Raw genomic sequence first — 141,962 nt, 5'->3', positions numbered from 1 at the left:
GAGGGAGGGTAGCCTATATGATTGGTTAGCGGTACATATGTGGCTTTCTCTGGTTGGTCCTAAATTGGAAGTGGGGACAACAATTAGGGAAAGCTGTCGGTTATTAACCAAGTCCCAGCCGTTTGATACTCACTGTTATTTACTGTTTAGTTTCCTGGCCCATCACCAGCCTGGCTTCCAGCACGTCTGACTTGTAGCAGGCTGACCGGCTGGCTGGTTTGTAGATACGGGGTTGATTTCCTGGGCAGATTTGCTGCAAGTTGTGGGTCAACATTCTACTTGTACATAAGGTCGGGCAATTGTCCATTGGTGTGGTTAGCCTCTCCACATCCTTGAAGAACAAGAGCAAGGGCCGCTTCCTCCCGGAAGCCTTCCTAGATTCCACCAAGATCAGCACAGCATCCTTCTTCTGTGCTCCCATATTCCTCCACTCTTAGGGAGGTGTTGTGGCTCTTAGTTCAGACTCTGAAGAGTTTGAATACCATTTTCCCCACTCCTTAGCAGCGTATCTGCTGAGCAAAGAGATTTCACCTCTCAGCTCCCTCATCTGTGAAATGGAAGGTAAGAATAGTCCTCTCATGCAGAGGAGCTGACAAAACAGAGTGCTTAGAACGCCGATGTTAGTATTATTAGCATTATTATTACCACCACCCCAGTAAGCATCAGGATGGATGCAGATCATTTGTTTACAAATCTCTCTCCCCTTGAGACTCACTTCCAGGTCCCACCGCTGCCCTTCAGCCCCCCCCCCCCCCCCCGGCACCCAGAGCAGCTCAGCCACTACACAGGCCATCCCTACCTGCCAGCCTCATCCCTACTGAACTGGGGGCAAAAGCAGTGGCTTATTCGACTCTGTTCTCAATGCATCGCTCAGAGTCTACACAGGAATGGGAGCCCAGAAGAAGTTTGCTGAATGAACGAATGCGTGAGTGAGTGCATGAATGCCCAGTGCCATGCCAGAACCATGTCTGCCCTTCTCCCACCCACAGGCCTGTGCAAACCTCCTCTTCCCCGGCTCTGACAGCTGGTGTGTATGTGTGAGGAGGTGGCTGGGACCCAGCCCGCGGTGGGAGGGAGGTTTATTCTGGAAGGGGGTTGAGGATATGGGAGGAAGATGAAGTTGGGGCACTCCATCCAAGGGCAGTCTTCTGACAACTGGAGCTCTCCAGGGTTGGGCTCCCTGCAGAAGGGATGAGTTCCCTGTCACTGGGGGTGTGTAACCAGCATCAGAGCTGCTGTGGTGCTTTTGTTTCCTTCATGCTCATGTTCATCTGCTGAGTGCCTCTACATGCCAGGTACTGAGATGGGCTTCAAGGATGGAGGGTGAACAACACCGGGTGGAAAACTTCTCCAGATCAGTGATTCCCAAAGAGCGGAGTGCCAAGAACCCCTCTACCCTCCTTGGTTAGACGTGTCCACAGCCTCCTGGCTTTGGGGGCCGACTATTACAGAAGTTATTGCTTCGTTTCACAAGGTGTTTCTGACGGAGCCCTCCATCCCTCCCTCTCTCCCCCTCCCTCTCACAAGCGCCAGAAGAAAGGGAAGAGGTACTCCTGGAAAAACACATGCCTGACTGCAAAGAAAGCCACTTCTCGCAGGAAGTTTAGCTACCACGTGTTCGGATAAGTAGATGTCACTTTAAGATGCCAAGAAGCTCGTGAACTGAGCCCCAGCCGTAGGTGGGCAAACTCTGACTTTAAAGTTCAAAACAAAACAAAACATTTTTAATCGAAGTGTGACATAAACACAGAAGAGAGCATAACTCTCAAGCATGTCACTGAAAAACTTTCCACCAGGTGAATACACCTGTGTAGGTGGTACCCAGGTCAACAGAACATGGGGGGCGCCTGGGTGGCTCAGTCGGTGAAGCGTCTGCCTTTGGCTCAGGTCGTGATCCCAGGGTCCTGCTCAGCAGCGAGTCTGTTTCTCCCTCTGTCTCTCCCCACTGCTTGTGCTTTCTCTCTCTCTCTCAAATAAAATCTTAAAAAAAAAAGAAAAAGAAAAACAAGAAACCGAACATGACCACCCAGCCCCCAGGGAGCCCCCCCACGGCCCCCTCCTCCCCCTTCCTATCAGCAGAGTCCCCCAGTACTCGGTGTGTGGACCAGATTGTGTGACGTCGTACCTCCTTCTTCCAGTCTCATGGCCACGTGGCATTCTATCATTGCAAGAATCTATCTCAATTTCTTTACTTGTTCTACTGTCCGTGGACATCTGGGTAGATTCCAGTTCCAGACATTGGGGCTGGGGGAGCAGAAGGAGCAGGGTGGGGGGAGCCTCTCCTTCTCCCCAGTGAGCAGAGCCGTCACCTTGGTCTATCTGTGTGGCATGACTTCTGTCTCTAAACCCTGGGACGTAGGGTTTGTCTTCAAACGACTCCTTGTCAGAACCCCATGCAAGGGGCTGTTCTCAAGAAACTACCACTGCCCCTCCATGCTGAAGAAGGCCGATTGCCCAAGACTCTAAAGTTCTGGGTGAATGAATTCATACTGTGAATGCCGCTTTCTGGACAAAATATAGCTTTTACTACTTGTTCACTCACTTCATCTCCCTCCCTCCTCCTTCCCTCCCTCCCTCCCTCCCTCCCTCCCTCCCTCCCTTCCTTCCTTCCTTCCTTCCTTCCTTCCTTCCTTCCTTCCTTCCTTCCTTCCTTCCGTGGCCGCACTATGTAAAATCCAATCTCCCACCCCTGATTTCCTTCTTCACTTGATCCTTAGCACTGAGAACCATCCGATACTATTTATTTCTTTCATACATATACATTTCATTATTTTTCTTCCAAGGCTTCATTCATATACAGTACCATGTACAGACCTTACATGTTGAGTTTGATGAGTTTTGACAAATGTATAACCCTTGTTCCCACCTCCCCTGGGAAGACATGCTTTTCCATCACCCCCAGAAAGCCCCCTTGAGCCTCTTCCAGTGAACACCCCCTCCAAGCGCAGCCACTCTTCTGCATTCTATCACCATAGACTAGTTTTGCCTGTTCTCGGGCTTCATAGGAATGGACTCCTACAGCAACATTATCTGTCTCCTCGAATAGAATATAAGCACTGTAGGTTTGTCTTGCTCATGGCTGAATTCCTAGCTTCTAGAATAGTGCCTAGCCCATAGCTGGCAGCAGAGTTGATGAATCAGTGTTTGGATAAAGCTATAGGGTTGCCCTTTCCCTCATGTCTCTGTAATAGGGGTCAGGATGGAGGCAGCGGGATGGCCCAAAGCCACACTACATCCTAGTTCCCCCACCTACCTGCTCTCCAAATGAGGACGGGCAACCTTCGCTTTTTCTTTTGTACAGTGGGGGTGTGAGTGGTTCTTACCCTCAGAGGGCAAGAACGCTTCCCACGGGGTAGGATCCAAGGAGTTAATACACATAAAACACTTTTGTAAGCTTTGATTAAATGCTAATGGTTATAATGAAGTGATTAATCAACTGCTAATATGTCCTTAGAGTTCATCTAAATCAGTCGTTCATTTATTTGTTCTACAAATATTTATTGAGGGTCTACGTGGTGACACACAGTGCTGTTGTAACAGCGAATGACACGCAGTCCCTCCTTCACAGGGGCCGGCATTTTGGTGAAAGAGTGTATTAGTTGGGGTCCAGGCTAAGCTACTAGGATAAGTAAATCCAAGGGGTGCCTGGGTGGCTCAGTCGGTTGAGCATCTGATTCCTGCTTTTGGCTCAGGTCTGGATCTTGGGGTCGTGAGATTGAACCCCACATCCGGCTCCAACCATAGCATGGAGTTTTCTTGAGATTCTCTCTCTCCCTCTGCACCCCTCCCCCTGCTCTCTCTCATTCTCTCTCTCTCTGAAAAAAAAAAAAAGTATACCCAACAATACAGTGTCTTAAATTAAAAGTTTGTTTGTTTGTTTGTTTATTTTTTTAACCTTGAGTAACATTCCAGAAGTAAGTGGTTCAGCCCTCCTAGGGCAACTCTGCCATCCTAAATATGTGATTTCTACTTCTGGGTTCAATATGGCTGCTGCACCTCCTGCCATCTCATCTGCAACCCAGCAAGCAAGAAGTGGGAAAGAGTAAGAGAAGTACCTGTGCTTTCCTTTTAAGGCATGGCCCCCAAAGGTCCAATATCACTTTTACTTAGATCTCGCCGACCAGAACTTAACTTATGTGACCACACCTAGCCACAAGAAGGTCTAGGAAATAGAATCTCTGGCTGAAGTTTGTTTTTCATTTTTGTTTTGTTTTGTTTTGTTTTGTGAGAGAGAGAGAGAGAGAGAGAGCGCGCAGTGGGGAGGGGCAGAGAGAGAGGGAGAGAACCTTAAGGAGACTCTTCTGGCTTGGAGCCCAATGCAGGGGTCGATCTCATGACCCTGAGATCATGACCTGAGCCGAAAGCAAGAGTATTGCCACCCGGGTGGCCCTCTAGCTGAAGTTTTTTAAGAGCTTGGGAACTAGTGGTTTGGGGCACTGACTGCATACCCCCCAGGTGAGCCAGGCCCCTTGTGGGGTAGCTTGGGGTATCTCAGAGCTAGGACTGCCAGATTTAGCAAATGAAAATACAGGACCTCCTGTCAATTAGAATTTTGGGTAAACAACATTTGGGACATGTTTCTACTAAAAAGTTATTTATTGTTTATTTGAAATACTGTATCTTATCCACCATTCCCATTCAAAATTTCCTTGAGTGGGGCCCAAGTTAGTCTTCCCAGTGCCTCTTCGGCTGCCTCCAAAGCCACACGGCACAGATGGCCGGTCCACAAGACTTCACTATGTGCCGAGGGAGTGCTCAGTGCTGCAGAAGGAGGCAGGGGACGGAACGCTTGCTCCCGGGGCACGGTGGTTGGGACAGGCAGCTGTATCTCAGCCCTGAAGTTGTATTAAACAGAGGCTCACCTTTTGCCACGTGGGCCAGCTGGTCCCAGGACAGCCTAGAGCTGCCCACCCCTGGGGTCTGGTCACAGTGGGCTGAGGCCTGCCTCAGAAGGCTTTTTGGAGGAGCTGAGCCTTGGACATGGAGTTTCCATCTGGTGCCAAGGCAAGGCCCAAGTCTGGGAATCAGCCTGTATTTTCAGGGGTTCAAATCCCAGGTCTGCTCCTTCCTAGCTGGTGACCCTGGGCAAATCCCTTCACCTTTCCAAACCTGGGTTTTCTCATCTGTTAAATGGGGATCCAGACAGAACCCACTTCACAGTGTGGTGGTGACGATGGGTGGACATGTGCTTGCACAGTGAGCCCGGTGCACGTTTATCCTGCAAAATCAGGTCAGGACTAATGTCTCTTGCTGAGTTGTTTTTATTGTTTTTATCGAGCCTTTGAAGGGAACAAAGGATGGGGATTGGTATGCAGGAGACGGCAGGACTCATGAGAGGAAGAGGGCGGGAGGGAGAGCAAAGGCGAAGATGTGAGAGGGGCTGGTCGTTGTCTTGGCCACCCAAGGGGCCTGGCACCCCAGAGTAGCGCTTGGTGTGATGGGTGACCAGGCTGGGGACAGATCAGGGCCAGCAAGCCCCTGAAGGCCAGCAGCACTGTCCCTTCTCCTGTCCCCATGCCCATGCCCCTCGGTACCCCTCTCACCCAGTCCCGTGTGCCTCTGCTTCCCGCACCCTGCTGCGTCCCAGCCCACCATGGCCACGGCCATGGCCACGGCCACGCTGTGGAATTTCCAATTTTCAGCTAATGTGCGGGTCATGACAGAGGCTCAGAGGCCCTGGTCGGACATAATGGCAGAAGAATTGTAAATGTCGCCCTGAGTGAATGGCAATGAGGAAGGGCAGGGAGGGGACGTTTTCCATCGGCCGCGTGGCAGAGCCCGGGAATACATTTTTTCTCGGAGTGTGTCGCATTAGATTCCCAGAGATGCTCGGGCTCCAGGTACATGTCATTAGTAACAGTTCGGGCGATAATGAATCCTTTTATTTCTTTTCCTCACAGCTCATGAATACATAACAAGGCCCGGCTCAGGCGCATCTGGCCTGGGCCTCGAGCCTCCTGCCACCTAATCTCGTCCCGCTCCAATATCCAGGCGACCCAGCTGGGGCCTGCCTTAAAGGAGCCGCATGCCCTTTCCTGCCTGGGGACTCAGGCCGGCAGAGGTGGTGAGCCCTGGCCGAGGGTCGGGCACCACGGGAGACCCAGGACGTGAAGGGGTCCCCAGGTCCTGACTCAGTCGTGAGTACCACGCAGGGCACCCAGCAGGTACTAGGCAATGCTGCTCGGTGAACAGGGACCGGCCGGCTCGGGGAGGGCTGCGCGAAGCCTTCCTAAGACCACTTCGTCGAGGCCGGGCAACCTCTCTACCCGGTGGGATTGGGAGTTGGTGACCCCTTTTTACAGTGAGGCCTAGAAGTGTGGGGGCTTCATCTCAGACTCAGCAAGGTCCCCAAGCTCGTCCCCAACTGGCCATCGCCTAGGGAGGGTTCTAGGGAAGGGCGTATTATCAAGTGGTTCTTGGCTTTACAAAATGTTTGCTACCGAGAATTCTGTGTCTACGTTCGTCGTGAATGTGCGCACCATTATTACTTTCCTGAGCAAATGCTTCGTGGAAGAAAGGAAGCTTGAGTTTTTTCACAATTGCTTTCCCAGGTGTCTACAAACTTCGTTTTCAAAAACTTCGCTTCTTCCTCCTCACCCTTTTGACCCACTCTATTTTTCTTCATGGTCTCAATCGTATATCCTGTTACGTTACCGTTGTTCACTGTCCCACGGGGATGGGAGCTCCGTGAGCGCAGGGCCGTGGTTCTCAGCTGGACCCCAGCCAGTGCCAAGGGTGATGTGGGTGGTCAGCAAACACGTGCAGAATGACGAAGCAGCTTCCGCCACGGTCATGGTCACCGCAAGGCTGGGCTGCTGGACTCCACCAGCCCTAGGAGGATGGACCGGTGGCAGGCGGAAAGAGGCCCCGGGCCTCCAAATCTACAGGGCGACGTGTCTGGGACTCACTCTTGAGGACTCTCGGGCTGTGTCCAGGCCTGGGTGGGGGCCTCCTGGACGTGGTGGGGCGGATGGAGGAGAGAGGGAGCAGGCCTGCGTGGCTTCCTGGAGGGAGGAGTGAGGATGAGTTTAGACATTGAGATGACAGCCCTTCTCAGGATGGCCTGGGTCTCGACTCTCCCATGGCTCTCCCTCGGCCAGGGGGCACCTGCTCTCCAGAGCTCCAGCGTCCTGGTATTTGAAGGCCACTCTGATGTTGGGACGAAGCCCGGGACATCCCTACCGAGTGCCTGCCGTCTGCCAGGCAACACTGTGAGCACGTTAAAATGCTAAAAAACTCAACTCTTCTGAGTGGCAGGTGTTTTCGTGAGCCCCATTTCACCACAGAGACACAGAGAACTCAGGCCACTTGCCCATGGCTGCACAGCATCGAACGGCAGAGGTAGGATTTGAACCCAAACCCTCTGGCTTCAGCGTGCAGGTTCGTGATGACCAGAGACTGTCCTGCTTTTCTGATGCGGCTTCATAAGAAGCAGTATTATGAGTACCAGCCCCCCACAGCCAGCCAACCTCTCTTTCTGGATCTACTGAGCACTGAGATGCTCTCTAGAGTTTCGCTCCTAAATCCAAGGGGTGTTGGTGAGAAGTCTTGAAAAGACCAGGGGCCTGGGCAGCAGCACCTCGAGGTTAGCCTTGGGGGCCCGACAGTCAGGTAGACCTGGGTTACGGATCTGCTTGGGTCTGCTACGTACGGCTGTATGATTTGGAGCAAGCTATTCTGCCTCAGTTTCCTCATCTGTAAAACAGGGGTGATACGGTGCCACGTCAGAGGGATGCTGGAGGGAGCCTTGTGCCAACTCATGGGACACTTGTAAAGCAATGCCCATGATGTTCAGTAAGCGTTCGGTTATTTTACAAAAAAGCATGAGGGGGTAAGGGTGGGACTCCGGTTCGGGGTCCAGCATGGCCTCATCATGGTGCTCACCTGTCACCACCTCTTTTCTTTTTTTTTTTTTCTAAGATTTATTTATTGATTTTACAGGGGAGGGGCAGAGGGAGAGGGAGAATCTCAAGCGGACTCTGTGCTGAGCATGGAGCCCTACTTGGGGCTCGATCCCACGACTCTGAGATCATGACCCGAGCTGAAACCAAGAGTCGGACTCTCAACCGACTGAGCCCCCAGGTCTGCCCCCTGTCATCCACTCTCACCCCCTCCACTGTCCGCAGCTCCCCCATCCTCATGGTCACTCCCCACCCCCCACTGTCATTGTATTCCCACCACAGTCCCCAGCAAGTGTGGACCTGGGACCAGTGCAGGGGCCTGGAATACCTGCAGCCCCCTCGGGCCCAGGGCGACGGCACGCACCTGCCTTGGATGTGCTGACACCACGCCGTGCCACCAGCAAGGCAGACCCTGCGTGGGACTCAGGTCTGGCTGGGATCACCCGCCTGGCCGCACGCTCCTTCTCCAGGCTCTAACCGGATGATTACTGAATACCTACTATGTGCCAAGTCCTGGGGCTAAGTATTTTGCATTTATCATCTCAGCTAATGCTTGCAAAAATCCTAAGGGGAAGGCATCATTAGTCCTATTTTATAGACGAGGAAACTGGGGCTCGGGGAAGTGAAGTAATTTGCCCAAGGTCACACAGCAGGTATAAGGAAGAACCTGGACTCAAACCTGGGTCTGTCTTACCCCAAAGCCCATGATCTTAGCCACTGCCTTTCCTCTTGTCTCTGAAATTCCACTGCAGCTAGGAAGCCTTCCTAGACTGAAGGACAAAGGAGGAATAAGTGTCCCTTGTCCCCTTGCCATCATCTGTATCCAGTCATTTGTGGTCCGAGGCTTGTCTTATGTAGTCTTTGTGCAAATCTTGCACCAGGGCCAACCCCTCTCAGGGGTGTACCTCAGAGCCGAGCATCTGGAGGGCAGGTGGGAGCTGAGTGTCAATGCCTCTGTGTCCAGCCCTGCCCCTTGGGGTGCCAGCGCCCTTGGCCTTGACTTCACCATCCCTGGCTTTGCTATTTGCACTGTGCACTTGTGGGGAGAAAGCATCGTCTGGGGACGCCCACCCTTAGAGGAGCAAAAAGGTCTCAATCCCAGCCCCAGCTCGGCCACTTATTAGCTCTGTGACCTTCCACCAAGTGGCCCCTCTGTGACTCAGTTTCCTCACTTATTAAAAAAGGGCATCATAATGCTGTTTCCCATGCTTTGAGAATCGTGGTTACTCTGCGATTTCTTCTCTTGGTCCAGCCCTCCCCTGATGCAGTGACACCCCCACGGTGAGAACCCCCACCCATGCCCTGCACAACCCCACCGGCCTCACTGTTGACTTTGGCATTCGGCCCTCACCTGGCCTGCCGTGACCGGCCTGGAATTTCAAGCTGAATTTGATTTGACCTGTTCCGCGGGGCTGGCCCCTAAACCAAACCATATTCCTGCCCAGCCCTCTGCGCCCAGTGTCCCTCTGAGAGGAGGGGACGGAGCCTGGCTGGGCCACCGCCTGGGGCCACCTGCGCCAACCCCTACCCGGCGCTGCCTCCTGAACGAATTCCATAATCCTGCCTCCCGCCTGGGCCCAGCGGCTCAGGAAGGGTTCTCTGGCCGGCTCTGATCCCACCTTCCTGCTCAGCCCGGACCTGCAGCCCCTCGGCCCCTCACCCGCCCACACCAGGGCTCTTCTGAGGTTCTGAAACTCATTTAGGTCCCGTGCTCTGCTGCCTGGGCACCCCCCCCAGACCCCCAGCCAGGCCCGGTAACAGGATCCAGATGTTCCCTCCCCTGTCCCCAGGGTCCCTAGAATAATCCGTGACAGTTGGGGAGCCAGAGGGGGCAGGCAGAGCTGCAGGCACTGCTGGGGTAGAGGATGGAAATGGGGTGTGAGGCCCGGTGTCCAGGGCCGGTGGAGGGATCACCGGACATGCCCCGAGGCGGGCATCTCTGTCCCGCAGCTCCGCCCTCCCCCAGAAAGCAGCCTCGTCTCCCCAGGTGAGGGCGGAAGTTCCCGTGTTTGCTGGCTGCACGACCTTGGGGTGGCTGTGGACCTCCCTGGGCTCATCTTCCTCCCCCGCTGAACTGGCTCTGACCTCCAGCGTCGCTCGGAGACCACATAGGTGAAGAGCTACCTTGGCACGGGAGCCTGGCCCATAGTAGGAATTCACCAAACAGTCTTGGATGAGTCACCCCTTCCCTTGGATCTCAGTTTCCTCATCTATAAAATGGGGGTAGTAGTGCCTACCCTTCAGAGTTTCAGGGAGAGCTGGCACAGAGTAGGGTTTCAACTACCGGCAGGTGCTTCTCTCTTGCCTTCCAGTGTTGCTGGTCAGCACCCGTGTGGCCAAAGGAGGGGCGGTGCACCTCCCGGAGCCTACCTCCGGAGGTCTGGACTGGCTCTGGGGGGCCCTCAGCCGGTGGGGAACTCAGGACAGAGACCAGGTGTACCGCTAGGCCAGTCCCTTCTCCTGCCTGGCGCCAGCTCTCGCCTCTGAAATGTAAGATCTCTTCCAACCCCAGAACACAGTGGGTGCTCAGTACATACCTGCTAAACAATACTCAGAATGCTCCCCACCCTCTTCTTCCTTCCTCCTTCTTCCCCTTGCCCCCCAGAGGGCTGAGAGCCTCTTGGCCTGGCCCCTTCCCCCCTCCCCACCACAGGCACCCCTTTCAGTGCAGACAATCAACAGAGGTGGGACTGAGGACCAGGTGACAGGCAGGAAACCTGGCCCCAGGGGAACACATGGCCTCCCGGGCCCCCTGCAGAAGAAGCTGGCGGACAGAGTGGGAGCTTATGAGCTTTGGTGCAGTGGGGGCCTCAAAAGGTCACTCAGCCTCTCTCCGCATCTTAAATTCCTCCCTGGAAGTAGGATGAGAGTAGCTTCCAAGTCCTGAAGCTCTCGGGGGGTTGGGGGGCAGGTCCTGTGTTCTGTGTTCGACTCCTCCCGGGCCAGCTCTCCTCCTCCCACAGCTGCATCAGGGAGTCTCCGAGTGGACCCCAGGCGGCAGCTTGTTCGAGATGCAAATTACCCTTCTCCTTCTCAGACCCGCCGAATCTGGAACTCTGGAGCGGGGGTCTCTTGTCTGAGCGGCAAGCCCTTCCGACACGTGCTGGGAACGCAAGCATGAGAAGCAGAGACCTACATCACCTTTATCCCAGGACCACTGAGACCCTGAGTGAGACCTTCCCCTTCCATCCGGGACCACAAGGGGCTCCCCACACTTCCCAGTGTCTCCAGTGCTAAGGGCTATGCCCTTCCTGGGGCTGGAAGCAGCTGCTTTTTGCCAAACACCTGTGAGGTGTCTGCCAGCAGCTGCCCGCCCGGCCCCTAGAACATCCCCAGCCCACACATACCCAGTCTCCGTGATGGGCCAGGTGCCAGCCTTTGTAAGTGGAGGAGTGCCCAGCAGCCATCAACAGGACACTCTCTATGCCGCCCTCTACTTCGTGAGACAGTGAAATGAAGGGATTTAAAGCATCGATAGCCTGGGTTTGAATCCTCAGTCCTCCACTTTCCAGCTGTGTGTCCTCAGATACATTTCTTAACTTCTCTGTGTCTGTTTCTTCTCATCTTTAAAGCAGATACTAATATCCATTTCTAGGGTGATTGCAGGAATTAAAGATGATAATGTTGATAAGGCTGAGAACAACGCCTGTCACGTAGCATGCACCATATGTGTGTTAGAAACGATGGTTCTCCGGGCCCTGTCCACCCATGCCCTCAGCCTTCCCTGCTGCCCCTGTCCTCCATGTACCCTGCACATCAGCCAGTCTGGGCTGCTGGGAATCCCAGAGCTGGCCGGTTTTTTTTTTTTTCATGCCTCCATCCCTTTGGGCATGCTGTGACCTCTAACTGTGACCTCTTCACCTGGAAAACACCTGCTTGCTCACCCCTTCCCTCTGCCTTGCTCCCCTTCTCCCATCACAGGCCAATGGGCTTCGCTGCCTGCCCACTGCACCACATACACACGTGCATCCTCGGATCGCCCCTCCAGGGCTTCAGTCTCTGGGTGCTTACTGCTTAGCTGGATGCCTGCTTCCTCTCCTAGGCTCTAAGTTCCCTGAAAGCAGGGTCTGACTCTTTATCTCCATCTCCTGGGTCTGGCTTTTGGTGGGTGCTTAATAAAGGTTCATGGAGTTGAAATTAGGAGTGGATTATTAAAAAAAAAAGAATTAAAATTACAGGAGCTCACAAAGGTCTTCAAGATACAGTGAGTAAAACTTCAACCTGGCAAGAAAAATACATATGACGTGGACCCAGGTCTTCACTTTCTGCAAACCGCATTTCTGCATACGTGTTGAATGCATGGAAAGGAATCTGGAAGTGTAAATGGCAAAGTGTTAACAAGCATGGTGTTGGGCAGGAAGACTAATTTCAGTGGTAGATGAAGGGGGCTCCATCACCTTGTCTGAATTCTTACAGAAAGAATGAATCGAAGTCTTAGCTGCATGTTAAAAACAAATAAAACAGTTCTCCTGCTGTAAAAAGTTAGATGTGCAACCCTTCCGTCACTGCTTCAGACTCCAACAGAATGTGCCCTTTCCACCACAGGGCCTTTGCACTGACTGTTCTTTCTGTCCGGAAGGCACTTCCCCAGCTTCTAGGTGGCTGTCCCTTTTCCGTCATTCAGGGTTCTGTGTCAGTATAGTTTGCTGGGAGGCAGCTAGCCCAGCACCATCGCCCCCTGGCAGAGTGGCTCACCTCTTCTGCTCTAGAATAATCTGTAATGATTATTTTTGGTCTTTATGTGTTCAGTTGCTTACCACCTGTTTCCCCTTCCTAGAATGTGAGCTCTCTGAGGTCAGGAACTTTGGCCATGTGGTTCCCTGTTGCACTGCAGTGCCCAACAGAGCCTGGGGACATATTAAGTGCTCACGAAATATTTGTCGAATGAATAAACTCCCATTTAACAGCCCCTTTCTTGTTCTTTTTTGTCCAGTGGTGTTGACCTTCTCCCTCTCTCTCTTTTTCTCTCTCTAACTTCCCTAGTCTAAATCTTAACCATCAAATACATCCCTTCCCGTGGAGCCCCTTGGCTCTCCCTAACTCAGGCTCATTGCCTGATGGTGCAAACAAGCTTCTCAGGTAACGGCAGAGAAGAAACGCAAGTCAAACCGTGTGAAACCAAAAGCTGCTCAAGAGAGATGGTTCAGAGCCTGTTCTAATGAGCGTGTGGCTGGTGATGACTGCCTATTTGCGTGTGCTTTCAAGACCAACGTGCCCTTTGTTTTCCTTACATTTCAAAAAATTCCAGGTTTTATTTATTTAGTATCATGCATTCATGTGATTCAGAATTCTAAGGACAAAGGCAACTGTCTCTGTCCCCCTCTCCAGAGGTAACCAATGTAGCCAGCTTCTCGTGCAGCTTCCAGAGATTTCTCATGCATGTACAAGCAAGCACACTATGTATATTTTCTCCTCTTTAATACACAGATGCTGGTATACCACACACGTAGTTCTGCACTTTGTTATTATTATTTTTTCACCTCGCTGGATCTCTTGGAGCTCTCTCCATGCTCAGGACTACAGAGTATCCACATATTTCTTTACTGCACCAGGGAAAGGATCAGGGCTTTCTTAGGAGCAGTGGTCCAGTTGTTATTTACAGGCTCCTGCCTGGTGAGCTGTGCTTGGTGGTGGGGAAGGTCAGAGAGACTGGGATTGGATCCCAGTTCTGCACCTACCCCTGAGTGACACACTTAGTCAGAAGAACCTCAGAATGCCTGTCTCCTAAGGCAGACCTCCCCCCCGTCAGCTGTCACCAGGATTAAACAACGTGACACGTGTTGGGGTCTTAGCATATAAGGTGCATATAAGGGGTCTTCCATATAAGGTGCCTGATAAATGGTGGCTGCCATGACAGGTCATAATAATGATAAAAATAGGCATTATTGCCCAGTCCCTTCTGCTCAGCCAGGTGAGGCTTGCTGGAGGCTGTGATGCTGGTATCTTGTGGAAATGATCCTGAGCTTAGAAGGAGTCTTACCAATGGCTCATAAATGGTGCCCTTGGCACATTTGTGCAGGGAGGGCCCTGGGAAGGGGACACCCCACCCCATCGGGGTGTGGGGATGGGGGAGGCAAGGGTCGCCAAATGAGCCCACGAGCTCTCCCTGTGCACCATGGGGACAGATGTGGTGAGAGCTCTTCCTCTGCAGTGTTTCATTCATTTTTAGTCACTGGACACACTCAGGCTTGAAGTTTTGGGGAGTTTATTAAATTACGTGCCTCCATTTACCTCTCTCTGGCCTGGGGCAATGAACCAGTCTGCACAACGCCATTCTCGATGGTAGACCTGTGAGATTTCACCCCGCCCCTTCCAGCCCACCTGCCAGGAATGCTAACACGCCGGAGATCATATCACAAAGTCAGTTTTCTGTCCTCAGTTATGTGGATCATCACTGGGTTATCAACCCTTCTCTATGTTGTTGAAATGTTGTAAAGGTCCATTAAAATGTCTGCAAAGTAGCTCATTGAGTGGAGATACCATATTTTCCTAACTATCCCTCTATGGTTGGACCTTTGGGTCCTTCTCATTTTATTTCACTCTCCTGGCCTCCCCCTGGAGACAGCTTTGCCCCGTCAGAGGCTTTTCCCCCTGAGGCTGGGATTCCCAGGAGTGGAGCACCTTGGCCAACAATGATGATGTTTAAAGAACTTTATCTCCCACCCCATCACCTCCGCTCAGCTTTGTTTTATTTATTTATTTCTTAAGATTTATTTACTTATTTTAGAGAGAGAGAGTCAGGGAGAGGGACAGAGGGAAAGAGAGAATCTTAAGCAGACTCCCTGCTGAGTGCGGAGGCTGACACGGGGCTCGGTCCCAGGACCCTGAGATCCCATCCTGAGACGAAATCAAGAGTCAGATGCGTGACCGACTGAGCCACCCAGGCGCCCCTCAGCTTTGTTTTAATATGTGGGTTTGCAAATCCTGCCTTTCTAACAGGGTTCTGACACCAATTTCACATTTGTTTTGCCTGAAGCATCTCTGAAGTTCCTGAACCCAAGGCCATCAGGTGACTTCCCAAGGCGGCCAGGGTGGTCCTGGCAGGCTGGGTACCACCTGCTGTTGAGGCAGCACAGTGGAGGACAGACCCCCTTGCCACGTGCAGCAGACCTGTTTCCAGCTGTTCCCATCCACCACCCCGTCCCCGTCACTTTGTAGCTGTGCGATCTTCCAGAATATCTTAGCCACTATGAGCATCCGTGATCTTTTAAAACAGGGCTAACCCTCCACTCATCTGAATGTTGGCTGGTGGTTTCCGAACGCCGGTGCAGTGCTAAGTGGACTGTTCATTCACTCATTCGTTTACAGTAAACATTTAACTAATGCAGTGTCCGGCTCTGAGTTCGAGTCCTCATTCTCCACGGGTCCATCCCTACTCACTGGTTCAACAGAGCAGTGAGCTGGGCTCAGGTAGTCACGGGCTAGAGTCCTGCCTCTCTCAGTAATTAGGGGTGGGACTTGAATCTCTCTGAGCCTCTGTGATATCTTCTGGAGATTAGGAACAGTAGCGTAGCCAGTAAACACACAGTGTATACAGAATACTTAGTAAGCACCCAGCAAATGTTAGCTATAATAATAATTAGATGCTATTATATTACAGGAGATCTCAAACAACTTCTAAGGCGGTCATTCTGCCCCAGGACCAGGATGACCAAATGCCTTCAGTGTGTTCAAACTGCATGGGTGTGGAGGTAGGGGATGGGCTGATGTACGTGCCCCCAGAAAGGTTCCTTAGGGCTCGTTCATGGGGCTGCTTTGCGCTCCCAGGGGCAAGGAGGCCACCAGGGGCTGAGCCCCTTCCTGCCCGTGACTCAGAACCAGACACTCGGAACAGGTGAACTGAAGATTCAAGGACCTCTCTGGAGACCAGACAGACTGAACGTTGGAGCGAGGCAGTGCCCGAACGTTAGAATAATGTCATAATCAAGGGTGACGATGTTACCATGTTAGGATGTTAAAATGATTCAATGTTGGAATGTGTGGCTATTACAATAATAGAATGTTATACTAGAAGAACTTTGGCTTTGGAAGGGCAATTAAAAAGGATGTGGTCTTTTGCTGAATCTCCCAGCACACAAAGCTGCAGGAAAAAAAGGTAGTATGACTTTCCTAGGGCTTGGTGGGGGAGGGGGGTTTGATAGAATTGTGAGAGGGAAGATTCACAACTGAGCGGGCACCATTTTTATATTATGTGTTTTATCATTACAAATATACAAAACATATTATAAATACATAAATAGATATCATTATATAGCATTATATCTATTTATGTGTAAATTCTCTAATTACAGTTTGTCTATGCTAGTACACACTTGGGAACAGAATGCAAATTTAGAACGCATTTTTGAGATAAGGTGAAAAAAGTTTGACCATTTCAATGAATGTTGGTTTGGGATGGGCTGTTTGGGGTTATTTGCCCACCCCGAGTGCCCCAGGCGTGGGCACTCACGGTCCCTTTCCCCTTCCCTGGGAGGCTCATGGAAATGTGTGCAGAGGACTGATTTCAGATCAGCCCCTTCGTGCTATAGGTGAAGACGCGGAGGCCCAGAGACAGCCAGTGAGCTGGCCAAGCGCGTGGGGTCTTTGCAGAACCTTCAGTGGAACCTGACCTCCTCCTTCTGCCTTCCCCATGCCCTCCCACACCTTTACTGCCTCCACTGCTCCCTGAACCCTGGTCTGACTGGAGTGCCATGGAGGGCTTGGTAACCCTGCTTCCTGTACTTGGCATCCGTGAATTCTGGTTTGGACTAAAGCTAATTGTGTTCACATCATACTCAACCCATTAGCTGTTGACTTGCCTTGGGTTCCAAGGTCATATCTTATCTATGTCTTCACACTGAGAAAATAAATAATTGGGAACTGTGGTCATCTGGTCTACCTTGAGCACTTGAGTTTCAGTTTTGGGGAACCAAGAAGCTTGGGTTCAGATCCCAGCCCTGCCACTTCCTAGCTGGGGGATCTTGGGCAAATGACATAACCTCTCTGTGACTCAGTTTTTCCACTTGTTAAATGGGGTTAATAGTGACCTCATAATAGCATCATGGACATTAAATGAGATAAAGAGCCTCAGCGCGATGCCTGTAACAAGTAGGTGCTTAATAAACATTATGTTTACAATACTACTCTGTCATAAGAATCTCTCCTTCCTGCTTCCACCCCACTCCCAACGCTGTCCCCGGATACTCACACATGTATGTTTCATTACCCCGGGGTGTATTCCAGGCATAGAAACATGATTCACCCCCAAACACCAAAAATTTTCTAAGTGATAGACATTTTGGAGCTTTCTTGATGAACTAGGAAGATTTTTTGTTATACCTTAGCAGAAGCTGGAGCCACAGCATGAGACGGGCAGTTCCCAGCTGCTGAGGGCCTGCCATGTTCTCTCCGAGTTAATTCTCATGGCCTCCACGCACAAGTATCATCACCCCCATCTTACAGATGAGAAAACTGAGCAGAGACCTAATTGGCCAAGGTCGGAGAGCAAAAAAGCGGTGGAGACGAGACCGTGTAACCGCAGATGCTTGATCCTAAAACCCGTTTTCTTCCCACCAAGATATCCCGTTTTGCTTTCTGAGCCAGAGAATGACCCAGTCTTCATCTGGCCCTGGGGTCAGGAAGGGTGGGGGGAGATGGTGCGTAGGGTAGGATGTGGTCCAAGTTCACAAAGTCCCATGAAGTACCTTCCAAACAAACAGCTAGAAGTCATGGCCTTGGGTCCGGAATTGCTTTGGTAATTTCCTGCATTGGTCTGGGATACCTGGTTGTTTCCTCTGTAGAATGCTGAGCTTGTCCCTCATCAGCGAGGTCCTCCATGCCGGCCAGTTACAAGATGGGACCGCGTCAAAGCAGGTGGAAGCAAAACAAAAGCAAATATAAAGCAAGGGGCTCTATGTTCTGCTTCCTGATCATAGATGTTTCTCCTTAGGCTCCGTTTACATCTCAGAGAGAAAGTGGGAGGACAGCAATGCGGAGCCAGAAGAGGGGCCAGACTCTCCGCTAACCCAGGCTGAGCTGAGGAAGAGCTGGCCTTTCCCTGGAGGAGGGAAAGGCCCCATATAGCTGGCCTGAGAGAGAGAAGTGGGACCACACAACGGAGTGGAACCAAGTCCCAAGGGCAGCGGGGGAGGGGAGGGTACCGGGAGTGGAGAAGCCCACCCAGGAAGCCGTGGGTCAGGGCAGGAGGCTCAGAACCAAGACCAAGAACCAAGGGGGAGGTCGAGGTGGGCTTTTAGGCGATCTGATGCCTCAAGAGGTCCACCCAAAGCTCAGACCACAGGGATGGGTCGTTCATGATGATAGGCTTACAGACACAGGAAGAGACGGGTTGGCCTAAGAATGACCTTCATCAAAGTCACCCAGCTTGGGCAGGGGACAGAGACCCCCTGCCCTGGGAGCTGAGACCCACTGACCACCTCCCCTGTCCACTCCTGCAGAACCCCAAAGTTCCTTGTCTAGCCCATGGGGCTGGAGCGAGCTCCAGGCACTGCCGGCTCATCCTTCGTCTCCAGCCATAAAGAGACAACAGAATGGAAAAATAATTAAAAAATAAGAGCAGCAGTGGCGAGGGTGTGTTGGTAGGGGGGAGAGCTGGGGGCTGTGGAAGCGATTTCCAGAGAAGAGACGGGTGGAGGGTTGGAGTGGCTGGCGTTGAGATAACCAACAGATGCGATTCTTCAGATAAGCGTAGCAATTTAGATAAATCTCAGGCTTTGGAGCTGGTCGCCTGCGTCCCTCTCCTCCGTCTGCCTTTTTTCAATTTTATCTCTGAGCCAGGGGAGGGGGAGGGCAGGGAACTCTGAGGGGTGAGGAGGTGGGAGGAGGGGAGGGCAGGGAGGGGGGCCAACTTCATCTTCGGGGACTTTGGCTTTTCTTTTTAATGTGTTTTTCCCAGAAGGTGGGAAATGCCAACACACACTCGGAGACCTAGAAGGCGGCCTATGTTTTTTAAAAAGCGGCGGACAAAAATCAAAATATTTGAAAATGTATTTCATGGTAATTATGTCATATTTCATGGGCTGGTGCCACTACTGAAAGAGAGGCTGAATGCCTTAATTTGTATAGAAATTGTAATCATTTGTTCATTTCAAGGTGAAAATTGCATTTTTTAATTTAAATTGTATCCTGCACGATAGTCTATTATCTAGTAAAATTGTCTCCATGTCGGAATGCCTTATATGCAGCTGCAATGCTTGTTACAAATCCACTTATATTCATAAAAGCAGGTGGACATCTCAGGAAATGGAAGCCGTTGTGTGTGCGTGCGTGTGGACGTGTGCGGATGCGTGTGGATGCGGTGGCCCCTCTCGCCCAGCTCTCACTCCCGCTTTCTCGGCCCCCTTCCGCCCCCCACCTCTGACTCTCATGTCAGCATTTCCAGATCCACTTAACAAATGAGCGTTAGTTGGAATAAATGAGGAATAAATACACAGTGCGGAAGAGCAAGCCTCAGTCCGAGTCTGGGGGGCCGGGGAGGGCTGGGTCTCCCCCTTGCTGTGCGCCCTTCCCTGGGCACCTTGCCGCCTCGATCCCCACTCTGGGCCTGACCGCCCAACTCTGAATGCTGGTTCTGCCCCTGGCTAGCGGTGGGACCTTACACAGATTCCTAAAGAGCTTCTGGGACTTAGTTTCTTTGCCTTTAAAATGGGGTAACAACAAAATCTACTTCTGGTTGTTGTCAGCAAGCCATGGCCGGGGCGGGGGGGGGGGTGCCAAATCCGCCTGCCATCTGTCTAAACAGTCTGCCAGCTGAGAGTGGCTTTTACATTTCTTAGTGGGGGGAAAAAAGAAATCAAAAGAAATGATAGGAAATTACCTGAAATTCAAATTTAAGTGTTAACACAGACATGCTCATGTGTTTACACATAGCCGCCCTCCTGCCAAATCAGAGCTGAGTAATTGTGACAGAGACCGTATAGCCCACAAAGCAGAAACTACGTCTTTATGGACAAAGTGTGCCCATTCCTGAAATAACATAAGTGAAGTGCTTAGCGCAGTGTTTGACGTTTCTAGGCATCCATCCTCATTATTGGCTGGGGACTTAAGGGAGTTTGAGTGTCTGGAAGAAAACCAACCAACCAGTATTTCTGTGGCAACAGTTACCATCTCCTTGCTTACATATGTGGTATGTACTGGTCAAAGATACAGAGTTTCTCTCTGGAGCAATAACTGGAAATGGGGACCTTGTTTTCCCAGAGGAATTTCATCCAGAGTTTTCTTGAAAATTCTATGACTTTTTTTTAAATCCCTGGGATGTCAAAGGGGTTCTGGACCAAGAGTTAGCTACTCTGTCCATCCATTATTCTGGGGCTTAGTTTCCCCACCTGTGAAATGGGTCCCTTCCAAGGGCACCTGGGTGGCTTAGTCGGTTAAATGTCCAGCTCTTGATTTTGGCTCAGGTCATGATCTCACAGCCATGGGATCAAGCCCGAAGTAGGGCTCCACACTCAGTGTGGAGTCTGCTTGAGATTCTCTCTCCTTCTCCCTCTCTCCCACCCCCTGCTCGCATGCATTCTCTCTGTCAAAATAAATAAAATCTTAAAAAAAAAAATGAGTCCCTTCCAGCAAAGGGTCCAGCTGCAAGTGCCTTATGACATGTATTTCTCCAACCCGAAAATCCTTGCCCTCTCCCTCACAGGGTTATGGGGGAGTGCGAGAGATGGTGTGTGTCAAAATGACTCAGAAACTCTAGAGATCCATGCAACTGTTATTTGAGGATTCACCTTTCCCCAGGAGTCAGGTCGGGGATGACTTGCCCAAGGCCACACTGGAGAGAAAGTAACACAGTTGAGGTTAAGGCCAATGCTTGGTGTTACGGACTGGATGTCTGGACCACCCCCCAGTTCCTATGTTGAACCCCTAACCCCACTGCGATGGTGTTTGGAGATGCAGCCTTTGGGAGATTATTGGAGTTAGATGAGGTCATAAGGGTGGCTCCCCCACTATGGGAGCAGCGCCCTTCTAAGAAGTGGAAAGACGCCGGAATCCTCTCCATGCGCACACACCAAGGAAGGGCCCCGTGAGCACACAGCTGGAAACGGTCTGCAAACCAGGCAGAGAGTTTGCACCAGACCCCAACAACGCTGGTACCCCAATCTCAGACTTCCAGCCTCCAGGACTGTGAGAAAATAATCATTTATTGTTTAAGGTGCTTTGTTATAGAGTCCAAGCAGACTGAGACACCCAGGTTCTTACCCTCCCCTCACTTCCTCCCTGGATGTATTTTATGAAGGGAAGAGAATGCTAGCCTTGTGTGGCCTGGAGGAATCCAGGGTACGAGGGAGTCACGGTGGGGCTCTGGGGCCTCAGTTTCCCATTGGTTGTCAATACCAGCTGTGGGACAGAATCGACAGGGGAGCTAAAATAACAATAACAATAATAATAAACATTCCTGAGCGCCATTCCCAGAGGTTCTCATTTATGGGTCTGGGAGGGGCCTGGACCCCAGTGTATTTAGTGCCCCTCCCCCCATGACTCCATACAGAATATTCCCTGGGGGGAGGCCCACCCCTAAGCAGCAGTCCCCTGAGCATGAGACCATTTCAGCCCTTCCCTTGAGCCCAGGGGAAACAAGGGGCAGCGAGGGGAGCAGTTCACATGGCACATCCCTGTGCCCCATCCCCAGCCAGAATTCCTGGAGGGCTCCCAGGGCTCCTGCCAACTCTGGGGAGTCTGGGAACATGGCAATAATTCAACTGGGATGGATCCTGGGGCTGGGGAGCTGGAACCCGGAAGCCCGAGCTTGCGCCTCCTCTCCAAGAGCACCTGCTGTGTTCAAGAGCAGTCTACGAGGGTGGCATGCTCTCCTGGCCATCTTCCAAGCATGGTTCCGCATTCACAGGGGCATTTACCATTTCCTGTGGGTCTGCTCCGTTCTAGATGCCTCGCCAACCACCTGCCACGATGAGGACCTCACCAGTCGCTCTCCTGTCCTGCCTTCTCGTGCCATTGTCCCTGCTCTCCTCTTGCCCCCTCTGTTCCTTTGCATGTTCCTTCACTGGATTCCTCTCGCTTTGGCCTCAGATAGCTGGAGCACCTGCAGCCCGGTCCTTGACTTGCTTTTCTTCTTCTGTCTCTACCTTACTCATTTCCTAAGTGACCTCAGCCAAACTGAAATACCGACCAAGTTTCCCACGTCACCCGCTGAGCGCCCTCCTCTCCTGCACGCTCCACAATGGCCAGGTGCTGCCGTCTCCACACGGGGCCCCTAGGCGGTTCTCCGCTCCCACCTGTGGAACCCCTGCCCCACTCCCGCCTGGCTCCTTCCCAGTTTTCCCATCTCTGTAAATGACCTCTCTGCCACCTACTTTTTAAGCCAAAGCCCTGGCCAGTTGCCTCTCACTTCTCCATTCTACCCCCTTCCACATCCCAGGTCATGAGCAGGACTGGCCAGCAACTCTTCCAAAATCAGTCCCGAATCTTCCCTCTCCTCCGCACCACTGCAGCCACCGTTGCTGGGCTGGACAAATGCCACAGGCCCCTGGCTTCTTGAGGCCGGCTCTTGTCTCCCCACGGGCTGCTCTCCATCCAACTGTCAGACAGATTTTTCATTTCTTTTTTTTTTTTTTTGAAGATTTTATTCATCTATTTGACAGAGAGAACGAGCAGCAGAGAGAGAGGGAGAAGCAGACTTGCCGCTAAGCAGAGAGCTTGACAGGGACTCGATCCCAGGACCCCAGGATCATGACCCGAGCCGAAGGCAGATGCTTAACTGACTGAGCCACCCAGGTGTCCAGATAATATTTTCTTGACATAAATCAGATCATGCCATTCAAGACACCCCTGTGGCTATCATTCACTCTGGAAATAAAATCCGGCCTCTTTGTCAGGCTCTACAAGGCCCCTGCCCATTTCACCCTTCCCATCTCCTACCCCAGATGAATGACTGATTGACCACCTAAATGAGCAGACGAATGAATGAATGAATATCCTGGGAAGGGCCTGGGCTGGGAACTGAGAGGCAGGGACACAAGCCCAGTTACTCTGGAACTTAAGACAATTCCTTTTGCTCTCAATATTTGTCGCAATAAAATCTCCTGTGAAGTAGGGCCTGTTATACCCATTTTATAGATGGAAAAGGGGAGTCTTGGAGGGGTTCCGTCCCAGGCCAGGGTCACCCACTAGTAACTAAGAGGGGTAGGATTTGAACACAAGCCCATGTGGTTCCAAAGCCCACACACCTTCCACTGTGCTTCTGCTCTGACTGTACCTCCCACCTGAGACCCCTCCCCTTGTCTCCAGGTTGAGGCCAGAGCCACATCGAGCTGCTGCTGGAACCGCGCCCCCCCGCCCCGACCTGACTCCGACCGGGAGCGGGAGCCCTCGCTCTGCAGAACCCTCCATCCATCCCCCAGGACCTGGCCACTCCCAGACCAGCTGCACGGGCTTAGAGAGGGCACTGCATCAACCACAGCGTACCGGAAGGCCACATCCAGCTGTCTTCCTGAAAGACCAGCTCAACTGCCACTCTGGAAAAGATGGAAAAATTCCATTAACTTAGTGGGTTTGGACACAGTGTAGGATGGCCGAAACCTCTGTCTCCCAGCCTCTGGGCAATGGAGCTAACCCCTCCTGATCCCCTTCCAATCCAGTTTCTCAGCCTCGGCACTATTGACATTTAGGGTCAGATAACTCTTTGTTGGGGGCTGTGCTGTGCTTCGTAGGGGGTCTAGCAGCATCCCTGGTCTCTACTCACTAGGTGCCAGGAGCAATCCACTACCCAGCTGTGACAACCCAATGACCTTCAGACTGCCAAACCTCCTGGGGCGCCACTGAGAAGCGCAGCTCCCATCTTGGTGTAGCCTGGTCCTTATCTGCCCTGTAACTGTGTGCCCTACAACTAGCTTCCAGGACAGGAACTGTTCTCCTAGATCGCACCTCGCCACGCTGCAGGCTTCCAAGGTTAGTGACTCATGTTGAGCACCTGCTAAGTGCCAGGCGTTAAACATCTAACACAGATGAACTCACTCACTCCTTACAGCAGCCCTCTGGGGTAAGTATGATTATTATCCCATTTTACAGATGAAGAGACGCAGGTCCAGGGACATTGGGCGAGTCACCGACGGAGCCATGTTCCTGTAGATGGCGCGTGCCCACAGCCACGTTCTCACTCAATCCTGGCAACTTTGCAGGTCACGGCGTGGTGTTGCTCAAATTCCAGAGGAGGAAACTGCAGTTTGTGCAGTTCCCACACTCCCCCCTTGAGCCCCCAGTCATGGCAATTGGCATAGTCAGAGTTTGAACCCCAACCCTTACGGTAAAGCCCATTATCTTCCCACCACTCCCGGCTGCCTTTTAGACTCATAAATACGCTTCCAACTTGACAGACGCTTGGAGATCGTTCCCTTATTCAACAAATATTAATTGATGTCTACTCTACACCACACCCCGTGGTGAAGAATGTGGGCTCTTCTGGGACCCCTGGGTGGCTCAGTCAGTTAAGCATCTGTCTTCAGTTCAAGTCATGATTCCAAGGTCCTGGGATCGAGTTCCGCATCAGGCTCCTTGCTTGGTGGGGAGCCAGCTTCTCCCTCTCCCTCTGCCTGCTGCTCCCCCTGCTTGTGCTCTCTCTCTCTCTGACAAATAAATAAATAAAATCTAAAAAAAAAAAAAAAAGAATGTGGGCTCTTCCTTATCTTTTAGAGACAGGTGCTGACATATCTAAAGATGAAATGATGGGGACTTGGAATTTGCTCCAAAGTAGCCCAGGATGTAGAGGGGAGATGGGCGAGGGTACTGAAGAGATGAGCTTGGAGTGGGGAGTTGATAATTACTGAAGCCAGTGGATGGCTACATCTTGTGATCTACTCTCATGAAATTTTCCATCGTACAACGCATTTTGCAATGTGGACGCTGATTCCTTGTTTGAGTTCAAGTCCCAATTGCACTACCTAGGGCGTAATCTTCTGTAATTCTCTTTGCCCCTCTAGATCTTGGTTTTCTCATCTGTGAAGTAGGGGGCTAGTAATTTGCAGCTCACAGGTCGTTGTGGGGATTAAATGAGAAACAGAGAGCGCAAGCCCGTTCCTGCACAGAGCAGAGACCTGGTCAATACCATGGCTCCCGGGGGGTCATAGCAGATCCTCATTCACTGTCTACAGGGGCAAGTGGGGAAACCAGTCTCGCCATAGAGCTGATCCTAGTGGTGTCCTTGTCCTCCTCCAGCCGGGGTCACCAGGGAAGCTCTGAGCCCTGTGATGGCCTTGGAGGGACTGTAACCCAGAGTTACCCACAGAGAGAGGAGGAGACAAAGCTCCTAATCCCCCTAAAGAAGCCTGACTCTGTGCAAGTCTGTCCCCTTTGGCCCCAGCATGCCGAGGCCTTGTCTGGAATTCCTGTGGCCGAAGTGCCACCTTCCCACCCATCCAGCCCTCTGCCCTCTCTTCTTCTGTGCTCCCTCGGGCCTGACCTCTTTCCCTCATCAGCTCTCTGGACCACTTCAATTATTCCCATGTTCCCAGACTCTCCAGAGTTGGCGTGAAGCACTCAGATTCCTCCAAGAATTCTGGCTGGGGATGGGGCATGGGCGGGCGTGCCATGTGAACTGCTCCCCTCGGCGCCCATCCGCTTCCCTGGGGATCGACTCATGCACGCAGGACTGCTGCCTGGGGAATGGGCCTCCAGCCAACAAGTATTCCATGAATTGCCTTACATTTCCCAGAAGGCCTTGCACTAGCAAGTTGAAGCCATGTGGCCAATTCCATACGAGAAAATGATGGTGTAACTTCTGAGCTGAGGCAGCTAAGAGCCAGCTTACCCCAGCCCCCCTTCTATTCCCTGACTATGAAGACCCAGGAGGCCACACGTTCCAAATGGTATAAGAACAAAAAAGAGAAAACAAACCCTTCCTGTGTAGGCCCGCTGAGATTTGGGGTTTACGTGTCCCCACAGCAGAGCCAAGCCTCGCCTGGCTAATATGATAGGGCCTTTAAAGGGGTCAGCTGCACCTCCAGAGGGTCTGGAGACTAAAAATGATCTACGTGGGCAATCGGACATGTCTCCCCAATAAAATCTCTGCACGCCAAGACTCAGATGAGCTTTCTTGGTTGGCGATAGCCTGCGTGTATTGTTATACCCCGTTGCTGCAACGGGTTATCACTGGCTTTGAGTCCGCAGGACAAGAGTTTGGAGCCCCTTCCCCCCATATCCCAGCATGCATCTCTTTCCCAGGCTGCTTTTTTCTGCATCTCTGTGCTGCTGTAAACCATCACCAGGGCTGTAACACCTTCAGTGAGCCCTCTGAGTCCTCGCAGGTGATCAAACCTGAGGGTGGTCTTGGGCACCCCCAAACTCTGAAAGAAATGAGTATCAGAAGTGAGGGTGGACTTGCGGACACTGTCTTTGCCTTCCTCTGTCATGGAAGAATCCTACCCGAATGTGGTACCAGGCAAAAGGACCCGTGTACCCCGGAGGTGTGAGTCAAGGGCCAACCTGTCTTCTGGGAACACAATCACAGATGAGGAATGTGGTGATGGAGGTCACCCCTCGAGAGCACGGTGTTGTCCAGAAGGGCTCGATGCCTGCCCCCATCCCACTCCCAGGTGTTTAGGCCATCCCGTGAGGGGGCTGGCGCCGATGTTCAGCCAGCACTGCTTATGGGAGTGGAAGCAGAGGAGAAATTAGATGGACTGTTACCTAGCACACAGAGGTGAGGCTCAAATATAGTCCCATGGACGAAGTTCAGAGTCACCCAAACATGGGAAGAAGCAGAAGGAAATCTACAGCACAAAGATATTTATGTAAATTCTTCACACACACACACACACACACACACACACACACACACAAAGGTATTTTTCGGCAATCTAAAGATGTACATTGAACATGGAAGACGCTAAAGAATGAAGAAAATGATCAACAAAATAAGACCATGACAATTACATTTGATTAGAGCTTACAGCAGAACTGGGGTCCACTTGTCTCATCTCTTTGGGGAAGTGTTCGCCTTGGGCTGCCCCCTTTCCTGGCCTTCACCTCAAGCGAGTTCACTGGCTGGCATCGATTTCGATATAGTTCCTTTTGGTTTTGTGCCTCGTGTCTCCCACCTGCCTTCAGCACCCCACGAACCCAGACAGATGGCTAGATCTCGATGCCTCCTCCTAGCTAGTCAAGGGGTCTCAGTCCAGATTGCAGCTTAGAATCACCTGGGACACTTAAAAATTACTTGCATCCCCGCTCCCCCGCCACAATGCTGATTCAGTTGTCTGGGATGGGGTTTGGCATTGGCCCTTTGAATAGCCCCAGGTTGCACCCGTGGATGGGAACCACTGGGGTGGGTAGTCCTCGTTCGGGCTTCCCTCGGTCAGAGCCTGCTCTCCTGCCACTGACATCATCCACATGTCTCTCCCCAGCTCAGCTCTTTCTAAAACTCCTTGAACAGGACCTGGCATAGACTGGCCTCTCAGGGGAAGGTTTCTTTGAGAGGAGCTGTTTTAAACCTGTTCAAACAGATGAGTCACACACATCTTATTCAGCTCAGCCTGGTGCTGCAATCATATATAATTTTTTTTTCAGCTGATCCCAGGCTCAGCTCTTAATTCCCACCTGGATCTTAGACCTCTTACTTACAGAGGAAAAAAGAGTCGGTTTTTTTATTTTTAAATTTTGAAAAGCTGGGATCCACCCCCTTGCCTGGGAGCCCACTGCTTTATGTGGAGTCCATGGGTTTGAGGCAGTAAGTGGGTAAGGGCAGGCTCTGGGGTCATTCGGGCCTGGGCTTGAGGCTCCCCAGGCATGAGATCCAGAGCAGGACACCAACTGCTCATCATAAAGTGGGCTGACTTGTGAACGGGGAGAGAGAGTATATGCAGAGTGCTTAGTGCATTATCTAGCACAAATAAAATGTATCATTAATTTAAAAAAGTATTCTTACCACCTTCTTTTGGAGGAATTAGACACCTCCAAGCATTAAGACTGCCTGCAGAACCAGGGACCCAAGAGGGCACAGAAGCTTGGGGCCAGCAGGCAGAGGGTTTATGCGGAACTTCAGGACCAGTGGTCGTATGGACCCCATTTACCCGCAGGTGGGACAGAGCTAACCTGTCTTTCTGGCCAGAGGATCATGGAAAAAAAGTTCCCATGAGCCAGAGTGTGTGAGAAATCTCTGGGGTTTTTACAAATGGATTTTTCAACCTCTGCCCTGCCCCGAGACCAACCCCTTTGGTGCAGAGCATTGAGGTGATGGCAATGGTGGCAAGTGGATCTCTAAAATCCAGAGAGAAAACCTGTCCGTCTGGATGGAGGAACCACACAAAGGGGCCCCGGGTTGTGAAGAGTGTGGAAGGAGACGCAGAGTTCAAAAAATATATCTATTTCTCTTCTGTGTCTTCTCCCTGAAGGCAGGTCTAGTCACATGCTACTGTGACGGTGTGGGAAGCTAAACACTAACAGAACCCCATCTTTCTGACCAGAAGGACCAGAAAAGAGGGCCCAGGGGATATAGGGAAAATCTCCAAGAGGAAAGAGATGGAGAAGAGGAACCCTTAAATCTGTGTATGAATTGACATAAATACTTGCCTCACCCTCAAGCTATGAGTGCACAGAACACACATTCAAACGAAAACAAAACATAGCCAAGGCTTTGAGGATGGAAAGATGCTACAAACCACGACCAACCCCTGAGTAGCACATGAGTGGGATAGACCCAAAGGCTCTGCACACTGGGCTCAAGTTGAAACTGCTCTTGCCAGAAGGCAAGACAGATCTTGAGATCTGAACTCAAATAGGTTAATTGTCTGCTAAATTAAAACAGCCACAGAACAAAACACAACAAAAACCCCATTCTCCAAAGGATTTTAACAGGATCCAGAGTCCCACAGCACAATGTTTCAAAAGCCCAAAATTACTTGATGTATCAAGAACCAGCAAACTCAAACAATTCTCAAGGAAAAGGACAATCGGTAGATGCTAACCCTGAAAGTGACCCAGAAATTGGAATTATTAAAGATTTTAATATGGCTTTTATACCTGCACTCCATGACGTAAGGTGAACATTCTTGAAATGAGTGGAAATATAGAAATTCATAGCAATGAAATAGACACTACAAAAAAGAACCAAATAAAAATTTTGTAACCAAAACATACAATATCAGAAAAAGAATAAAAATCACTGAGGGTGCATTTAATAGCAGGATGGAGATAACAGAAAATAGTCACTGAATTTGAGAAATGATTTAATCTGAAGAACAGAGGAAAAAAAGATTGAAAAAAAAATGGACAGAGCTTCAAAGACCTGTGGGACAAAATGAAAGATCTAGTATTTTTTTTTTATCAAAATCCCTGAATAAGGGGAATAAGAGATAGATACAGGAAAAATATTAAATTTAAAAAAATGATGGCTAAAGATTTCCCAAACCTAAGTGAAAAAACATAAATTTACAGATTCAAGAGGTCAGTGAGTCCCAAAGAGGATAAGCTCAAAGAAAATCATGCCTAAACACAATCTAATCAAACTCCTGCAAATAAAAGATAAAGAAAAGGCTTCAAAGCAGAGAAAAACTACATTTACACAAAAGGGAGCAAGAGTTCAAATACCTGTGGATGTTTTGTCATAACCATAGAGGCCAGAAGACATTGGAACATCTTTTCTGAAAGAAAACAAACTGTCGACCCAGAATTCTATACCTAGTAAAAAAATCTTTTGGAAGTGAAGATGGAAATATATATATTCTTGGATGAGGGAAAACTAAGAGAATTCTTAACCAGCAGACATTCTCTAAAAGAAAGAGTAAAGGAGGTTCTGGCCGCAGGGAACTGATACCAGAGGGTATCTTGGAAGTTCAGGAATAGAGAAAAGGCAACAGAAATGGGAGATATCTGGGAAAATATAATAGACCATTTTTCTCCTTTTAAAATATAACTGTTCGAGGGAAAAGTATAATATTGTTTGGGAGTGTTCAGTGCATGTACATGTAATACATATGTCAGCTATAAAACCAAGGGTTGTAAACTTCCATATTTTATTTGAAATTGTAAAATATTAACTCTAATTAGACTGCCAATGATAGGTATATAATAATCGCTAGGCCAATCACTAAAAAATATTAAAATATGTGCCAAAAAGCCAACAGATAAACTAAAATGGAACACTAGAATATGCTTAAATGATCCAAAACAAGGAAGAAAGAAAAGAGAAATTTAAAAAGGAGATTACAAACAAAGAAATAAGATGGTAGACTTAAAACCAATTACATCAATTATACATTAAATGTAAAAGGTCTAAATATAGACCTGAAGGACAGAGATTGTCAGATTCTGACAATGCCGTCTATAAGAAAACTGTTTCAGTATTGTATAATTATACTCTAAAAATTTTACTGTCCAGCTTTTATCCATTCAATATTTATCAAAAGCTCAGTTGGGAAAAAAATCATGTTAAGTGTGATTTTTTTTTTTTTTTGGTGGGCTTACACTCTCTCTTTAGTAATTCCAAATGATCCTTGGATCAAGTGAAGTCATCAGAGAACCCAGTGTCTAGATTATATCCTGTTCTTATCTCTCCCCACCTGCCAACAGGGTTACTTTTACTGAATTACCATCAACCTGTACTGAAGACCTTTATAAGAAACAATTCCTGAAGTACAAATCAAAACCACAATGAGATACCACCTCACACCAGTCAGAACGGCTAAAATTAACAAGTCAGTAAACAACAAATGTTGGTGAGGATGTGGAGAAAGGGGAACTCTCTTACACTGCTGGTAGGAATACAAGCTGGTACAACCACTCTGGAAAATGGTATGGAGGTTCCTCAAAAGTTAAAAATAGGGCTACCTCATTACCCAGCAATTGCACTACTAGGTATTTATCCAAAAGATACAACCATAGTGATCTAAAGGGGCACCTGCACCCCAATGTTTATAACAGCAGGGTCCACAATAGCCAAACTACAGAAAGAGCCCAGATGTCCATCACCAGATGAATGGGTAAAGATGTGGTGTATATATATACAATGGAATATTCCTTAGCTGGCCATTTGCAATGATGTGGATGGAACTAGAGGGTATTATGCTAAGTGAAATAAGTCAATCAAAGAAAGACAATTACCATATGATTTCACTCATATGTGGAATTTAAGAAAGAAAACAGAGAAGCATAGGGGAAGGGAGGGAAAAATAAAATAAGATGAAATCAGAGAGGAAGACAAACCATAAGAAACTCTTAACTGTAGGAAACAAACTGAGGGTTGCTGGAAGGGAGGTAGGTGGGGGGGATAGGGTAACTGGTTGATGGGCATTAAAGAGAGCACATGATGCAACGAGCACTGAGTGTTATATACAACTGATGAATCACTGAACTCTACCTCTGAAACTAATAATACACTATATGCTAATTAATTGAATTTAAATAAAATAAAATAAAATTTTAAAAAAGAAAAAAAAAGAAACAATCCCTCACAACACATCTTTTATATTTCGGGAGTTTATTCTTGAGTTCTTATTTTCAACATCACACTGTCCTATTTAGAAGACACCAGGGAGAACTATCCTTTAGCAAGTTTCTTATTTTCTCATTGACATCAGTACTTGTGTAACTCATCAGTTTTCCTATTATCCATTAGCTGCTAGGAAACTACAGGCATCTCCCTACAATGTTAATAAACATTTCTACAATAAAAGATCCAAGGGTCGCATAAGTTTGTGAAACACAGGGCTAAAGAAAGGGAAATTGTTTCTTTATTCTGTGATCTCATGTAATCTTCACAATTGCCTTGGAGGTTGGTACCATCGTTATGCCATTTTTATAGATGATGAGAAAATTGAGTCCTTAGAGAGACTACTTGCCCAAGGTTAGGTCATAGTGGCATTAGGATTGGAACATGCTGTTTGATTTCAATCTATTCTCTTAAAACCATAGGCAAATCATGTATTTAAAACACCTGGCAAAAGCAAATGTTTATCCATATGACATAGGCAGCTAAAGAGCTGGCCTTAAGGGCTAGCTTCACAAAAGAAGGGAGTTCTGTAGGGTCAGGTGGATGTGGCCCAGCCCAAAGTATCAAGGAATCCAGCCACCCATAGCCCAACACTTACCTAAGCTCTTCTGCCTGGGAATGCTCCAGTTCATGTCAGTTTTACCCAAAACTGTTCCTCATAAACCACAAACTTCATACTGGTATCTGCTCCTCATCCTGACTTCTCCCAGTTCCTACTTTCCTTTCTTGGAGATCTGTTCTCCATGGACCAATTTGTCAGGGCTGGGAAAGGGGGCTCCATGGGCTTCAAATGTATGTTGTAAGTAACTGCTTATGGTCAGCTGTGTACCAATGGACATGGAGGAGGTAGAACCAGACAGAGGGATTGTGTGTGTGTGTGTGTGTGTGTGTGTGTGTGTGTGTGCTGCATTTCCCAAGTACTGGGTCCTAATTCTTAACTCCTCTGCAATAGACATCCAAACTTTTTCTATGCCTCAAAGTACGTGGAATGGACTTCCCGGTCCCTTGATCTTGGGCTTGACCATGAGATTTGCCTTCGCCAATGGGATGTTAGTGGATCTGACAAGAGAAAAAACTTGAAGTGGGGCTTGAAATGGGACCCCCACAATGCCCTTTGAACTCTGGTGATCTATACTCATGGCCCAGTAGCAACCTCATTCATAGGCCCCCTAGAACAAATATCATCAGCCCTAGAGCCTAAAGTCCTCCCCCCCCAGCTGTATTAGTTTTCTATTGCTGCATAACCAATGACCACAAACTTAGTGGCTTAAAACAACCACCTTTTTTATTATCTCACAGTTTCTGTAGGTCAGAAGTCTGGGCACAGCATAACTGTCCTCTGCTCAGGATCTCACCAGGCTGGAATCAAAGCATCACCAGGGTCTGTGATCTCATCAGAAGGCTCAATTATGGAAGAATCTATTTCCAAATGCATTCAGGATGTTGGTAGAATTCAGTTCCTTGGGTAAGACTGGAGTCCCCACTTTCTTGTTGATTGTTGTCACTCTCAGCTCCTAGAGGGTACCCTAATACCTTAGCAATGGCCCTGTCATGATATAGCAGCTTACTTCTTAAAGGCAGTAGGAGAATCTCACTGCAGTCCACTGTGATGGAATCTTGTGTAATGTAATGTAATCATGAGAGTGACTATACCATCATCTTTGCCAGATAGTGTAACCATATCAAGGTAGTGACCTTCCATCATATTCACAGGTTCCACCTACTCTCAAGAACACATATACCAGGGAACAGGAATCTTGGTGGACATTCTACAGGTGATCTGCCTACCATACCACCCAAGCCTAGATTACCCAAGACCCCTGCTACACGTCTCCAGCACTTCAATATTAGGATGTGACATGGGAGTCTTCTTTTGGAAAGTTCAGTCCCTACCAGTAACTAGCTGTGTGAGCTCGTGCAACCTTCTGGCTTTCTTTCCTACATTAACAGTGAAATCCCTCCCCCCGCCACACACAATGTTGCTATGCCGATGATAGGACAAGAAGTGCATGCATGGGCATACTGCAGGAGCTTTGTAATCAGTGTTTTCTTTCCCTCAGAGAAGAGACCATCTTTATGGTTCTTTTAATGCCACTCTCTGCCCCACCCTACCTCCAGGGTCCACCCTGGCAGGGAGCACAGAGCAGGTCTTTATAGAAATGTTAGTTTTCACATCATTAGACTCACTTGATCCTCAAGAAGACCCCCTGCATAGGTGGGCATTGTGGTCCCAAGTGCTGTTCCTGATAGTCCCGCCTCCCATCTCCCAGATACAGGATGGATTATGCTCCTTCACCCCCTTTCAAGGTCAGTGTGGTCACGTGACTTGCTTTGGCCAGTGGAGGGTGAGCAGAAGTGTTACGCCAGCCAGTTCAGGTGCACGCTTTAAGAGCCAGTGCACAATTTACCACATCTCACTTTTGTCCTGGTACCAGCAGCCAGCAATTCTCAACAATGCCCATTCTCCATCAGATTGACTATGATCAGTAGCGGTCACAAATATGAGTGAGAAAAAAATTAAACCTTTGGTGTTTTAAGCCATGGAGATTTGAAGTTGTTGGTTACTGCATTCTAGCCTGATACAGTGGGACAGACTTTATTCTCATTTGAAGGATCAGGGGGAGTGGTTTGTCCACAGTCACACAGAGCGTACCTGGGACCAAGGACAAGGCTTTACCTGAGGGAGCATTTTGATTCTTTCCAGGGGAGAGAGAGAGCAGAGGTGACTGGAGCCCTGAACATACTCTCCCTGGTGCCTCGAGAAGTGAGTCCCCACTTCCTGCAACAGGTGTTTACATCACCAGGGCCAGGAGATTGATTCTCTGCTCAGAGCAAGTCAGTGGCAGCCTGGGGAGTGGAGAGGGTGGGGTTCTGGAAGCTGTGCTCTCAGAAGGACCAGGTGTTCTAGACTCAACTCCACAACATATGGAAGCCTCATCTCTCTGTCCTGTGTGTCCCTCTCCATTTCAGGACTCATATATCTCCTGCCTCAGGAATTTATTTCCTTCACTAGTAAATTTAACTCCTGGAAAGATTGTGAAACTTATTCATTTAAGATGTGCTGGAGCAATGAGACCAGGAACAGAGGCTACTAAGTTACACAGCATTACTGTGGCAAGAGTTGACTGATACACTTGTTTCTCCAATAGCTGTTCTTTCCTTTTCCTTTGGACACAGAAACCTGGTTTTAGTCTGGGCAGTAGTGTGCCTGGGCAAAAGATTACATTTCTCAGCTTTCCTTGGTCTGCTGGATGGGATTCTTAGAAAAGGTCCCTAAGAGATGGGTCAGAGAGCTCCTCTGAGGGCCCCTAAGGGCAAGTTTGTGTCTGGGAGCAACTTGGCATCACTCAGCACCCAGCACCGAATATTACTTTCCCAGCACTGGTAGTGGACCAGCTCTGAGCCATCGGGGCACTTTCCGGGCCACCTTCCAGACCAGCTCCTGGCTCAGTTTATTAACAGGGTAATCTGAAAGATCCTTAGGAATTATCTAACCTGATTTTTAAAAAATATATAGAAATAGGGTCTGAGACAGGGAGAAAATTATCTCAGTCACATGCAGAGCTAAGAGCAGAACTTGACCAGTTCTTGACTCTCCCCCATATCTTCTGGACTTACTAAATAACTACACAGTTAGGGGTGGGAGGGTAGAGAGTGTGGCTGAGAGCCCTGATTCTGACATAAGCCGCCTGGGTTCCTGGGGAGCTGGCACAAAGTTCATCACCCTGCAGAAATACTAAGTCGGGGAGGGAAGACCCAACCTCCCTCAGTCCTGCCCTGGAGCACTTGGCTGGGTTAGATGGATTTAGGTCCATAAAAACACCTTACCAATCCTTCATGTACAATTTCTTCCAGCAACTCCCCCATCTCGCCCCTTCCTGTTCAGATCATCCAAGTAAACCAGTACCCTGGAATGACATGAGTATCCTGGTTTAGAGCCAGGGGAACATATGTGGAGTAGATGCTACTGTTCCCTTGCCCAGATCCCCTTTACTGGGCCAGTGTACCTGTCCCCTAACTGATGTGATGTTGCTGCTAAGGCTGCATTGCCATGCCTTTCTCTGGAGAACTGCCCTCAGCCCACAGGAGCCACTTTGACCAGAGTTGCTTGGGCACATTAGCCTTTACCCACCTACCCACATCCCCAGGGACAGCCAGCAGCCAATGAATGACTGACACTTCGGAACAAAAGGCCAGTCCTCCACGCTCAAGGTGAGACTAACTCTGTGCTACTCATGCTCCAAAGTTCCCTGCACTATCAGGTTCAACCTAGACTCCAGTTAAAGCTCCCTCTTTGCTTAGCTCTTTCCCGTCCTATGTCATTTCCTTCACTCCCTTATACATTTCTCTTGAGGGCTCCCCCTCCATAAATCCACCTTCCCATGAATCCCCACATCAGGTTCTGCTTCTTAAGGAAACATGGAAGCTGCTTTTCTTTTTCTTCTTCTCCTCCTCCTCCTCCTTCCCCTCCTTCTCCTCCTCCTTCTTTTTTTTTTTTTGAAACACGAAAGCTTTTGAGTGCTCTCCTACCTTCCAAATTCGATGTACTGGGAGAGGGCCACAGAGGTCTCTAAGCTTAGCAGCAAGAAGTCTGGCCTAGTGAATAGAACTGAGATTTCATCAGAGAAAAGCTTAAGCAACAGCATTCATTGATCAAATATTGATTAGGCATCCACTACATGCCTAACAGCTGCTTGGCACTGGAGGATCCGGTGGACCTACCCTGACCCTCTAAATTAGGTCAGAGGGCTTCTCAACTATCCCTTGATTCCTTTCAGGGCAGCCGGCTAATGACAATCAATTGACTACACGGAACCTTGGAAATGCTTTAATTTCTTTTAATGTATAACAGTTACGCCTGAGTTACAGAGGAAGCGCTTACAAGCAGGTAGTTAAAGCAAATGCCAGTTTCTCTTTCTAGTCTACTACTCCATATAGCTGAATAAATTATGGTGCGATTATATTTAAACACACACCCTTGCGCCCGCAGGCCCACGCACACACACCACTCACACTCTCATGCACACACACTCGCTTCCACATGGAAGAATATGGCTGTGAGTCAAACACGGAAGCAACCAAGTTGCAATTATTAGGAAGAAGGAATGATCTAGAGTGCTATGTAGATATTTCCCAGGTGGGGGATTGGCCATGTTAGAGTTGACAGAAAAAGCATTCAATACACAGTTGTCTGAGCATTTCAAGATGGTGGCCCGAGTACCCCCCCATTTGGTCTTGGTTAGGACAGAGCTGTCAACTCAAAAAGCGTCCAGTAGTGAAGGGCACATCGGGAGCTTGGCAAGAACATCAACCTGAGAGAGGCCCCAGAGAATGTCTTTTTTGGGCAATCATGGAATTTCACCAAGTTCCAGGATCCAAATCTCAGAATGCTTCGCCAGCTCCATCTAAAACAACGTTGGATCTCGGTGGAGTCTGGGCAAAGTCTGGGACCTGTTCTGCTCTCAAGCCATAGTCAGATTGGAAATCTGACCTTCTCATTTTTCTTCTGGGCAAATCTCCCTCTTCATCCTTCTTTCTTTCTCTCTCATTCCTCTATCTCTTTTCTTCATGTTCTTCTGGCAAAAGAATGGCAAAGGTAAATCAAGTAAAAAATAACAGTATAAAGCATAGCTTGGTTCTTACACATCACTTTTCTTTTTCATAGCAGGAGAGAAATACCAATGAGAAAACAAAGCAATAAAAATGAAAGAACCCAACAGAGCCTGGAATGTATAATTTGAAACACACAATATGCAGATATATCCCTACAGATGGTCCCTGGCACTAGCACGACACACACTGTGGGGGTTTTCTTTCCATTTTTAGTATATATATATATTTATATAAAAGTCAACTTCCTATAAACGAACAGCACATCACCACATTTCCAACTAATGTACAATGAGTTCAGAAGAGGGACTCCCCCCCCCCCCATAGGTAGGACCAACAGCTACTTGTGATAAGTTGGAGGAAACATCTCTTATTTTGCTACAGATTCTATTTACAGGAATGGATGGGGATTGTTTCTGGGCTGGCCTGGCTGCTGGGATTCAGGCCTTCTTTCTCAGGCTGTGGTCAACCCTCAAGAGTTTGAAGCTTTGTACCTCTCGTCCCAAGTTCTCTCTCTGGTGAAGGTGTGAGCTGCCAGCACAAGACTGAGTTTTATGAACTGAGTTGGCTAGACACATTAATACACAAGGTTTTAGGGAAAACCTGCCACAGTCAGGGTCTCTTTCTGAGGGGGCTGGTGCTCCAGGGGGAATAAGTCCCATTTACTACCAAGATGGTGGCTTGGGAGAACTCCAGAGAAGTTGGACATCATGAGAAGTCACTTGGTTTATTCCCATTTCATCACAGGGGGCAGATATTTGGGATTGGTCCTAGCATAGGAATGTCACCTCCTGGGGGTGAGGCTGGGCCGTTGTGATGTCACCCGTCTGAGAGCCCTGCTCCTGGGTATGTAAGGGGACTCAGATGATTTCTGAGCCAGGCCTCCAGGGGGAAGGATTGACCATTCAAGGAATGTGGATGAAGATTGTGGTTGATCTTAAGAGCTGCTTCCTGGCTGTGATGGTTACACACACAGGGACAAGGTCACCAAGGGACGACACAGTCTTTCTGTCCAGAGCTTGAAGAACCAAAAGTCTCCTGCAGTAGGTGCTCCAGTAGAAACCTTGGCGGAACTCCATGGGCTACACGTGTCCAGGTATCTGCTGCTACCAGAGAGTTTATTTGTCCCCACGTGGGAATAGGTTCCTCTAAACCAGAGATACGAGCCACCCTGGCCACTGTCCAGGACAGACTTGATATTACCAAGTCTGAAGATGAGAAACAGGTGAGCATTTCTCGCAGAGGTGGCATCCATGCAGGAAAGTGTCCTAGCATCTTGCCAGTCCAGTTCCCCAGTAGGAGGAACTCAGGTTGACTCCCAAAGCAGCAGGCCTTCCCTCCGGGAATGTCTTGTTGGCTGAGAGCAAGTGGCACGTGTTGAGCAGAGGTGGCCTCACGTGCCCAGGTGGGGACAAGCAATCTAGCCCAGTCTCTGCGGATTCAGTGCTGTGTCTCCCCTCACAAGTGCCTTTAACCTAGCAGCACTTGAGAAAGGTGATCCGAGTGTAGATTATAATCATGGTGATGGTGAAGATAAATATAATTTGTTAAGTGGGTGCAGGTGGTGAAAAGTCCCAAGGGAGGCATAGTCAGGGGCTTGAACCATTCCCCAAAGGTCTCGAATTTTAAAGAGAAGGGATGTGAGGAAGCCACGGGTGTGGCCAAGGCAGGCGCCTTTCCCCTATTCTCTGGAACCTTTGGCGGTGTCTGTCCAGGAGTGGTGGCCCGAAGACTGGCCACATATGCCCCTGCCTAGCTGTGCTGGATGAGCAGACAGGGCCCTCTCAGCCTAGAGTGGATCAACACTGAAAGGTACCACTGTCAGTGGGACCGGGACACGCTCCCCTCCCCCGAAATGTTTAGGGGGAATCGGTGGTCCTGTCTGTGGGTAAGCAGTCTTTGCTGGTCCAGGAAACCTCCTCCAGAGCTCCAAGGGAAGCTCTCTGCACCCCAGCAGCTTCAAGGGCAGATGGAGGTCCCCTTCCCAGAGGGTCAGGTCTCCGAGGGAGGCTCTGTGAGGAATCTCCATGGGCTGTGGACTTGAAGGCATAGAGCTGCAGCCTTTGGTGACAAAGGTCTGCTGCTCACAAGCAGAGGGACCCCAGCTATGAAGCCCCCTTCTGAGCCTACACTATGCCTCCTCACACAAGACTTGCTCCCTTCCCTGTCCCATCTGATTCAGAGAATGAGAAAACTGAAGGGCCTGTGGGCTCCCCAGGCCCCACACAGGGGGGGCAAGGTTGGAATTTGGGCCTCAGTCTAGGCGCCTGCTGCCTCTGGGTGCCTGGGTTGGGTCCTTGTACCTGGTGGCCCACTGCTGGTGAGCCCTGCCCCCTGGTAGGCCTCTTCCTGCTCTTTCTGGTACCCCTGCCTGGCCTAGATTCCTCTCCTACACCTAGCAGAGGTGTGTGGGGAGGGTCCTGGAGTCCTCAGAATTCCTAGGTGATTCCCCTGGGAAAACCCCAGGGCTAGGGTCCCCTCTCTGCTGATGTCCCAGCATCCAGAGGAGGAACAGGCTGTGGTTCTGGCTTTGAGCCAGAGATCCACCTGGGAGGGCTGGCTCCCAGCACTTCCAGCTGAGAGTGACCCTGTGAGCTCCACCCCCACCTCTGGCCAGGGTACTCACTGGAGTTGGGTCCAAAGAGCTCCAGTACCTCATCCCAGACACCATCCTCCTTTGGGTGCCCAAGGTGCTCTATTCAGGGTGAGCTTCCATTTCTGTGCCTGAGAGCACAGAGGCCGGGACAGGATTTGACTGGGGGGAGGACTGCAGGCGGACCAGAAACCCTCCTGGGGAGAACGTGGAGGGGCAGACTCCAAGGGGGTCACTCTGGGTTCCTAAACATAGGTGAATGGTAGACTGGCTGCACATCTCCAGAGGGTTGGCTATGAAAAGGGAATGGGCTCCTTTCCTGGCCTCCTAGGACCCCAGGGCGATGAAAGGACTGAGGCTGGGAGGCTCAGGGATCAGTAAGGTTTGGGCTGGGGCTTGGTCTGGGGCAAGTCGCCCCAGGGGCCCTAGTAGGCCTGGCCAGTTTCCACAGGCAGGAGTCCCAGCACAGCAGAATGCTCCCCGAGCTTCATACGACGCTGTGTGGAGAGGCTCACGTTTTTGGCCAGATAATCAACAGCAGCTGGAGGGAAAAAAGAAAGAGAGAGAAACTCCTAGAAATTGAGGTTCTTTTTGCCTATTCTTCCATCTGCTCCACATCAATCCATCCATCCATCCATCCATCCATCCATCCATCCATACATACATACACTTATTCAATCGTTGATTCATCCATTCACCCTTCTGTCCAGCTGTGCAATTGTTCTTCCATCCATCCATCCATCCATCCATCCATCCATCCATCCATTCACCCATCCATCCAACTATCCATCTATCCGTCCATCCGTCCATCCATCTCTTCATGAAGCTCTTTCTCTTACCTCCTCTCTAACTATTCAGCAAATGTTTACTTAACACTTATTATTGGACCAGCTCTCATAGGTTCTGTAAGAAGGTACAGAGGAGATCCACATTGCTGAGTGAAGAACTAGTTCCAACACACCTGTACATATGTCCGCTATGGGGAATGTCCAGTGAATCCCACGGAGCCCAGGCAGTAACAAGGGCAAGGTCCTCTGCCTTCTTTGGACACTGAGCCCAGCTCATGCATGAGGCAAAGCAACATCCCTTACTCAGAAGCAAAGCAGCTTTTGCTGTTGAGCTGAGGGGTCCATGCAGAAGGAAGATCCAGGACCCTGATATGCAGGGAGCTGAGACCTTTGGCCTTGAAGTTCTGGCCATTCAGAAGAGGGAGATGAGAGTCTGCAGGTGTGTACTTGTGTGTATGTGTGAACAGTGGAAACAAAAATCTCTGTGTCGTAATGGGCACTGATGTGCATGTTCGCACATGATCAATGCTCACACATGTACATGTGGATAGATGCAGGTGGGCTTTGCGTACCTGTGTGAGGAGAACAGTGCGGATGCCTGTGCATAGGTAGGTGCGTACAGATGAGCTGTACCTGAGCCAGGTACACGTGTTGGTGTGTGTGTATGTGTGTGTGTGTGTGCAGGTGTGACTGCTAGGTCTGCATGTGCACGTGTTCTGTCTTGACTGTACGAACTGCGCCTGCTTGAGGCCATGGCAGAAATCAGCCCTGACCAAGTGATTTGGCTGGCATGTGACCAAGGCCTCTTGAGACACTGAAATGCCAGCTCCCAAGCTGGAATCGGTGGCTGTGGCCAATCCAACCCCTGGGACCTCTTGGATCCAGAGGTGAGAAGAAATGTAATGAGCACTGCCTTGGAATCACGAGCCCTGGCCCAATACTCTCCCTGTCACCTGCCCACTGAGGGACCCTGTGGGTAGAGCCAGGAGGTGTGGGCATGGCCAGCAGGCAAGACTCAGGGAGGAGAGATGGGCAGTATCAGTAATTGAGGCCATATTCCCTAGGGGTTCAAATCCTGCACCCACCAACTTTTACTGTGTGATCTGGGGCACACCAGCTCACCTACACAAGCCTCAGTTTCTTTGTCTGTAGAATGGGGATGATGATAGCACCTAGGTCAAAGAATTGCACAGATGAGGTGAGAAAATGCGTATGAAGAGGTTAGCCAGCGCTGCGCCTGGTACCCGGTGAGCTCCATGGCCTCGGGCTCTCATAGGATCGGGACTCAGTGAGCAGATGTGACCTTTGATGGAGGCAGGAAAGAAAGGAACAACGAATGGAACACTCAGAAACCCAGCTTTCTCCTGTTCATGCAGCTTTGGGCAAATCACGTTGCCTCTCCAGGCCCGTTTCCTTGTCTGTAAAATGGGTAGAACAAATCCCAGCCGCCTCAAGGGCTCTTATGAGGCTCAAATGAAAAGATGTGCTTTAAGATGCTGGGCATAGAAGGCTCAGGGATTGCACCTAGATTCCCAAAGGACATGCAAACGTCCTGGGGTTTTTTGGAGTGCCTGGCTGGGCCCTGTGTTCCTCAGCTTCTCAGGCTCTAGGGCCGGAGTTGAGCCCCTGAGTGCTGTCCCTGAGGTCCCTCAGCCTCCAGGCTCCCAGCTGGTAGCACAGAGGTGGTGGTGGTGGCCAGTCTTGCCCTGCCTTGGGTCTGCCCCTTGCTCCGGGTAGAAGCATGAGAAGCTCTGATCTCTGGCCTCGGGGGGAGCCTGAAATTCAGGCATCTCATTCTCTGCTACTTGGAGCAGGTCTATATGTGTCCCGGGCCGACCTGGACCTCGAGGAAGCTCATCTGCAGAGAAGCAGCAGGAAGAGAGGGAACAGCTACCACCCACCGAGCTGGTGCTCTGCCCATACTGGTCTAAGTGCGTCCCGTGCACTCTCTCAGTTCCACGATCCCGCTGAGGCCCAGCCCGAAGACACCGTGTAACTTGAAAGATCACATGGCTCTTAGGTTGGGGAGCCAGGATTCAAGGCAGGTGGTCTGATGACAGCTCCTAACCACCCCCACGCGCTTCACCCACAGCCTCCTACAGAGTAACCCCGGTTGTGTGCACAGAGCGTTAGGGGCTAGGAAGCACTCTACACCCCAAATCCTGCATTGGTCCCATTTTCTACTCCAAGAAATGTAAGTGCCTTGTCCAAGGTCACACAGCCAAGTCAGATGACCTTTCCTGACTCACTGAAGGCTCTGCCCACTGCCCCTGATTCTCTCTCATGCCCAACTCTGCCGGCCTCCACAGCTCTTCCCAGGGGTGGAGTAGAAAGGTCTGGCTCGGAATAACCATCAGAACGACGAAGCCTGACCCCTCATGTATTGTGCACTCGCTGTGGGCGAGGTGGACACGATCTCATTTCATCTCTCAACAATCCCAACAATTTCAACAATGGTACAGCTGTTCCCATGTTACAGAGGTGGAAACTGAGGCACAGAATGATTGCTGACCCACAGTCAGGCACAGCCCGTGAGCTGGAGGAACCTGGATTTGTCCTGCTTGCACCTGTGGGCACTCTGTGTCGTCCTTTTTAGCTTCTCCCGGCTGCCAGCCAGGGCTCAGAGCACAGTAGGACCCACGCCCTGTCAAGGTGGGCAAGGAGACACCAAGAAGTGCAGCTTCACTGGTGAGCAGCCAACTTGAAGGGCACCCTTCGTGCCACAGAGCCTGCCTGTCCCTGGGGTTGAGCCAGGGGCCAGTGAGGGCAGGGCTGTGACATTTCCCATTACGGCCTCTGTCAATGGCCCTCCCTGTCCCTCTGTCTCTCCGTGTCCCCTCTCCTCTGCCTTGTGCCCGTGCCTGGGCTCTAAATGTCTCAAATTAGATTAATCAGGAGTTGGCAGGAGATGCCAACCAGTAAACAAATCTCAGCCGTCAGCGCCTCGTCAGCCCGCAGCCCCAGAGGAGGACCCTTCTAGACACAAATTCTTATTAGACTTGTCAGATCTATTAAAATTCTTTTCACACTTCTGCGTTCTATCAGCCCCATCATTAGTACGGCCCTGGCCTCTGGGAACACCAGGGCCATATTAATCTGCCGTGTGCCCCGTCCCTGCCCCCCTGCCCCCACCCCCTCCAGGGACAGGAGAGACAGACTGATGGACAGATGATGGCCAGGAGCAAGAAAAGAAGGTGTGCAGGTGTCCCTGGGAAGACAAGAGGCCCAGGGACAGGAGTGGACTCTCCTGCCGAGGAGTTTGGCCACGTGTGCGCTCCACGCCCGCCTGCAAGGGAGCCTTTCTGAGGGCGGGGCCGGAGGCGTGGCCGTGTTCACATGGGTGCGGGATCTCGGGCGAATACCCTCTCTGGGATCCACTTTCTCATCTGTCCAGGAGGGAAAAGCATGTACACCCCACAGGGCAGCCATAAAGCTCGAAGCCATGTGTACAGACACACATTAGTGAACGCTCCACAGACACACATTAGTGAACGCTCCGAAATAAATCGGTGTGTGTGCAGCTCTCCACGTATAGATGCCTGGGAGGTTGTGGACGTGAATCTACACAAAGGTGGGCCGAGGTGTGTATCATTAGTGAGTGTCTTACACGAGTTTGTGGTTTGGCCAAAAGAGAACCGGGTCGGAAGCTAGGGGACCTGGGATCCACCATTCACCTCCTGTGTGACCTTGGAAAAGTCCCTAACCCCTCAGAGCCTTAGCTTTTGCATCTATGAGCTGAGAACAAATACAGTCTACTTTGGGTGGGGTTTTGAGGATGGCGTGAAATGAGGAACTTGCCATCTGCCCAGTGCCTGCTGGCCTAGACTCATGCATGGGACAGATGAGAGCCAGGGACGGGTGCACCTAGGCACGCACGGGGGCTGTCTGGGATGTGCACTCTTGCACATGGACTGGGAGCCAGTCATAGGTGTATTCAGTCTCCCATGAACATGGGGCAGGTGGTCAGTAGCAATGTGATATGTCCCTGTCCCTGGCTGTCCCAGAATGTCAAAGGTGAGGAAGACAGCACAATGGAAAATCTCTGGGTGTCTAATCTTTGGACTCCCATTTCCCAGATGGCAAAACTGAGGCTCAGAGGCAGGGTGACCTGGAGGCAGAATGAGTGATAGTGCGGCCAATTCTCCCTTGGGCCCCTCCCTCCCAGCCGAAGCCTGGAGCCTTTGTGGGGGTGGGGTGGGGTCCGCCCTGGGATTCCCTCTGGATAGGGCTGGAGAATATGGCTCAGGAGGAGCTCTGAGCCACCCCTGGAGGAGCCAGCGGGTCAGGGCTGGAGCTAGAGGGGGAGAGTGGGGAGAACGGAAAGGAGGGAGGGAGGAGGGGGAGGGGAAATGGCTCTGGCCAGCTTTTCCCGTAGCAGAGGGGGAACAAACACTCCTTTCTCGCCTCCTGGGCCCTTTCCCTTTTGATCCCCCCTCCCTTGCAGCCCCCATGCTGACTTTGGGGTTAATTTTATTTCCGACTTGGGCAGGCACCCCTGGAGGAGGGCGCAGGGCTCCGGGTGTGACTAACGCCCGCCCCAGGCCGGGGCTGCCGCCTCCGCGGAGCTGCTCTCAACTCTTTATCAAGAGCATGTGTGTCCCCCTCGCTCCCCCGGGAGCAGGGGCTGGGGCAGGGCCTTGCCCTGGGCCCCTCTGGAAACACTCGGGTGCACATGTGTGAGCCCTGCTCTCAGCCATGCCTGCACACACGTGCACTAGCCCCTCACGCACTTGCTGCTCACGCGCGCAACCCCACGCAGGCACGGTTACACACTGGCCACACCATGTGTCCGCGCCCCGATGCACAGCTGGACACAGGCACGTGCAGCCACGCCTCTGCGCGCACCGTAGCGCACACGCACCTGGGTTTACACACACAGCCGTAGTGTGCATGTCCGTGCGCATGTACTCCCGAACACCTATGAATCCACAGATGCCTACAAGCATCTGGACACGCCAGAATGCACATGTATACATGCACACGGAGCCACACGTATCTGCACCCTTACACACATCTGCACACACGCATACGCTTGTTGCACATGTCCACAGAGTGACATCTGCGCATCACATAAGTCACACGCACAGGCACACACGTAGACACTCAGCCCCATGCACACACCTGCATGTACACGGAAACACGCGTGTGTATGTATGACGGACACATAGCACCAAGCGTGTGCACCTGTGTGTTCAGACGCACGTGCATATCATGCTGACGCTACAGGCTCATTTAAACTCAGATTTATGAACAGCCATGTGCACACATACTCACGTATGCAGCTCACACAGTCACACATACAAACACACGCCTACACACGAGGACGTGTGTGCAAACACGTGTGCTAACCTACACAATACACACAGGCACACGAATCCTACGTACCTGTGACATGTGTATTCACGCACACACACACACGTGCACATACACACACCGAACACGCACATACGTGGGGCCGGGGCCATGAACACAGCTCGGAGGTGGAGGCTGGCCCAGCTGGCCCTCATTTGGCTGCAGAGGCCAAGGCCGAGCGAGGAGGAGCGGCTGGTGTGGGGCAGGAAGCGGAGGTCAGTGAGGCTGGGCCAGGGCTGCTGCGAAGGGGGGCGGAGGGCGCCCTTAGGCTGGGACCTCAGCCTCGCCCTGCACGCCCTTTTGATTAGTTTGACACCAGCAGGTGAGGCCTCTGCCAGGAGGGGGGCAGGAGGGGAGGCTGGTGACCTCGGTTCCCGGGGCCCCGTGGCCTGCCCTAACACTGCCCCGTCTGGCAGCTGGAGGCTGTGGCCGGGTCGGCCTGCCTTTTGCAGCCTCTGGCCCGAGGGTCAGCTTCGTCCCCCGGCCCCCGCATCTAGGCAAGGTGCCAGGGGGATGGTGGCCAGGGAGGGCACGTGAGACCAGCTTGAAGTTTGGGGCAAACAGGGCTGAGGACGTGGGGGGGTACAGGAGAGAGATGAAAATCCAGCTGTCCCCCCACACCCGGGGGCAGAAAGGGGCAGGGTCTCCAGCACCGCACAGTCCGCCACGGCAGCCACCAGCCACACGTGCCCATCGAGCCCCTGAAATGTGGCCACGCCACCGAGGAACCAGATTTTACGTTTTAATTTAATTTTATCTAATTTAAATGTGAAAACTGAAATTCGATTTAGCTTAGTGGTTGGGAAACTTTACAGTATATTTGGAACAACTTGGGTGTGTAAATACACTTCTCAGCTGTAATTGTATGAAATTTAAATACAGATCGAGTAGTTCCAATGAAAACTTCGTGTCTGAATTAAAATGGGCTGGATTTCAAAGACACTGCATGAAAAAAGAAATGTGAAATATTTCATTCGTAACTCTGTATGGATTATATGTCAAAATGACCATCATTTCAGATATACTGAGTCAAACAAAATATGTCAGCGAAAATCATTCCACTTGTTTCTCCTTACATTTTAAACCGTGGCTACTGGGAAATTTTAAACGCCCTTTGTGGCTCTTGGGACAGTTCTACGGGACAGCACTGTTCTAAGGCCACTGTGGTGGGAGTGCAGGGGCCTGCCTTAGTATCGGTTTAGGACAACAGCCCATTCTTTCTGGGCCTCGATCTTCTCATCTGTGAAATGGGCACCCCCACCCAACACCACCTTGCAGCTCTCTACAAAAAGACAGACCGTCCTTGGAGCGGGGCAGGGAAGGGGAGGAGGACGCCTGGGGCGCCAGGCACTCACTCTGGCCATACTGGCCGTACTGGTAGCCAGCCACGGGGTCCACGCTGTAGCCGGTGGTGCTGTAGGTGGGCGGGCAGTAGGACTGGGAGGTGGGCAGGCTGTCTCCCGGCTTGATGGAGTCGGCCCGCTGGCTGCAGCTGGCCGAGATGGAGGTGGCCGAGTCCAGCCCGCCGTGCAGCGGGGAGATGGAGAAGTCGGCCTGTGGCTGCGGCGGCACGGCGCTCGGGTTGCTCAGAATGCTCATCACCTGCGGGGGAGAGACGGTCAGTGTGGCCCGAGCGGTGCGCACAGGGGCTTGGCGGACGGACCCCATGGACACAGTGTGTATGGGGGGGGGTACAATGCCAGGCTGGCCCCAAACAGGCCTTGGCTGGGATTGCTCCCTTGAGATCCCTGCACAGCACCGGGAGCCTCCGTTTCCCTGGTTTGCGCGTCCTTATGGGCAAGACAGTTAGTGGTTTCTCCTGCTTAGGTCCTGACCCATGGAGAATATCCCCGGGCCTGGCTCTAAGGGGCCCCTGGTGCTCATCTGATGAATGAATCAATGCATGAACGAACTAATGATGTCTCTTCCGTCAGACAGGGGCCCCTCCAGGACGGGGAAGCTGCACCTCTCCCGTCAGACTCGGATGCCCCCAGCTTCCAACACAGAATTAGAACAGGACTCTGGATCTGGTCTGGCTTCACCCCTGGTCCTGCGGCAAGCCTGCTGTGTTCCTGACTTTGAGATCCCGCCCCTACAATGTCAACATCCATGGCCAATGCTTTCAAAGAGCGTCACGGGTACCTTCCTTTGACTCTGGTGCCTCTCAGATGTCTGTGATCACCACCCCCTTCCCTGCTCGGCTGGGACAGCAGAGAGGAGCTCACCACCAGTGCTGGCGACCCCAGACCGGCAGGGTGAGGCACATCTCTAAATACTCAGCTTAAAGAAGCTGGTGTTGGTTCGCTGACGTGTTCACTTATTCATTCAACAAACACGCACTGATGGTGACTGCAGCCCCAGGCCTCAGGCAGGGCCCTGGGTTTTTAGAGGAGGAAGAACCATGGCCCCTGCCCTTAGCAAGAGGGATGTCTACATCTGGTGGGGGAGGCAGCTGGGAGCCGACTGTCAGGAAATGAAGTGGTGAGGGGCAGGACAGAGGCCACTCTGGGGGGCTGTGAGAACCCAGGGAAGGGAACTCAGCCAGTCTGGTGGTCCAGGAAGGCTTCTGGAGGGGGTGACAGCTGCTGTCCAGCTCTTCAGGTGAGAGTGGGGAAAGGCGGTGCAGGCAGCAGGTGTCCCTCCGTGTGCGGGTACGGGTGTCCCGGCCAGTCCCAGGAGATGATGGAGAGGCAGGCCCTTGTGCAGCTGACCTGCAGGGCCCAGGACCCTGGTGACCTCCTGGTGATGCCACACCCCTTATGGGAGGGAGGCTTCCGTGTCGGGTGGGAAGCCGAGCTGCTCACCTGCCCAGCAGCGAGCTGAAGAAGCAGGCTGGGGTCCGTGCTGGGCACACGGCTGCGTTCTCTGATTTCTCCACTTGCCTCTCTGGAGAAGGCAGGCTAGGGGCATTGGAACAATGATCTTGTTGTCAACTGGATACCTTCTGGAAACTTCTACCTTCTCCTCTGCGACTTGTCCCTACCATAGGCACTGAGGCAGGGCGGGGGTCAAGGGCTCAGATGTGGAATCCTCAGGCCAGGGACAGCCCCTGGGCTTCTGCGGTTACAGCCTCAGATGTCCCTTAGCATCTGTGACTGCCTGCAGTCCTGAGGAAAAGACATGACGACTGTCCCTAACTCAGAGGGTGGCTGGGGGGGGCGGGGGATGAGGTGGGGTCTGCGTGCAGAGGGCTCTGCGCCTGGCCAGCGCTCCCAGAAACAGGGCCCCAGCTCCCTTGGGGCTTCCTCTTCCCTTTCTCCTTGCTTTCCTTCATCTTGGCATGAACTCATGTGGCTCTCCCAATCCAGAGCCCTACAGAGGTGTTGAGGCCGAGCCATGATGCCCCTTCCTCAGACGAAGTGACAGAGGCCTTCAAAAGGCTGTAGCTTCTCCAGACCTCACCACAGGGCTGTGGGGAGCAGCTCGGGGTCCAGAGGCCTGAGCCCGCTTGTCTGCTAGGGTCAGGACTGACCCTCCAGGATCTGACCCCTTCAGAGGTTCTCACTCCCGGGGCCGGCAGCAGCTCACACCCTGGGGTCCCTCTTGGCTGGCGCCCCTTGAGGCTGGGGCATGAGCACAGCCTCTCCCTGACCCTTCCCTGCATGCTCCCAGCACAATCCCCTCACCCTGGGGTCACCCTCCTGGATCCTTTCACTCCCCCTGTCCCCCCAGAGCCAGGGTCAAGGGCACTAGGCCTGGGGGCACAGCTGGGAGGGCTTAGGTGGGACTTGACAGTGTATCAGCCCCTTCAACAAGGCAACGCGGGGATGAGTGCCAGAAGGGGAGAGTCCGGGCAAGTGTCTGGCTTCTTTGGGCAGTGGCCAGACCCTCTGAATCTCCCAAACTCACCCTCTTTCATGGGAGGGTCTATGGAGGGGTACAGGGGTGGGGGCAAGAGGGACCCCACGAAGGGGGTGGTGTGTCAGGACGCCTGACACCATGGGGCTGTGTCTGTTGCTTTCTGACTGTGGAGATGGGTTCTCCGGGGCCTAGGAAATTTGGTGTATGTTTGGGCGGGATCTTAGGGCGAACTCAGGAATCCAGCACTTGCCAGGGGGTTAGGGGACCTGATTCTCTTCTGTGTCGCCTGTCAGGTACCCAGTCTAGACTCCACTTTCCATCTTAATTAAGAAAATCACTACCTGTCCCATCCCCCCTATATAAACACGAACCCTGCTCTCCCCTCAAAGGAAGCCTAGACTCCAGGAATAGACTCAGAGGCTCAGGGAAAACACACAGGCCCCATTTCCCTACTTTCAGGAGGATAACTGTGGGCTCCGGGAGACTCTCGGGAGGGTCTGTCAGCTCTGGTGAGACCCCAGTGTTATCCTTTGCTCCTGCACACCGCCAAGATGCCAAGCCCAGAAGAGACAATGGAATGGGAGGGGAGGGAGGGGAGGGAGGGGAGGGAGAGGAGGAGCATGTTTTGGGATGGGCTGGGAGTTATGCACGGACAGTACTCATCCTGCAGGACAGAGACACCCCCCCACCCCGAGAACTGCCACACATCTGACCACAGCACTCAAGCATTACCAGTGGCGGGACACCTGGGTGGCTCAGTGGGTTAAGCGTCTGCCTTTGGCTCCGGTCATGATCCCAGAGTCCTGGGATCGAGCCCCCGCATCAGGCTCCCTGCTCAGCGGGGAGTCTGCTTCTCTCTCTCCCTGTTGCTCCCCCAGCTTGTGCCCTCTCTCTCTCTCACTCTTGCTCTCAAATAAGTAAATAAAAATCTTAAAAAAAAAAAAAAAAGAATTATCAGTGGCTCCTTGTTACCTCCCAGATAACCAGGACAAAGTCTTCTCGTGATCAGACCACTACCGACGTGTTCTAATTCCTCCCCCCTTCCTGCCTTACACTTTGTGTCCCGGTGACACCGAGTGATATGGTGTTTCCCGAAGACATCTGTCATTCATTCATTTATTCATTCAACAAACATTTCACAGAGTGCTACCATGTGCCAGGCTGCAGATAGGGCTAGACCGTGAGCTCCGAGAAGGCAGGATAGAACTGTGGCTCACCCCCCTTTGCCGCCCCAGCACCGACATCGTGCTTGCTACATACTATGAGCCCAGAAAAACCTGGTTGAATTCATGGCTATCACTTAGCAAATCTTGAGCAAGCACCTATGATGTGCCAGACCCTGAGCTGGGCACGGAGGCGATGGCAGTGAGCACCAGCCACCCCGCGCCCTCCGGGAGCTAGCCTCTCAAAACGAGGCTGACAACAAACCAACAAATAGATAATATAATTGCTGATATTGACAAGTGTTTATAGAGGCTAAACAAAGGGGATGAGTGCAGTAGTCGGGCACAGAGCTCCCCGAGAGGTGATATCCAGCAAGACCAAAAAGAGCCAGCCACGGGAGGATGTAGCAGAAGAGCTTTGCAGGCAGAGGAGCGAGCAAGTGCAAAGGTCCTGGGGTGAGAACACACCCAGCAGGTTTAAGAAACAGCAAGAAGGTGAATGTGGAGAGTGAAAATCCCAAGAGCTCCAAGGCCTCCTGGAGTTTGTCAGAAGTGGCTTGTGTGGTGCCCAGTGGCTTGGAAGGCCTCAGTATTAGCTCGGGCCGGGGAGATTTTCCTGTAATGGGATTTGTTCAATGGGATTTGCCCTGGAACATCAAATCAAATCCACATCTGGGATAGGTGTGAATGGGGATGTGAGGAGGCTGCTTACTCTCTCCCAGAGTCCCTGGCGGCCTGTGGATCAAAGGGCTGCCATTTCTTCCAACCCCGTCTCCAGGCATGGCAGTTTCCAAGCAAGTGGGATAGGACCCAACCGAGGAGACGTGGGAGCATTGACTCCTGGAGCAAACAGGCTATTATTACCCTATTATGCAGAAGGGGAACCTGAGGCACAGAGAAGTGGAAAGGCACACCCGAGATAGATCACACAGCCAGGAAGCGGCAGGGTTGGGATTTGAACCCGCGTCTCCCTGACCTGGAGAGTGCTGCCCTAACAGGCTGTGCCAGAGACTGTGGGGAGAGAGGCCCTTGGCAACCCTGCGGTGGGGAGCGCTGTGGACCCAAACGGCCCTCCGCGGCCTCCGGTTGGCCCCTGGGCCCCTGGGAGCCCCTCTTCGCCCGCAGAAGCAGGAAGCTTTGCCCAGGGTTAGGGGCCCAGCCGAAGTCTGGGGCCTGCAAACTTTTGAACTTGAGGAAGTCCCAGTCTGATGCGGTAATCCACCCCCCTCAAGAATGCTAAGGCCTCTCCCCCGGTGGGTTTTACTTTTTTCCTGGTGACCTTGCTTTCGCTAATGTATTACTTCTTGGTACGTTACCGTTACTAACTCAAAATCAATACCGACCTCCACATCTGTAAGGTTTTATCTGAAGGCAAATCTCCGGGCTGTCTGTCAGGCTGAGTGACAGCCATCCCTTCCTCGGCCCCCGCCCGCCGAGGCCCCCGCCCGCCCCCAGCCCCTTCCTCTCCCTCTTCTCTAAATGAGTCCCAGCCTCCACCAGACTAAATCAATAAGGGGCGGCCTCATCCCCCTTCCGCCGCTGGGGAGAGGCTTGCAGGTTTGGGGGGGTGGGGGCTGCGGGAGCCCCGTGCCAGCCCTCTTTCCACATCCTCCGCTTGCGACCCCCTCCCCGGGCCGCGGTGGCGCGCTCCCCTCCTTTAAAAGAAGGGGATGGGAAAAATGTAATTAATTCCCTCCGCTCCTGAGCTGGCCCCAGGGCCTGGGACCGAGGAGGCTGAGCGGTGGGATCTGCACCCTCTGTGATAACCGAGCTGGCTTCGGAGCGAGGCTGCAATTAGAAGGGGATCGCCATCACTGGGGCTCCGTGGCAGGGTGCAGGGTGGGCGGGTGGGGGCCACGGAGGGACACGGAGGAGACGAGGCAGGGGATCACGCCTGGAGAGGTCAGGACAGTGGGACCCGGAGATGGGACCAGTGCTGGAAGGAGGCCGAGGGCCACCTGGACCCATGGGCAGGTCAGGGAGCCCCACCTCCCCATGACCAGAGGGGACTGTGAGGCCCCAGAGGGACTCAGCTGTTCTGAGCTCCCAGGGGCTTCCCTGAGGCGCCGGGGGCCAGACGGAATTTCAGCACTAGCACCCATGCTCCACTGCGGGTGAGCTGTGACCTGGGCGATTTCTGTAATGTTCTGTGCCTCAGCTTTCACATCTGTATAACGGGCATGGCAAGAATCTACCTGTAGGGGCACTGTCAGAAATAACTGAGTAAATGCACCTTGAACGCTTAAGACAGAGCCCGGAGGGTCTGTTCTAAGCACTGGCTCGCCCTCCCCCTCTGCTTTCACCTGGATGAGAAAGTGCTCGGCCTGAGCTCAAAATCATCACTTGAGGGCAGGCTCCAGAACTCCTCCTCCCTGTCTTTTTCATCCTTTCTTCCCCAAGGGCCTGAAGCCCTGCCCCCACACAGAAGCTGGGGCCTGACTATGCTCCAAAGGGTACGGGGCCCCTGATGGCGAATCTGTGAAGTCTCCTGCAGAAACTGAGGCCCAGAGAAGGCAGTGACTTCCACTCCAGGGGAGTGTCACCCCAGACTCATGGCACACCATCCCCAGGCTTGCTGCCATCCCCCCCCCCCCCCCCCGGCCCTCAGCCTGCGCATGGGCTCCAAAAGGACCGGTTGGCATGGCTCACTGAGCACTTTAATCTCGGCCTCCAGCCCGGGGTCACTGGCTCACTAGCTCATTCTCCTGACTTCCACAAGAGGGGAGGGAGGGGGGCGTGTCTGGGGGGGCAGCCTGTTCCCAATGTCAGGAGAGAAGGCAAGGGCGCAGTTGGCCAGGAATGGAACTCAATGCTTGAACTTCATGATATATGTCTCTGTGGGCTGAGGGATGACGTGGGGCAGCCTAGCTCATGACAAGCCCTGGTCCCCAAGGGTCTGGGGCCTGGAGTCCCTCACTGTGTGCCGATGGAGCTCATGGGGGCAGGCTGAGGGCTGGGGAGGAGGCACAGGGCTGCCCCATTGGGCTCTGTCTGCTCAGTTGCTGTCTCCCCACCTTGGCTGCCCGCTGGAATCAACTGGGAAAGTCTTTTAAAATGCTGATGCCAGGAGGACGCCCGGGTCGGTTAAGGTTAAGCGTCTGCCTTCGGCTCGGGTCTTGATCCCAGAATCCTGGGATCGAGTCCTGGGTCGGATTCCCTGCTTAGCGGGGAGTCTGCTTCTCTCCCTCTGCCCCTCCCCTAGCTCGTGCTCTGTCTCTCTCTCAAACAAATAAATAAAATCTTTTAAAAAACAAATACATACAATGCAGATGCCAGAATCTCACACGCCGTAAATCCTGATTAGCTGGTCGGAGGGTCTGGGCATCAGGAGCGTTTAAAGCCTGCTGCCCCAGGGGATTCTAATGTGCAGTCGAGTTTGCAAACCGCTGCTTTCAAATCATTGCTGTTATTGCTGTACACACATAATAGCGACCTCAAGTCCTCACCCACATGGATGAAGACGGGCGCGCACACAAAACACGCTGATACTCACACTGATTGCATACGGCATTAAGCGGACATGCTGACACGAACACACAAAGAATGATACACACGAAAAAGTGCATGTATGCACACAGTTAGGCCACAGCCCATCACATGTCTCGCAGACCCATACGCAGGCAAACATGCACACATGTTCACACACACCGCAGCCTCACAACTCTCCAATCGCCAGCTCACTGATGCAAGCTGACGAGCCTGTGTTCACCCTGCTCCAGCCCCCAACGGACACACACCACACCAACACACCCCCAGCCCGTCCCATCGCCTGTCCCCAGCTCCACACTGGGATTAGTGCAAGCCAGAAATCACCCACCCGGGCAGCCAAGCACACCCCCCCACCCCCGCTCCTGCTCCTGTCTTGCTAAGAGGATCGGGCCTCCTCCCCTCTCCCTGCCCCCTGTGGACAGCGGTAATGGGCTTCGGGTGCTGACTTTGAGCTTCCAAACAAGATTTCCTGCAGGTCTCCCCGTCCCCGCCCCCCTTTGCCTTCCATCTCTCTGCTTATGGCCCTCACCCTCCCTCCACCATCCACATCTCAACCAGGAGAGCTGGTGCCCCACCCGGCCGGCAAGCTCCCCTGCCTCCTCCATCCACCCCCTGACCCCAGCCTCTCTCCTACGTCACCACTAGCCTTCCGTGAATGCTTTTCTAAGCCTGGCTACTGCCATTCTCTTGCCCAATGCAGCACCTTACAGTTTCCAAAGCATTTCCCAACAAGCCTCAAGCCTTTCCAGAGGAGGGAAAGGCTTAGGGGCTCACTCAGAGTCACCTAGGGAATGAGTGGCATCAGTGGGGCAAGAACCCTTGACCCCTGACTTCTAGTCCCATACTCTTGTTCTGCACCTGACTGTGGTCTTTGTTTCCATAAACAGCTCTGGGAATATTGCATGTGTGGGAGAATAGTATGTGTGTGCACGAATGCCTGTGCGTGAGAAGATTATGTGTGAATATATGAACTTTGTGTGTGTTTGTGAGTCTATGTGTATGCCAGTATTGCGTGTGTGTGTGTGTGCGCGCGCACACGCGTGTGAGCAAGTACGTGTCCCAGCTGCCCCCCTAGCTGGTCTCCCCAAAGGTACACCCTGGGGCTGGGGGGCCAGCTGGTCACTGACTGCTATCTCTGACCGGAGGGGGATTCCCCAGCCCCAAACTCCTTCGGGTTCTCTCTCCCTCCCCCGTGAGAGTCCAACGTAGCTGACCTGAAAAGACTCGGGAGACAGGCTCTGTCCGATTGCAGAGGGAGGCCGGGAGGGTAATCTCTGCAGAGAAAGGCTTCAGCCTAGGCTCGGGTAAGAACTCCCAGGGTGTGGAGGAAGACACAGGAAAGCCAAGCTGAGAAACAGTGGGAAGTCTTGGGCTTGGGCCTCACTCACCCAGAGGAGGCTGTCAGCCTTACCGTAGCCCTACCTACTGACCCTGACCCTAACCCTGATTTAGCCAGCAGCTGCTGGGGCCGACTTGCTGTCCTATTCCCAGTGCCTAGCACATAGTAGGTGTCCAACTAATATTGGTTGAGTGACTGGAGGAATGAATGAATGGATGGATGGATGCATTTATCTGTCATCCTCATGCATCCTCATGCCTGGCATAGAGTTGCATAAATGAAAAGAAGACATGGAGGGGTCTTGTGGCACACTCACACCGGTCTCTCAACTCCATGGATTTCATAGCCTCCTCCCCACCCTGGGGGTCCTTGAGGCCTAGCTGAAGACTAGAAGTGGGGGGGATGGACAGAATGACTCCCACTCATTGTCTAAGAAGTTAAAGACGTTCTCTCTCTCTAACACACACACACATTTCCAATGTTTGCTGTAGGAGATGTCAATCTCCCAAATCTGGAAACATCTAGAAATATCTGGAAGCACTGGAGCGGGGCTGGCTTTGGCGTCCCCTCCCTGGTGGTTCCTGGGTTAGGTGTCCACGCCAGGATGAGTCCAAGGACTGCTGGCCCCTAGCAAGTGGGGTGCGGTGGGATTCGGGGACCATCGCTGATGGCGCGATAATGGCGGAGGGGGATTAGTGCGACCGCTCTGAGTGGCAGCGGGGCTGGAGAAGGAAGGGGCCGATTGCCGGGAAAGATATGACTATTTAAAGATAATGATTGCATAAATTTAATTAGCACACTTTCACGCGGCAAATGGCCGTTTTGTAATTAATGTATCTGGCCTTACTAAGCATGAAAGATCCCATCTCCTCCCCCTCCCCTCCCGCTCCCCCTCCTCCACGGCCCTAATGAAAGACAGAGAGCAAGTGACAGAAACAGTTTGTCAGTGGCTCCAGGTGTCAGGGGCCTAATTGGCTGAGCTGAGGGGAGGGGAGGGGTGGGAGGGCTGAGAAGGGGACTGAGGGGGGCCTCCTGGACTCTGGGCCCAGGTTGGGAAAGGAGGAGGAGGGGGAGGCCTAGGCTCTCGGCCCCCCTGGCGTGGGGGGTGCTCCCCCTTGGTAATTGCCAGAGACGAGGACACAGATTGTCCGTGGCAGGGAGTGAGTGGTGGCAGGGAGGCCTCGTTAGTACCTGGGCAGACAAGCTGGCACATATCACAATGTGTTAAGGACTCCCAGCCATGATAGCTCCCGCTTCCCCTCTCCAAGGAGCCAAATCCCTTGAGCAGAATGAACGAATGCCCCCCACCCCGTTACTGAGAAGCTCAAAAGGAAAACTGATCGTAGGCTTCCATTATTACGCACCTACTGTGTGCCAAACACCTACTATGGGCAGGCAGCACTGCCATTCACCCCTTACACCTGCAATCAGAAGGATGGGTGTCTTCACCTTCCTGAAATTGGAATGCGATTTACCACCAGTGACGCCTTGCTGCGGCTGTCGTAGCAGCCAGGTAGCATCCGTGTCAGGCAGTGGTGGCGACACGGCTGTGTGCGAAGCTTTTCTTGACACCTGACAAGATCAAGGATGGGCCAGCATCAAATTGTTTCAGGTTCAAGGAAATACGTGTATTGGCTGTTGCAGGTGATAAGTCAGGAAACTGAGGCTCGGGGAAGCTAACTACTTCGCCCCAGTCTACACAATGAGTAAGTGCTGGGCTGGGATCTGAACTCAGAAGGTATAATTCTGAAGACCATTCTTCTCCAGCATCTACCTAAGGGACCCACTGCAAGGCCGGCTCAGCACCCTTCCCACCCCCATGTTGCCATCATCCCCTGCGGGCTGGCTAAGATGCTTGCCGGACTCCATAGACAAGTCTCTTTGTTAGGTGTGTGCAGCTATCCATCGCAGTGATGTCCTCCAGCATCAGAGCTGCCTGGTTTTCCGGGTGAAGAATTGAGAGGGTTCCTGCTGCCATACCCCTTTCCCCCTGCACCGTGTCTCGGGGCTGTGTGCACACCCACCTCTCTGACAATGACCCCTCCACCATCTTCACCAGCCGCCCTCTGTCAGCCTCCGCCACCAGCCCCTGCCCCGTATTCTCCGAGGCAGGCGGGGCAGGGAGGCCAGGAGCCAGCCGAGGCCGGGTGGAGCAGGGCCCAGCCAGCCCTCTCCTGGACCAAATTCAATTTCAAAGCTTAATGAGTTCGCAGAGGAGCCGGGTGAGCTCGCTGACGCTACTCCTTGCCGGCTGGGTGGTTCCCGGCCGGGCCACCGAGCACGCAGCGGCCCGAGCAGGGAGAGCCCTGGGCTCCATCGAGAGTGGCGGGGGCACTGAGCGAGTGAAAAATGTCAGAGCAAATTGCTCTTGACAGCGTTAATATCTGCACCTCATAGCAATAATTACATGTAAATAAATAGCAAAATCACACTCAGCTGGAGGCAGCTTGGGGAGGACAGACGCTGCTAAGGACCAGCTGGGGACCCAAATGCGCTGCTCCAGCCTTTTCTTTCCTTCTTAGAGTCTCTGTTCGCCCCTCACCCTCAACCAGATTCTTGCTGCAGCACAGAACACAGACCTCAAGTTCCTGGCCACCCTTATGAAAAATGGGAGAGAAAAAGAAAACATTTGGTTTCCCTCCCCCGAACCCCCCAGCCCTGCTCTCATCCAGCTGTGGGGGAACAGCTGGAACATGGGTCCTCCCAGCCTCTTCCTCTCCTCTCTCCCCAAGCATGTTATTCCAACCTGCGGGTCTTGTAGAGAGACTCGCCTCTGAAATCCGCATGTCTGCCCTGACCCCTATCCCGGGCACCCTGCTGGCTGGCCCCTTGGCCTTGATCTCCACACAGCTGCCCTGATCCAAGTCCTCCTTCTGCGCTCTCTGCTTCTGTCATCCTATCACCCTCTCAGTCGCCCAGACTCCACACAGCCCCGTCACCTTCCCCTCCCCGGCCGGGCCCGACACCCAAGTTGCTGAGAAGCATTGTGCCAGCAAAGTCACCAGCTGAACGTGGCGCAACTTCCTGGTGCGTCAACCTGACACGATGCTGCTTTATTACCTTATTATGACCAACAAATACGGCGGCACAGTGGCAAAGAGTCCAAAAGGTGCATGCATGTCTGTGTCACGGGTCTGTGTCCCCACGTCCCCAAGAGTACACCCTCATCCAATAGCAGGGGTGCCTTGGAGAGAAGCTGAGCGGCCCGGTCTGCAACCGGAGTCGCCTCTAGCTGTCATATTGCTTAGCTTCTGAGCTCTTGTCTGCAAAAGCAAGGACCTGTCTTACCCACGTCTGGATTCACAGTACTTAGCAAAAGGCCTCTGGCGGTGTTGGAGGGGCCAGGAAAAGAAACAAAAAGGAAGTGGAAGGGCTAGGAGGCCAGGGGAGGAAGAAAGGGAAAGGCGTCAGAAGGTGGGAAGGAGGGAGGAGGGGCAAGCCGCTGCCCAGGGACCTGACACTCTTCAGATGAGCCCAGGTGTACTGCGGTGGCTGGATTTGATCCAAGGTTCCACCACCCCCCCCCACCTGGAGGGACCCAGGGGCCTGTCCTCCAGGGGACCCAGCCTCCCTCCCACTTCCTGTCTGCATTGTAGAGGGTTCCCACGTCTGGGCTCCGCTGCCCCGGGAGGAGGAGTGATGAGGGCCCTCCAGCTACCCGGCTGCCCGGCCTGCCTCGCCTGCACAGGGCAGGGAACGCAGGCTCCATTCTTCGCGAAACAAATATCTTCTCCAGAGCAGCCCCCGCGTCCCACACCGTCTTATTTAGTTCACCGACTAATCCACTTATCGAGGATAAAGCGCCTGTGAATCCCCATTTGATAAAGGCAGTCACAAAATTAGCAAAAATGTGCCCACGGCTCCGACGTACCAAACAAACAAGAGGCTGGGGACCGCTGCGGAGAGATGTTGTCTCGCTTTGGTCCCCGGGCCCCGGAGAGATGCGGGGAGAGATAGCAGCTCTCTCCCTGGCGCCGCAGGCTGCAGGTTACTCGGCAAGGGGGCTGGGCAAGGTGGGGAAAGGAGCCGGAATGGAGTTCTGGCTCCATCCGGCACTGCCAGCCCGGGGCCCCCCAGCTCCCGGTACAGCCCAGCTCCGTGACCCTGTGCCTATCACACTTCCAAATATAAGCGCTCGCCCTCCTGGCTAGTGGTCCTTCACGACTTTTGCTCCATGCCTGACAGCGTTCCAAGCCTTGCTTGTGTTCACTCCTTTGCTCCTCACTACAACCCTGGGAAATCGGTACCCCTGCCACCCAAGTTTTATAGATCAGGAAACCGAGGCACAGAGAGGTCAAGTCACTTGCTCAAGATCACACAGCTGGTAGCCACGGCCCCCAGCTGGAGACTTAATATCTCAAACTCTCCAATTCAACTATGGCCAATTCAAACTCAGCCTCTATCTCCAACCATGGTCTCCAAGCCTGATGGCAGTCCCCCACCCACCTGGCATACCCCCCATGATTCATGGCCCCTTCCTGCCACTGCACAAGAGCCTTCAAGTTGCTGAAGCCAGTATGTCCCCTCCACAATCTCATGATGCCAAGTTTACCTACCCGTGCCTCTGTCAGAGCCAATGTTATGCTGTGCCCCACGTCCACCACTAGCAACTCTAGCATCAGGGTTTTGGGGGCCTTCCAGCGGAGCCCAGGGGTCTCCCCTTCTTCACCCAGAGGTTTTGCCCTGAGGGGCTCCAGGCACTTTGCTGACGCCCCCTCCTCCTGACCATGGCAGCAGGGTTAGTAATGCTGCCACACAGATGGGAGAACAGACTTGAATAAAAACTCGGCCAGAGTCAACTGGCCCATCTAAGGGTGGCTTTGAGGAGGGGTCTTTCCTCTGCTCTTGGTGGCTGGAGGAGGTCCAGGAAGAGGGAGGAACCAGGAGAGGATTCTAGAAGCCTCAGTCCCTGTGCTGCCCGCACAGCCACCAGCTTGGCTTGGGGAGGAGGGGCTGGTCTCTGGCCTAGGGGGTGGGGACATTAATCACGCAGAGCACCTGTCAGGGGGGCATCTGGAACTAAAGGGAAACACTCGTCAGAAGGGCAGGACTTCTCACCCCAGGCTCCCGGGGCTTTGAGACCAACCACCGCCCCACCAGGAGGCCAGGGCTGGGAGCAGGGCATCTGGGGTTCAGGCCCGGGCAGCCCCCTTTGCTTGGGAAAAGGCCCTGCCACAGACACCCAGCCTGTAGGTGGGAGGAGGGAGCACAGACAGCAGGCCCCGGCAGGATACCGTGGGGGGGCGGTGAAGGCACCTGTTTGCCGCTGTCCTCCTGCAGGAGGAGGGAGCCAAGGGCACACAGCTGGGAGGTGGTGGGGCTGGGGTTCACGCAGCAGAGCCCGCTGTGTCTCCCTCAAGGCTCCTCTCTCTCTCTGTGCACCCCTCCAGCTTTGGGGGCCCCCTCCTGTCTCAGCTCCCTGTTCCCACCCTACTTCTGTAAATTCATGTCCCTCCAGTTGTGTCCGAGTCCCCATCATGCCTTGCTCTCTGGCCTCCCGTGTTTGCTCTTTGTCTTTCTGTCCCTCCCCTGCCTGCACACCCCTCTCTGCGTGGCTCTGTCTCTCCTTTCCTTCTCTCTCCTCCCGTTTCTGTCTCTCACAGTCTCTGGGTGTCTCTCTCTTCCTGTTTCTATCCCTCCATGTGCTTCTCCCCCAGACTCTCTTTATCTCCCCCTACCTCTCTCCCTCTCTCCCCGTGCCCCTGCTGCTCCCTTTCCCTGATGTTCTCTACACCAGCATTGTGTACCGTGTACCGTTTCTCTCCCTGGGTCTGTCAGTCTGTCCATGCACTTCCCTGCTGCTCTGCCCATCACTCCCGCATACCTCCAGCAGGAGGCGCCTCCGGAATCAATCAACCCTGGAGCTTCTTGGGCCACACCTGAGCCCACCTGGCTGGTCCAGCTGGCTGTCACCATCGCCTAGGGCTGCCGGGCCAGGGGAACCCTCAGCCCACCTCCCCCGCTCCCCTGCTTCTCCTCTGGGCCTTCCTTCCAAGGCCCCTCCCATTCCCCTCCCTCTGCTGTCCCTGGTGCTTCACTGAGTCACCGTAGGGAGCTCATGGGGGCTCTGAGAGCTGGGTGCTTGGGGAGGACACTTCAGCCAGTGCTTCTCAAACTTTCCTGCACACGTGAAACCCCTGGGACCTTGAAGTCCAGACCCGACCCAGAGCAGTCAGGGTCTGGTCCAGCCTCTGCCTGTCCTGGCAGCCCAACACAGAGGAGAGTTTCATCTCTGCCATCCGGCAGACCAGGGTTCAGGATGCCAACATGATCCCTGGCTGCTGATCTTGAGCTCTGCCTGAGTTTGCAAAATGGGCATGACGATTCTAGAACCTCAGGACTCAGTGAAGATCAAATCACGGAACAGGGCAAAAGTGCCCCGTGGACCCCCAGGTTCTAAACAAATCGATGATGTCATTGTCATTATTATGGACAATAAAGGTGCTGAAAGAGCCACTGGGCTCCTGTTCCTTTCGGGGGGCCAAAGCAGGGCAGGACCCCAGCTGGGATGGCCGCTTCCTCCGCAGAGAGAGAGAATGGAATCATGCTGGGGTTGAGGTCAGCACCCAGGGGGCCTAGGGAAGGACATGAGGGTCAGACCCACTGTCTGGAGAGAGGGTTGTATGCTGAGCCCTCACGCTCTCTGCTGGTCCCCAAGAGACCAGCAGGATGGTGGGACAGGAGCTGGCCAGGGGTGGGTTTTCCTCACACATGGAGAAAATTTCCCAGGGCTTTGTGTCAAAGCGGGGATGGCCCATGGCACTGGGAGCAGAGGCAGAGCTGAAGGTAAAGGCTGTCCCTCCGGCCACTGCCACACCCACTCATGCCCTCGGAAAAGCCTTGTTAATCCCAGAGTCCTTCCAGGCAGTGAAAAGTGTGCAGGGCCCTTGGGGGTGTCTCTCTTAGAGAAGACTGGGGTGAGTTAACTATTTCTAGGATGCCTTTCTGCCTTGGGCAGATCCCTCTGGAGAGGGGATCTCAGTTCAGTTCAAACAGACCCTACCCTGAGGTCACTTCCTAAAGAAAGGGGAGGTCAAGGTGCTGGGGTAGGGGGGGCTGCCAAGGTGAAAGCGTGCTAATCCGGGGCTTTGATAATCCAGGCGGCCTCAGATGGGGTCTTCTTTAAAGTACGGATTCTCCTGGTCCACACGCAGACCTACGCATCAGCCAAACAGGGGAGAGCCTGGGATTTAGATTTTTAACAGGCATTCCAGATCATTCTGATGCACAGGCTGGGAACCACAGTCTCTACTGAATCCCTGACACCACAAAGAACCCGCTCTCCAACAGTCCTGCTGCTGCCCCCCAGAGAGGAGGCGCTCAGTGCTTCACAAGGCCACCCTTTCCATGCCAGTTTAGATGCGGAGTCCTGAGCTGAATTCTGCCTCCCCGTGACCTCCACCCCCTGCCACCAGTGGGAACGTGCTGGCTCTCTCTGCCCCTAAAAGACGGCTCTGTGGAGGTTTCTGGTAGAATGGTGGAGGTTCCCTCTTGGCTTACAAAATCTGACCTCCCAAACCTCCAAGGCGGACCGCAGCTTGCCCAGGAAGGTGGTGGAAGCACAGCTGGACCTCTCCAGGTGGTCCGTCCAGCCCAGCCAGGCCAGCCCTGAGGAAGGGGTTTCCCTTGCAGGGAGGTTTGGTGGGGGGTCACAGATGCTCCTCTACCCCCAACCCTCTCCTTGTCTGGGGCATCCCCTCTTCTCTGGAGGCTTTTGGCTCCTGGTTAGCTTGCTTGTCTCTTGCAGAACTAACTGGAAGGAAGGTCCCCAAACGGAGGGGACATGGAGTTGGGCAAAGAACACTCAGGTGTCCAACCATGCCCCAGCTGTTTACTGGATCCCCGTGTGCTAGGTTTTGTGGTGCAGACATGGGCCACCTGCATAACCTGGTCCTGGCTTTAGGGGGAGAAAGCTGTATCCAGAAAGTTAGAATTCAGAGCCCAAACTGCTACCCTGGGAGGGGGTGTGGCCCCCCAAGCTGGGGGTCTGGCCTCTGGGCTAAGACCCGAGAGATGAATGGGGTTTGGCTAAGTGAAGAGAGGGAGGGTGAGAATATTCTAGGCGGAGGGAAGGGCAAGTGCATCGGTGCAAGGGGACAGAATGAATGCATGGGGAGTGGGGGAGGAGCCCTGGCCCCGCCGAGGAAGCGAGTTCCTGCCTGCGTCTCTCTCCGGAGCGCCCCGACCGCCGGCTTGCTCGCCATCCGCCCCCGGCCCCTGGGCCACTGTGCGCGCCTGGATGGACCGCCAGGCCGAGCGGGCGGGCGGCGCGCGTTTTGGGGGCGGCCGGGCTCGCGCTGCTCCCCGGTCCCGGGCCCGGGCAGCAGGAATTAAGCAGGCCGCCGAGCCCAAGCGCGTCCTTATCTCGGGGAGACAGTTGTTGGGAATCACTTTGACTGAGTGGTTTTGTCTCCCTGCATTTTCCACTGTCAGGCGGCCTCGGGCCATGGATCAAAGGCGCGGCGGCGGCGGCGGAGCGCGGGGAGGGGAGGGGCAGGCGTGCGGATCCGGCGGATCCCGCGCCCACACCCCCTCGCCACTCCCGGACCCAGCGCCCCCCTCCTCCAGCCCGGAACAGCGCCCCGCCCCCGCCCGGAGCCTCCACCCCCACCCCGCGCCCCCCAGGGTCTTGAGCCCGCGACGTCCGCGGCCGAAATGGGGGTGGGAGGGGCTGGAGCCACAGGAAAATGAGAGAAGGAGTGGAGAAGAATGCCAGATTAGGGGAAAGAGAATGCGAAGCAGGACTGGGATTTTCGGAGAGAAGGGAGGACGGAGGAAAGGGGTCTGAGAGCAGCCTGGGTGCAAGTGGGGTGAGGGACAAGGCGCAGGGAGAACTGGGGTGCTGGAGGGAGGAGTGGAGGAAGCAGAGAAATGGGAAGCAGAGGGAGGTGCCCAGAAGAAACCCCAGGTTCATTTCCCATCAGCTGGGACCAAGAGAAAGTTCTGGGCTGAGCCAGGGACCTGGAGGCAAGACTGGCTGAAGAAGGAAAGTGGGGAGCCTGCCTGCCTGGGCTGGGGGTGCCAGGGAGTCTGTCCTCTCTCTAAGGAAAGTGCTGGCCTTCATCACTCACAAGGAAACAGGTGCTGAGTGGAAGTGACTGGCCAAGGCCACACAGGAGTGGGCGTGGCACTCAGTCCTGACCTTCCAAAGGTCACCACTGGTGCCTGGGGGACACTGGTGGAAATCTCAGATGCTCCCAGGAGCCCCAGGAGAGGAATGCCCTCTGCCTGTTTCCTCCCCATCGGCCATTATCCTTGAGCCAAACTCCCTGGGGTGGCTCAGAACACCTGTCCCCACTCCCAAAGGTGTTGGAGAAAAGTTCACAGCTGGGGAGAGGGCCACGAGAGAGGAGGGGCTGGTGGGGAGGGTCTGCAGAGAAGGGAGCCCTGGGGCTGAGGTTGGGGCAGGGCAGATGCCTAGACAAGGAGGCAGGAAGGAGCAGGGGAACTCAAGGGCGCCAGGGGAACGTTAATTCTGCAACAGGAGGTCTGGGGCCTGGCCCTGCCCCAACTCACTATGTGGCCTCAGAGCCCCCATCTGCAAATAGCTACCCCGATGTGTGCCAGATACCAACAGGCTTTGCATATCTCAACGTGCTCATTCCTCAGACTACTCTATGAGGTGGGAACTACTGCTAGCCCCACTTGACAGCGGGGGAAACTGAGGCAGAGCAGAACCTCTTTGGAATCACACAGGCGGTAAGTGACAGTGCTAGAGATTGGGACCAGGCACAAGGACCCCAGAGTCCACGTCTTAACACCCCTGCTCTCTTGCATCTTAGGGCACTGGGGAATAGCGGAGATCAAGATCAGCGAGTAGGAAACAGACCATTCTCATGACATGTGCCCGGTGACAGCATGCTCTCTGGGGCCAGGCAGGCTGGGTTCAAGCCACTTGTCGATTTATCTCAGGCAAATGACTGAAACTGCTTGGTTCTTCTGTCCCCCCATTTGTGAAGCCCTCCCCTTCCAAAGGAGATGGTGCAAGGATTAAATGAGCTGATCCATGTGAGGGGCTTAGCACGGCGTCCGGAAAAGAGAGCAATTCTTTTTATATAATATTTGTCTAGTAATACAAGTACTTTTAATACACCGATAAAATGTGATAAATGCACTGGCAAAGCACAACTAGCCCACCATGAGGGGGTGAGCGTAGGCGCCCGGAATGTGGCCAACTCTTAAGGAATAAGCGGGAGTGGTTTCAAGAAGACAGGGCGATGGAGGAGGAGTCCCAGCAGAGAGACACATCCGGGAGACACAGAAGGAGTCCCAGAAGGCACAACATCCTAGGGGCAGGGGAGAGTGTGACTCTTTGGGGACCCTCAAAGTCCCCCTGCCTGTCCTCACTGGGGTACTGCCCGGCCTCCCAGGTCCAGTCGCTGGCCATCCTGGCGGCCTCCCTCCCGCTGGGGACCCCAGGGACTGGCCTTGAGCCGCTCGGCGCGTCTGCCCGCTGTATTAATTGCTAATCTCCCTCATTTTCTTCCCCTCTATCTGCCGGGACCGTCTCATTCCAAGCCCCTGTGCTAATCAGAAAGGACAAATCCGCTATCTGCATTCTTTCCCACCGAACCAGGCAGCTCTGGGAGGCTAAAGCCCGGCCTGCTGGGAAGCCCAGAAGGCCCAGGCTGGGGCCCCACGAGGGTGAGGAGGGGGTGCCGGACACAGAGGAGGGCCAGCCCCTGCCCACAGATTTAGAGGCTGTGACTCACGTGCTCGTACAAAGAACCCACAGAAATCACAGACTCTGAGCAGGGAGGTTCCTGACTGGCAACTGGTCTGTCTCTTTCCTTGCACAGATAGGGAAACTGAGGCCCAGAGGGGAGGTATCTATCAAGGTCACACAGTGGGTGAGAAGCAGAGCTGGCAGGGAGCTCAGATCTCCTGGATTTCCGATTGGAAATTGGCTAAGCCAGACCTCCAGGCCCAGAAAGGAAACAGCCAAAGCAGAGAAGAGACAGTGACCATTCAGTTTCTAATCTGGGCGGGGAGAAGGAGAGAGGAGAAAACTGTCCCTTACTAAGCTCTTCCTATATGCCTGGCATGGAACTAGGTGTTACCCATGAACAAGGTCTCATTCTTGCTCATAATCCTGCAAGGTGAGTAGTATCGGCCCCATCTTACATCTGAGGAAGCCGAGGCTCAGAGAGCTCGTGTCACTTGCCTGTGCTCACACAGCATGTAAGTAGTGAAGCTGTGATCTGAACCCCGGGCTGCACGATCATTCCACCTGCCCATGGCGCATCAGCGTTAGACACTGGTTTAGTGCTTGGCCCTATGATTTGCTGTTGTCCTGCCAGCACCAGCCTCCCACCCCTTCCCTAAATATTGTCTCCCCTGAAATATACTTGGTGAGAGAGAGACAGCCATGTACGTTTTTTTTTTTTTGAGCCCCCCTATAGGCTGCGTTAATAACAGGAGCTAGGGGAATGAACTTGAAGGGAATCCTAGGTAATGACATTGAAGTACAAACTGAACGATCACCTGCCTCAAAAACCTCTTGGGAACAGCGCATCGCTGCGTGTGATGAGGCTGCAGAGGCCCCGGGGGCTCACTGCCGGTGGTTGGAGGCCGACGACGTGCCAGGCGCCAGGTTCTGTGCGGTACCAAAGCGAATCAGCAGCCACCGGGTACCACTGCCTTGCCTGTGGTCCCATTGAGGAGTGTGGTCCCTGCCATCAAGTGGTGCGTGGGAACATCCAGGCTCCCCTTGCCCCGCTTGCTCACGCCGGGCCTTACTCTGCCCGTGGGAAGCTCGCACCCATAGCTTCTCAAGGTGCGTGTTTTGGTGGTGGGCAAAAAAGGGGTCCAGAGCAGCCCTGACCGAGGGCAGCCCTCGACCCACATCTCTTGTCCAGACTCAGAGACGTGGACTTAAGATGCTCTCTTTCCAGAATCCCCCCTGGTCTTCTAAGGAAAGAGAAAGGCCCAGGGTGACCCTCCTACTTCTCCCTCGATGATAAAAAGACTCTAAAGTCACCCAGAAGCCATAAACCGCGCCCCAGTTCCTAGCAGTTCCTGCACAGAGACACGACCTGCCTCCCTCAACCGCAGTCTGGAAAGTTCCTGATCCCAGTCTGTCCTCCCCCGCCCCCCTCCCCTCCACCCAGGAAAAAGGGGTGAGAAAGACAGAGAAATAAACAGGGGTCTGTTTTCACAGGAGATGAGGCTCTGTCCAGGCCTCTCCCTGTGGGCTGGAGCTGAGCCTCTGATGGACGTGAGCAGGTGGTTTTGTTTGGCAAAGAGCTGCCAGGGGGGAAATAACTCAGCTTTTCCCACTGAGGTAGGTTAACTGTGGACAAAGGCAAAGCTGGATGTGAGAGCAGGATCTTGGCAGGGTCTGTCCCTCTAGGGGCTGGCAGGCCTTGAGGATGCCCAGGGCCCCATGGCCGATTCTCTGAGCCTTGGGGCTCATCCCTGCCCCAGGGCTGGCTTGTCCAGGAGTCAAGGGGAAAGGGCACTTGGGGTGTGCCGTCATCTGATGAGCTGAGTGGACACTACCCACCGCCCCCACCTGGCACCCCGATCAGGGCTCTGATGAGAGGCTGGCAGATGTGGCCTGTGGCATAGGGGTCTCAGGGAGCTGGGCTAGCACTGGGTAGAGTGAAAGCCAGTTGGGGAGGACAGATGCTGTCAAATGGCATTTGGCTTCAGGGCCAAGAAACTCTGGCCACAGATTGTGGCCCTTCCCGCCAGCTGACCCTTGACCCCATCACCATTGGTCACAGTGAGAAATGGGTACGTGGGTTGGGTGGGGTGACTCAGCGCTTCCCTAATCCTGGGGAAAACCACTCAGGGTCAGAGCCACGTCCGTCCAACCTGAGCCAGTCACTCCTTCCATCCTTGCTCATCCTTTCCAGGGACCCGAGCGGGAGAGTGGAGACAGCCATTCCCCATGTTTTCTGCAGAAAAGGGTGCCTCCTGCACCCCGCATCCTCCCTTCCCAGGACTGGGGTCAGGGGGACATACTACACTGTCCTGGACTAGAAACCAACTCAGGCATTTTGCAGCCAATGGATGGGAGGGTAGGAGAGAGAGGAGGGAAGGGAAGGGGGAAAGAGATGGAAGGGAGTAAGGCAGAGTTGGAGGCCAAGTTACAGATGCGGGGAGGTGGGGGGGGGATGGAGAATGTATTCAAATGTATCAAGCACCTACTATGTACCAGGCACTTCACTCAAATTCTCCCTTCATACTCACAGCACCCCCTGAGAGGTAGAGATTATCGCTCCCATTCTCAGATGAGAAAAATGAAGCCCAGAGAGGTTAAGCAAGCTGCCCCAGGGCCACACAGCAACTCACTAAATGGCCAAACCAGAACTCTACCCTAGAGCTGCTTGTTGGCAATGGGCCGTGCCGTTTCTCTTGCCTATCCCCACTTTCTCCTACTTGGGGGGGCCTGCGGGAGAGACCCCCCGGGAGAGGGCAAGCCTGGAAGAGATCCTGAGAAGGCACAGGGAGGAAGCTGGAGGTAGAAGAGGCGCCCAGAAGGGAGGAGAAGGAAGGGCTGGGCGGGGCGCAGAGGCGCGCTCACTCGGCTGGGGGCTGGGGTTAAAGCCCCGTGTTCCTACAACCCACTAAGCCGGAGAAATGAATTCTGATCCCTCCAAAACCCAACCTTGGAAAATGTGCGAGAGAAGGGTCTCCTTTCAGGGGAGCAGGAAATCCTCCACACCTCCTCCCGATGCCCCAGTAATGCCAGGATGTCCCCAATCTGCTTTGAGGAATGGAGAGATTAAGAATAATAAAAAAATTGCAATAAAATACGTGTGAAGGAGGGGGTAATTGTGGACAAACGCAGCATTCAAATTCATTTTTCAGCTCTTTTACACACCATTTCAATCTTATTTTCTGCTTGTTAATGAGATCTTGTTGCCTGGGCTAGGCAAAACCTTCCAATAGCGGGACGTAATTGCACATAATTTTCTCTCCTACCAGTGATTTGCATCAGTTTTTTAAAAATTCTGGGCTATTTAACACCCCACCATCCCCCTCCCTGTCTTCCTGCCTACAAATCTCCCACTCCCTCCTCCTTCCTCGTCTCTGGTCCAGCAAGACTCATTTTAAATGCTTATTATAAACGCAGTGTCGCCAATAAAGAGGAAAAAAAACACAAGGAGGAAGTAAGAGGAGAAAGAAGCAAGGGGAGTTTCCAGGGCCCACCGCATGAGGGGCACAGCTCGGGGCCCTAGAGCCCGCGGACGTATCCCGCTGAGGGTCACTGCAAGGCACGGTCAGGCAGAGCTGTTCAGAGTCCTGGCTCTGCCACTCAGCGGCTCTGTGGCCTTCAGCAAGTTGCTGAACCTCTCTGAGCCTGTTTTCCCAGGCGGAGGGCTTCTGCAGAGCTTGAGTGACTTCATAGAGCCAAAGCGCGTACGTGGGATCTGGCATTCTGTAGGGTATTCAGCTGATGGAGTGTGTCCCCTGGCTGGACTGGCTCCCCTGAGGCCCTCGAATGATGCCAGGACGGGGCGCTGCCGTGGTGAGGCACTTAGGAGACCCCATTCATAAAGAAATTGAAATAAAGCCTTGAGCTTTATTCCTGCTCGTTTTGGGAGGAAGGGAAAGCTTAGCATTTGTTGATTTGGCCTCTGAACCTGATTACGTCCCGTGGGTGCAAACCTCAGCTTCACCAGATGGGGTGCAATTCGAACCTGGGGGGGCTGTTAGAACAGCAAACACGGTGGGCTCTGGAGGCAGACCGTTCCAATCGCAGCTCTGCCACTTTCCAGAACCTGCCACAGAGCCTAGCACATGGTGGGTACACGGATAGATGGATGGGTGCATGACCGTGGACAAATCGGCTTCCTCATCTGTAACTTGAAGGTCACGAGACACGGCCAGGACTCCGTGAGTGGAGGCCGCTACAGCGTTTAGCTCTGTCCCAGCCGGCCCGCCCGGAGCGTGTGCTCCCCGTTAGCTGTGGCTGTAATCAGTCCGCGCAAAAGAGGGAAAGGAGAAAAGAACATCAAGGAGCCCAAAAGGACCAAAAGGCTTGTGCAGTGATGGCGGCCACGTGATGCACCCCGCACTTAGACTACTTTTCAGTAGTTGAGTGTGGGGGACGGGGTAAATATGTAAATCCCTTTTACAGGTTCCTTCCTGCGAAGCTCCAGAGGAGTGAAGGACACAATGATCATGGGGCGTTGTGGGGCGTTATGAAGCAGCGAAATGGGTGGTGGTGGCAAGAAAGAAACACCCTCTTTCCAGGAGGCGGTGGCAGGAGCCCTTGACTGGGGGCTTGGGGCTCTAGGGGCCGGTCCCAGCCCTGCCCTTAATCTGACTATGATTTGGAGCAATTTTCTCCCCGTCTGGGCCTCAGTTTCCACTTCCAACTCTGATAGAATCTGCATCTAAAAAGCCTGGAGGAGAAGGAAGCTCAAGCCAAGGGCGCCTCCCCCTCCCCCGGGGACACACTCTCGAAGACCCTGAAGAAGCCCCCAGCACAGGACACCCTGCCCGTAGCCTTCAGCCAAACGACAGAACTGCGCTCCTGATTCTTTGCTCGGGACTCTGGAAGGTGAGCAGCAGCCGAGAACGACTTTCTGAGCCTGTGTCCCCTCAAACTGGGAATCCCTCCAGGACAGTACTGGCTTCTCCTGTCGCCCCAGGGCATCTAAGGACAGAGTCCCCCCTCCCCATCCTGCTTCTGACTGTGAGCTCCTGAGGATGGGGGCAGAGTCCTTCCTCTCTCAGACCAGGGGCCCCTCAGCGCAGGAGCTGTGTCTCCCCCATCAGACTGGGGAATTCCTAAGGGCAGGTATCCTAAGGGACCTATACATAGGTGTCCCCTTTGTATCCCTGCCCACTCCCCCTACCAGCGTGCCCTGCCACGGCAGGCATCAGATCACTCACTGTCGTGTTCCCGTTCACGCCACAAAAGTTTCCTCTTGCCCTAAGCCGTCCTGGGTTTTTTCTAAGAGTTGTTTCCAAGGACCTCAGCCTAAGGGGGTCTGCAAATCCTACTTCCTGACGTCTCATGGGCAGTACACCGACCCTCGAACAACACGGGCTTGAACTGCGTGGGTGCCCTTAATCCAATCTGCCCTGGACCCCGGCTCTCACATAATGAATCGTTATGGGGTGCCTACTCTGTGCCAGGCGCTGGTCTAGGCGCTGCATTTCAATAAATACAGCACGGCGCTGCAAATGGATTTTCTCTTCCTTACGCTTTTCTTAGTACATCTCTAGCTCATTTTCCTGTAAGAACACTGTGTAAAAGAAACAGAACCTACAAAATTGGTGTTCGTGCACTATTTACATTCTCAGGCTTCAGGGCAGTAGTAAGCTATGAGTAAAGTTTCGGGGGAGCCAAAACGTATACGTGGATGTTCGACGGTGTGGGGGGTGGGCACCCCTAATCCCCACGTTGTTCAGGGGTCCACTGTGTTGGTTTTCCTTGTACCTCTTCAGAAGGACCCCGTACATGAAGCTGGTGACGTCCCTGTGCTGGGCACCGAGTCCCTGATCTTGTACATCTGGGCTGTGCAGGGCGTTGAGGGGCGGGGCTACGAGGGAACCAAGCCTCACCTGTGTCTGAACCTCTCAGAAGGCCTCTACCCGTGTGACTCAACTCTGCCCATTGGCCCCTAACCTGAGGTCCTGGCCTCAGTCTTCTCATCCAAGACATGGGTTGAATGAGCTTTCCCCTCCGCTGAGCTGAAGGGGAGAGGATTTCTTCTTGCTGCCCGCCAATCTCCAAAAAAGAGGGTAAGCGTGCACACCTCTGAGGCGGGAGGGCAGGGTCAGTTATGATCTCAGGCTCCAGAGAGGAGGGCTGAAGCCTGGCTTTGCCGCCCAAGTGGTGAGGGTATAGGAAACCCTCAGAACAGGGTCCGAGTCACAGGGGCTCGAAAAGTTTAGCTGTCCTTGTCAAAGCGGTAGTAGACACATTGTGTGAACTTGCTGTTTTATTATGTATTGTCTGTCTGTCCTGTTAGACTGCCGGCTCCACTAGGGCAGAGGGGGGGTCTCCATCTGTGACGTTCACTGATTTACCCCCAGGGCCTAGAACAGTGCGTGGCACACAGCGGGCACTCTGTAACTATTTGCTCTGTGAGAGCTGGGGTCCAGGAGACAGCTGAATAAGTGGTTTTTCTGTGGGATTCTGCTGGGCACTCATTCTGTGGAGTCTCTGATGCTTGACGGCCCCCACTTCCCAGACTGGGTCTGAGACAAGGGCCCGGGTCAGGCCCCGGGAGGGGGCACCTCTCTAGGCAGCAGCAAACCGGCCAGTGTGATGAGCAGCGGCTCAGCAGAGCCCCAACTTCACCCCCCAATGGGATGCCCTTGGGCTAAGGCTACCTGGGGGGCAGTGGTGGGGACCTGCCGTCCGGGGGGAGGGGAAGCCCCACCCCATCCCTCTTACCCACTCGAGCTCCGGACAACCTCCCTGCTGTTGGGGGGAGAGGACCCAGGGAAGTGGATCTGTCCTGGTGGAGAACGCCACCCCCCACCCCTCCCAAGACCATGGAGATGTGCCCAAGATGTGCAGGTGGTCTGCTCAGAGGGAGGAGGGGGCATCCCGGGAGTCACAAATACCAGGAACTCTTGTACAGACCCAGAAACACCCCCTGGCTGCCCCCTTCCTCAGGAAGCGATCGGAGCTTAACCCCAGCAGTTCACACGGACAGAAGCACACACAGCCTGCCCTTCTGGCCTCCCTACGCGCAGCCCCTCTCCCTGCCGGCAGCTGTTCACCTCCTGGTCCCCTCTGCCCCTGTCAGACCCTCCATCTGTCTTCACACCTTCGGTGGGAACCTCTGGGCAAGTCTCTGGAGTTGGCCCAATCCATCACGTCCTTATAGCCTCTCCGCCTGAAGCGTGGGGAGCAAGCCTCCCAAGCAAGGGTCTCTGGGAGGAGAGGTGAGGGTCCGGCTCAGGCAGGGACAAGGTCGGGCTCGTGGCTGGTTCACAGTAATGGCTGTTTTTTGTTTTGTTTTGCTTTTCTTCTCTCCTCTTTCCCTGAGGCTTGTTACTGGGCCCACACAGTGCACGGGACATCCTTCCCCTTTACCCCATTGCCGAGCCACACTCCAGAAGCCAGGGGCCCCTTATCTCTTGCCTCTCCTCTGCCCGGTGACAAAACTGTCGCGTTGAGGAGAAACCGCAGCCCATGCGGAGACAGTGGGCTGCGAGGAACAGTAGTCAGAGAGCCAGGTGCCCTAGACTCTCGGCTCCAGCCCGGCTAATGTGTCCCCGGCCCCCCATCCGTAAAGTAAGAAGGCTGGCCCATATAATCTTGACACCCCTCTTCAGACTTCCAAGTGAAGCTCCTCCAACCTGTTTTGTACCATGAAGCCACCTGGGCTGGGCCACCTCCTCAGGTCACCCTCAGGTCACTCCACAGCCATGGTCACCCAGCCAGCGCTGGGATCCTGTCCTGTCTCTTGACTCTCTGGAAGGTTAGCTCAGCCAGTTTGTCCTCAGTACTAACGACATGGAAGCCATGGCCTTGACCCCCAAAGAGGCCAATTAGGTTCCAGTGGGTAAACATTCTGGTCTGCAGGCTGCATCACCCCCGCCCCGGAACGTGGGCCCCAACAGGACTCGGTGCATCACCGTTAGGAGCTCTGCATGCGTGGAGCTGCTCAAGTTCCCCAGAGCTCGGCTCTGCCCCGGCCCTGGGCTAAGTGCTTTACGCGCATGAGCTCATACCTTCCTCAACAGCCCTATGAGATAGATGCGAGTGTCATCCCCATTTCATGGATGGGAAAATCAAGGCAGACAGAGGGGAAGGGATCTTACCCATCAATAAAGGATGACAGTAAAATGCAGTCAGCTGTCAACCACAGTCACTAACAGAGACAAACAGGGATGAACCCAAACCACGCAGAAAATGAACGTTCTTGCGAAGGTCTTAGACCAGGGGTTGGCAATTGTTTTTCTGTAAGGGCCAGAGAGCAAATATTATTTGCTTTGTGGGCCATGTGGTCTGTCTTGAAATTTCTCAGCTCTGATGTTGTAGCCCTGAAGCAGCCATAAATACGTAAATAAATGGGCATGGCTATGTGTCAATAAAGCTTTATTGACAAAAATAGGAAGCTGGATGGATATGGCCAGGGGGCCGTAGCCAACCTTCCCTTTGGCCCCCTTTTTTCTTCAAATAACAGGTTTCTTATACTAATTGTATCATCCTGGCGATGGGCGGGAGGGGGTTGGCAAGAGGACTGATGTTTTTTGGCCCCTATTTTGTGCCGGGCTCGGTGCTAAGGCTTTGGCCAGTTAGCATGCTGAATTCAGAGAACACCCTTCTGGGGAGGTCAGCAACGCCTGGTTTAATCACTCTTTAGTTCAATGGGGGATAAACTGAGGCTCCGAGATGCTGACTTCCCACCGCCCTGAGCAGTGTAGCTGGGACTGAACCCCCTGCAAGCCCCCACTTTTCCTCTCGGACCACAGCTGTTCAGAAACCTTGTGCCACATGTGTTCCCACAGACATAAGGGAAGCGACTCAGAAGGTGGCAGGCTGGGTGAAACCAGCCTTGGATTTCACTCTTTCCTCCATGGATATTTGAGAGCCTGCTGTAGCCACAGAAAGGAACCCTCAAAGTCACCAGTATTACCACGTCCTGCTCCCCAGCCCCACCAGTCACCACCGTCAGCCTCAGCACTGTCTTTCTGGCTTGATCTAGGGGTGGCCCCACGACTTCCAACAGCAGGGGCAGGCAACAAGGGACTTCGCCAGCAACCAAGCATGCGAAAGTGCATGAGCTCCAAGACCCAATGGGAGCGGAGTTCCCAGTCTAGAACCTCAGTCGTATTTCTCGCTACCAATCAGATGCGGTCCTGCCTCTCACTCATAGGTCACTCCTGGGGAAAGGCAAGAGATGGAGCACAGGATGCAATCCAGGAAGGACTCCTGGTTCTAGAACAAAGCCCAGACCACAGTCAGCATCCCATAGGAGACGGTACAAGGCTTCCACCCACACGTGGTCTGAAAATGCTAGACTTCTATGGACCGAACAGCCACGAGGTGGGTGGAAGGCTAGTTTCAGAAGCTCTGGGGGGCTGTCGGGCCAGGAGCACGTCTATAGTGTGTTTCTGGTGGCCACAACAAACCGTGTTTCCATATCTGCCTGCTGGGTCAGGCAGACCTGCAGCTTGCAGAACACAAACCCAGGGCGAAGGATCCCAGAATACGGACCAGGAAGGTGGAAGGAGCATCTCCACTTGCCACTGTAACGCTCTGAAGGTACCCAAGAGCCTGTGGTTTCCTGGACACAGGTCCGGCGAGGCCACCTACCTGGGGAGACAGGCCGTTGCTGACGGGGGTTCATGTGGTTGGAGGACGCCGCCGGGTTCATGAAGCTGTCCGAGTAGCTGGAGAAGCCGTGGCGGGCTCCGTATGCAGAGCTGGTGTCGGCGGCCGCGGCGGCCGCAGCCAGTCCCCCCTGGTGCATGGTGGACGGTGGGAGAGGCTGGGGCCGGTGCACGGTGCTGCCCCCATCTGTGGAGAGACCCAGGAGAGGGCCTGAGCAAGCGGACCCAGCCCAGATGGTGGGAGTCCCCGGGGCAGGGAAAGAAGCACCTGCTTGGAAAACAAGCCAGGAGCCTCCTCGTCCCAGTCTCCATCCAGTGGAGGGAGGGGACCACCTACTGTCACTACTCAGGAGGGGCCAAGTTGGCTTCTGCGGAGGGCGCTAGGGTCTAGCCCAGTCCTGACTGACAGCTAAGCGACGTACCACGTAACTCAAGGCAACTGTGAACCAGCCATGTTGCTTAGTGTTTGGCACACAGCAGGGCTCGATAAATGTCATCTGGACTCAGAGTCAGACCTTGCTGGCCTGTCCCGCTGGCTGTCTACCCAGGCCTGTCCCGATAGCATTTTGTGGGCACCAACCACTTGCAAGGTGCCTTTACAAGTACTGGCTACGGGTATGAGGCAAGAATACGATTCTCATTCTACAGATGAAGAAACCGAGCCTTGGAGGGGTCGGGGCTCTCGTGCAAGGTGATAAGGCTGGTAATGAGGGCCAGGGTTTGAGCTGCCATTTCTGCTCCTGGCTGCGGGGCTGCCGTTCTGTTTGCCAGGGCAAACAGAGAATGGAACAATCATCAATTTTTCATCAAGAATCATAGGGAGGGTCCCCTGCCTCTCTCCTCGGCTTCTAGAACTCCAGCCTGCCAGCCCTTTAAGAGGGAGCCACGGGGGACCTCACGAGTCACATGTCAAGTAGTGGGATTGCTAATGTGTGCTGAGGGGGAAGCAGGGGGTGGGCAGAATGGAGGGAAGGTCCAGGGAGGGAGGGTAGCCTTGTCTGTCTGTCCCTTCTGCATTTTAATAAGACTGCAGGAGATGTATGTGACTTTACAGTTTGAGACACTCTGTTCTAAAATTGTTCGGGAAGGTTGCGTTGTGCCTGTTCACCGGGATGCTCTGTGGTCTGTTGGCAGTAACAAGAAGTTCAAGGGCAAGACCTTTTTTCCCATTTTAACAGCCCATCCACATCAAATAGACAAATGGTCAATTAAAAAACAGCCTTGGGGCACCTGAGTGGCTCAGTTGGTAGAGCTGCTGACTTGGGCTCAGGTCATGATCTCAGGGTCCGGGGATCCAGCCCCACATCGAGCCCTGCTTCAAGGCCCGTGAAGGGCTCTGCGTTCATCAGGAGTCTGCTTCTTCCCCTGTTCCTCCCCCCTGCTCATGCTCTTTCTCTCTGCTCATTCATATAAATAAAAACCTTTACAAAATAGCTCTTATGATTCCTTCTTGGTTAAGGAAGGGAGGGATGGGGGGGGTGAAAGGTCATGGCTAAGATTGTGCACTCACCTTGAGAAATGGGTGGTGGTGGGGTACGTGGAGTCCGGCAGCTGGTAGGGGGGCAGCGTGGGCATGCCGGTGGGGCGGGAAGCCCCCTGGCAGAAGGTGGTTGAACGCTGCCAGCTGGTTGGCTCCTGCCTGCTTACGCCAGCGGGCGCGGCGGTTACTGAACCAGACCTGGGGGTCAGGAGCAGAGAGAGGAGAGCCCTCAGCCCAGCTCCGGGTGGAGAGCTGAGACACAGCTAGAAGCGGTCCCTGAGCCATCACCCTCTGTCCAGCCAGTATCCCCCCCTCCACCGTGGGAGGAGACCCCCGCCTCCCTGCCGCTTGGGACAGCGGGGCAGAGCACTTCCATGGGCGTGATCCCACCCTGTCCTCACCACCACCCGGTGAGGGGATTAGCATAGTTCTCCCCATTTTACAGAGGAACAAATGGAGATTCAGGGACAGCGGGGGGACTTGCCCATGGGACAGTGTGAGCTGGAGGCACGGGAGGTCTGGGTGACTCTGGGTGCTGTGTCCACTGCGGGCTGCTCCTGCCTCCACCGATGTCTGGGGGACCACCCCCCAATCTAACCCATGCTCACCCCCACCTCCTCCAGGAAGCCCCACGTCGGGAACACGCCTGAAGGAGATGCCCCTGCCAGAGGCAGATGTGAGAATCAGGTCTTTGTCCAGAGCCCTAAACTTTGCTTACCCAGCCAGCATGGGCCCCCCCTTGATCAGGAAAACCCACTTCACACTGACATAGGCATTTATTAAGCAACCATGGAAAAATAACCTAACACATTTGAGTCTTCCTCTGCTCCAAGCCCTGAGCTAGTGCTTTCACGTCTGTCCACATGGAGACCCGTGAGACATGTCCTCCTATTCCCATCTCACGGAAGGGGAAACCGAGGCTCACAGAGGTCCCACAATTTGCCCAAGGCCACACAGCTAGCTAGCTGTAACGAAGCCGAGGTTCGAACTTCAATCAGTTAGAGTTTCTAGAACTCACCTGTCTGGATTGGCCATGAGTTCCGGGCCAGAAAAGGGGAATGAGGGTGGGACACAGGGGCTGCTTCGGCGGGGGGGGGGAGGGTTCTTTTCCACCTCTGGGCTTTGTACATGTTGTTCCCTCTCACCCAGACCCTCTTCCCGCAGCCGGCTCCTCGACCAGCAGGCTCGGCTGCAATGCCTCCACCTCTCTGATTCCCTAATCACCTCATGTAAGGCAACTGCAGGCAGGTCCTGCCTCCTCTCCAGAGGCCTCCAGCTTCCTTGTGAGCTCCCAGCACATGCACTTAGCCTATGTGTTTGTTTTCTGGGCTATGCTTCTCTTTGTCTCCCCCTCAGGCTCTAGGCCCCATGGGCAGAGGCCACGCTTTCCTTGCTCACTGCTTATGGCTCCCTAGGTGCTCACGGGATACTGAATGAATGAATGAATGAATGAATGAATGAATGAACGAACAAGGGAATAGAGAGATGGCTCTTGTGTGTCTCTGCCAGGGCTGGTGCCGTCAGTCTCAGTTGGGAGCCCCCCCTCCGTGGTGGGATAAAGACCTTGACCTCCCCTGGCACAGGATCACTTAAGGCCCCCCCCACCAAACCTTCAGACCATGTCTGCAGACACAGGGGATGGCCGTCTCAGCTGGATGGTGGGGAGGGGGGGTGCTTAGGTGGCCCCTGGTGTCTTCTTTTGTTTTCCAGAACCTTCTGGAGGAGAGAAGCTGTGTTTAGCTTTCCGAGCCAGATGAATAGGACAGCTGCCTCTGACGCGTTTGGGACACACAGAGAAAGGCAAGGAGGCAGTCAGATCAGGAGTGAGGACGGGCTCTGGATCAAAATTAAGGTCCCGGCTTCTCCCCACTCCCCAGGGTGCTGAGGGCGTCCCGGGGGCATCCTGGTGGGATGGATGCCACGAGTCCAACTGAGGGGCTTCTGAACTGGCGAGGACTGTGGGGCAGTGTCTCCTCACTTCCTGCTTCTGGGAGAGGGTGGGTGGCTCATGTTTGTTTCCATCCTGTGTTTCCCAAAGGGTGGGAGTCCTAGCACCCCATGCTGGAGGGACATCCCAGACGGCAGCGACACAGACCTTAAAGAACCCTGAACCACTTAACTTGCCCTCCAGGCCTTCTGTGCGCGTGGAAGACGAGGTCTGGGCTTGGCGCTAATGCAGCCTTAGTGCCTGACTAACACCTGCTGAGCTTCCTTTTCAACACGGAGAGGAGCCCCTGCGTGTGCTATTCCCCTGCGGGACCGCCGTTGTGTTGTTCGGTCTGCCCTGGTGTGTGTTTCCAAAGGCCTTCCTTATGTGACGGTGGGAGAAGCTTTTATTTTAAAACGTATCAATTTTATTTTAGAAGTGAATAACAATATGGGTCATGTGCATACGTGGCAGCAATCTCGAAGCTGGTCGGAGAATGACTTCGGTGTGGGACCCGCTGCTCCCGTGTGGCACGCTGTCACAGTCCCTTAGCTGGGGGTCACCCTTTCCTCGAATAAAGAATACTAAAGAAAGTTGGAGACGTTCTTCCCCTTCCATCCTTCCCCGTCTTTTCCTTCTCCTTCCCTCCTTCTCATCTCAAACCTTTGCTGGGACTCTGCTGCATGCCAAGCGAGATCCTAAGGATAGACAGCTGAACGGGACAGTCCTAGCCTTCCTTCAAGCGGCCCCCTGCCTGGGCACACAACAGACAAGGGAAAGAATGGCTGTTTCGCAGGGCAGTAAGCTCAGGTGACATACAGGTGCTGGGAGGAGGTCTGAGGACGGGCTTCTGACTTCACCTCTCAGAATCTGGGAGGACTTCCTGGAGGAAGGAATCTGGGAGGACGCGCCCTTTGCTGTCAATTCTCTCACCTCTTTTCCTCTATTGTTCTGTTTACCAAGGGATGTCTCCATCCCAGCAGGCACCTCCCTCTTCACAAAGTGTAACGGGATGATTAAGAGCAGGGAGTCCGGAACCCGAACGCCTGGGCTTGAATCCTGCCTCTAATTCCTAGCTAAGATGGGCAAATTCCCTTATCCCTCTGTGCCTTTGTTTCTTTGTGCTTAATCCCGGCATCCCCCTCTGGTGGTTCTGGACCTGAAGTGAGTTCACGCCGGCAAAGTGCTTGGAACAACATCTACAACCGTCCCGCTGGAAAGCCTCTGTTGGCTAAGCTGGAAGAGCTCTTCGCCAGCAGCCGGGGCGAGCTGCCCATTCACAGGTGGGCAACGGAGGCTCCAGGAGGGGCAGGGGTAGCCCCAGCACCCACCCACAATCCCTGATCGGGGCTGCGTCCTTTGAGAGCAGAGGCTGAGTTTTCGTATCCATTTTTGGTCCTTCCCCCAACACCTCGCACTGGGAGCAGGACACTGCAGGAGCAGCTGTCAACGGAGCTGGAGGGTCCATCTGGCCGTTATCTCCAAGGAGCCCAGAAGAAAAGAACGGGACAGGCCGACTCCAGTTCAAGTCCCAGCACTGCTGCTTGGTAACTGTGTCTTTAGGAAATTTCTGCCCTTAGCTGAAGCTCAGGTTTCTCACCTGGAGGGGGAGGGACTAACCACACCTACGTCCCAGGATGATGGGGAGGATGATAAAGATAATGTAGGGAGAACTCGGAGCATCAGGCCTGGCGCGTAAGGAGTGCGCTATAAACATGACCTACTGTTAGGGAAAGACTGTTAATTACAGGGTCCTTCCAGCGCTTCTAAAATGGGATTCCCTTCAGGGTGGCTTCTGTTTCTGGAGGAAATACATAAGCTCAGAGGTCCTGGCACTTGGGACACAGTGGATCCGTTTACCTCCAAGGAAGATGCACGGTTGGCCCCCAGCTTTTTAAAAATGAAGAGCCTTCCAGAGGAAGTCATGTGTCCTCCTGCCTGACCCCTTTTCCACACTTCCTGGTGGCTTGCTGCCAGCCGAGACAGGGGTGTCTCCTCCAGACATCGGGGATGCCAAGTAACACCTGTAGGCTTCAAAAGCCGGGCTGGAGCCGAGCCAGAGGGAGGGAACGCCTGTCACGTTTTCCTGTTTCCTTGTTTCCTGGGAGATCAGCTCCGTGACAGCAGAGATTTCTGTGTGCTGAATCCCCAGTGCCTAGAACGGCGTCCCGCACACAGTAGGGGCTCAATAAGGGAGAGCCAGATGAAGGAACTGGGCGTTGCCAGGGTGGCCAGAGTCGGAACCATCAAGAACAGGTGCAGTTTAGTAAGAACGTACCCCGCTTATGGTGCTTCTGGTGCCAGGCACATCCTAACTTTGAGCGTGAGTTTTTTTCACATATGCGCGTCTAACCCTTAGAACAAGGAGGGGGGGCTATTACTGTCATCTCTGCTTTGCAGATGTGGAAACTGAGGCCAGAGGCGTACGTGCTGGAGCTGGAACTCACACCTCGGCATCTGGCTCTGAGCCCGCTCTGAACTGCTCCATTCTCCCACCATGTTCCTGGGCCACTGAGCTGACATGTGTCAGGACTGCAAAATCCCAAACCACAGACTCTTCAAAACAGAGACCTGAGACCCCAACACCACAGAATTGGAGCAGTGCTCGGGAGGCTTTGAGCTCTCTGCTCTACTACCCAGAGCAGAAGCACTCTCACCAGGGGTTCTGATCCACTGGACATTGTACTTTGGCTTGAATGCTTCCAGTCATGGGGATCTCATCACCTCACAAGGCAGCTCTGATTGCCAATAAGTAAGGATCCTAGAACTTTAAGGAGCCTCAGTGATCATTTAGTTCCTTGCCTTTATTTATAGATGGGAAACCAAGTCTCAGGAAGGGAAACTGATCAGAATCAGAGACCAATGGAAGCCCAGGCCTGTGGCTCCCACTCCCACCCTCTGAGGCCTCTTAGCTGCATCTTCCAAACCTCTTCTCCAGGCCAAATCTTCTATCATTCCTGTCTTGACTTTTTGGGGGTCAGCCTTTGTTCATTCTTTTCCAACTCAACATATACTGACCCCTCCCCTGTTGGGATCAAGTTAAGTTCTCAGGCTAAAGCCGGGGAGACTCACTGCCCTGGGGGAGCCCAAAGGCTGACAGAGGAGTCAGCATGTGCAAGAGGTCTGCCTTGGCCCCCTCGCTCTGGCTTTGCCTAGGCTCTGGCTGCTCCCCCTGTTCCCAGCCCCCCTCCCTCCTTGGACCTTGAATGACACCTGTTTCTGGGTCCCCTGGGCCAATAAAAGCACTGCCCTGACAGCCAGGAAATTTTACAAGGAGCGGTCAGGCTTCAAGGTGGTGGGAAGCAGCCGTGGCCGCCAGACGTGGGAATGAGAAAGCACCCAGGAATGTGCCCAGGAGAACAGCTGCAGGAGGATCAGAGCAGGGGGAGGGAGGCTCGGGGTGAGGGCAGGCTCAGATATCAGCCTGGAGAGGGGGAGGGAATGAGATGAGCTGGCTGCTGCTGCCTGCCCCCTTCCCCTGGGGGTCTCCCTCAAAGGCAGCCTCGGACCCCCCACTCCAGGAGTGGGGGTGGAGAGGGTGGAGGGAGGTACACTGGCTCCTGGAGCGCTTACATGCCAGCTTGCTTCTAGAACTTTCCCCACTGCTTTCAAATCCCAGGCTCTGAGTCAACTTCTTCCTTCCCCATGGAAAGAACTTGGGCTTTGGTATCTGCCAGGCCTGAGTTCGGGGCCCAGCTCAGCGCCCGCTGAGCTCTGTGCCCCTGGGTGTGCAGCTTCTCTGAGCCTGTTTCTGCCCCTGTGGGGCCTGCCTGGAGGTGACCTGCCCGACAAGGTGGTCTGAGGTTCCACCAGGTCATGTGTGAGAAGGTCCCAGTGTTCCGGAGGGCGGGAACAAAGTGGGTGCCCAGCAAAGGCTGGCTCCCCTCAGCTGGGAGTCCCTGGTGAGCAGTTTGGGGCGGCCCCTCCTACCGACCCGCCTGCCTCGCTTATGGAGAAGATGGGCTGGGAATATGTTCCCACAGGAGACACTCACCACCACCCTCTGCCTTCCTCCGCCACCTGGGGAAAGGAGGGGAGAGGAGTGGAGGGGGCAGGGGAGGGGCAGGCCAAGCCCAGGCAGGCTCTGCTCCTTCTCCACCCTCCCCGCCCCCAGTCCCTCTGATAAGGAACCGCACACTCGCAGGCGTGGAGGGAGTGTTCGAGGTCTGCCCACCCTCCCTCTGATGCTTCTAACCCACCAGGAACATGCCTGCTCCGTGTGCTTGCATGCTGCCTGTAACGGGAAACTCTTTACCCGTCTTAAGAAGCTAGGCCTTCCAGGAATTTCCATCCGCATCACTTCCTCCCCTCATCAGAGCTTGGGAGCCATTCATGCTTCCCGAGCCTTCCCTTCTGGCTCATCGCTGGAGGGATGAGGGCCACCCAGCAAGTCTCACCGCACAGCCTGGCTTCCCCTCGGTCAGTCAAGCACCACCTGCTGCCCACTTACTCCGCATCAAGTGCCAGTGGCATTCCTTGTCTACACGGTCCCTGGACCACCCGTTTCAGAACCCTCTGGGGGCCCACCCAAGCCTGGGACGCTGGCCACCTCCACCTTCTCGTTCCCGCCTCTCCCAGACGCCCGCAGGGCACACACCCGAGGCGCCGCCTCACCTGGACACGCGCCTCCGTCAGCTTGGTCCTCTGCGCCAGCTACCTCGCGGGTGTAGATGTCCGGGTAGTGAGTCCTCTCGAAGGCCTTCTCCAGCTCCTCCAGCTGCTCAGCCGTGAACGTGGTCCGACTGCGACGCTGCTTACGCTTCAGAGGGAGGTCCGGCTCCGACTCCACGTCCGAGCCCTCGTCCAGCCGGTTCCCTACAGCCGGGCGAGAGGGCAGGAGAGGGAGGGGACCTAGTGAGTCGGGGGGGTGCTCTGGGCCCACCTTCCGACCCGTTGCTGCATTGACCGTAAGCTCCCGCATGTGCCATGGCACTGTTTACCAGAGTGAAGGGGGGAAGCAACCTCCATGCCCATCCTTAGGGGATTAGATACTTTATGGCATGACTGGTTTTGTTCTTAAATCCCCCACAGCTGGGTATTTAGTTTAGTTCCACGGACACGGAAGGAGGTCCATGACATAGGACTCAGAGTCGTTTCACGATGAAATACATTTGCTGAGATTTTCTAGAACTGTATTCTCCAAAAGGAGAGAATTCTGCTGTACACGAACTATATCTCCATGCACCTAAGAAAAAGGCAAGGTATGAACCAGTGTGCAAAGGTCGATCCCGCCTTCGGAAAAAGCATGCATGACACATTATGGAACACTATACTCAGAAGCCGAGCAAATATGAGCCTTCAGGGGGACAGAACGGTTGCCTTTTTTCTTTAATTTGTTTATAGTTAGTATTTTTTAATGACCATTTAAACAGCAATGCTAGGGGCACCTGGGTGGCTCAGTAATTAAGTGTCTGCCTTCGGCTCAGGGCGTGATCCCTGTGTTCCGGGATCGAGCCCCACATCAGGCTCCTCTGCTGGGAGCCTGCTTCTTCCTCTCCCACTCCCCTGCTTGTGTTCCCTCTCTCGCTGGCTGTCTTTCTCTCTGTCAAATAAATAAATAAAATCTTTAAATAAATAAATAAATAAATAAATAAATAAATAAATAAATAAACAGCAATGCTACCGCATTTGGGGAAAATACTGCAAAAACTAAGGAAGGGAGGAAGGCCAGAAAAGAGGGAGCGAGGGAGACAGAGAGCACATGAGTGTGCTTAGGGCTGGCAGTCAGGAAGCTTTGACTCCAGACCTGATTCCACCCCTCAATGCCTAGAACTGTGACCCTAGGAGGGCTACCTTCCCTCTTTGGGCCTCAGTTTCCCTGTATGTAACATGAAGGGTTTGGACTTGTGACTTCTATACCTAGGCCCTTCCTGGGATGTTTCAGAATCTGAGAGTAACCTTCCAGGCTGGAAGAGGGGACCTTATCTGACGACCTTGGTTGTGGCCATGGCCCGTACCTGCTAGTCCCCACTAATTTCCACCCTGGAGTCGGGGGGGTGGATGAAGGCCATTGCTTCCTGTGCAGAGAGAGCCCAGGAATCTGGAGTCAGCTTACTTCTCAACCCTATCAGGCCAGGTCCAGGCCAGGGAGGTTGCAGGAAGGGCTTGATCAAGCTCCTTGGCATCAGAGCTGAAGACACCCTGGGGACTGAATTGGCTTCTCAACCCCACTGATCCTGTGCCTCTTACCCATCCTTGATCCAGCAGAGAGAATGCTAGCAAGGAGTGGCCTAGCCAGGGCTCAGGAGCTGCACCCTCTGTGCCCCCTGGGGGACTGTGGGGAGCACACAGTAGGGCCAGGAGAAGAAGAGACCAAGGAAGAGAGAGGAAAAGAGGAAGCAGGCTGTCAGAGATTATCTTCCTCCCATTCTGGCTTTCTCTCTCTTTCCTGTTTGCCTTCAATCTCTCTCCCCTTCTGCTCCCAACTCCCTCTTTGGAATTCCTGGAAGCACTTCTGTGTTCTGTCATTCATTCGCTCACCAGAGCATCAAGAGAGCACCTGCTAGGTGCCGCCCCCACCTCGGGCTGGGTACACTGGGCTCGCGGCGCTCAGTCTGAGTCAGTCATGTGATCATAGTGCAGATGGGAGACACTGAGCCACAAAGTCTCTCAGGAAGTCTCCACACCTGCACCCCGTCCCCACCCCTGTTCTTGTCCAACTGCTTTAAATGTCTGTTATACAAACGGGTCTAGGCCTCTCCCACAAGGGACAACCTCCTCCTCCCTCCCTCAAAAACCTAATACAGCCTCTTAGATGTTAGGTGACAGGACAGGCTTTCCAGGTCGTGGGCAGAGCATGTGCCAAGGCCTGGCGTGGCAAAGGGCACGACTGGCAACGTTGTCATGGTGCTGTATCCACAGCTCGGACGTCATCTGGTCTTGAGTAATGCCCCTCTGTCCCAGGTCCCCTTCCCTCCATCCTGCTATCTTGGCCATTGGGCATCACCCCTGCTTTTTCTTGGCCACTGCCAGGCTGTCCCTGATTGTGACGCCGCATGACAAGGGACCAATGGCAAGGGAGCCCTCCCTTCATCATTGCCTACACACGTCCCTAAAGGCAGAGACCTGGGGTCAGATCCAACCCCTTCGTCTCCCCTTTCCCAGCTGCCCAGCTTCCCAACATTGAGAGGAGGCCACGCTGGCACAACTGGCATCCGGGGGCACCTTCCCCAGCACATCTGGGGCTCAGAGCCAAACACAGCTAGTCCCAAGGATTCGATCCTAAATTCACTGCATAACCCAGAGGGGCACGGGGAGGGGGTCACATGGGCAGAGTGGACATGGAGCACGTTCACTGAACAGAGGATTCGGGGTGGGCCGTGGGGGAGCAGCCTCCTGGCCAGTAGCAGCTCCTGCCCTCTGCCCCTATGCAGCTGTGAGACGGAAAGCTCTCAAAGAGGGGCGGGACAGAGCTGGTGCAGGCGTAGGGAGAGCCCCCAAGACAGAGGAATACAGCGAGGGACCTGCTCTCTGGGTTCCTGGATCCCGTCTCTGCTCAGGGATGTGGGGAGTCCAATACAGAGCAAGGATAAAACAGCCCCACTCCCAACCTTATGGGGGAAAAACAGCCTCTGTCTTAGGAAGCTCCCAATCCGATGGAGGAGGTATCACCCCTATTCTGGGAATTTCCCAATCCGATGGAGGAAGCACGGCTTCCATATGAATTGTGGCCAGGAGAGGCATAGAACCCAAGGCAACTACAGGACTTCAGAGAGCCTCAGAGCACCTGCGAATGGAATGCACGAGGGGCAGGAAGGGAGCCGGGAGGTGTTTGGCTTGTCAAAGCTTACGAATGGGCAGGAATGAGGTCTGCTCAGGGCTGAGTCCCACCCAGGCTAGGTGGATGGAAGTGGATAGAAAATCACCAGGGCCCTTCTACCACAGCCTCTGCCCCTCCTTCCAAGCCTGCCGGCCCTCACAGCCGCTGACTCTGGAAGCCTCGGCCATGCCAGTGAGGCCCCACCATGTGTGCAGACTCAGCCCGTCACCCCACCAGCTTCCCTGGCCAGCTCTTGGCATCCTTAAATGACTGAGCCAGACTGTCTCACACCTCCCTGCCTTTAACCGTGAGCTTCCTCTGCTTGGAACGCCTCACCCCATTCCACTGGGCTCACCCAGCAAAGCTACCTGCCTTCATGGGCTCTCAAAGCTCATCAGGGGACCCCGAACCCATCTGTTTCTGGGTCTCTCGGTCCCATCAGACTGTGCGATCCCTGAATGGAGCAGAGACCGTGCCCGGCACACAGCCAGTGCTCAATAAAGGCTTCTTAGATGAATCGGGCTTGGCAGAACAATTGCCAAGTGCCTTCTGAACACTGACACACTGCAACAGTCATCACCCAATGCATGTGCACTGCACCCTAGAGTTTACAAGCTCTGTTCTGATTCTACCACGTTTCTCCCAATAACCCTGGAGGGCCGACCAGACAGTATTAGCCCCATTTTACAGATGATCAGTGGAGTCCTAGGGCAGCGAGGCTGGAAGAAAACCCAGGACTCAGGTCTCACAGCCCATCGAGAGTCATCTTTGCCACAGAGTATTCCCAGGTGGTAGAGAATTCCATTTCTGAGCTTGGGGGAGGGGGCAGGTGGCTTGTTCTCCGTCCCTGCCCCCAAACTTTCCCTGCTCTCGCTCTGGCCAGAGGAAGACACTTGAAATGAGACGGCCCTACCAACTTCTCGGAAGGCAGGAGGCAGCTGACCAGCCGCAGATCTCTGGCCCCTAGATCTGAGGAAGCAAGCAGTGGCCTTGAAGTCTGGGGTCCTTCTCTCAGTGCACCCTCCCACCCCCACCCAGCGACGCCCTCCCACCCCTGCTCCTGCGCTCCCCCTCCCTGCTGCCTCCTCACCCAGTCTTTATTACAGTTTAACATAGGCCTGGCTCAGCTCGAGCTGCGGCAGAGAAACGAATCACATAATAGTTGATATGCGTTTTAATCAAGTAATTCGGGCAGAGCCGAGAGCTGGCGAGTGTGGGCCCGGCGTCCCTGAATACCAAACAGGCCCGGGCGCAGGTCTCGGAAAATGGAAAAGTCATTTACAGCTCAGCTGGGGGCCCGGCCGGCTGGGGCCAGGGCGGGAGCCCCTCCCGGCCCCTCCGCAGAACCGTTCAGCTGTAACCAGTACCTTTGGGAGCCCGGCCCCACACAAGGGCTGGGAACGGGATGCCGGGCTGGGCTTGGGTGGACAGAGTGGCAGGGTTCAGACCCCACATGAGAGCTCCCCAGAAGCGAGCCCCTCCTGTCCATCGCCTCTGCCCACACTCTTCTTGGGCGCCCATCTCAGCACGGCCACCCCGGTGTCCAGATCGAAGGCCTGACACTCAGCCCTAACACCCTCTTCCTCTCTCTTCGCGCCTCCCATGCAGCCAGCTCAACACCAAAGCCAGGGGATTCAGAACTCCCATCGGGTCCGAACCCCCCCCCACTACGGCTGCACCCCCAGCCCAGCCTCAGGACGCCCTCCCCTCGCTCCCCGGACTCCAGCAACCATCTCCTGCTACGGCAACCACAGGCCTTTGCATAGGCTGTGCCCTCTGCCTCTGCCTAGAGCGCCCTCCCTGTGCCCCCCTCGGCCTGCAGTTGGCTGCTGGCCAAATAGAGCGGGCATCTCAGAGAAGAGCCTGCTGATGCAGTCGGCCTGGACGTCAAACATGGAGAATACTAGGGACCCCCCTCCGCCCACCTTGCTTTGCCTTTTCCCACACCACATACCACAATCAGATGGGCTAACTATTCTATTTTATTGCCCCCTCATCGTCCTGGCTGTCACTAGAGCTCCATGGGGGGGGGGGGGTTCCATCTTCTTTGCTCACTGATAAATCTCCAATGTTTGGCACAAAGTGGAGGACCAAGTATTTGTTGAATGAACGACAGAATGAGTAAATAGGAGTAAGAGTATATCAAGACACATGAAACAGCACCAGGGACGACAATGCTCAGAAGTGTGAGCTCCATTGATCCTCAACCTTTCCGATCAGCTTGGGATCACTCCTCCAGGAAGCCTTCGGAGGTTGCTCCCCTCCATCTGGCTCGGAGGGGCCCATCTCCGTGCTCTCACCACTGGGCCTCAGCAAAGCTGTCTACTCTTGGTTCACTTCAGTCCTGCCATCTGGGACGCCTCCCTGGGGGTGGGGAGGCATTGGCAATGTGGGGATTTCTGTCCAACTCTGCACCCTACGCTATTTCCCAGCAACTGGGTCAATGGGCCCAGCTTTGAGGAGGGGCGAGGTGGAACTCTCACTTTATTACGACCTAAACCAGACAAAACTTTTCTTTCTCCAGGAAGTCCCTAACCATCCCTGCCAGGCTGCCTTTTTAAAATTTGAAACTGCAAGTATATAATTTGCATTACAAAATGTGGAGCCCCTGTGGGGTGTTCTCGGATCAGGGCTTCTGGGCTAACAGCCTAGTACTGTTCTCAGACACCAGAGGGCACTCTTTATACATTCCTGCTAGGAAGGGGCATCTCTAGGAAGAAGGAAGTAGTACTGTTTGAAATGGTACTGTGTAGTTGCACTGCCAGAATTCAAAGCCACATTGTCTCACAATGGAACCAGAGCTGGCTCTGCACGGAATTGTGAACCAAGCACAAATCACATGTGGGAGAGAAGAGAAGGTTTGTAAAGGGCTGGAATTGTCTGGGTGCAGAGAATTCAAAACTAAGGTTTCCCTGCTAAAGCAAGAGGTTGAAACTAAAGATATCAAGCAGGTCCTTCCAACTCGGTCTCTAACCTGTTGGCATCATAGGCAGCAAATGTAGAGTTCTGGAAGGGGGGACAGCAGCTGTGGATTAGGGGAGGGGAGAGCGCAGGACATGTTACGCAGGTGAGTTGGGGACAGGAGCAAGCCCACTATAGGAGGAGCTCAGCTCACCATCCCCTTTCACACTCTTCCTGTGACTTTAAGACAATCTTGCAAAAAATCACTAGTTTTCCTCTACTTCTTTGGGCTATTTCAGCCATTTACTCACCGACCTCATGCAAGGACAGGAAGAGCCATGCTTGGTGCTGGGCGGACAGCAGAGCTCACTACGTCAGCACCTAAAAGAAGCCTGCCAACGGGTCCCAGGCAGTGTGGCCCAGGCAGCCAGGGGTAGACGCTGGCGGGCGGCGGGGAGAGGAGCCGTAGGGTCAGATGGACCTGGGCTTCAATCCTGGATCTGCCCCCGACAAGCTATAGATGCTGGGCAGTGTTGTTTCACATTTGAGGCTCATTTTCTTCATTTCTAAAATGGGACAGCGCAGGGATCCAGGCCCCCCCACCCCCGCTGAGCAGCTGTGCCTTTAGACTCAGAGTTTCCTCTCATTCAGAGAGCCTGGCAGCAGGGAGCTGGCCTTCCAGGCTCATGCCCTGAGCTGCTGTGTAACCCTGAGCATGTTACTTGCCCTCCTGGGATCCCCATTTCCCCACCCATCCCTGGGAATAAGAACTCCGAGTGCCTACTCCCTGGGGCGCCGGGGGGCTGCACGGGTGGGAACCTCAGGAAACACCAAGCGGTGCCTCTGACACAGGGATCACAGCCTGCTCCCCACACTAACTCGGGAGCTACTCCCCTCCTCTGGGTCACAGACTCTTCATCTGTAAAATGAGGAAAGTAATAATAGAGTCATCATGCACGAAGATTAAATGAATTACTACAAGACAAAGGTTTAGAACGGTGCTGGGTATACAGTAAGTGCTCAATATACACGAGCTATTATTATTATTTATTATTATTACTGCTGGGTGTTTTAAAGATTTTATTTTTACGTAATCTCTGTCCCCAACGTGGGGCTCGAACTCACAACCTTGAGACCAGGAGTCGCATGCTCTACCGACCGAGCCGGCCACGCGCCCCTCAGTACTGCTGTTATTATTGGTGTCGGCATACGGAGAACTTACTCTCCCTCTGCACCCCCCAGAGGCAAGCACGTGTGCGGGGCACAAAACACAAAGGAATGAATGCACGTGTGAATGAATGATTGAATGAATGGTGACCCCTTTGTTATCCCTCCCTCGTTCTCCTATGGCAAGAGCTTGGCATAAACCCCGGGCATGCCCACAGCCTGCCCCTGCCCTCCTCCCCCAGGGGAGGCCATCCCAGACACAGAAAGTACCCACCGAGGAGAAGGCACCACTGGGGCACAAGAGTTCGCAGGCACGAAGGGCCAAAGCGGGAGCCAGGCCCGCCGGAAGCAGGGCCCATGGAGGCCTGGCTCAAGGCCTCAAGGTCAGCGAAGGGGAAACAGCAGCTGGGGCCCCAGCGGCCAGATGAAGCTGCCCCGCACGGCGGCAAGGAAAAGGCAGGCCGGCCACCCGTCGGCACCCCACAAAGCCACTGTGAAAGGGCCATATGCCTGAGAAGTCAAGCCTGCCCGCCCAACCGGCTCTGCCGGCCACCCCCTCGCCCCTCCTCACTGCTGGAACTCTGGGAGGCAGAGGGGTTCAGCCAGTGGGGAAGTCATCGGAGGAGGCAGAGATGGAAAAAGGGCCCAGCACCCCCTGTCCCCTGCCTCCCTTCATCCATCAAACCCTCGGCCTCCAGACTCGGCCCTGAGGAAGGGCTTCCACCCGGGGCTCGCTGGACCCTCAGACCCTGAAGATGGGGCTCTGGGGTCGCACAAAGCCTCCTAGAGCAGGCAGGACTGGGCAGGACGGCCTCAGGAGAATAAAGCCAGCAGTGGCTGATGCATTCTGGCCGCACTGTGCGCTGTTCCCACAGCGAATCACAGAGCCCCGCGGTAGCCCTAAGAGGGACGGGTATGATCAGCCCCGTTTTACGGGTCACGAACAGAGGCTCAAAGGGGTAAACTAACTCCACGGCAGAGTGACCGTTAAAGCTGGGCAGCTGGCCCCCAGAGGTCCATTGGAGCCAGGCATCCAAGGTCCTTGCAAGGGCCCAGGAGCGCCTTGCCCCGTAGGCTCCCAGGCCTTCGAACCTCGCTGCAGCCTGGGCTAACCCTCTAAACTACCTCCTGGTTCCCCCTCCTGCAAAGCCGCACCCGGAGTCCACCTAGACCACGAAGCTCTCCCGGAATGCCCATAGCATCTGCCGCCCACACCACGCTCCCTGCACTTGACATCGACTCCTGCTGGAGACTGACGATGAACTCTTAAGTCATCTGTTCTGTTTACCAAATACACCTGACCATCCGGCTTCTAAGAGCTTTACCTGAACTTCCTGAGTGAGAACGGGGTCTCGCCGCCCTCAAACCAAGGACACTGTCATAGAGAGAGGTCGTGCCTTTCCAATAAGACTGGGAGGACCTTGAGAGTGGAAACTCTGATTTCTCTATTATAACTGAGTGTTAGCCCGCGCTGGCTAACAGTGCAGTGGTTCCTCTCATTCTAGAATGTTCTTAATGACAGTCATGGGTAGGAAGGGCAGCCATCGGTTTCACAAAGAAACCACGTACCTTGTCATCGCAGACACAGTAAGAAGTGACTCAAGCCTCTCCAGAGCCTCAGATTCTCTCCCAGGACCCTGTGCTGCATGATTTCTATCCATCAACTTCTGACTGCCCCACCTCCACCTTTCTTTAACTAGGCCTCCCAGAAAACTCCAACACCCAATGTCACGTTGCATGTCCAGGAGTACAGAGGAGCATTTGCCCAGTAGGTACTTATTAGGCACCTCCTGGGTGCCCCATAGCCTCACACTGAGCAGAGCTAGAGCCATGAACATCCACCACAATGGAACCCAACGGATATCTCAGAATCCTGCCTTTAGAGAGAGAACCACTCCCTTAAAGGTGGGCAGGGGTGCAGGCCAAGCCTAGAATACAAATGTGACAGTCAAGCGGGATCACTGGAAAAGCAAGCCAGCCCCCCGCCCCCCAGGGGACGAGGGGCATTAATGGAGGCCAGCCTTCCTCCTTAGAAACTAAAAGCTTGACCTGGGAAGGCCGCTTAATAGAATAAACTTCCTCTCTGTAGACCAACACCAAAGCCATCAACCGGAGCTGCTTCTCCACCTACTGCTGCCTCCAGGAATTCCAGAATAAAATGCAAATATTCACTGCAGAAGCGCCCTCCACCCTGGCTACAGGCACCCAGCACCCCAGCCAGATGAGGCAAGGTCACTTTGCCCAGAGGCGGGTCTTCAGGGAGTCTGCGGGGTGGTTGGAAAGACTGGGAGCTCCAGATCAGAGCCCTGGGTTTTGTTCCTGACTTCGCCTCCAACTTGCTGTGTGACCTTTGGCAAGCCCAAACCCCTCTCTGAGCGCCATTTACCCTATCCCTAAAAACCAGAGGTCCTTGCTGGATCTTTAGGAACAATCCCAAGAAGGGGGGCCCTGGGCTATATCTGATTTATTCAGTACTTCACACTCCCAGAGTTCAATACTGCTCCTGCACACAATAGGGCTTTCAATAAATGCCTATTACTGGATAAATAATGATCAATCGATGGGCGTAGGGAGGAGCTCTAGAAGGAACTGGGGCTCTTGGTGTACTGCGGGCTACAGGACAGTCTGAGATTACTGGATTCTTGTGCGGACAGGGAAGGACAGGCTTTGTGACCCTTGTATTCTGCTTCTCAGTTGTCTCCAGGCCCTTCTTCTTCTCCTAGGGGAAGGGGGTAGGGAAGAAGGCTTCTCTCTCCCCTCCCCTCTCCATCCCTCTCCCTCCCCACCACCACCCCTCTCCAGGCCAGTCCTGGGCCCCTTGTGTCTCAGGCTGGGCTGGTCGCTGGGCAGCCAGAGGCCTTTCATGGTGAATTCTCAGCCGCCCCTCCCCACCCTCTCTCCCCAGCAACCCCACCCTGTCATGCTCCCATCAATCTGCGGCAACCCGGCCTCTCCAGCTGGCCTGGCTGGGCTGTTCCCAGGGAGAGCAGGTCCACAGTGGAAGGTGGTGGAAAAATGTGGACAAATTTCTGATTTGCAACACTCTGGGAAAGAGTTTATTGCCATTGTTTGAGGACGAATGTATAAATAAAGCAAGGCGAAGATTGCAGGGGGAGGCTGATGAAAGGCAGAAAACGAGAAATTTTATGGCCATAAGGAGCGTACTCTAATGGTGATTTCTGAGGCACTGGACCATGGTAGTTACTTAGCCAAATGATCGCTGTGAAGCTGGGCAAGGCGGCTTATTTCTTAATTACTGTTACGTATTATGTCAGGCAGATGCCCCAACCCTGGAAAACTTGGTCCTGAAGCAGACACCGGCTCGGAGTCAGGTCCCAGGGCCGGGATGCCACTGGGCCGGTGACTTGCACCCACTGAGAGTGGGGGGGCCCCAGAGCCTGCCGCCCTCTCCCCCTGCCCAGACTCCTGACCCCAGATGGGAATCCACCCACTGCACACATAGGTGTTGAGCCCTCGCGGGCTGCAGGCTAGCCACTGCCGCTGCAGCCCAGGAAGAAACAGACACGATGCCTGGCTTCAAAAGACATTCGAGGAAAGCAGCTAGGGGCTCGACTGGGACTCCTGTGAGTCTCTGTGCAAGATAACTTGGGACAGGACAGAAGGTGGGAGGAGGCGGGCTGAGTGGTCAGAAGGGAGCTGGTGGGGGGAGGACGGGGTGGCTGTGAGATGCTGTGTCCCCTGCCTCGGTTTCTTCACCTGTAAAAAAAAGGGGGGGCGGGACTAAATCATCCCCTTTTGGGTCGTGATTCTGTGATTCTCTTGCTCTCACAGCTGGCGAGGTTGATATTTCAAAGGTGGCCAGCACCTGCCCCGTGGAACACTTTGCCTCTCTCTCTCTTACTGGTTCGGCGCTGTCAAGAACACAGCACCAGAAGGAAGAAGGGGGTTACGTTTTACTGAGGGCATCCTGCGTGCCAGGAGCTCAGCGTGCATTACGTCCTCTCGTGGAATCCCTCCCAGTCATCTCAGTGCTCCTTGGGAAACACCCAGAAAGGCGTGGACACTTTCTCAGATGCTAAGGGGTAAAGCCTCCGTTCAACCCAGGTGGGTCCCCAAAGTCACCAAACACATTTCAAGTAAAGCAAGCCCCCTCCCTCGCACCTTCTGGACCAGCGTTAGGCCATCAGAATCCCCTGGAGGGCTTGCTGGGCCCCAGGGTGGGGGAGCTTCTGACTGACGAGATAGAGCCGAGAAGGTGCATTTCCACCAAGTTCACAGGTGGTGCCGGTGCTGCTGGTGGGGCCACACTTTGGAACCACCGTTCTACAGAAATTCAGAGAGAAACAGCAACAGCAAATGCAAAAACCATGCCGCTCTGTTACTTCTTAACAGAATGGAGGGACTGAAAGTGAGTGCCAAACCCTCAGCCCCCTCCCCCCCGACGGACCCCAAACCCGACATATTCTTCACACTGGGGTTGGCGGGGAGAAGACTCAGCCCAAGGTGGGCCCAGCCAGGGGCAAGCTTGGCAGGTGAACTTTCTTCTCTGTGGTCCCTGCTCCTGCTTCTTGCCATGGTGTCTAAGTCATCAGATTCTCTCTCTCTCCTTTAAATATTTTTATTCATTTATTTGAGAGAAGAAAGAGAGAGAGCACATGAGTGGGCAGAGGGAGAGGGGGAGGGAAGAGCAGACTCCCCACTGAGCAGGGAGCCTGATGCAGGGCTCCATCCCAGGACCCTGAGATCATGACCTAAGCTGAAGGCAGACGCTTCACCGACTGAGTCATCCAGGTGCTCCTGGGTCATCAGATTCTTGACAGACCACAGCCCAGGATGCCTGGAGTCCTCATCAGGACCCAGCCTGTCCCACCCCACCTCAGCCTCCGGACCTACCTCTTTCCACCCCTTGTCTCCACCCTGGCTCCCTACCTAGCTCCTCTTTCCCTTCCCCCATCGTCCTTTCTTCTGGACACACCAGTCAGATTCCGTCACTGGTATTAACAAGGGAAAGAGCTGTCACAGTATCAGGAGACTGACCTTTACAAGGCTGATGTCAAGGACCACACCTGACACCTGCTTCCCCTGTGACCCATCTTCCCATCTCCTCGCTTGAATTATTTGGAGGGCCAATGTTTCTGCTCCAGAAGGAGGATGATTTTTTGTTTAAAATCTGTTTTGTTCATGCCTTTATTCCCAATGCCCAGAAGAGGGCTCGGCCCATGAGAAGAGCTCCACATATGTTCATCCAGTGAATGAATGAATGAATGAATGAATGAGCGAGAGGGTGAACGAATGAATGCGTGGCCTCCTCCTACGTGCCCAGATCTGTGCAGTAACTTGGAACGTTTCCCCAGACTCCTGTGATAATTTGTTGTTCAAGCCAACGTGACTACTGGTGAGTAGGTTACGATCGTCCTGCACAATCATCTCATTAGAGATGTATTTATGCAACACCAGATACCTGGCCCCACGCGGAGAGCCCCAGCTAGCCAGCTGAACCGTTGCAAGAGGTCCGGAGGATTGACGTTCTGTAAACCAACACATGGGTACTCTACTGAATTCCCCCTTCTGCATCCAGATGTTTGGTCCATTCAGAGGTGACCCAGGTGCAAATGGGGTGTCTTAATGAAGGCTTCGGAGATCCCCTCCCCTGCTGTGGGACGATCCCTCAGCCACCCCGGACTGCAAGGGTCTCCCTGCCTAGAGTCAGACGGCTTTGGGAAGTGGGTGGCTGGAGGGAGCCAGTTTTTAAGGGAGTTAAAATCCAATTTGATCCTGCTGCTTACGCCTTTTCTAGTTTGATGTGTTTTTGATAAAAAAAATTTTTTTTGATCAATAAAAATAAAATCTGTTACTCTCACCCCGGGGCAATTATTGCACCAGGCCCAGTTCGCTGAATCTTGATAGAATAAATAATGCTATTTTTCCAAAATGTGGCCAGCCATAGGTTAGTGACAGCAGGGAGAGGGTAGAATCTGAAAACGTACTGGTTCTCCGAGGGCAAAGTGAGGCGCCTAGGGGGTGAGGGACGGGGCTTCCCAGTTCAGAAGGGCAAGGGGTCCTCCCCAAGAGATAAAACGGTGCTGCTCTTACCTGGAGCCAGGTACTCTGCCCGGTGTACATAGCAGGCATCACCCCATGACACTCAGACCTGGCGGGCACTGATATCCGAGTAGTTCCAGGGAGAAGACTCAGAGAAGGGCAATGCTTTACCCAAGGTCACACAGCTGCGTGTGGCCACGGGAGAACGGGGGCTCTGGTCCATCAGGACTTTGAGCCCACATGCAGACCCCCTGCCGCTCCATCTCTCTTTTCTATAAGCGAGGGTGTTGAAAAGGCCTTGGAAGGTGGAGACCATTCCCACACCAACGCTTCCTTTCCAACCCTCCCTTGCGCCCTTCCCTTCTCCCCGAGAGGCATATTGCGAAGGCTCCAAATAGCCCTGATCCGGGCAGCTGGAAAGGCCAGCATCCTCTGGCCCTGGGGCTGCATGTGGTGGGAGGGGATGTGGCATGTGAGATACGGATGGATAGCATGGGAAGGTGCTGGGTCCTGTGCTTTGGGGAATCAATGTGGAAGGACACACACCAATGTTAGCCATGGTCCTACTATGTGCACACATGTGCTTATAATTCGAGACAACTTCGCTTTCTGTTACATATTTCTGAACAAAACAACAAAATATGATCTTTTAGTAAAAGAACTTCTTACGTATCCTGCAAGGGTCAGGGAGGGGGGACAGCTTGGTGGCCTCACAGGCTGTGACAGGCGTGTGAGACCAGGCTAGGGGACCCAGTGCCTAGCTTCGGAGGGTCAGTGGTGAGAGAGGGGGAGATTCTGAGTCAGGGGAATTCTCCGGAGTGCCTGGGGATGAGGAAGGGGCTCGTGTTGGAGGTGTGGAGGCTGGTAACCTCAGTAATTGCTGACGGATGGATAAGCCAACACTGAGCGCCCCATGGGGGTCGAGCCTACACGAAGACTTAGAGCAGAGCCGAGATGCAGGATTTGAATCCAGGCCCACTGAGCCTCCCGCGATGCGGGGAGGGGACACGCCTCCCCAAAGCCCAGTGTTTAGCCTCCCAGCCCCCCTCGCATGCAGCCACGGGGCCCCCCAGCCCAACCTCCAGCTCCCATCGCTCTCAGGCTCGGCCGCCTGCCCGCTAATTAGATTCCCCTGGAAATAAGAGTGCATTGTACAGTCCCGCTAAAGGCAAACTGATTTCACAATTTCTTTTCTTTCCTCCTCTTAATAACTCGCAATGTCTCAAGGAGGTTTTACTTACAGCCTGCACACTGGAAAATTATTCTGTCTCTCATGCACTCATTTTTCTCTTAAGGAAAATTGAAAACTGGATTTCTCCTCCATCACGGGCCCCCTCTCTTTGCCTATCTTGTGCCCAGACTATTCTAGTCCTTGGCCCCTCTCTACCTTGCAAGCAAGGCCCCCCGCCTTCCTGCCCCACAGCCTGGAAAGGCTGGCAGCCCCAACTGATCTTGGGAACAGTGAGGCGTCTTTCAAAAGTTTAGAGAGGGGCCGGAGGGAGGGAGGGAGGGAGGCATGCGGTGTGGGGGGGGGGGGGCGACGTGGTCCGCTCCGCTGCGGGACGCATTTGCCTCCAGAGAACTGGACTGGCTCCAGCACTTTTGAGGTAGGAGCTGGGTGAGTGAGGGACCTTTATTGATCCCATCGGGTTCCCGTTAAGTGTCAGGGAGTAAATTATAAACAAATGGGTCCCATTTCCATTTCTGAAGGCATCTCCCACCCTGCCACTACCCTTCACATTCAAGGGTACATCCCCTTAAGTGGTGCCTGATGGGACGAGGAGCCAGGTGGATGGAGGCACGCAGGTGTGGGGGGTTGTTCGCACGGCCTGCAGCCCCTGCCGGCTGGCTGGCACCCACTCCCCAGGCCCCGGGGCCAGAGCAGCGAGTGACGTGTGATGGATGGACAGATGGACGGAGAGACGGATACCCGGGGGGGAGTGCGGATCTGGGCTATAAATTAGCAGGTTTCATGAATTAGGGTTTGAGAGCCCCCCAAGGGGGAAGCAAGAGGGTGGAAGAGGGCGCTCGCTGGAGAATGAGGCCTGGCCTGGGGCTGGGCAGACGGTGCAGCCGGAACGGCCACCACCATGGACTGGAGCCAAGGAAGGATGCAGCAGGTCCCTGGGCCTGGCACTCAGGATGTGTGGGACAGCATGGGACCCTGAGCAGGGCAGCCAAAGCCACCCACTCCACAGCCACCCTCCACCTGCTTCCCAGCTTCTACTGCCCCTGCTCCCACTGTGAGCGCTGGAAGTGGGCGAAAGATCCAGCCACACCTGTGCAAACACTGATCTGACAGTCACTGGGACCATTCACCAGGTACCAAGGCCCGGGCACTTATGATCTCACCGAATCCTGGCATTAGCATCACCACTTCATAGACAAGGGCTCTGGAACGCAGAGAAGCCATCACCAGTGGTTGCCCCAGCTCACAGGAAGCTTCCTATGTGCCAGGCACCGTGAAGGGCTTTGTGCGGATTAGTGGATTTAACTGTTGCGACAATGTCACACTGTTACTCCATTCACAGATAAGGAAACCAAGGCTCAGAGAGGCAGAGCGTGGGGTCGATCTCAGGTCTGGTGCAGGCACTGGCCTCCTTCTTTAGGATGGCTTCTCTACATGGACTGGGTCTCTAATGTTTGAGACCTCCTTTCTGTGTCAGGGGAGTCCAGAGGTTCAAGCTAGGAGCAATCTAAGAGAAAATTCAGCCCCATCTCATTGTCTTACAGATGAGAACACTGAGCCCAGAGAGGGCATGGGACTTGTCAGAGGGCCACACAGCAGGTCAGTGGAAGAGCTCACACTGCCGTCAGGGGTCAGGCCCCTCTCTAGTCCCAGAGACCCGCAGACACTCTCAGGGTATGCCCCCCCCCCACCCCAGGCAGGGATGCCCTGACTGTGCTGCCAAGAATTCCATGTTAGCTACGTCCTGGGGCCACTGATTCAGGACAGGCTCTGGAGCTCAAAAGATGCTCTGGATTCCTCCTGGCCTCCCCCGTCAGGCTGGAAGCAATGCTAAGGGGCTGCCACCTCCAGTCTGAGGGTCCTCCAGACCTGGGAGGAGGACCATGGAAAAAGCAGAGTAAGGCCAAGTGCTAGGAGTTGTGTCTAGCCAGGCTTCGGATCCAGAAAAATCATTCCTCCGTTCCAGCACGAGGGGGCTTGGGAGACCAAGCACTGGGGGGTCTGAATCCTGGGTGACCTCGAGCAGGTCACTTAGCCTCTCTGAGCCCTAGCATCTAGGAGGCAGGTGGGTGCTCAGGCAAAGCGAGCGTCTGAGGAAGGGGAGGCAAAAGAGAGACCCCTGTCCTTGGGCCCCTGATCCCTCCCAAGGGCCCCAAAGAAAACTGACACACTGCTAGCCCTCTCCTTTCCTCGTGGGCCCTGACATGTCGCAGGAAGAAACTTGAGGAAGATGGGCCTGGCCTGGGAAGGGACTCCACTAAGGCTGAGTCACTGTTTGCTGAAGGTTACCTAAGATGCGTCCAGACAAGAACCGGCCAGGGTCCTCCCGCGGGGCCTCCAGACACACCAGCCTGCCCAAAACCAGGACAAAGGCAACCCTCCTTCTGGGGAAAGGCATGCTAGTCCAGGAATCCAGGTCTAGAGGAAAGCTTATGTAAATGTATGCAAAATCCCTGGCTCCGAGCAGGCGCTCCATGAATGGAAACCATTATTATTTTAACAAGCATTTAATGAGCACCTACTAGGTACCAGGTGCTTTCTCACACACAGTCCCCTTCTATCTGCCTTACTGTGCTGTGAGAGGGTGCTGGCGGCCCCCGGTGTTGGTAGGCGAGGCCCTGGAGGCCGGGAGGGGCCGTGGAAGCCGGGTCAAGCAACCCTGTGGCTTCAACACCCACAGCTCTGACTCTGGATGAAGGGTTCTCAACCCGGGCTGCTGGCTGGAATCCCGGAATAAAGGTCTGGGGTGCAGCTTGGGCCCTGGGAGGCTGAGAGCCACCAGGGCCCCTGGATTTTGCTCTGGATTTGCCCATCTCCTATTCAGCTCCCGAGGCAGCAAGGCTCAGAGACCTCGTGGGAGGAAGAATCATGGAGATTTGGGAAGGAGGGGAGAACTGGGACTGGGGGTGGAGGGGTGGGCACGTGTCCCATTGGCCTTGGCTGGGGGAAGAGAAAAGACTGGCCCCTCCCCAAACCCTGGTGTTTCTTGGGCCTGCTCAGGGCTAGAGGTCCCAAACAAAGCTGACGGGGGGGGGGGGGGGCAGCAGCTCCTGGGACTGGGCTGGGCGGGAGGTGGGGGGGGGGGGGTCCTTGACACTATTCCACTATTCTTACCACATTCTCAAAGCAAATTCCAGCCCCCCACTCCCTCTAATCTCCCTCCTCACTCTGAGGACTGCGAGACTTGTAGAGACCATAGGTGTGCATTTCCTTAAATCTAAACTCAAACCCCTCTGCCTGCAGCCTCCGGAATCCATCTGCCTTGTGCTCCCTTGTCATCTGAGGATCTGGCTTCTTGGGAAAAGGTCTGCCTTTACGGCGCTGTTGCAAAGCCAGGGCTTCGTGCAGACCGGAGCATCCTTCCTCCCCCTGCGGGGGAGCCCAGCCATAGAACACACTTCTCCCTGCCCCTTCCCTCTCTGCAGGACTTCGCACTTGACCAAGAAACTCCGAGCGTTATTATTCTCCCCCGCTTTACAGATGGGGAACAGGCACGGAACTGTAAAGCAGCTTGCCCAGCAGCACACGCGTCTAGCGGCGGTAGGGTCAGGACGCGAACCTGGCTCCTCTGCTCAGCTGCTGAGCCCGGAGCTAGCAGTTGAGGTCCTGCCATCTTTTGATCTGCAGCGGGAGGGAATGGAGTCAGACCGAAGGAAGAACTGCTCGCTCTCAGTGGTCTAGGCCCCACAACCAGCTGCTTTGGGGACAGCTATAGAATGCCCCGGGGGGCCTTTCCTGATGACCCCAAAGGACCCCTTCAGCTTACCATTGGAGTCAAGCTCCCAGATGCCCGCCCCCCACCACCAAGCAGTCTGAGTTTTTCCCCAGGTGAGTTGGAGGGGAAATTCAATCCTGTTTCCTTTCCTCCAAACGTGCCAAAAGCCTGTTTGCTCTAAGAGGCCCTTGAGGCCCTGGCTTCCCTGGTTTCAAATAATTGACTTTCAAAGCCTGTCTTCAGGTGGAACGCTGCCACGTAGCACCTGGGCGAAGGGCTGAACCCCGAGGATTCTGCCAGGGAATGAATGGGGAGGTGCCTGGGCTCCATGATTGGCCAGACGCCTTCCACAGTCACCTCTGGGCCCACCGACCCCTTCCCCCACCCCGAAGCCTGTCCCACAGTCACTGGCTGGCATCAGGAGCTGCGATGGGGGAGGCAGGCCCCCTTGTGCTCCCGAGGCTCTTACTGGGCAGCTATTAGGGAGAATGTGGTACATGCAGGTGTGTTCACCTGTGCCACTAGCCCTTCTGGGGCTTGAGGCAGAGAGCGTGCCACCCCCTACCCAGCCCATGAGGTCTCTCCCCTAGAGCACCACTGAGCCACTGTGCATGGAGGGGGGTGGAGAGGCTCGAGGTCTGGGGTAGGTGCAGAGCTGGGCATTTTCCTTTCCACACTAAGTTATTTTGAAATGGGATGAATTTCATTGGCACCGTCTCGTTCCCTGGCCCGCTGCGTTGGCCCGACACAATGAAGGACGCATGCTACAGAGTGTTGTCAAGGCCACTGCCATGGAGAGCCGGGTCACCGTCAACCCCTCTCCGTCTGCCCAGACTGCAACAATAAGCTGCCCACATTTATCGAGCACTTACGGTAAGCAGGCAGTCTGCTAAACTGTGTGGGTGCATTATATCATCTGACAGGCACAGCCACTCTATACGGAGCCCAATGTTGCATCAGAGGAAGCCGAGGCCCAGAGAGATGCAGTAGTTTTCCCAAGGACACACAGAAGAGTCAGGATGGGCATTTGGGTCTAGCTGACTCTGGCACCTCGGAGCTCCGCTACTCTCCTACACGGCCATGTTTAGAATCACTAAGACCAGAGGGCAATGTCTCCGGCTGGGCCTCATCAAATGTTCCCTGGGAAAGGTAATGCATTAGCCTGTTTCCCCTCAGGATGTGGGGTTCACCTGTCCTGTGTCTAGGGGGACAGCCTGTGTCAGGGGAAGAGGTCCCAGAATAGGGGGCTCCGGACTCCCCCTCCTCTAAGCCTCACCTTCCTCATCTGTAAAACAGGGGCATGGAACTAGGCGGTCCAAAGCTCTCCCCTCCTCCAGATTTGACCCTCCATCACTTACTATGGGACTCTGAGCTACCGGTGTCACCCTCTGGGCCTCAACTTCCCCATGTGTAGAACAGGGGTGACAGTCTACTTCACAGACAGCTGTGAGGGTCGCGGTCTTGGGAGAGCTTTGGAAACTGTAGAGTGCTGGCCACATGGGAGGGCTGTGCTGACGCTGTAAATGGGCTCCCAGCACGGCGGCCTCAGCCTCGCCCCTGCGAGCAGCTCTTCTCTCCAGCCCGCAGCACCTCACCCCCTAGCCCCAGGCTTTGTCTTCCTTTTCCCAGGTCACCAGCCCCCCATTTGTCATGCCTCCTGGCCTCCTCCAGGTTCGGAAGACTCTCAACACTTGGGACGGAAAAACCCAGATGTGGCTACAGGCTGTGTGGGGGACACAAGAGAGGTCACCGCTGCCCCAGAAGAGTAAGATCATCTTTCCAGCAAGACGGAATCCGGCAGGCCCTGCCGCTAATGAGCTGTGTGACCTTGGGCAAGTCACTTAACCTTTCCGGGGCCTCTGCCCCGCCATCTGTGAAAGTGAGAGGGTCAGACTGGATGCTTCCAAAGCAGACATGTGAGAAGGCTCTGATGTAGGAGCCGCTTTTTTTCTACTCCAAATCCTAATGTTAGTACAGCGATCTGGGGGAGCTGTGAGTTTCAAGATCCTGGATCAGGGAAGAGAACGAGACTGGAGGCACCCTGAATTCTTAATGCCTGTGGGTGAGGTGTGGGCCTACTAAGCCCCCCTGTCTCCCTCCGGGGGCAGGAAAGGGAGGCTGTGGGGGTAGGGACCCATCCTGGACGGGCTGGTAGCAGCTGACCTTCTCTTCTAGTTCACGTTAAAGCCACCTGATGGCCCCTGTCCTGTCAGGAGAACGTCAGTGCTGCTAAGTTTTCACCTCACAGCGAGGCCGCCGTTCTTATCTGGAATCTGCCCGCTGAACACAGCGCTGTATTTTAGGATGGGGCCACCCCCTCCACACATCCCGGAATATTCCAGGGGACTTTGAAGAATCGGAAAACTCACATGCAAATTCCAGCTCAGCTACTTTCTAGTGGGAGGCCCGAGGTGATCGTTCCCATCCTCTGAGCCTCAGTCTTACCTTCTGTAAAACAGGGACAGCAATGGCTTCTAGAATGAACAGGTGACCGTGACAGGCACGGGGACAGGCACATCCGTCCTCACCTGTCAGATCGACAGCGGCTAAAGCAATTGATAACACTCGTAGTCGGCGAGGCATCAGGAAGAAGCAGCCCCTTGCACCAGACTCCAGAAGACGATGTCCCTGACGTGCTATATTAACTACTGAAGTCCGGAATGGTGCGCGTTGCAAAGCCCATTTTGCCAAAATAAACATATGTGTGTATGCGCGCATTTCCCTGAGGAGAAATATCGAGGCGATCAGATTCCCAGATTATTCACAATATTTAACTCTGGGCTCAGGGGGCCGGGGGCGGAGGGGGGGATGGCAAACTTTTTACTTTCTATACCCTTCTAGCATGTGACTTTCTTTTCCCCACAACAAGCGTGTCATTCTCGTATAATAAAGAACCAATAAAATGTTTTTGAATGTCGGAAACCAGCTTCCTTTTTTTCTAATTCCAGGCAGCAGCCTGACTTGAAGCGCAGCCCCTCTCACAGGGCAAGGGCATAAGTGACGGCCCGAAGGAAAGGAGGAACGAGCAAACTAAGGAAGAAACAAAGGCGCAAATGCCAGGCCCTCACAAAGGTTACCTAGCGTCGTCACACCACCAAGCATCGCTTAGCGGGTCCCTCGAGGATGGGGGGCAGGGGTCATCACCCTCTGGCCCCTCTGGAAGACAAGATCACCGAAGCTCAGAGAGGAGGCGAGGCGTGACTTGGCCAGGGCCCCAGTCACATGCTTCAGCAGTGCTCGCTTCGGACTCTGGGGAAACCAGAGCCCCCTCCCCCTCAATTCGGGGTCCTCCCCAGCCTTCCAGAAGCTCATGGAAGAGAGGCTGCCCCCCTGGGCCCTTGAGCGCCTGCCCTGTCCCTGGCGAAGCGCCAAGCGCCGCGGTCCAGCCCCGGAGCAGACCTCTGACGACCAGGCTGTGCTCAACCAGGGACCAAAAAATAAATAAGGCTGTTCTCTGGGCTCCAGGAGGCCGGCCTCCACCCCCTCCTTGGAAACGTTCTTTGATTTCAAAACAGGCTGGAGCGTAAAACCAATAAAGCTTCCTGGGCCCATAAACAAACAGGCAGCCGCTTAACCTCCCTCCTCCCGGTGCCCTCCGCCCACCCCCTGCCACTCGAAGGCGCGGGCAGAGGGCAGGGCTGAGCGCCATTGTCCCGGGTAATTAATTGCGGTAATAAGGAGCTGCACAAAGCTTCAAAGGCCAGGCCCGGCCACGGGAGCCTGAGCCTGGGTTCCTGTGTTGCAGCCAGAAGCCAGCCTGGGCTCTGGGCCCGCCTCTGGCAACCAGCACCCACGTTCTGAGGGCCTACTGTGTGCAGACACAGCACTAGGCCCTCGGCTCTTTCCCACACTGAGCTGGGTGTTATTCACCTATTCTCCAGATGAGAAGACTGAGGCTCAGAATGGTTGTTTCTTGCCTGAGGTCACAGAGCAGGGAAAGAGCTAAGTTGACACGGAACCCAGGCCCACGTGGGCTTCCAGAAGATCTGGAAGGAGAGCCGGAACAGACCGTTACCCTTCTTCGGCCTCTGCTTCCCCATCAGGGAGATGGGCGGGGGGGGGGGGGACGCAGGCTAATGCCAGAGACAGGGACACACCACGGCAGGTTTGGGGTGGGCAAGGGTGGTGGGTCGGAGCAGAGATCAGAAAGTTTCTGGAAAGTTGCACAGGAAATGTGAGTTTGAAGAAAGATAGACAAACACATGTCCATCTCATGAACCCCAAAGCCCCAATCACCCACAGAGCCTGGGCCCTACCCCAAGCACCTTTCATGCTGAATATGGGGGGGGCTATGTTTTCCTGTCTGTCTCTACCACCAAATGAGGGGGGCAGGGAGGTTCCGTGCCGCCGTCCACCTCAGCCCCTGGCATGTGCTCAGTGTCCAAGCAGGACAGACTGATCTCTGACAACAGGGTCCTGAAATCCTCACTCGACCCCTAGTCTGTGCCCCCAGCTGCTCACGTTGTTCCTGTCATCTGTCCCCTCTGGCACTGCTGAGCCCTTACGACGCCCTGGGCTCACAGGAGCGGCTGTCACCACAGGATCTCACCAAATCCTTACGAAAACCCTACTGGGGACACTGGTTCTAGCTCTATTTTACAGGTGGGAAAACAGGGTCAGAGAGAGGAAAGCCATTCTGAGCCGAGGGGTCGGCTACCACTTCTCCCCCAACCCCTTCCACCTCCCAATGGCCCTCCTGCCCGCAGCCACCCCCTCCTCAGCCATGTGCTCACAGGCCCCACCTCTGGCCCCCTTCTGGTTTTTCGCTCAGGATTCCTGAGCCCAAGGAGCCCGGCTTGTTTATAGCCCTGCCTGCCCGGTTGCCTTGGTCCCAGCTCAGGTCAGCTCTCTGGGGCTAGTAGGGGCTTTTGAACGTGCTAAATACGGGTTACAGGGGTCAGGGGTCATAGCCCTTCCTTGGGGGAAGTTCGACTTGAATCATCCATGAAATAACAACTCTTATCTGTGGGGAGGGAGGAGAGGCAGATTTCATACATACGGATGTTTCTTAAACTACCTCCCTGCCCCTCCATGCCTCACTCACCGGTGCCCCCACTCACCCCCACCCCCCATCTCCCAAGAACCTCCTTGCCCCACTGTGCCCCATCACCCCTGCCCCACCGTGCCCCTCTCACTAACCCCCCCCTTCAGTCTCTCTGGATAGATTCTGCATCTGGATTTCCTGTTTCCTTCCCTCTAATTCTGTCCTTAAGCCAGAAAAAAAATCAGGGGTCTGGGGGATGAGCAGAGTAGGAACGAAAGGAGGAATTTAGCATCTGCTGGAGGCCCTCTTTGCTGTGAGCGGATCCCGATTTGGATGGTATCACTTTTGTGTCCCAGGCCGGGGGAGGACTCTGCAGAAACCAGCCGGCCAGCGTAGCAGAGGGCAGATGCAGGCCTGGAACGCTGTTCGTCTAAAAAGCAAAGGGCTGAGCTCCCTCCGCCCTTCCCCTGACAGGCTCCCCCTGGCTCCAGCCGCGGAGGACCCCCCCCTACTCAGCCACCTCGCACCAAGGGCAGATGCCCAAAGGGTTTCTCCAAGGGAATGCTCCCAAGCACCGGGCACCCCCATGCTTTTCAAAGCCCTTCTGCAGGCCCTCTCCCTGCCCACCCAGCCCTGTCACAGAGCTGGCATGAAGCTGAGATGCCCCCCTGGATGGTGACAGGCCTGAGCCTCGGAGGCCACAGGGCCCGTCCCTGCATGCCAGAGAATAGAATGACCCACCACCCTGTTTGCTCAGGACTAAGAGTTTCCTGGGACATCGGACTCTCAGGGCTAAAACCTGGACAGTCCCAGGCAGACTGGGACAGAGCGTCGCCCCACAGGGGAGGGAAAGTGGGGGGCTGAGACCAGGCTCCTACCCCTGGGGCAAGAGTGATTTTCCTTCTACCTGCTACTTTCCTGAGCCCCTTCCCCCAGGGAAAAACCACCAGGGAGGATGGCTGCAAACAACCCCCCCACCCCCAGCCCCGCTCTGCTATGAGGCCGGCTGTTCAGAAAGTGAAGGTAAATGACGCCATGGTCGTTAGGGACGCTCCCTTTTCAGGCCTCCTTGGAACCCAAATTAAGACAGGTGTGGGGTAGGGGGAGAAGGAAGAGGAGCAGGAGAAGGGGAGGTGAGGGAGGGGCTAGGCCTCAACCCTCACAGAGGCCTGGTTGTCCCTCTCCCCTCCGCTGCTCATGTGTCTCAGGAAAGTTCTAGATTTAGGGAGGGCTTACTGGGTACCCACTCTGCTTACCGTGTTGTGCTGGTACTGGGTAGAAAGCCCTCAAAGGACATTCTATAGCAGCACGGGCATAGCAGCAGAGAGCTAACCGCACCAGGACAGTGAATCCGCAGTGCCCACACATACACACATGTGCACGCACACACTCGCACACAGGCGCATGCAGTTAGAGGGCACCAGGCCTTGTTGGAGCCGTAGAGTCCTCTCCTCCAGCCGTGATGGACAGGAAAGGATTCTCCCAGGGACACTTCACATCCCAGCATCCCGTCTGATGGCTCTCAGCATCTCCCGCCTGGCGAGCTGGGGCCCAGGCCTCCCCCGGACGACCTCCCTCTCGGAGCGCGTGGGTCCTCCCTGAGCCCACCGAGCTCTAACCAGCTGGGCCACCAGCCGCCATGGAACTGGGGCTAACATAGGTTTTTGGCCTCAACACATTCTGAACACGGCCGCTGAAAAACGGGAGCGGGGAGGGCAGGTGGCTCAAGAGTCGGGGAGCCCACAGTTACCCCCCAACTCAACATGTCCCTGAGAAAGGCCCGTCCGGCCCGCCTCACTGCTCTATTCTTTTTTTTTTTTTTAAAGATTTTATTTATTTATTTGACAGAGAGAGAGACAGCCAGCGAGAGAGGGAACACAAGCAGGGGGAGTGGGAGAGGAAGAAGCAGGCTCCCAGCAGAGGAGCCCGATGTGGGACTCGATCCCAGAACGCCGGGATCACGCCCTGAGCCAAAGGCAGACGCTTAACGACTGCGCCACCCAGGCGCCCCTGCTCTATTCTAACTTGCGGGGAAGTAACACGCACCTTGCTGTAAATGCCCATATGCGTGATGGCATACATTAGGTCCTCCTCCAGCCCCAGGGACACAGGGAGTGTTCGGTAAGGGGGCTTCTTACTATGAGGACAGGCATGGCTTGAGAACCCCATTCTCTGCCCTTCTCCAGAAACACCCACCCTGGGGTCCCTCAAAGACACAGCAGGCCTCGCTCGCAACATATGGCTGGAGGGTCCGCTGGGCGAGGGGGGCGGGTAGGGCTGGGGAGGAGGGGCAGCTGGGGGCAGGGGAGAGGCGAGGAAGGGTGTATTTAGGAAAAAAGAAAAACCCACACAAAACCGACAGAATTCCAGCCGATTATTCCTCCAGCTGCAGACGCCCATTAATGCAGGAGGAGAGGGGGACGGAGCTTCGGGCTGGGGACAGAGAAACAGCTCGAAGTTCCTTTTAACAAGCCCTTGTCTGGCTTGATCTTGTCACTCTAAAGAGGGCCATTGAGAGGTATTCATGCGTCGGCCCTGGGGGGACAAAAGGGCCCAGTATATATACTGACTGCTCAGTTGCCTGCGGGCCTTGGGGCTTTTGTCTAACCTTCCCTTAATAAACTTTTGGGAAGAGTTCATCAATCCACTTCAATAGCTGATGTTCTCATTTTCAGAGAAAGAAGAAAAGTAGCAGAAGGCTGGCGTGTTTTTTTTTTTTTTTTTAAGGAGGCATTCTCAATAAGAAGGTGAATGGGGGAGAGAAAGGGAGAAAGCCTGTCGACACCCCACTTTAAAGGCAAAAAGAACACATCGCAACCACAGCCACAAATTCTAAATGGGAGCCCCAGACAAGACGGCTATTCATCGGGGCCCTGGGGCCGGCCTCGGGCCGCGGGTCTCTGGGCCCACCAGAGCCTGGTCCCCTTGGCAGAGGTGGGGAAGGCTCAGTTCGCAGCTGTAGGGAGCAGAAGGAATTTCTTCGAAGCAAAGTGTGTATTAGAACCAGCAGCAGGCAGGAGCCCGTCCTCCAGCTTCTTTCTTAGATCTGGGGTCACCTGGTTGCCTTCCCGTGGGGGCGGTTTTTAAAAACCGGAGGTGTTTTTCTTTATCGAGGGCAGGGTGGGCGCAGTTTTTCCTTCTGCTTCTAGGGCCAAGGGGACCTCCGCCCTCAGGTGGGGTGGGGCGGGCACCCCTGGTCTCTCCTGGAAGCCGATATCCCCCCCAGCTTTGCTTTGGGTTGTAGGAAAGTGCGCCTGTGGTCCTCACCAAAGGAGTGGGCTCTAGACATGCCCCCCGCCTTCCCCACTGCGTGGTAAGGTGCGGGCAAGCGGGTTGAATGCGGGCGCAGGGGACAAAGCAGGAAGGGTAGGGCTCACATTCCTACAGTTCCAGACACCACGCTAGCTCTGGCTTCGTTTGTGCCAAGTCCCTTCTCAGCACAAGCTGGTGCTCTGATGACACACGCCCTGCTCGTCTTCCTTGGAGAAATGAGCCCCGATCCAGGGTCCCGAAGCAGGAAACTGAGATCCAGACTCGAATCTTATCAACTCCAAATGTCCAAGTTCCCCATGAAGCTGTCTCTTATATCTGAAGGTATTATTGGTAATAATGGCCCCAATATGACTACCACCAACAGTAATCGCTACCAGTGTTCTTAGAAAGTGCCAGGCATCGTTACAGGCACTTGCCATGCGTTCTTTTCCCCACGGCTCAGGGAGGCCGGTCCTATTAAAATCCCCATATTACAGATGGGGAGACTGAGGCACAGAGGCTACGGGACGGGCCCACGTCAGACAGGCAGGAGGGCAAAGGCAGATTCCGACTGGAGTGTGACTCTGGCACGGCGTGCCTCCACCCTCACACGGTTCTGCCTTCGATGAAAGGCGCGTGCAGGAGGAAGGAAGTAGGTGAAGAAGGAATCAGGACTTCTGCCCTGGCCAGGCCTCAGAGGTGGGTCTCCCAGGGCCTGGTTCAGCTTTGCAGTGCATGCTCCCAGACACACACACACACACACACACACACACACACACCCTCTGCAAGTCTCCCCAGTGGCTCTAGTTCAATGTTTTACGGGCCTAATGAGTGTTGACAAGTTTAATGAGTTTGTTTTAAAGAGGGGAGGGGGAACCTGGTCAATTTGAGATTTCCGAGTCAAATGAATTAGCGGAGACCGCCAGACTTCAGCTGACAGGTCTGGAAACCCTCCCGCCGACAGCAGCCTTGGGCCACGGACCCTGGCTCCCCTCAATGGGAGCCGGGCCCCACGCCAGACACCGGGAGGGCTCCGGGGGGCCTCTGAGCGGCCCTCGGGTGCCTGGGTCCCAGCCGAAGCCCATCTCCTCATCCTGCAACCCCCTTCCCTGCCAGCCCACCTCTGATGGGCCCCCCTTCTGCTGGACTCTCCACCCCCACTGGGTCCCCAATGAGAAATTTGATTCAAACCCAGTTTGGCACTTGTTTGCATATTGATTGCGTGGTAATTAAGTGGCTTCATCTGCGGAGGGGACGCGCCACCTGCATTTCTAAGCTTCCCAGGCCTGGGCTGGGACCGGCCGCAGCCCTTGTTTCTGACCGTGGAAACTGGAATCCAGGGAGACCAGCTTCTGGCCGCTGGAAGGGAGTATGTCGTCTTTGTTTAAAATAGCATTTATTTTTTTGCAGAGAGATGAACTGGGAAGGAGCTTGCAGAAACCCGACGAAATAACAGAGTCAAAATGAAATCATAAACATTAGGCCAAAAATAAAGGGATACGTATGCGCTTCTGGCCTAGGATGTCACCGTGGTATGATAAGCACATTCAAACCAAGATTAGTTTTCCCCTTGACTGGCCCCTCCTGAGCCACCCAGGGGCTGCTGACATGACTCCTGGACCCAAAGCAGGAAGGAGAGGCCTGGCTCTAATGCCTTCGGCCTCTTTCTCTAGTCCTGATCTTGGGAACTCTGAGCCCCAGTTGCCTGATCTGTAAGCTGGGATTAGTAAAACCTGTGATGGTCGCAGGACTGTGGGGCTCACAGGGGATGTGCCGCTCACATGGTACGTCCTCCACGGTCTCAAGGTTGCTTCCCAAAGCTGCATCCCCGCCGAAGGGGAGCGTGAGCTCTTCATCTCTAATTCTTGTAGCCTTGCAAGGAGCCCACCCAACGTTGTTTGGTTTTCTCCCCTCTGCTAGCCCGGGTAGCCTGTGAAGTTCTCAGGTGCTATCTGTCCCCCTTGCCACTCACCAGGAGAAGTGGGTGAGCGGAGATTCAGGAAGGGAAAAGGCACTGCACCCCTGTGCCTGGGTTTTATTTATTTTGTCGTGTTTTGTCGTCCGCGTTCAGGAGAACAGAGTTGGAGGGGACACCTCTCGAGCTGGGTCACAGGGTCTGGGTGGATTCCTGCTCCTCTTTCTCTTTCTCTCTCTCTCTCTCTCTCTCTCTCTCTCTCTCTCTCTCGTGCTTCTTTATTGGCTATTTCTCCCTGGGAGGGGGCACCCCTTCCTTTAAGCTCCCCCTAACCTCTGGTCCAGCGCAGGGCACTCTGTGAGAAGCGTTCCTTCCAGCGAGAGTTTCTTTATAGACTCTGTTTTCCCTTTCCAGCTGGGAGCATGGAGCTGGGGTGGGGCAGGGGGTCACTCCGAGTCAAGTGGGCAGACCCTGTGAACCGCCTCTCCGGACGGGGCTGTCTCTCTGGCTACTTCTTCACTTCCTAGATCTCACCATTGTTCAGGGCAGCAGCCAGCTGCAGCGTTAATCTTTGACGTATTTGCAATCCCAAGAAAGAAAGGCCCTCGTGCAACAGGGCTGGGCTGGGGGCCCGGGGAAGAGGCAGAGGCTGAGACACCCCAACGAGGAGGGGATCCTGCATGTGACCGCACGTACATCCGTCCCCCAGGCTCTCCGTGGCATTTAAACCTTTTGTTGTAGCTTAAACCTTTCCTGGAGAGCCCAGGAAAGAGGCTGAACTCGGAAGGCAGCCCGCCCTGGTTTCCCTTCCTGGCTCAGCCACTTGCTGGCTGGCGACTTCTGGCAGATGACTTGACTTGATTCCCTAAGTCTCAGTTTCCTATCTGCAGAATGGGGACAGATGCTTGTACGGCAGAGGCAAACGCACTGATCCACACCCTTGAGGAATGGATGCAGCCCCACGAGTATACACACACTCCTTATTCCCCAGTGACAGCCCCAGGGGCCATCCACCCCACTGCCCCAAAGGATGCACACCCTTATCTACACAACCACACCCCCCTGAACACGTTCACAACCAGCTGTCACACTTCACGTCACAAGAACATACCCACATGCACCAACAGATGAAGATAGCGCCCCCCACCCCCACCCCTGGCCAATCTAACGAGGACCCGCTCTCTCCCTTCCTGACTTCCAAAACACGGGCCATCAGCAGCCATGCATACACAGGACAGTTGCAACAACAAAGTACACACAAGAAAGAACAGCCCCTCAACAGAGTCCCAGCGTCTACCTTCCAACACACTCCCAAGGCCAACTGGGATTTCTCCGTTCATAATCCCAAACGCAAGTCATGCGTGTGACCAGGCCCTCCTGCTCAATCTTCGGTTAATGACAAGCCCTTTGCTCCAGAGACAGGGAAGCCACTTCCCAGGAATTCACAGGACTCTGTGAATCAGAGGCGGGCATCCCAGAGTTAGGTGCCTGCCACGGAGCTGGAGTGTGGCAGCAGGAAGAGTTTGCGGCCATCTGCGTGGCCTGGTTCTGCTACTTGGCTGTGTGACTCCAGGGGCCTGGGCAAACCTCTCTGAATTCTGCTCTCATCTGCAAAATTGGGATACTAGATCCCTGCGGGGCAGGGCTTGGGGGGCGGGACGGTCAGGTGACAGGAAGCAAGTAGAGCACCTGGCAAGGCTCCTGACCTGTAGCAGGAGGTGGGCACGTTGAGAACACGGGCTTCCAATGAGACATACCTGCCCATCTGTGCCCGGAGGGCCTAGGCACCTCCTTGTGCCTCAGTTTCTGTATCTATAAATGGGCATCTTAATAATTCCCTCCTTTAAGGTACCCTTGGGAGGATTTCATGGATTCATGAAAGTGCTTAACCCAATGCTTGGCACACAGTCAGCTGTCAGGGGGCTATGCTCCTGAGTAATAGATGTTCAATAAAAGGCCGCTGCTTTCTTACTACCCTGGTCTCAGATCACATATCACCTCCTCGGGGAGGGCTCCGTGATAAGCCATCACATCCCCAGGCGGCCACTTTCTATTGCGACTCTGCGTTCTATCCTCCCAGTTCCTGTCCACCTTCTGAACCTATTCCCTGATTTGTGAACCTGCTCATGGCCTCCCTGCCCCCAGGGCTTCGGCTCCACGAGGCCAGGGCCTTGTGCATTTCGAGGTTGCACTTCCGGCCCCTAGAACGGGGCCTGGCACATAGTAGGCGCTCAGTACATTGTTGCTGTGGGAGTAAAATGGTAGTTCTAGCTCCACCTTCCTGGGGCACTAGGGAGGGGGGAGGGGAAGAAAGATGGTGGAGGCTGCAACTGGAGAGGGCTTCCCTTCTCTTCCCATCCCCTGCCCTCCCTGCACACACATCGCCCCCCCCCCCCAATGTGATTCCCAGCTGTTGGCCCAGCCTTTCCACTGCGGGCCTGCGATTCTCTTGCTGCCTCCCGCCAAGAGGCGGGTGAGCCTTGATGGGTTTACCTGGGTGTTAATCCCCCAACAATCCCCCCTGGCCTGACCAGACCGTCAGCCTCTATTCTTGTCCTAGGTCTAATTAAGTGCCTGAAATGCCACTTCCCTTTTGGAGGTGAGGCAGGTAAAGCCTAGCCAGCGCTTTGAAGCAGGGGAGGCCGGAAGCCCAGGCAGGTGCACAAGTGGAAGGAGGAGGGGAGAGGCGCTGAGGGGCAGTGGGGAGGAGTGGAGAGGGGTGGGGGGTGGGGGGAGTGGGAGCTTCTGCTGCCCCTCCTTAGAGAGGAGGAACAGCTGCAAATCTCCTACCACAAGGTGCTTAACCTTTTGGGGACCCTGAGCCCTAGGGACCCAGGGCAGCTAAGGATCCCAGGGAAATGCACGTGTCCATACACATACCTACAACTGGGATTCAATTCTAGGGGTTCGTGCTCACCCCCAAAGCCTCTAGAGTCCCCAGCTTAAGTTGCTACGATGCCACTTTATTTTAAGTCTCTGTGTCTGTATCTAGACGCACAGCTGGATGCATAGCCACAGCCACTGATCCAGATCGTGAATCCAGACAGCGATACCCCCAAACTCAACAAGATCATCTCTGGGGAAGAAGAAAGATTTTCCATTTCGTTTTGTCTGCTTTTTTTATAATTTGGAATTTTACGAGTACATATGACTTTGGTCATAAATCTTTACGGAAAAATACGCAGATGTCTTAGAGCCCCCAATAAAGCCATCTGCATTTGATTTGGGAAACTCTTATCTTAGAAGCCTCCAAGGGTCCTCTGTTCCATACCCTCTGCTTTCAGACCTCTCAGCTCATTTTGATCACGCACTCCCTAGGTGCCAGCCCCCTTTTCTGAAAGCGTCTCAGCTCCTGTGCTCCTTTGGTGGTTTGTACCCCCATGGGATGGGTAGAAACACCGAGGCCCAGAGAGGTGAGCAGCGGGTCTAGGGCACCCGCAGTGGGGAGGCTCCGCTGGGTCCTGCTGATTATGAGTCCGGAGCTATTTCAGTCGCCCACCGATGTTTTGGTTGGAAGGGCTGGGCCCAGATCTGAGATGAAAGGGAGTGTCTGGGAGGCCATGCCCGTGGTGTGGGCAGGAGTCCGGCACAGCAGGACAGGCAGGGGTCTTGCCCTGACAGCCCCCTTGTTCCTGGCATGGTGACCTTGCAGGGACAGACCCTCGGTCACCAGATGTTCAGTAGGGGCAGGTGACAGTAATAAAAGGTGAGGGACCCAGTGACTTTGGAAGAATGGTCCATTCATGGTGCCTAGTTTAACAGTCTGGAGACCAGATCCCTGTTCTGACCCTGCTCCCAATTTGCTGTGCAACAAGGAACAAGTTTCTTCCCCTCTCTGGGCCTGTTTCTCCATCTGTAAAACGGGGCGTTGCAGTGGGCCCGTGGCTCAGAACTGGGGTGGCCATGAGAAGGACCAGGGCAGCTCACCCCCAAAGCCACTCCTCTCCCATGTCCCAAATCAGGAAAGTGCCCATGTCTGCACGCTTTGCAAAAGCACCAGGGTGATCTGGGACACACACTTTTGCTGTCCTGGCTCATGGATCTTTCCATCTCCTACATTCTGCATTGCATCCTCCTTCCCGGACCACGCCAGGATGGCACTGCAATCCAGCTGCACCACCGGTACCCCCCAGAGAAGCACAGAGAGGGTAACGGCCCCCCTGGTCACACAGCAAACTGAGCAAGGACTCAAAAGGTAGATCCCAGTGTCTGGAGAACAGCCATGCCTGTTGTCCCGAAGAGACCTCCTAGCCAGGAGAGAAAGTTCCCTAATGCAGGGAATAGAAGAGGAGGGGAATCATTTGTCACCAGATAAGCCATATCAGCTTATCTCTGAAGACCAATAACCACAGCCCCGGGGCTCTGATTCCAGGCGTAAACAGAGCTTCTCTGGCCCTCCCCCTCCTCCAGAGTAGCCTCCACTGGAGGTAGTCCCTATCCTCGCTGGGACAAAGCCCAGCCTCACCAGAGCGCTGGGTTTGGACTTCTCTCCTCCGGCGCACACGTGCCCAGAGCATCAGAGCTCCAAGGGTCCTTGCCTTCCACATCACCCCAGAAGCTCCTGCTCAGAAAGCCAAGGCTCCGAGGAACTCACTTTGAAAACCACTAGACCAGCTGTGCCTTGCCATTGTTCCGACAAAAGGGCAAGAACCAGAGAAATTAAGTGGCTTGTTCAGGGTTTCACAGCAGTTAGCACCAGAGCCCAGGGCCTCTCGGTGGAGGCCACTGCACGGGGTCTGAATTCCACCCCTAGCCCCCATACTGCCGTGCCTTTGCCTCTGGGCTTTATTTCTCCTTGCTGCGACAAGGACCTTTCCCAGGAAGATGGCCAAATCTGTGACCTCTGTCAAGTCTCAAGATCCCGGCAGGTGCTCATGGGCGCTGGGAGCCCGGGTGGTTGTGGGGGGTGCTGGCTGGAGCCACAGTGTCCCCTGGGCCTGGATCTAGGGTTCCTGAAGAATGGGGGCTGGTGTTGGCGGCTGCAACTGTCCCGATGGGACAGGAAGAGCGGCCGAACTTGTGCTCTTCAGGCCTCTGAGGGTAAAGGTCTTGGGGTCCTATAGACACTACTAGGAGAAAACCCTCCTCTCCAAATCTCTCTGAGCCTCAGTTTCCCCCTCAGTGAAATGGAACTTCAAAAAAAAAAAAAGCATGCATCACATTAAGCACAAAGGGTGACGGGGGCAGGGATGGACAAGCGCCAGACTTCCCACGCCCTCACCCCAGGCTTCCTGAGCTCCTGGAAGCAAGACTTCAACCTGCGTGTTTTGCTCCTCTATGGATGTAACTGCCAGCAAACCGAACCAGAATTACCTTTCCCTCCTCTGCGCTCACTCATGCCACACTTTCTGGACCTCAGCTTTTCCATCTGTAAAATGACCAGATGAGCTCTAAGGCCTGTTCAACTCTGCCTCACCCTTTGGGATCTCGGCCTGGAGTCCTCAGATTCCAGGGTCAGGCTAGCTGTCCCAGGAGCCAGCCACAGGCTCAGCACGCCAAGGCATCTAGTAAGTGGGGAGAGGGGGACTGGGAACAGTGCCTCCTCCCTGCCTCTCCTCCCTCTCAGGCAGGGACCTCTCCTCGACATCTCTCCACCCATCCTCTGCTCTCCACCCCCTCTGTACCTTTCTCCTGCTCCCCTCGCAGCACTCACCTCCTAGCGGGCCTCCCACACCCTCCAGTCCCTTCTCCAATTAGTCCATCACTCGCCTGCTGAAGTCTCTTGTTGGCTCCCCACCACACTTGGAGCAAGTCTCAACTTCTTAACTCAGCCAGGAGGTGCCCAGCACCTGGGCTCTAGGGGTACGAACCACCCCCCCCAGGGCAGCAGGCTGCAGGAAGCTGGCTTATGAGACAGCTGTGGGATGAACAGATGAAGAGCCAAAATGCCTTCAAAGCACTTCCAAGTCTTTCCAGCCAGTGCCTAGACCTAACTTCTATTTCAACGGAATGGGGACCAGCTCTCCTTGGTGTCCCATACCCTCTCCAGCCTCCTCTACACCTGGAGGAGGTTTCTGCCATCTCCTTCAATCCCCAGATAGGGCTCACCCTGACCTTCCCCACCCCACCCACCAAAGCTGGGAGGGGACAGAACTCACCCGGGGAGGAATGACCCTCCACATATCTAACAGTGTCTGTTGGGTCACCAGAACTGGCTCTGTTTCTGCCTTCTTCCCCTGGCCTTCTGTTCAATGAGGAGCCGCCCTCAGGGCCCACTTCTTTTACATCAGGAGGGATGCCATTCATTTGCGCCTGGCTCAGGACCTGTCCCCCACCCCACCCCAGCCCAAATGTGCTGATTACTTATAGATTTACAGCCTCTATTACTTCTCAAGTCACAGGGGAGTGGCCTTGGAGGAGAAGAGGAGGTGGAAGGGATTGGAGAATACTATTTATCCAGCCTCCTAATGTGCCCCAGCTTATGAAAGACACTTCCCCAGGCACTTTGCAGGTATCATCATCGGTGGGACGGTTTTGTGGGATCACTGAGACTCCAGGGGCACCTCATTCAAAGTTGCCCAGATCTTTCAGGCTGGGGAGGGGGTTCCTCTGTCACCTTCATCCCCCTTCTGCCCAGCACCCCTAACTCAAGCACCTTTCCTAGAGCATCTCAGAGGAATGGCCTCTGCCCACCAGGTGTCCCCATCACACACCCGCAGGTGGCCACACTAGACCAGCTCCCCAGGTTCACAGAGGAGAACAGCTGAGAGCCAGAGCCTCGTGCCCAAGCCACTGCCACGCTGCTCAGCGACAGATACACCAGTCTCACCGGCCGTGACTTTCTCCTTTCCCCCTGCCCACCCCGCACCCCACTCCTCCGCGGGCCGCCCGCCCGGGGCAGCTGACCCAGCAGAACCCCGGGGACGAAGCCCTCCGCCGCCAGCTTCCCTCTCCTGCAGCTTGGGTTTTGTTGTGGGGTTTTGTGCGTCCTGTTTTGTTCGGTCTCCCCGCCCCTTCCCGCGCGGGGCCGCCCCTCCCCCCTGCCCGGCGCCCCCGTCCCCCTCCCCCCGGGGCTCCCAGCGTGCCCGCTCTTGACTTCATCCACTAAGTCAATAGCCCGGGCGCGGGCGGCCGGCTCCCCCCGCTCCGCCCGCCCCGCGCCGCCCCCGGTTTTCTTCTCGGGATAATGGGGGCTCTTTGTGGCCTAATCAGCCTCCTGAGGGGCCGGGAGGCCGGGAGCGCTTCCCCCGCGGCCGTCGGTGAAAATGAAAGCGGGATTAGGCCGGGGCCTCGGCCCACACCATAGGAAAGCGCCACCAGGCATTCGCCCCTTCAAAGCCCCTTTCGGGGGTTTGGTTACTTTATTTCTAAAGTTGTTTGTATTTCTAAAGTGGCCATTGAGGCGCGAGCGGGAACTGCGCGGGGGAGGGGGGTGCGCGGCCCGGGGCTGGGGGGGGGGGGAACCTCCTGGAGCCTCCCTCTCCCCCTCCTGGGACCCGCTGACCAGTTTCCAAGGAGCCTTCCCGGCCCTTATTTCCTCCTGCCTCAGGAGGTGGGGAGGGGCTGTTATCCCCACTAATCCGACGGGGAAACTGAGGCTCGGGCCCCGGAAGTCACGGAGGAGGAGCTCCTCGGCTGAAGTTGAGTTCCCAGCATTCAAACCCACCGCGCAGCCAGAAGGGGGAAAGGTGTTTTTGTTTGTTGGCTTGTTTGCTTTTAGCAGGTGGCGGCCAAGGCGCCTTTCCAGCGCTAATGGCCCCTGGGGCACAGCTCTGAGAGCGCCAGCCACACTTTGTCGTGTCACCTGTATAGCCCATTGAAGGGAAAGTCCCAACCTGAGCACAATTCGACTCCGGAGAGAGGAAAGTTGTCCACACCCATTTATTAAACAAAGTTCCAGAGCCTCTTTTCTTAGGGTTCACTCCCAGCACCTCCAATCAATCCCAGAAACGCCAGTGCGATAATTCAGAATCTTCCCGCATCACCAAAGATAGGAGAGGGCAGGCATTTGCTGCCAGCCGGAGGGACCATAACAGAGGAAGGGATATAGACTGGGGGGAGGGGGCAAGAAGCAGCAGAAGAAAGCAGAGGGGCATCTCCTAGCTGCACCTTTTCTCACACACACCTACATTGGAATTTCTTTTTCTCTATCAGACTTTTGATTCTCTGAAGAATAGTGTGAATCTGACTCAAGAAGTCCAGGTAAGGAGAAAAAATTGCGAGGATGAGGAGCATGGGGTGGAGGGGGTGGACAAGGGGTGGGAAGGGCTCGTGCAAAGGCAGGCTGGAAAGTTCCAGGTTCCTCCTTCTGCCACTGGACCAACAGTGGGAGCTGGTTCTATCCTTACAAGAGAGTGCAGGGGAAAGAAACCCTCTTCTGCAGGCTTCCACTGGGAATGAGAGAGTTCTAGAGGGTTCCTTAGAACCTCCCCGCCCCCCCGACCCCTACCAACCCCAAAGTTCTTGCTCTGGAGGCGATCTCTGAATCTGATTTTTGTGCAGCTCAGATAAATCCAGCGTGGACTACAGGGCAGGTAGGTTTCTGGGGAACTGAAGGGCTTGATCCCAGATACACGATCTCCACGCAAAAGTGTACACAACACGCTACCCCAACACAGGGCATCCCCCAAAACTTCCCCAATGTTGCCTTCTTTTCATTTTTCCCAAGTTGCCTAGAGACCCACAACTGTAATTCGAACCAGGAGCGGACCCTCTCCACCTGTTACCCCAAAGGCTGGCAACCCGGGTAGGGTCCTAGGGAAAGGCAGCTACCCCCTCGAATGGGGCTCTGCTGGGTCTGGGTCCCACGGAAAAGACCCCAGAAAAGTTCAGGGTGGAGTTTTCCAAGCTACTTCTTGGGCCGACGCCCCACCCCTTTTTCTGTCCCGTCCTGGGGTCTGTTTGATCTCTTTGCGGGCGGCAGACAAAGAGCACAGTGAAGGGGAGAGGCTCAGGAGCCCAGCGGCCTGGCCACTCCTTCCTCCTCCTCTCAGCTCAAACCCAGGGTGCTTCCAGGCCCTGTCGGATGCCTGTGACTCCCGAAGCCGGGTTGGGAGCTGCCTGCCAAATCCGGCTCTGCCCCCAGACGTATCCTGTTGTTGCACACACACGCGGACCTGCACAAACACACACAGGCAACACTCACAAGCACCAAAACATACAGGCAGCCTGGCAAGGGGGCAGGCGCACACAGAGATGCAGGTGAACACACGCAGACACATATGTACTGCGGCAGGCCTGTTCATCGTGGGCTTGGTTATTTCCTGTCTCAACCACCTGGCTCAAAACTCTCTGAAGGCAGGGGCCTTCCTGATGTCTCAGGTCCTCCTGGGCACCTAACACAATGCCTGGCACATAGTAGGTGCTCAACAAAATTTCACAGACTGAAGAAACTCACTCTTTGAAACAAATTTCTTTTTCTTTCTTTCTTCCTTTTTTTTTTTTTTTTTTTTTTGGTGGGACAGACAAAAGGAGAACACAGCATTTGTATTCATTTCATTCTCAGAAAGGGCGCTTCCAACAAATGAATGGGAGGGGGGCTCTGCTGCCTCTGTTTTGGAAAGGGGAAGAAACAGCAAGGGCCAGATAGAGGGCAGGCTTTCAGCCTCAAACTCTCCCCTCTCCCCAATTCTATCTCCTCATCCTGAGCTCCTGGGCTCCCCCTTGGGGATGAGCGCCTCCCCCAAGAGTGTTGGAGTCACCAGGAAACTTGCAAATAGGAGGTTCCTAAGGGGGTGTGGCCTCTAGAGGCCCAGAGACCCCTTTATACTGTCGGCACAATTCTGTCTGTATGGACTTGTGTGGTTGGCCAGTTTTTTTCTCCATTCAATCCAATTCTCCAAGGGGTCTAGGGTCCCCCCAAAAGACAAGAATCTCTGACTCAGTCCAGTTCTCTGGCTTTCATGGGAGAAAACTGAGACCCAGGGAAATTGAGCAAGTTGTCCAGGATGACGTTGCTCATGAGTTGGGGGCAGGATAGACACTAGAACGCTTCCTTCCCGAGCCCATCACAACGCACTCTGCCCCTCCGGATGCCTCCTGCCTAGCACAGCTGGCTTCAGATGGAGACAAGGCAAGCCTTAGGAGGAGGGAATGGGACTTGCAGCTGCTAGGAACCTGTGGGTGGGAGCTGGGCCCAGAGCAGCACAAAACCTTCAGCTCTCCAGGGTTGCAGCCTCGCCTTTACTCACCCTCCATTCTGCAGTGTGGGAAGCCAGGGAGTGCGGACGCTGGACTGCACACCATCCCTTCCCAAAGCTGAGAACTTAGAGGGGCTGCTGCTAAAACCCGGAAGGCAGCGAGCCCCGCTCTCCAGGCAGTGAAACCCCGACAGGCCTGTTTATTTAGCAGCACCCTGAATAAGGGTTCCCCGCCCGCCCCCCTCCTTGTTCCTAGTCCCAACCGGGCCAGGCTCTCCCGCCAGCCCCTTCCCAGCGCCCCGGGTTGAGCGCGGAGCTCAGGCCCCCCGCCTCGGGGTCGGCCTCCCTCCCGCTCCGCCGGCCCGCCTTGCTCGCCTCTAATTAAGCGGCGGGATCGCAGCGAGCCGCCGGGCCGCGCTGTAATATGATGAACTGCCTTTGTGCCAGTGTCACTGAAAGCGCTTCTGATAAGGGGAAGCCGCCGAGGATCAAAAGGACGACAGCGGCTCGCCCGCCTCCCGCCGCCGCCCGGCTTTGCGCGCTCGCCCTCTCCGCCCGCGCTCTCCCGCGGGCTGTCTCCAGGTCCCGCGGTTTCTCCTGATCTGCCTGTCCCAGGCCGGCCTTTCGGTGACTCTGCGTCCTTTCGTCTTTCTTTCTGCTACTCCGTGCCCCTCTCAGTCCCTCCGCGTTTCTCGGCGTCCTCAACCGCTCTAGGCAGTTTCTCTCAGGCCCGCGCTCTTTCTCACTCTTCAGTTTTCCAGCGCGCAGCGTTCTCCCCCTCTCCCCCCATTGCCGGTCTCCTCCTTTCTGACTCTCTCTCGTGCCACCTCTGTGGCTCGGCATCTCCCCAGTCTCTGCCATCCCTCCCTTGATCTCAACCTGGGCTCAGGCCCAGCGCCCAACCAGGGCCCCAGAGACCAGATCTTGGACCATTAGCTGACCCGCAGTCTCAGGGCAACGGCCGGATCTTTCCTCAGCAAGGTTGCAGAGCTCTGCAGCACCTCCAAACCCACCCTCACTCAGCTGCCCACCAGAGTGCCAGGCACGAGCGCCCCAGGCACCCGGGAATGCCCCTGGGGCCTCCTTGTAGCATGACTTGGGGCGCACACACTTCCCCTCATCCCTCCTGAAGCTGCAGTGTGGGGAAGCCTTTCTTCTCCCCCGGGGCTGAGGTTCCAAGTGCAGCCGACCCCCCTTTAGCATCCCCTTCCCTACACCCCTTCCTTTGGCCCCCACCTCCCCTTTGCCCTCGACCCTTTCTCTTCCTCCTCCAGGCCCCTCCCCTTCACGGGCTCCCGGTCCCCTCTGCGCTCTCTCTCTGGACTTCTTCTCTCCCTGGCCTCTGCCTACCCCGCTTCACCGCTCTGTTCCCCCCACCCCCACCCCACTTTGTTTGAAGTTTTGGAGAGATCTATCTACTAATGGCAAAGTTTCCCCCTTAGGTCACCGTTCTGCCTTGATTCGATTTGGGAAGGCAAGTTCCCTCCCTCCCTCTGCCCGACCCCAGCCGGGGCCAATTGCTCCAGAGCAGGTCAGAAAGCGCTGACCCCACTTCCACCTTTTCCTCTTTCAGCCAGAGTTGGGGGGAGGGGGAAAAAGAAGGCAGGCATAGGACAGCAAAAACTGAGGGGGGCAACCCAACCTTCCAATCCGCTCTTATCCCCATCCCCAACTGGGTTTCCTAATTACCTCATTAGTCTGGGATGGGAGAGGGAGAAGAGCTATTTTTCTGGAATTCCTGGAATGTGCCCCCCATCTTAGTCATGGCCTTCAAGGCCCCAAAGCCGCTGGAGCATCTCCCCTTTGGGGTTTCTCTTCGGTGCTCTTAACTGTAGGAAGGCTTCCCCTCACCAGGCACTTCTAAGTCTCTTCTGTGAGTGTGAGTTCTGTCTGGCTTTAGGAGAACTGCCGGGGGCCAGAGCCAGGGACCTTGTACATTTCGTGTTTCCATAGATGCCCATTAGGAAAGAAGCCCTCATCAACTTTGCCCATGATGGCAAATGGGAACTCCAAAGAGGCAACCTGGAAGGAAATCTCATTTGCTCAGCCCTCTCTCCCTATGTAAAAATATATATGTTTTTATATAATATTTATATAAAACGTATGTGACAACTATCATTTTCAGAAAGACATTCTTAAAAAAAAAACCCCAAATAATCACCTTACTGCTTTAAGGCTACTGTTATATGTGCTTTTAAATCCTTCCATGTAAATTCCACTGAAAAATTTGGAAAGCTGTGAAAGGGGAGGGGGCGGCGGGGGTGGGGGGAGGTTAATCCGGGTTTAACGCCGCGATGCCGTTTTAGGACCAGGGTTAGCCTGATTGCCTTATCTCTTCCCAACATTTGAGACGCCCATATTTCACCCAGCCAAATAGCTCCGAGAGCAGCACAGATGGCTGCCGTGGTCGCGCCTCAGGAAAATGTGTTATTAATATCTAAATAACTTCCCAATACTGTCTGGTAAATCTCCCCTCCACCATTCCAAATGATGAATTCGTTTGAAGTCTTCCCCCAGCCTCATCTTTTCAATGTCCCTCTCTCTCTCTCTCTCCCTCTTCTTCTTCTTAGCCAGGCTTATTTCAAACTGGTAAATATCTAATTCCTTTCACGGCTGTGCCGCGCACACGAGTCTTTTAGGTACAAACGCCTGGAAACAGCCAGTGTGTGGCGGTGCGTGCCCCGAGGTGAACATAAAACCCGCACGCCTTCGCGGCAGGGGACCCCACCCCGTTTAGAAACGCGTTTGGGAAACTAGAGCTGAGCGGGAACCTCAATCTGGGAGCCCAGTCCTTCCCCTGCAGACCCTGGGGACCCTCTCCGGGTTCCCCCGTGGAGTCCCAAAGGCACCCCCCACCCCAACGCGCAGCTCTTCCGCGGCTTCTGGCCCCCTACTGCACCCCCAGCTCTCCAAAGTCTTCCCTCGATCTCTGGGGGCGGATAATTACCCTCCGCTCGCCCGTTCTCCCTTGTTTCGAGTTTGTTTGCTAAATGTCTTGAATTAGATTATGTTCGTTCATTCCCCCTCCAACCTTATCTCCTTCTGTCTCTACTCTCCTTGCCCGTCACACTCAATTTAGGCACGAGTTTATCTGGCAAACAGTTTGCCGACTTTGTTTATTTACCGCGGGTTCCGGGGCTGCGAGCGCGCGCGCGAGCGCCAGTGTTTGCCTTTGTAATACTTATCTCATTGTTGTTGTTCGTTAGTCTCAGCTCCCTCCTTCCCCGCTCTCTTCTTCGGTTGGGGGGATGGAGGGAAGAAAGGGGGAGTCTTGTCAGCCCAGTGTGGGCTCGCCCCCTCTCCGCTCACCCCATCCCCCCACCGCCGGGGCGCGGCGGAGCCCTCGCCCCCCTCCCTCTCTCCCTCTGGTCTCACTGAATATCCACCACTGAGCGCAGCCTAAAGCCGGGGAATTGCCTGACACCCTCCCATCTTCCTCCGAGCCCCCATTATGCGAAGCTGATCCCACTCTGAACAGCCTCAAATCCCGCCTGGACTCTGTTTGATTAGATTGCCAACCCGGGGTAATCCTCTGATTTGATGAAGTGTCAATTACCTTTCTCTAAACACACATTTACAGAGGAGGGAACTTGTTGGTTTAAATCAATGCAGATTGTTTCTTGATAAATGGACTATCTTCGTCCCCTCCCTCGCTCCCTCTTCCCAGGCCCCTCTCCCTCTGCGCCTCCTCCCCTTCCCTCTGCCGCTCGCCTATCCGGTAAACAATGCCCTTTCCAGGTGTGAAGCCGGGGGGGAAAAAAAAAACGGTGTGGGCTGAGGGGAGCCGTGCCCCCCTTCCCCTATTCATGCGCTCCCCCGGAGCCTAATTAAATTTGGCAGGTCCTTGTACACACAATCAAAACAGCTTCCTCCAGTGTAGCGAACGACCGAAAACCGCATTAGCAGCTAGCCGCGCTGCCAAATTAAATTGTTTCCCACCTCCTTTTACAAGTGTCTAAAACCGACACTTCGGGCGCTCCCCTCCTTTCCGAGCCTTCTCCGTCATCTCCCACTCCACACCTGTAAGTTTGCTGCTTTAAAAATAAATGAAGGAAAAATGCAAAGAAACACGTATCTGCCTCACACACACCACCTTCGGCCCCCACCCCAGATGGTCTTTCATACCGAAGAGGTCGGCAAATTCTCGGATGGACTTTGACAATGGCACTTTCCCCCATAGGAGAAATCCATGCTCTTCTTCTTCTTTTAAATCTTGTGGACCCCCCCCCTTATTTCATATTAATTGTGACCTCTTTGGGCGTTGTACCCTAGAGGCCCAGGTGCAGCCCCATGTCTGATCCGGTCAGTTTCAGCGTAAGTCTGTACATTGTCAGTTGCATGAGGCTTTGGTGTTCTTATTGTTTATTGCTGTTGTTATTGCTTTTTTTTTTTTTTTCTTATTTCTTCACACTGACTCCCCTTAGCTCCCACAGAGAAATGGTTTGACTTTTTGCAAACCCCTATCAAATTTCCCACCAGTGTCTCCCTGGGCTCAAGCTAGGAAAATCTTTTTCTTTCCCATCTGTCCTCAGATCCTTTACCGGTTGGGTCTCTGGCCTGTGTCTCCCCTGATCCACCGAGAAAGGGTGAGGAGAAGAGAGTCCAAGTGGATGAGGGCAAGGAACTGTCCATTTCCCTCTCCAGGTGAGCAGAGCACGGCTGGAGCCCCTATCCGCCGCGGTCTGAAATTCTCACAACCAACAATCCTAATAACTCAGTCTTAACAAGGATAAGAGCAAAAAAAAAAAAAATATATGGAAAGCCTCATGAATATCAGCCCAAGGGGAGCAGGAGTGAGCTGTTCAGAGATGAAAGTGCACAGAAATAAAAGCTCAATTTAATCTGCTTTAAAACCCTTCAACTTAACGTTTGTGCTTCAAACTCTGAGAGTGAGGACTGATTGCGGATAAATAGTTTCTTACCATGCCTGGGAGCTATAACACCCTTCTGCAACACAGTTTCCTATTCAGCAGTCCCAGTTTTCATTACCAGCTCTAATAAGTCTTAACATTATTAAATGCCAAGCAGACGATAGGGAAAAACGGACTCAGGGAGGGATCTCTCTTTAGCGCTTAAAGAGGAGAGCTCTTAAACCCCTTCTTGGAAGGCTCCCTGCCATGAGAGGGGCAACCCCCGGAGAAAGCATTTGTCAAGAGCGAGAAACCAAAACAAAGTTTGTGTGTGTGCACCCCTCCCCCTGCTCTGCCCTTTGAGGCATCTCTGCCTCTCCCCACCTGGTCGACTTGGGTGGAGGTTAGGAGGTCTTTTCACCTTTAACTTGGCCATGAAGCTGATGGCTGGGGCCTGGGAGAGAGAGGAGAGGTTCCAGCTGCGTGGTTCACCGGGATGCCTGCCTCCTGGCCCAGGTGCTCAGGGGGCTGATAATGTTTTGTCCCCCGGAGGGACAGGAGAGCCCTCCCTCATCCTCACTGTCAATCTGCCCGTTCACACCCACATACAATCACCCTGCACACCCACGCAGAACCCCACTTGCAGAGAATACGACCCACGGCATAGTGATCCAAAGACCCACGGGCAAACAGCCACACAGAGTCGCACGCGCTTACACAGCCATCCAGCCCACAGTCCCAGCGCCCGACGTGCCCACTGTCACTCAAAACCTGCCAGGCTCTCTGGATCCCAGACCCACGGATTCCATTTCGTTTCTGCAGCTCTTCTCCAGACTGCGCTCCCGGGCTCTCTGCCTCCCCGTCTGGAAGTCTGGAAGCACCAGGCTCCTCCTAACCCCTTGGAGATTTGGAGCTTCCTGGTTCTGCTGCAGGGAAATCCTCTCTCCAGCGAAGCTGCCTGTGAGCTGGTTTTGAAAGCCCTGACCGACGCCAGAAGCACCCGAACTCCCTGGAGCCAAAGGGATCCCCGAAGTACATGCTTTCTATCCCCTTCCTCTCCTTTCCTTCTTTCTCAGAAGAGACTGTTTTGCTTCCTCACAGACTGAGCTGGACAAACCCCCGCCGCACACACCCCCACTCTCTCTCTCTCTCTCTCTCTGTCTCTCTCTCTCTCTCACACACACACACACACACACACCCTAAAGTCTCTCCAAATAAAACCAAACCCCCTTCTGCCTCTCCCCAGTACTTCTCAGAAACGGTGTCTGCTGTGTGGTATTTCGCCAGGAAAGATCATTTCAAGTTCAATGTGCCCCACCCCACAAAAAAGAAGTCCAACCAAATCCCTTTCTGATACAAACTGAAGTCAGGAGCGGGTCCCCCCACAGGGGTCCCCAGGGCTCTGGGCTGCCTCCGCCAAGCCAGGGGCTCCTGAGCAGCACGGGGCCGCTTCCCACTGCAGACCCGAGGGCTCCGAGGCAGGCCCGGCACAGCGGGGTGCCAGGCGCAGCTCCGTCCCTTTCTTCCCTCGCCCTTTTGTCCCTGGCGGGACTGGGCTCCACTTGGGGCCCTGAATGTCAATAGCCCGCCCCTTCCCCAGCTCTGGGCTGCTCTCTCAAAGGGGCTGCCCCTGCCCCTCCTCCCACTTTCCCCCTCCACCAGGCCCGTGGGGGCTGGGCCTCCCTGGGTGTTGTCTTTGGAAGCGGGCTTTGTCTGTGAAGTTCATCTTCAAGGTTGGGGAGACTACTGACAAATGGAGAGAGAGACCTGAGCTAGGAGTTCACGCGAGGCAAGGAGAGGGGTACGTTGAGACCCCTCTGGAAAGAAATTCAAGCAAAGCGTGCTCTTTACAAGTCTCCAGGTTTGGGGCACTCCCCCACTTTTTCCAAAGCTTCCGCTTTGCAGGTCTGCGTGACCACTGTCTTTCCTGTCTCGCTGCCTCCCGGCATGCCCCTTTGTGGGCTCGCTTCTTTTCCCTGGCCAGTCTTTGTGACTCCGGGTCTTCTATTTCTGTTTCTCGCCCCCCCCCCAAACTTAAGGCACACTTACCAAGTCTCAAAGAGAACTTCAAGGGGAGGGGGTAGTGAGGAAGACTTTCCCCTTCTTCCGAAACTTCCCCCGTCAATAAACAAAAGCACACTCCCCTTTCCGGGGTATGCAGGCGCTTGAAAGATAAACGCCTTCCCTAGCCAACCACGAGAAAAAGCGGGGCGTAAGGCTCAGACTCCAACCGGCAGGCAGCCGGGCTGCAAGAGAGGAGAGTGTGGGTGCAGTCGGAAGCTTTCTCCCCGCCTGAGATCCTCCGATCCTGGGCCGAGGGGAACTTGGCCTCAACGACTGGGCCCCACCAGAGGCAAGCGCCTGACTGGTGCACCCACCCTTCTGCACCCACCCGGCACTGTCTCTTCCGGCCCTGGCAACGCGGGGCTGAGGGTTAGGCGGCGGCCCTTGCTAATTTTTATTGATTGCAGCGGTCAGTCAACTGTCAGGCAGGGTTTCAAGGGACCGTTTAGAGAGCGTGTGCGGGTCTGGTTAACAAATTCATTTAGGGAGCCGCAGGCCGGCTCCTCCTTCCTCGCCCCCCGCCCCCTTGTCCAAGCGTCCTATAAATAATAGATCCACACCGGGACGAGCCGCCAAAACGCCTGCCCCGCAGGGCACACGCCCCGGAGTGCTCGGCCAGGCCCTGTGCTCAGGCTTGCGCACTCAGCGGCGCGCAGTGCACCAACCTGCAACCGGCTCCCTGGGGACGCCCAGGCCATCTGCGCCCCGGCTCCGCGCTCTGCCCTAGTCCGGGGCGCACTGAGGGGGGTGCTCTCCGCAAGCCCCGAGGGACTCCCGGCTGCCCCGGGGCCTGCGAGTCCTCCCGCTAAAGTGCTGTCGCTAAACTTGGGCGGCGGAAGCGAACCACTGGCCCCCACTGGCCCGAACTCCCGTGCACGCCGGGAAGCCAGTTTGGCGGTGCAACCCCCCCGGAGGTTCCCTACCTTTGTCGCCCAGGATGCCGTCGATGCTGTGCTTGGCTTTCTTCTCGCCGTCGTCCTCCTTCTTGTCCACTTCATCCTCCTCCTCTTTCTTCCCGAACTTGATTCTGAGCACGCGGCTAATCGAACTCACTAAACCTCAGAAATTCAAAGGCAAAAGAGCAAGTATAAGTTGTTGGGGAAGCGGAGCCTGGCGACCTGGGCCCCTGGGAGAAAGCCAGGCAGTCCCTCCCCACAACACACTGCAAGGGGATTCACACCCACTGACACCTCCCTCCCATTTGAACATCTACATCTGAGTACTGTCGCAGGCTAGGGAAGCTGACTCACCTGGGGCACGCTCACAGTGGCACACTCCTTGCACACACTTGTGCCTAACATGGTCACATCCCCTGGATGCCCTCACTCACACCCACACCCGCTTCCCCAGGACCTTGCCAGAGGCCCTCCAGCCCCTTTGGCTGCCACCTCTCCACTCAGGTGTGTGTCCCCGTCCTGCATGCCTGGATGCCCCCGCACTTGTGCACACGTGCACGTCCACCCAAGGCCGCTTTCTGTCTCACAGGCAGCGTGGTGGACGGCCTCCCACGGCTGGCTGGTGGCACTAACAGAACAGAAAGAGTGACTTGGGGAAAGGGGTCCAGGAGCCCACGGAAATCAGCCCTCCTAGGACGGACCCATCTCTCTAGGCCACTTCTCTGAGAACGCGCCAAGGGAGCTCCTGTTATCACCCAGCCTTACAGGACAACTCTTTGCCCCTTCTGTGCCTCCTTTCTTCTCTCCTTCTGTCCCTCGTTCCTCCTCTCTTTCTTCCTTCTCCTCTCTCTGTCTCTCCTAACTTTCTCTCTTTTCTTTCCTTCTTCCCTTCCTCCATCTTCCTTTCGGTTTTGATTCCCTCCTTTGCCCCAACTCTGCACTCCGGCTCACTTTCCTCCCAACTTTCCTTGGAGCTCCCCACCCTTCCTCACCTTCCGTCTGTCCTGCCTCCTTCCCGGCACAGCCCAGCCTGAGCCAGACTGTGCGTGCCGGCTCCGCTGCCTTCTCACCTGAGGGCACCGTGCTGCGGTCACAGTGTCCGTCCTTCAGCAGCCTGTCCCGGATCTCCCAGCTGAACATGCCGGGATTCTCCCTCTTGTATTCCTCGATCTTTTTCTCCACATCCGGAGTCGCCACCTGCTTCAGAAGTGGAGGTGGGAGAGCAGGAGTGGAAAGATGGGGTGGAGGGAGGGAGACACTTTTAATATCCAACTCCCAAGAGCCCCAGGCCAGGCTGGTGGCTCTGGTTCCCCTGTCCTCCCCTTCCCCCCCTTCTGAGATTGGCTTTAACCTTTTACAAAACCTGTGCCTGGCTCCCAGGAAGGCAGCCGGGTGCATAGGGTAGTGATGGGTAATAAGACAGAACTAATTAGGGCTCTTGGGATCTCCCCACCACCCCGCTCACTATTTCAGGCAAGACTGAGGGGAGATGTCCCCTGGTCTGGGATGATGCTGGGGGTCGGGGCAGATGTAGGGGCAGTCCAGGGGTGATTCATTGGCCTTAAAGTCCTGGGCAACCTGGAACCTCAGTTATCCTATCCCCTAGAAATCCAAATAATGAGCGGGACATCTGGGGGTGAGGACGCTCGCCCCCTGTACTTTCCATAGGAAGCATACAGACACCCCAGTGGTACTGGATGACACAGGGTAGTGAGAGGGGCCACAGCCAGGATCCCCCAGCCGTGGGAAGGCCGACGGCCAGCTCTGCAGCAAAGACACTCACTCTGGGCTTGCTGCCACCGATGGCCCCAGGCCGGATGGACCCAGTCTCCTGGTAGCGGCAGAGAATCTTGGAGACACAGCCGTGGGAGACACGCAGCTGGCGGGAGATGACACAGGGCCGGATGCCATGGTGGGCCATCTCCACTATCTTGTGGCGGATGTGGTTAGGCAGCGGTCGCCCGTTGATGAAGACCCCCCCAAGCTGATTGACCCGGCCTTGGCCAAGTGGCGTGGACACTGGAGAAGGGAGGGGAGATGAGGAAGGAGAGAGGCACTGGGTGAGGATGGGGAAGAGACAGTGAGCACACCCCTTGACTCCAGTTTTATTTGAGCCCCAAGACCCCTGAAAAAGGGTCTGCGAGTTCCCCACATTTGGAGCTGCGGCAGTTCAGTGGTCAGGAAAAAACTGTCAGAGAGCTGAGAGAGGGTCCTGGAAGGATGGAGAGATGAGGCACAGCTGGCTGCTACAGTACCCCAGATGCTGTGTGCCCCCATTCTTATGGTCACACTTTGGGGAATGAGGACACACTCGAGAGGGATCTGATGCTTCTGAGAACAGGAGGGAGAGGGCAGAGCCAAGAAGCTGATGGAGTCTTGGGAGTCTGTGGGACCAGTGGCTCGGTCCCCTAGGATGCAGTTTGGGCTGCAGGTCTGTCTGCCTCGGGTGAGATGTGGCCCTTCTGGTCAGTTTCATGCCCTAAGTGGTCAAGACTGATCCATTTTGGGGGCAGCCAGAAGAGGCTGCTTAATTACCAGTATTCACAGTCCTGGCCTGGGCAGCAAACCTGTCCTACTTAGAATTGAACAGCCGAGGGACTGGTGACACGATGCTGTTGGTTGCTGCCTCTGGGGTCACCTGGCTGTCCCTTGAGGGACTCTCCTTGCTTCCAACCCCTCTCAAAGTTCTAATTTCGTTTTGGGGCGATTTGGGGGAGACGCTCTGCTGTCAGCGAGCTCCCCTATCAAATGCCTATTTGGCTTCAGAAATCCACGGTCTGTCCCTGCAGGCTCGTGAGGGTGGTACACAGATGGGCCAGCGTCTCCCAGTGTGGGTGACTTTGGGAACCAGGGAGACAGGCACTCCGGCTGTATGCTGGGGAGGGGAGAGCTCCTCGGAAGCCTTAATGCAAGGTCTACACAATTTCCTCATAGAAGGTTGGGGGACACCCGGTGCACTAATCCGGCCTCCATCCCCCCAATTTGGGGACCAGGCGGCTGCGGAGATCTGGCAGATTAGAACGATTTCACAGACGCCGGAGTGGAGGGAGCTGCCAGTATAATTGGAAGGGAGGAGGCGAGAAGGGGCTCGGCTGCCCAGCCGTGCTTACCGCCTCCTCCCTCGCGCTCCCGGTCCCCCCACCTCTCTTTGTAAAAGTAGGTGTCTGAAGCCACCCTCGGATTTAATCAGAAATCGTGCGTCGCCAAGTCAGAGTCACTCGGTCTCCGTGGCGGGATATGCCATTAGCGCTCGAGAGCTCTCGAGCGCCCAACTTTATATTCAAGAGCCTCTTTAGCGACCGGCGCTCGGCTCTCCTCAGTATTCTCCGTCATGTTGGGCAAATATTGTTCTAATCCGCTCGCGTCCTCGGCCGCCTGTTTCACTTGCATTCGCTACAGGAGAGTGCTACGGCAAATCCCCGGGCTTGTGCGCTCTCCCGCCTGCGTGGTTGCTTGCGCGCACTTGATCACGGAGCCACTCTCTTCGCCTTCGTCTAATTCAGGGACCCGCGCCATCTCGCTGCCAGTGGGACCCCTCCCTCCCCAGATCACAGGCTGCCTGCCTGTCCATCCCCTCCCCGCCTCCTTTCCCCTTCCTCACGCACAAGGGGCCCATACAATTACAAGAAGAGTAATTAAAAAATGAAAGTGGCACCTATCTCTCACCACTTCTGTATGACACCCTGGGCTCCCCACCCCCAGAAACCCAGTGATCCCTCGGTTGACAGGTTGAAGGCCTTCCATTAGTTTAAAAAGAAAACAAAAGAAAAACGCAGGAAAGGGTCTTGGCAGCGCGCTCCCACCCTTTCCTCCAGTCGGGAACCCGTCCACTGCCAGTCCTCTCTGCTCACCCCGGTGCTGGGTATTGACGGAGGGCACATTACAGAATTCACGTTTTCCCCTTGTCTGGACACCTTGGTGCCCGCTCACCGTCTCTCACAGGAGAGTTGCAGAGTTCTGAAGCGCAAGTGAAAAGTTTGGGGGGGGGGGAATCGTTACTATTTATTATTACAAATGAGTTTGTTTCCAAACCAAAAGGCAGGAGTTTCTTTCTGTCTGGTGCTTTGGAAGAAGCCGATAGCCTTCCTAGTTTAGACATATAAACTATCACTAACATTGCTGGGTATTTCGAAATAAAAGGGATTGGAGAACCATACCAGGAGTGAAAAAAGAACAGTTCCTAACGAGAGTAGAAAGCGCTGTAGCCGGCCAACGCAGAGAGCTGAGAAAGTAACCGGGAGGAAAGTATCTGAAAATAGTGGAAACGAACTGAAATTCGCCAGGACTTGAAATTTACTAGGGGCCGAAATCTGCCGGGAGTTCCGCCCTGCGGGGGAAGGCCAGAGCCCACGCGACCTGTGAAGCCCCGGCCGCCGGTCACTGAAAGCCGCGCAAAAACGGACAAGTGTCGGCCCCGGAAACTTCCAGGGGTCCAGCTCCCGGACTCGGTCCCCAGAAGAGAAGGGGACCCCCTGCCCTCCCGCGCCGCTGCCGCCGCCACCACCCCTGGAGATCGCTGCCTCTCCAAGGACCTCGGGTTCCCGGCGGAGGAGCGGAGGCGCGGCGAGCCCAGGCGCTCTTACCTTCCAGAGGAAATCCCGTGCGGGGATAGTTCTGCCCGGGAGCCGGCCGCATCATCCTCGGTACGGTGCCGGGAAGGGCCGCCATTCTTGCGCACGCCGGGGACGAATCCAGAGTCGGCAAAAATCGCTTCCCGTCCGCTCCCTTTACCCCTGCTGCGATCTCTTTCTTTCCTTCTTCTTCCACTTCTCTTTTTTTAACCTCTTCCCCCTCCTCCCCTCCACACACGCTCCCTACCCCCACCCCCCACCCCCGGCTGCAGTCGAACGCGTCCAGAAGCTGGGGAGGGGGGCGAGGTGGGGGTGGAGGTTGGGGGGAGGGAAGGTGGTGACAAGGAAGTTCAAACAAACAAACACAGCAACCCCAAGTCCGCCTCTGCCCGCTCCGCTCGGCCAGAAGTTGTGCGGGCGGATGCGCCGGGCGGAACCGGGAGGCGAGGCCGGGCGGCCGAGCGGGGCTGGGGGGACGCGGCCGGAGGCAGGGCCCCGGCCTCGGACTGGCAGAGGCGCGCTCTCGCGCTCCGGGCCAAAGTTTCTGCGCCGAGAGGCTGCCGAGTGGATTCTCTTTCGTATTTATTTATATATTTATTCTCGCGCTCGCTCGCTCGCTCCCTCCCCGCACTCCTCTCCACGCCTTTCTCCAGACCACACTCACGACTCCCTCTCACACCAGCTTTCACACCCCGCCCCCACAAGGCTTGGGGAGGGAAGGAGGTGGCTCTCGAGTTTCGGGGCTTGAGGGAAGGCGACAGGGGGTGACGGGGTTGGGAAGAGAAGAGGGGAAGCGAGGGGGCGAGTGATCCGCAGGGTAAGTTGTGCAAAAGTGCTCAACTGGAGTGGGGGGGGGAGGCAGCCAACGAGATCTGATAGGTTCGGACTTTTCTTTTATTCATGAGGAGGGAAGGGGGCCAGGGCTGAAGGGAGCCGAGGACCAATAACGAAAAGAAATCGCCAACGAATATTTTTTTTCCTCTCTTTTTTCTAATCCCCGGCTCGACCTCGTTTTTGGGGGAGAATTTGAACGGCCCGTTAACACGTAGGGAGCGAGGCCCCGGAGGCTGGGGGAGGGCGCAGAAAGGGAGGGGGCCAACTTTGTGCAAGTGTCTTCTTTTGACGAATGGGCCACATCGGCCGAGTGCCCGGCCCCCTGGTCGCCCGCCGCCCCTCTCCGCGTTCGGGCTGCTTGGGAATGTCTGCCTCGGGTTGGTGGCTCCTCTGGATTCTCGCCTTTTCTCTGGCCTCCCAGGGTCAGAGTCTGCTGATGACACATCTCTTTCGTCTCGCTCACACACTCTGAAATATCTGACAGTGGGGCACACGGGGGACCCGCCTAGGGTGAATTCAAGGGAGGGGTTTATGACTTTCTCTGTGAAATAATGTCTCAGCCCCCGTGTCCAGTTCTTGCCCAGTTTCCTGCAGCTCTGAGAAGCCCAGAGTGCTCAGAAAACTGGGTGTGCCAAGCGTTAGGGACTATCTTTCCTCCCCTCTTCTCCTTTCCCTCACCCCTTCGCAACCGGGTTTAAACTCGCCTTCCTCTTCAGGCCTCTGGCCACAACCCAGAACCCCTTTCCAGCAGGCAGTCCAGTGCCCTGAGGCTGTCAGCAAGTGGGCGCCCAGGATCTGGGGGGGAGGCGGGTCAGGACTCGGTTCCACCTTGAGCCCATCAATTCTGAGCTCCTCTGCTCAGAATTTAGAGGGGGAGGTGTCCCAATTAAAGGGTCAGGGGTGGGGGTGGTGATCAGAGGTCCTGCAATTCTGCGCTCTCCCCTGCCCGAGTGACCAGACGCCCCTGCCCCAGGACACGAGTCCTGGGGGCGAAACGCCCTCCCAGCGGGGCAGGACGCCAGGACAGCAGGCCTTTTGTCTCCCCCGGGAAAGAGTGTCTCCGGCCCAGCACTGGAGGCAAAATACAATAAAATCAACCCAGCCCTCCAACTCGGCCCCCACCCCGCAGCCCGCCCCCTGCCCGCCCTCTCCCGGTCCTGGGGTCAGCCTTGTCTTGGCCTGGGGGGGCTCTCCTCGGGCTGGCCCTAGTGTGCCCCCTCCCCTCCCCTTTTCCTCACCTGTGACCTTTGCCCCTCTCAGCATGTGACAGACTCCCTCCTCTCCCTTCTCTCCCAGCACGAGGGGCTCATCAGGCTCTTGGCGGGGAGGCGCTCTGGGAATGGGGGCCTAGGGAAAAGCAGTTAAACCCACACCCTCTGGTGGCTTCAGAATTGAGGGGGGTGCTCAAGTCGTTTTGGAATTGGAAAGGGGGACACCCGGGTGCCTTGCCCAGGCCAGGGTGCCGGGCTGCCTGAGTTATAGGGGCCCTAACAAGGTTTTCTTTTCTTTTTTTTTAAAGTCTTTTTTCTTTTCTTTTTTTTAGATTTTATTTATTTATTTGACAGAGAGAGACAGCCAGCGAGAGAGGGAACACAAGCAGGGGGAGTGGGAGAGGAAGAAACAGCCTCCTAGCGGAGAAGCCTGATGTGGGGTTTGATCCCAGAACGCTGGGATCACGCCCTGAGCCGAAGGCAGACGCTTAACGACTGCGCCACCCAGGCACCCCACTAGCAAGGTTTTCTAAGCCCCTTTCATTGGAGGTGTACCCCACTCTCCCCACAGCCCCCGAGAGAGAGACAGGGAGCTGAAGTTTGAAGCCACGGTCTGTGTTTGGGGAACATGAGCTCGATTTGGAGCCCTTCTTGTCTTGCTGGGGGGTCTGGCCTGCCTTGACTTCCAGGGGTGGCTATGTGTTTTATATATATGTGTGTCTATTCCAGATACACACGTGCGTAGGCACACAATACACCCAACACACATATACACGTATATATTACAGTATGTTGTGCGTTCACTCACTCATTCATTCATCAGGAATTTCCGTCCTGCTTGGAAGGACTTAAGGCACCGATGCTCCTCCTCCGTATTTGTATTTGTGGGTGGACCCGGGACTCAGTGCCTGTGTCTGGGTGAAGGTGGGTTTGTGTGTAAGTCTCCTGTAGGCCAGTCTGAGTAGCCCTGTGTTTCTAAGGGAGGGTCTGCGTCTGTGTTTATGTTTTGGGGGTGCTTCCATGCTGGCTTGGCTAGCTCTCAGCGCAGTCAGGAAGGTGTTTCGGTCAGTTCCTGGGGCCAGGAAAGACTTCTGGGGCGGGGCCCCGCCAGGACCCTGGAACCTTCAGTCCCTCCTCACTGACTTTGTGGCGGGTGCCTGTGCAGCTTCCAAGCTGAGTGGGGAGAGCACACAGCCCGACCCCTCGGTTCAGGGCCCACCAGTCGGCTGTGGCTGGGGCATTGAGCCCCAGGTGTCCTGCGCGGGCGGGGGGGGGGCACCTAACCCGTTACCTGGTTCCCACCGTGCCCTGCAGAGGACCCAGCAGAGGGTTCAGTTGCCAAGGAGGCCCCGAGCAGTCTCCCCTAAACCCTCCGCTGAAGGCACCAACTCTCAGTTTTCGAAGCTTGGGGATTCCGTGGGCTCCCGTGGGGCAGGTGGAGGGGGAGGAAGGGGGGGTGTCTGTCGGAATGAGCGTGGCCGTTCTCGCCTGTTGGAGACCAATTTCACAAATGATTTTTGCAACAATTAAGAAATGTGGCGGGGTGAAATGGCAATTTCACATCCAGCGGGGGGAAAGGGGGGTTCACCTAGGAACTGGGGTGGCTGCAGCTGGAGGTGGGGGAAAAATCTTTCCCTCTCTTCCCAGCTCCCCTGGCTAACCCCCTTGCCCAAATTCACTCCCCACACAGACATTCATCAACTCCTAAGACTTTTAGCCGCTGCTGTAAGCTCGGAGGGGCTCAGATCTGCATTGTGTGTGCTGGGCTGGACTTGGCCTGGAAAGTTTCCCTTCTGCCCCTCACCCTAATCTCTGTCTGTCTCCCTGCTTCTTCCCTGCTTCTTCATCCCTCCCTCTTCCCCTCTCTCTCCCTCTTGTTCTGCCTGTCTTTCTCTGTCTCTCTCTTTTATGCACACACACACACACACACACACACACACACTTTTCTGTCTCACAGGCTTTTCCATCTCTTTTTTGTCTCTATCCCCTTTTACTCTTTGCCTTTCTGATTTCTCCCCAGCGGTTTTCCTCTCTCCATCTGTTCATCGTGTCCACTGCCTCCTCCTCCATGGTGTCCTGAAGTATGTAGGGGCTTCCACTCCACACCAGGCTATACCTCCAACCTGTTGCCTGGGAATACCTTTTCTTTGGTCTAGATGGGGTTGGGCAAAGACCTTCCGGAAGGGTCCTTCTTCTGCTTTGCATCTAGTTGGGCTATCTCTAAAGGAGCATCTGGAAAGTACTCCTGTACTCCTGCTCTCTGGCTTGGGTAACTGACCCCTACTTCCACCTCTCCCTGTCCGGTCTGAGTTCCTCAGTCTGTCCCCCACCTCCTGCCCGCAACACCTCCTTTTAAGGGCAACGACAGTGCTCCTAGAAATTCCTCCTCCCAAGTTCCCCCAAATGAACCCTCCCAGTGGGAAAAAGAGACCTACGCTCAAGGATCAGGAGTAAGATGACAGGTTGACATCAGCTGGGGGAGCTGGCCTTTCTCTGGCACCCCAGACTGTGAATTGATGGGTCCAAAGGGTGAAAGACTGAGGGCCACATCTGGGGCTTCCTTGTCCCTGCCCCGTGGTCCCTTCCCCTAGCCCAAGGGAGAGGACACTCTTTATTTCAGATCCCTGTGCGATGAGCACTTTTTGAAAGCGATTACCCAATGAATCTTCCTTTAAAGGGTGATAAATTCACCTTGAAAACCAGGGGTTTTGATTTCGGTGGGCCTTTTGCATTTTCAGAGGCTCTGGCCAAAGACGTCAACAAATGGAATTATTCAGTCTTCAAATGTTTGATAATGAGAGAGGAGAGGGTGGGGGTGGGGAGAGAAATGGAATCCCCATGAACAAAGGGCCTTCTGGAGGCTGCCTTGGTTCCGGATGCTGGGATTCCTCAGTGCCGCCAGTGAAGGGGCACCCTTGGAAAAGAGCACCTTTCCCTCCCTCCCGCAATCTTCTATTATGATTTCTCTCCTAAGAAGTTCCTCTCTTGGAAGAGTGACCTTGAAATATCTGTCCAAACCAGAAGAGGAAGGGGAGGGAAACTGGGACATTTGCTGGCTTGACATTTCCCTTTGCCCCAGAAAAATAAAACAGTACGAAAATAGTACGTGTTGGATTTCAGTTCCCAAGGTAAATAATAACAATAATAGTAATAGGCTTCTCCCTGGCCCACCTCTTCCTAGGATCTGGGTGAGCCTCTTCCCACCACCCTTCTTCCTGGCCTTCCTCTACCCTCCCCCTCTCCACTCTCCTCCTCTTCTCTTTGCCTTCTCTTCCTCCTCTTCTTCCCCCTCCTCCTCTTGCTCCTCTGGGCTCCTGCTTACTGCTTTCCACCCACTTTCCAAAATGCAATCAAGGCCATTTGACAGTGTGTTCCCTATTATCCGTAGAAACCTTCCCCTCTGTCTGGCAATCCCTGTCTCCTTTTCACTCCTGGTATGGGGATGAGAGGAGGTTTCTTCCATTCGGGTAGCCTAAAGGGAATAGAATGGGGGCAGAGGTGACCATGTGCGTGAGGGTACATGTGGCCATATGTGTGGCTGAGAGCATGTGTGTGTAGCTGTGTCAGAGGGCATGTGAGTGTGCCTGTACGTGGGTGTGCACCCAGCAGGGCACGTGCATACCTGCAGGTAGGAGGAGCTGGAGGTGTGTGCGCAACCAGAATCCCGGTTTCCTGGAACCTTCAGAGAGCATGAGGAGGGAAGGCTCCTCCCAAGCTCCCAGCTGCCTGGACAAAAGACCAAGTGTCTGGTGGATGGCGCTGCGCTGCCTTCTCTGGCCCCTTTAGATCACCACTCCAAGTTCAATTTGCGCCGAGTCCAGCCTTCATGGGTTGTAGACTGAGCCCTTGCACAATTACGTTATCACAGCTGAGCATCTGTGGAACCGGCAAAGCATTTTCATTGAACAAATCAAAGGGGGGTGCTGGCGCCCAGCTCCGGCTGGCTTGGAGCTCTGGGGCCGTGCATAAGTTCCAGGGAAGCCCACAAGCCCAGACTAACTTTCCCTCCAGGCCCCCAGGCTTTTGGGGGGTGGGGTGGGATGGGAATGAGGACAAAAGGATCAAAGGCTGCCTGTTTCCCCACCTCAGATGGCTAAGGGGAGGCTGATGGAATTGGGCTCCTCTGGTTCAGGGTTCTCCTCCTTCCTGGTCTCCTCGGGAAGCCCCCTCCTCTATCATGGCCTCCTCTGTAGGAAGGGGTCTTTCCTCTTCTGGGTGCAGGAGCCCTTGTTTCGTGTATTCACAGTTGTAGTCCAAGCACCATAGGAGATGTTCTGTGACTCTTCATTGGCTGAATGAATGAATGAATGAATGAATGAATGATTCTAGCACCAGCAGGATATCTGGACTTGGGAAAAGGCGGGGGAGACCTGGGCTTGAATCTTGTGAGGCTGGCGATTCGCAGTGACATCGAACCTTTGATGTGCGCCTTCTGTGTGCTAAGATCTCCTGGAGCCCTCGGAGCATCTGGAGAGTGGCTAGGCACACCTGCGTGGTAAAGACTCTCTGATGGAACTCAGACATGGCTGATGCGCAGAGTCCTAAGTGGCCATGATGAGAGCTGTTTGAGCCTCGGTCCGCAGCCGGTACTCAGGGCACACTGGCTTCCTCGGCTCCCGCTTCCTCTGTAGTCAGCCACTGGGACCTTTCTGCATTCATCTCTGCAAGCGTTCTAGGGCTGAGCTCAGTGTCTGGAAGAACACAGAGCGTGCTCGATAAAAAGCCAAGTTGAATGATCATATTACTTTTTGCTCTTGGGCGCCAATATGTATAACTAGCAGTTTTGAATGCCCACCCTGTGCCAAGCATTGAACAGCAGGCAAGGCTGTTTATCTCAAAGTCCCCATGTGTGGTGGCTATCGGTGTCTTCTGTGTTATAGAGGGGGAAACTGAGACTCGGGGACGTGCAAGGTCAAACTAAGACTGGCCCAAGGTCAAAGAGTATCAGGTGGTAGGGAAGGAATTTTAACACAGGCTTCCTTGACTCCAAAGTCTGCTCTCTTTCTTGCTCCCATGTAGTCGCTTGCTGCCTCAGTTTCCCCTTTTATAAACCAGATGATCCCTGGCACTGAGCACAGAGACTGGCACATGACAGGTACTCACAGGTGCTACTGAATGAATGAATGAATGAATGAATGAATGAATGAATGAAGCTGAAACGTTCTAATGACCATAGCATTGGATGTCCTGCCTCGGGAGTCCATGGGGGTGGGGATAGGGGATTCAGGATCAGAGAATGCTGGCTCGGTGAGGGAGCCTTTGAGATGACCTTGTCCAAGGACTTTTCTGCTTCACGAGCCCACTTCCCTCCTGTAGGCGCTGTGGAGGAGGTAGCCAGTCTGGGGGTACCCAGGAGCTCTGGCGGGTTCCAGGTCTTCATTGAAATGTATAGGCAGAAGGGAGGGTACGCTGCATATTTGTCTAGGTGAATTAAAAGCA

General features: G+C 54.5%; 1 protein-coding gene across 1 annotated transcript; it reads right to left on the bottom strand.

Moving 5' to 3' along the window:
* Nucleotides 1–36,232: 36,232 nt before the first annotated feature.
* On the bottom strand, nucleotides 36,233–134,620 carry PAX7 (paired box 7). The gene is given in 12 exon segments (XM_057305214.1): nucleotides 36,233–40,076; nucleotides 47,031–47,277; nucleotides 75,710–75,736; nucleotides 75,738–75,924; nucleotides 77,249–77,310; nucleotides 77,312–77,404; nucleotides 83,748–83,787; nucleotides 83,789–83,948; nucleotides 129,935–130,063; nucleotides 130,978–131,107; nucleotides 131,691–131,926; nucleotides 134,491–134,620. Coding segments are annotated over 12 exon segments (1,512 nt in total). The 5' UTR covers nucleotides 134,576–134,620; the 3' UTR covers nucleotides 36,233–39,960.
* Between the last annotated feature and the right edge of the window lie 7,342 nt (nucleotides 134,621–141,962).

The sequence above is a fragment of the Ursus arctos genome, unplaced genomic scaffold (genome assembly GCF_023065955.2).
Source record: "Ursus arctos isolate Adak ecotype North America unplaced genomic scaffold, UrsArc2.0 scaffold_32, whole genome shotgun sequence".
In the NCBI taxonomy this organism is placed as follows: Eukaryota; Metazoa; Chordata; class Mammalia; order Carnivora; family Ursidae; genus Ursus; species Ursus arctos.
The sequence above is the reverse complement of the archived record's forward strand: the minus strand, read 5'-3'. Positions and strand labels throughout refer to the sequence as shown.